The sequence below is a fragment of the Populus alba genome, chromosome 10 (genome assembly GCF_005239225.2).
Source record: "Populus alba chromosome 10, ASM523922v2, whole genome shotgun sequence".
Classification (NCBI taxonomy): domain Eukaryota; kingdom Viridiplantae; phylum Streptophyta; class Magnoliopsida; order Malpighiales; family Salicaceae; genus Populus; species Populus alba.
The window spans coordinates 20655101-20760498 of record NC_133293.1 but is presented as its reverse complement, the minus strand read 5'-3'; the positions used below and the strand labels follow the sequence as shown (position 1 = coordinate 20760498).

At 33.4% G+C, this 105398-nt stretch overlaps 11 protein-coding genes, 1 long non-coding RNA gene and 2 pseudogenes across 23 annotated transcripts; 8 read left to right on the top strand and 6 right to left on the bottom strand.

The window, feature by feature from the left end:
• Window positions 1–5259: 5259 nt before the first annotated feature.
• LOC118059854 (uncharacterized) lies at window positions 5260–14238 on the top strand. 2 transcript variants are annotated; one of them, XM_073411886.1, is made up of 15 exons: window positions 5841–5960; window positions 6034–6089; window positions 7039–7125; window positions 7357–7460; window positions 7620–7670; window positions 8382–8553; window positions 8655–8969; window positions 10083–10286; window positions 10413–10925; window positions 11036–11245; window positions 11762–11950; window positions 12326–12495; window positions 12927–13079; window positions 13206–13287; window positions 13383–14238. In XM_073411886.1, exons 2-15 carry the CDS (start codon window positions 6075–6077, stop codon window positions 13770–13772), a joined length of 2655 nt encoding a protein of 884 aa, XP_073267987.1. In that variant the 5' UTR covers window positions 5841–5960; window positions 6034–6074; the 3' UTR covers window positions 13773–14238. The 2 variants fall into 2 exon arrangements, with proteins under 2 accessions (XP_034928731.1, XP_073267987.1); XM_035072840.2 differs by lacking the exon at window positions 6034–6089 and having other exon boundaries at window positions 5260–5960.
• A 1860-nt stretch (window positions 14239–16098) lies between these two features.
• On the top strand, window positions 16099–19433 carry LOC118059853 (uncharacterized). The gene is made up of 5 exons (XM_035072839.2): window positions 16099–16256; window positions 16792–16959; window positions 17485–18436; window positions 18908–19062; window positions 19198–19433. The coding sequence occupies exons 2-5, from the start codon at window positions 16826–16828 to the stop codon at window positions 19304–19306; spliced, it is 1350 nt and encodes a 449-aa protein (XP_034928730.1). The 5' UTR covers window positions 16099–16256; window positions 16792–16825; the 3' UTR covers window positions 19307–19433.
• A 1412-nt stretch (window positions 19434–20845) lies between these two features.
• On the bottom strand, window positions 20846–21157 carry LOC118059794 (cyclin-dependent protein kinase inhibitor SMR1). Its single transcript, XM_035072767.1, has one exon. The coding sequence runs from the start codon at window positions 21155–21157 to the stop codon at window positions 20846–20848; it is 312 nt and encodes a 103-aa protein (XP_034928658.1).
• A 19666-nt stretch (window positions 21158–40823) lies between these two features.
• Window positions 40824–42848, top strand: LOC118059852 (probable 2-oxoglutarate-dependent dioxygenase SLC1). The gene is made up of 4 exons (XM_035072838.2): window positions 40824–41302; window positions 41379–41626; window positions 41798–42152; window positions 42241–42848. The coding sequence occupies exons 1-4, from the start codon at window positions 41018–41020 to the stop codon at window positions 42499–42501; spliced, it is 1149 nt and encodes a 382-aa protein (XP_034928729.1). The 5' UTR covers window positions 40824–41017; the 3' UTR covers window positions 42502–42848.
• A 3140-nt stretch (window positions 42849–45988) lies between these two features.
• Window positions 45989–49590, top strand: LOC118059793 (uncharacterized; annotated as a pseudogene).
• Window positions 49591–50619: 1029 nt separating this feature from the next.
• Window positions 50620–51268, top strand: LOC118059851 (probable histone H2B.1). Its single transcript, XM_035072837.2, has one exon. It carries the CDS (start codon window positions 50728–50730, stop codon window positions 51145–51147), a length of 420 nt encoding a protein of 139 aa, XP_034928728.1. The 5' UTR covers window positions 50620–50727; the 3' UTR covers window positions 51148–51268.
• Window positions 51269–54590: 3322 nt separating this feature from the next.
• On the top strand, window positions 54591–56895 carry LOC118059850 (uncharacterized). Of its 2 annotated transcripts, XR_004689360.2 has the most exons (4): window positions 54591–54793; window positions 54989–55990; window positions 56149–56585; window positions 56674–56895. It is a non-coding gene; the product is annotated as an uncharacterized lncRNA (long non-coding RNA). The 2 variants fall into 2 exon arrangements; XR_004689359.2 differs by having other exon boundaries at window positions 54606–55990.
• A 389-nt stretch (window positions 56896–57284) lies between these two features.
• LOC118059849 (uncharacterized) lies at window positions 57285–63193 on the bottom strand. 4 transcript variants are annotated; one of them, XM_035072835.2, is made up of 9 exons: window positions 62883–63192; window positions 61374–62769; window positions 60807–60925; window positions 59597–59639; window positions 59013–59515; window positions 58619–58922; window positions 57975–58140; window positions 57777–57879; window positions 57285–57663 (listed from the first exon to the last, which is right to left on the bottom strand). In XM_035072835.2, the coding sequence occupies exons 2-9, from the start codon at window positions 62505–62507 to the stop codon at window positions 57546–57548; spliced, it is 2490 nt and encodes an 829-aa protein (XP_034928726.1). In that variant the 5' UTR covers window positions 62508–62769; window positions 62883–63192; the 3' UTR covers window positions 57285–57545. The 4 variants fall into 4 exon arrangements, with proteins under 4 accessions (XP_034928726.1, XP_034928723.1, XP_034928725.1 ...); XM_035072832.2 differs by having other exon boundaries at window positions 59013–59639; window positions 62883–63193; XM_035072834.2 differs by having other exon boundaries at window positions 59013–59639; window positions 61374–62470.
• A 10953-nt stretch (window positions 63194–74146) lies between these two features.
• LOC118059844 (uncharacterized) lies at window positions 74147–78903 on the bottom strand. 3 transcript variants are annotated; one of them, XR_012170989.1, is made up of 8 exons: window positions 78441–78903; window positions 78145–78335; window positions 77996–78041; window positions 76859–76941; window positions 76627–76743; window positions 76030–76090; window positions 74887–75221; window positions 74147–74790 (listed from the first exon to the last, which is right to left on the bottom strand). XR_012170989.1 is itself a non-coding variant. In XM_073412006.1 (7 exons), the coding sequence occupies exons 1-7, from the start codon at window positions 78631–78633 to the stop codon at window positions 75214–75216; spliced, it is 699 nt and encodes a 232-aa protein (XP_073268107.1). In that variant the 5' UTR covers window positions 78634–78903; the 3' UTR covers window positions 74147–75213. The 3 variants fall into 3 exon arrangements, 2 of the variants coding, with proteins under 2 accessions (XP_073268107.1, XP_034928719.1); XM_073412006.1 differs by having other exon boundaries at window positions 74147–75221; XM_035072828.2 differs by lacking the exons at window positions 74147–74790; window positions 74887–75221 and having other exon boundaries at window positions 75759–76090.
• On the top strand, window positions 74515–75019 carry LOC118059846 (uncharacterized). The gene has a single exon (XM_035072831.2). The coding sequence runs from the start codon at window positions 74515–74517 to the stop codon at window positions 74857–74859; it is 345 nt and encodes a 114-aa protein (XP_034928722.1). The 3' UTR covers window positions 74860–75019.
• Window positions 78904–79042: 139 nt separating the features above from the next.
• On the bottom strand, window positions 79043–79704 carry LOC118059847 (histone H2B-like). Its single transcript, XM_073412007.1, has one exon. The coding sequence runs from the start codon at window positions 79606–79608 to the stop codon at window positions 79186–79188; it is 423 nt and encodes a 140-aa protein (XP_073268108.1). The 5' UTR covers window positions 79609–79704; the 3' UTR covers window positions 79043–79185.
• Window positions 79705–82488: 2784 nt separating this feature from the next.
• On the bottom strand, window positions 82489–83372 carry LOC140954309 (histone H2B.11-like; annotated as a pseudogene).
• A 151-nt stretch (window positions 83373–83523) lies between these two features.
• Window positions 83524–84218, bottom strand: LOC118059845 (probable histone H2B.3). The gene has a single exon (XM_035072830.2). The coding sequence runs from the start codon at window positions 84130–84132 to the stop codon at window positions 83707–83709; it is 426 nt and encodes a 141-aa protein (XP_034928721.1). The 5' UTR covers window positions 84133–84218; the 3' UTR covers window positions 83524–83706.
• A 13091-nt stretch (window positions 84219–97309) lies between these two features.
• LOC118059843 (protein BTR1) lies at window positions 97310–101410 on the top strand. Of its 5 annotated transcripts, none has more exons than XM_035072820.2 (9): window positions 97310–97500; window positions 97617–97711; window positions 98080–98318; window positions 98394–98500; window positions 99164–99357; window positions 100131–100255; window positions 100639–100734; window positions 100811–100872; window positions 100961–101410. In XM_035072820.2, exons 2-9 carry the CDS (start codon window positions 97627–97629, stop codon window positions 101055–101057), a joined length of 1005 nt encoding a protein of 334 aa, XP_034928711.1. In that variant the 5' UTR covers window positions 97310–97500; window positions 97617–97626; the 3' UTR covers window positions 101058–101410. The 5 variants fall into 5 exon arrangements, with proteins under 5 accessions (XP_034928711.1, XP_034928710.1, XP_034928712.1 ...); XM_035072819.2 differs by having other exon boundaries at window positions 97614–97711; XM_035072821.2 differs by having other exon boundaries at window positions 97591–97711.
• Window positions 101411–105398: the final 3988 nt, after the last annotated feature.

Below are 105398 nucleotides of genomic sequence, written 5' to 3'. Positions count from 1 at the left end.
TTGTTTTTGGTGCTCATACCAAAGATGCCATAGCCCGACTCTGAGTCAATTTCGGCCTATAGGCTTATGCAATGTGAATTTCAAAATCCTTACTAAGGTATTGGTGAATCGACTTAAGCATCTGACATCAGGCTTAGTCTCTAATAATTAGAGTAGTTTTGTACCAGGTAGACAGATTACAGGCAATGTAACGGTGGCTCAGGAGGTCATCCATTATATGAGGAACATGAAAGGGAAGAAGGGTTTTATGGCTATCAAAGTAGACCTGAAAAAGGCTCAAGATCGAATGCGACGGGATTTCAACAGATAAAATCTGATGGATGCAGGTATCCCCTATCAGATGGTTAATCTAATTATTCAGTGTATTGAAACGACATCCCCAAGGGTACTTCGGAATGGGAGTCCTTCATGCTTCACTCCCTCGAGAGGGACAAGGCAAGGTCTCCTCGTATATTTTTGTGTTATGTCTAGAGCGATTATCTCAGCTCATCAGTAAAGAGGTGGTGTCAGGTTTGTGGAAAGCATTTAAATTTGGCAGGACAAGTATAAATGTTTCTCATCTTTGCTTTGTGGATGATATGTTGTTGGTCAGATGGAATGGATCTTACAATGTAAGATTAAGGGTATTCTGTGTTGCTTCGGGTCAAAAGGTAAGTGCTGGCAAGACCACGATATTTCTTTCTAAAAATACCTCTCCGGCGCTAGCAAAATCCATTAGTCGTACTAGTGGGTTTACCGTCACCAATTACCTGAGAAAGTATTTGGGGGTTCCTCTCTTACACCAGAAGATTACCAGACAAACCTACAGCTATATTATAGAGAAGATGCAGCAGAAGTCGGCTAGCTAGATGGAAAGCTAATAGCCTAACCTTAGCAGAGAGAATTACTTTGTGTAAGTTTGTCCTAAAGTCATCAGTACCATTGTATCCTATGCAATCTTCATTGCTCCAGAAATCCTCATGCCTTGAGATCAAAAGGATTTGTCGGAGGTTCATTTGGGGAGGGAATGAGGAGAAGGGTAGAGTTCATCTTGTTAACTGGAAGAACTGGAAGGTGGGTTGGGTTTAAAAACACATGCACTACATGAACAGAGTGTTTATTATGAAGCTAGGGTGGAGCATCGTCCATGTTAGATATAGACTTTGGACGCACTTGAGGTCGTGGTCTAATGGGAAAGAGACTTGTTTTTTTTTTTCTGCATCCAAAGTTCGATCATTTCTATGCATGCCTGTTATCCTCACGGATATTTTATTCTGTTTATTAGGCTTGCAGGGTGTTTAATGGATTCAAGGATTAGTCGTAGTATGTGTAAACTGACTCGAACATCCTGAATTACAAAAAAAAAAATAAAAAAAAAAGATAGTCTATGGCCAGGGTGCTGAGGGATAAATACATAAAACAGCAGGATTGGATTCCCCGAGTACAGGCTAGAGGGCAGGATTCTTCCTTGTGGAAGGCTAAAGTAAAGTATGGCCTCAAGTGATTGATAGCAGGTACATGCTGGTTTATAGGGAACAGTTCTTGTGTCAAATTCTGGAAAGATAATTGGCTTCAGGGTTTTGGACCTTTTAATTAACCATGTGATACGAGATATTCCTGAGGAATTAACTAATACAACAATGGCGAGCATGATTTTGGAGAATAAACGCCAGTGAGACTCTTTTGCTCATTTCCTTCCTCTACAGGTGTTGATGGTCATGGCAAGTCACCCCCTCGTTCTAGGGAAATAGATAATGACTCGTTCTTCCGGAGTCATTCCATAGATATTATGTTTTCTATTCGGTTAATTTATGATTTTAAATTTATAATCGTTTGATATTTTATCAAATAACTAATTTAATCTTAATTATTAAAACTTTAATAACTTATTAAAGAATTAATTTAACTTAATAGCTTGAGATATTAAATAAAATTTTAATATATAATTTATATTATTTTCAATAATTAAGAATGCTATCAAAGGTTGAAGGCTTGAACGAAATTCCCCTCTTATCTTCCAAAATTAGCCCGCTTTTATCTCGTAAGATTCACTGCAGGGGTAATGTTGAAATGGATTATAGAGCCTAGGTGAAACATTGAAGAATATACAGGCACTAAAATATAAATATTAATTTCAAACTTTTAAAATCGAGGTGAGCGATTGAATTTTGATAATATCAACAATAATGCTAGATTTGCTAGTAAATGCATTGTAACATTCGCAACGAACTTTAAAGATTTGCCTCGTGGAGAAGGAGATTTACTTTATTCATTTACATTTTCGATCCAGAGTCTGGAGCCACTATTTAGAAAGATTATTATTATTATTATTATTCTAAAATGTAGTATGTCAATATGAGAGATTTCTTCTTAACATAAAGTAATTTAATTTTAGTTGACGAACGAGTTAATTTAACAATACTTTTTAGTATGAAATAATAAAAAAAAACTAACAGGGCAGTTTTTGAAACAAAATTTTTTTATTTTTTATTTTTAGAGTTTGTTTGTTTTTTATTTTTAAAATACTTTTGAAAAATTAAATTTTTTTTATTTTAAATTATTTTTTTGATGTTTTCATATTTTTTTTGACATGCCAACATTAAAAATGAATTTTAAAAAATAAAAATATATATTATTTTAATATATTTTAAAATAAAAAAAATTTAAAAAATAATTGTTACTACAACATTAAACAACCTCTTATTTTAAATCCAAAGAATAATATTAATTTTTTGTTTTGGCAATAATTACTATTTATTAAAATCCACCGAATTTATACAGTAGTAAACCTGTTTTAAAAAAAAAAAAAAAAAAATCAGTACCGAGTGATTGACGAAACGAGCCCGAATCTCAAGAAACTCTCGAGTCGAATAACTTTATTGTTTTGTTAACGCGTTTATGACAACTTTATAATTGAAAAAACATCCAAAAGGCATGGGATTCAGGTAACCGACCCAGACAAGGCAACGCTGCATGATTCGAGACTGGCGAACTAACTTGCCAAGCTGTTCTTCCAGCAACCCCACCTGTGCCGGTTGTCAACTTGTAAACAGGCCTCCGGAGCGGTGCCTTCCTTTATAGTTTTTACCGGCGCAGGGGTGATGTTTGTCCGTCCATGATATCTAGTGAGAGGACCATCTGCCTTATCTTCTCTTGATTTGTCTCGATTTTCTACCTCAGTGATGTTGGGATATTATTAGATATTTACCTGATTTTGTTTTTAAAAAACTAAAAACTAAAAATATTTTCATTTAGAATCTTCTCCTTCTAAATCGATAACTAATAAGATATTATTAGTTATTTTTTAATATTATAATATTTTTTTAAAATATATTTATATAAAAAATAATTTTTTTAACCATCAAATCAACTCTTTCAACCCTTATCTACTGACCGAAAATTAAGACTTAGATCTGAAAAATATTAAATCTCTTACGAATTCATTCGGACACCAACCCTTGTCAAGTGCTTGAAAAGACTAAAACTAAAATAGCTTGCATTGATTACATATCTACATCACTTTATTGCATCCCTGTATAAATTTATTGCACTTTTTAAGCAATTATTTTTTCTCTCCATCTTCTTCTGTGTGTTTGACACCTGTACATTTGCAGATGTTATTTTAAAAAAATAAATCTGAAATTAATTTTTTTGTAGATGAAAAACTATACTATATATTAATTAATTACATATTTTAAATTTATAATTAAAACAAGATACATACAACACCAAGCCACTATTTAAATAGAAAAAAAGTTTAGAACTCATGATTGTTTTTAAAATATTTTTTATTTAGAAATATATTAAAATAATATTTTTTTAAAATAATTTTTAATATTAACATATACAAAAATATAAAAAACATATTTTTTTTACAAAACCGAACTGCCATCCTAACCTGAAACCACTGATTATTGCATGTGTGTGGGGGTGCATGTGAGCCACAGGGAAATTGAAGGTGCCTGTGCTGTCAAGGAAAAGACGCATTTAAGTTCAGTTAGGATCACATGATAGGGTGCCCACACAGCTAGTAGGGTGTCCATGATTTTAAAGACCCCGCTGATTGCTGCTCTTATCTTGAAAATATCCTTTCATTTGATAGAGACCTTTCGCAAAAATGTACACTTTCCAACTAGATTGAAATCTTTATCTTCGTCTCACACATAACTTTCAATTTCATACAAAGGGATTGTTTTGTTTTTATATTTTATGAATCTTTTATTTTTTAAAAAATTATTTTTTTATATTGTTTTGATATACTGTAAAAAATTAAAAAAATAATATTTTAAAAATAATTGCTATTAATATGAAACTGAGTAAAATACACTATTTTTTTAATCAAAACAATGAGCTCTTTAGATTTTTTTTTGGAGAATTCAAATCCTCATGTCGTCAAATTTTATTTATTCACGCTTAAAAAATTAATAAATAAAAATTTAAAAAAATATACCATCATTCTCTTTTTATAAATTAGCTCATTTTGCACTGAATTTCTTAAGAACATCTTTAATCCATAATCTCATTGTATATATAAAAACCAAAACATACATCTGTTTTTTTAAGCACAGATCAAATATAAAATGGACTGACAAACACTCTCTATCCTTCAAAGAAAATGTCAGAAATTTATATTAAGAACATATTAGAGGTGATATATTCAAGAGAAAATCTCAAAACTAATTTCAAAAATTTTAAAGGAGCATATCTTACTTTTACTGATTATCATATTATGCTAGATGAACTTAATTTCCATACATGGATAAATTAATCCATTATTTTTGCTGAGGTGGCAGTTTGAAACTTTTTCATCAAACTCAGGTTATAGGTAGTAATATTCATAATCTTGTTTTTTTTTTATTAAAAATATTTTTAATTTTTTTAAAATTAACATGTTTTTAATATTTTTATATTATTTTGATACATTAATATTAAAGAATTATTTTTAAAAAATAAAAAAAATATTATTTTTATATATTTCTAAATAAAAAACATTATAAAAAATAACTGCAACCACACTTCAAATCAGATATCTCATCCTATATTTTTTTTAATTTTTTTTATATTATTTTTTGTTTTTTTCATGTTTATTTTTTGAATATATAATATTTATAAATCTAGCATCATAAATTACTTTCCTAAATTATACGCCCCCTTTTTCCACACAATAACAATTATTGTATATCTTTTTGTTACGAAAAAGAAAAAAAATGCCAAAAAGGATTGAAGAAAGAAAGAAAGAAAGAAAATGTATTTATGTATTAATACGTCATATCCTTAACTCCTCAATCATCACATTCTCGTGAACGCTGCCTGCAGAACTTCAAGAAGAAAAAAGAGTTCTTAAAAAAAAAAAACCACTCTCACAGAGAAAATGCAATTCTTCACAAGTTTTCCTCACTGAAAATTTTTTCCCATCACTTTCCCTAGAAAATAGAAGGGAAAGAGAAAATTCAACCCTCATGAACCGAAACCACCACAACCCGTCCGAACTCCCAGACTCCCCCGCCACCAATACCGGTTCCGAAGGTGTTTCCGATCAAAATTTCCACTCGATCAGCGACCGTTTTCTTTTCAAACGAAACCCCAACCCTAGCACCAACAGTCCACATAAATCAAGTAAATCACCTCCGGATCGGTTGCGCCGATGGCATCACTACACAAACAGAAGCAACAACCGCAAGGGCGGGTGGTTCTCTTGTATTCCATTTCGCGGCATTTATTTGTTCTACTTTGTGATATTTCTCGCTGTTTTCGCTTTCGTTTTGGCGTCTATTTTGCTGCAGAGTTCGATTACCGGTATGGTTGTGTTTAGTAAAGGGTGGATCGATCATCGGAGATCGATTAGACAAGGTTTGATGTCAGGTACTACATTGAAATTCGTGCCCGGTTTAAGATCACGGTTGCTTTTGGAAGGTCATGGGCTTGATCATGTTAGAGTGCTGGCTAATAGAGTTGGCCTCCGCCCTCCCAGACTCGCCGTTGTAAGTTTCCGACTATCTAATTTCAGTTTTTCTTTTCAAATTTATTTTGTGCTCTAAATGAGAAATGCTATAGGTTACAAGAAAACTGCGGGCCATTAGATAACATGACTCCTAATGCAAGATCCACTGGTGGGTCCCACTAATATAACGGCTAGTGATTTTCTTGCAATTTAATTTTCTTTATTTCTTTATTGAAATAGAATTGATCTCTGTGAAGATTGTTAAAGGGCTTGGTGTTAGTTTGAATGGTCATAATGGGAATTGGGAAATTGTTTGGTGAGCCTGGAGTGTATACCTTTTGTTGGCATGCAATGCAAGTTGGACCCAGGATAATAATTGATCATGGACCTTGCTTATATGTGAGGGAGAGGGAGTGTACGTCTGGAGTGCTGGATGCTTGTGGGAATTTGTGTTGCAATGGCTGCAATGAAGTTGGAGTGATGACTATGAATTTTAGTATGGAGGTGTGGTTTTTGGTTGAGTTTGGGTTCTCTATTGTGGGTGGAGATGGTGCCCTTTAAGACAATTTAAGGGATGGTTGTCTGAGATAGTTGGCTGCATCCAATGGCAATGCATGGGACACCATCAATGACGAATATGATTAAATTGAAGTATGAAGGAGGGCGGGAGAAAGGTTAACCAGAAATGACACGTGAAGTGATAATTTAAAGAAAGCTTAGCTCGATGGGATTTAATGGAGGAAGTCAATTCTAGTACCCAGCCCAACTATTATGGGACTGGTGTTTATTTGAGTTGAGTTGCTTGGTATTTAGAAACCTTTTTTATGAAGCAATTACAAATTTATTATTAGAATTGCAGACGAAGGTGTGGAAAGAGTTTATATTTTTTAGGAATTTATAAAGCAAGAGGAACTTAGGTCATATGCTTGGGTGCATGGTTTTGCCTTAGTTTTCTTCTTTATCTTTTTGTTAGACACGTGGACCAAGAAATACATTTTTCTGACGCATACTTCTAGCAAGAGTTCTGGTTTTTTTCAAAGATTTCATCTACATGTCTTTAAGCACTGAACTTTTGTGAGCATGTTTTATTTTAATGGTTCTTGTCTGATGATATCCAGATCTTAGGAAACATGAAGAAAGATCCACAGTCATTGATGTTGCTTAGTGTGATGAAGAATCTGCGGAAACTTGGTTATGCACTTAAGGTGAATTGTTCAGGCTGTTCTTGTATAATTTCTGTGATATTTCTATGTAGATCTTGACATTTTCTTGCTGCTAATAGCAAATGCTTTGTTACACTATGCGAGTGCATATAAATGTCACATCACCTCTTTCAAAACAAGCCTGGCATAAACATTGATGTAAAGGCTACATGTTTTACTTTGGTCTTCAACCATGTAGAATTGTCTATGCTCCTAACAATACCTATTCGACAGATATATGCATTGGGGAATGGTGAAACAAGAACAATGTGGGAGGATATAGGAGGCCAGATATCAGTTTTAAGACCAAAGCAATATGACCTTATTGATTGGTCCATGTATGTTTCTCTCTTAATTTTCTGGTTTTACTGAACTTTGTTTTCTATTTATGGTTTTTGTTTTGGAAGGTGATTAAGCCAAGAACTTTCTGTTTGTATTTATTTTTTCAGTAATTTACTTCGTATTGTTAATATACATTTACATTTTTTTTTTTACAGTTTTGAAGGTGTTATGGTCGATTCCCTTGAAGCCAAAGAGGTAGTTTCGAGGTGCGCGTGTTTGCTTCCTTAATCCTTATATAAATCCCTAAAATTTAGAATTTTGTTCTAATGCTTTGGTGTTCCTTTATTGCCTGGGTGGATTATGCTCAGTATGCATGCATGCAGAATTAAAAACACACATCCACTTTGTGGGACATTTTGCAAACAATACATGCCTTTTGTATATTTAAATGTTTTTGCTTCACAAACGACGTTGGACACGGTATACAGATATGGGAGCAAATGAATTTGAAGTGGCCAACAAGATTGTTTGCATTATTATCCTAATGAAATTCCAGAAACATGGGATCTTGCACTCATCTACAACTTGCAGCAATTTAGATTGAGGTTTTAGTCTAGATTTTGCTTTGTTTTTGGGTCTTGGATGCTGCAATATATGTCCTGTGAGCAGATTTCAGAATTTTAGACATGAAGAGGGTGTTAAGGGTGCATTAGGAGTTCTCTTGATCATTTTTTAAGTTATTCATAAGTTATGATAAGAACTGTTTTGGGCAAACCTTTTATAGTAATTATGAGCAGAGGTGATTCTGCGGATAATAGAAGTGCTAGTTGTATAGAAGAAAATAAAATAATTTGAATTTGTAGCGGGATTACCTAAAGGGTTTGCTTAGAACTGTCTGTATTGGCAATTATGTAGATCTAGGTAACTGTTTACCTTTGTTTGGGATGCTATGATTAGTGACTTATATATTTATGCAGCCTAACACAGGAGCCATTTCAGTCAATACCACTTGTATGGATAATCCAAGAAGATACCCTTGCAAATCGTCTTCCATTGTATCAGGATATGAACTTGCAGCATTTGGTGTCTCATTGGAGAAGTACCTTTAACAGGGCTAATGTTGTTGTATTTCCAGACTTCGCTTTGCCAGTAAAAAATGCCACTTCTGTACTTAATTACATCTTATTTCTAGCCAGTCTTGTATAGAAAATTTAATGCTGTTTTTCAATTTACTTTATTTTCTGTATCAGATGTTATATAGTGTGCTTGACACTGGAAACTTCTTTGTGATTCCTGGATCACCAGTTGATGTGTGGGCTGCTGAAAGCTACAGTAAAACCCATGCTAAGCATCAGCTAAGGGTGGACCATGGATTCAGCGAAGATGATTTGGTGGTTCTAGTTGTCGGGAGTTCTTTCTTCTACGATGAGCTACCATGGGACTACACTGTGGCACTGCATACTCTAGGACCTGTACTAGCCGAATATGCAAGGAGCAAAGATGCTGAAGGATCGTTGAAATTTGTTTTCTTATGTGGTAATTCCACTGATGATGATGCTTTCCAGGTAGTCAACTTCTCATTTGTTATAGCTTATTATTTTTGTTGTGTTATCATGTTTTAAGCTCCTTGTATCTGTGGTCCTTGGTTATGCGCTTTTATTTTTTAAGTGATGCTGTGAAAACTTGTATATTGGCACACATTTGACTAAGCTATTCTCCTATTGTCCATTTGATTACTTGACCCCATAAGAATGGGGTTAACTAGATGAATGCCTAGGGTGATGCCATGCTTAGCAGAAAAATAGAATTAAGGGTTTTCAAGCCTCAAGGTTACAATCCAAGACCGTAGAGAAAATTCTGACCTCTAAGTTCTGAAGAAATTCCTGAAGTCAATAGTATTAATTTTATTCTCTGCTTGTAAAAGAATGCATGAAATTGTTTGTATAGGACCTTAAACTGACTCTTTCTAACCAGGAAACTCTAAACAGGAAAAATCTAAACCAAATAAAAATGACTACGAACTAGAAAAATTCAAATTAAAACCCCGTAACTTAACTAGGAAATTTGAATATAACTAGTAACAAGAAATAAAGTTCAACCAGTTTCAACTGGACAATTATAGTTGATCGATGAGGATCAATTCTGGTTGATGGTCAATCATGATCGGTCAATTCTAAGATTGAATACACTAAACCTGATCATGGTCGATTACCAGGAGAAAAGTTTGACGCTCTATCTAGTCCATAATTGAATACACTAAACATTCCATGTCACAGGGAAATATAAACTTGAATTAACCTTGATATTTCATCAAGCTTTACATTTGTGTCTTATTTTGCACATTACTATCAAAATATTGTCAATGTATTTAGTTGAATACTCCATGCAACTCAATTGAGTTTCTTGTTTGGCACTTCTCTTCTGTGGTTCCATCTATTTCTTGTGGTTACTACTTCAAAATAGAATTTATGGAAGTATATGCCCTTTCTGCCTAATAATCGGAACATACCAGTAAATAGTTCTTGTTTTATTGTATCTTCTCAACGGAGAGGCTGCTGTTTCTTTTGGGAAGAAACCACAGAGAGAGATGGGTGTTGCTTGTTTTTCAAATTAATATCATGCCCTGTTCAATTTTATGCTTTGGTTAACTAAGGGTTTTTTTTTTCCTTTTTGTGTAGGAAATTGTTTCTCGTGTGGGACTTCATCCTAGCTCTGTGCGGCATTATGGCCTGAATGGTGATGCCAACAGTGTGTTATTAGTGGCAGATATTGTTCTTTATGGTTCTTCCCAAGATGAACAGGGTTTTCCTCCAGTGCTCATCCGAGCCATGACCTTTGGAATCCCAGTCATCGCACCTGATATTCCAACCATGAAAAAATATGTGAGTATATTCAAGTTTCTGTGGGCTTGATTCCTTCTTTGGTAGATTATGGGGAGTCACCTATCTCTGTTTTTTTTTTTTTTTTTCATTTGATGAGATTGACAAATAGATTTCTTAAAATAACAGGTTAGTGGTGAAGCCCATGGGATATTTTTCTCAAAATATAACCCTGAAGCATTGATGAGGGCTTTCTCTCTTTTGATATCAAACGGGAAACTTTCTAAATTTGCTGAAACAGTTGCTTTCTCTGGAAGACTGCTTGCGAAGAACATGCTTGCATCAGAATGTATAACAGGTTATGCAAGGCTTTTGGAGAATATGCTTAGTTTTCCATCAGATACCTTGTTGCCTGGTCCTGTGTCTAAGCTTGGACAGAGGGAATGGGAATGGAACTTGATTAGCAAGGAACTAGAACAGGAAACTGATGATTTGTCAGGCATGTATGAGAGCCTTTTTTCTTCCAGAGAAACCAGTATTGTTTATTCCCTTGAGAAAGAATGGAGCAATCTTGTTAATTCAACTATCATCTCTGAGAATGGAACTGAAATTCTAGTATTAGATACTCCGACAGAATCAGATTGGGATGTTTTGATGGAGATAGAGAGCTTTGAAGAACATGAGAGGGTGGTAAAAGAGGAGGTATGTTATTCCTCTCATTACTCCAGTTGTCTTAATTATTTTTTCGTCTTCATGTCTGTGCAATTTTCTTGACAAAAGACAGCTGAAATGGGGAATTATTTCCTGTGTAGCTTGAAGAAAGAATGGATAAAACTCGTGGTCTGTGGGATGATATATATCGCAGTGCTCGAAAATCTGAAAAGCTCAAGTTTGAAAGCAATGAAAGGGATGAAGGAGAGCTAGAAAGGACAGGCCAGCCAGTATGCATTTATGAGATATATGATGGAGCTGGGGCCTGGCCACTTTTGCACCATGGGTCTTTATACCGTGGCTTAAGTCTTGTAAATTTCTTGCAACCATATTTGGAACTTATATTTTTTGTTTTCAGAAAATTATCACTTCTTCCTTTTAGTACATGCACACATTTCTTATTTGTTTTGGTTGCCTTTTGGGACATTCGCTTCCTTTTCTTGTTCATTCTTTTTATTAAACTTGCATGTATACACTATTTTCTGGATATAATTGGTAGAGTATATGAGTTTTTTGCAACTGGGCTTGTTTCTTGCTTCCTGAAATGACAAATGATTAGATACAGTAACAGAATTGCACGTTGCTTGTGCAATTAACCCATAATGTTTTATTGTTTTTGGTTTTATAACTTTCAACTATTGGTTCTTTGTAGAGATTTAAGTTGTATGTTGCTTTGTTTGGAGGTGCTGTAAATGTCCAAGTGCTTTATTCCAATGTAAAGAAACCTTATAATTGGCTAGGGAATATTTTAAGACATTCTCCTGTATGACCAGTCATGCTTTAAGTAGTTTTGTTTTTCTTAATCATGCTACATTTATATCTGTTAGTCTACAAAAGCACGGAGGTCAAGATCAGATGACGTGGATGCAGTTGCCCGGCTTCCCCTCCTGAACGAAAGCTACTATCAGAATATACTATGCGAAATAGGAGGAATGTTTTCTATTGCAATTAGGGTGGATGCCATTCACAAGAGACCTTGGATTGGGTTTCAATCATGGCATGCTGCTGGTAGGAAGGTATCTTTTATGCCAGTGGGATTATAGTTTAAATTTTTGAAATTGCTGGATTATACAAGTTAAACTTAAGGTCATTAATTTTCGAAGTTGCAGTCAGCTTCTTGGTAAAATTTATGTAGAGTTTGATATTCACACACACCAGTCAGCTTGTTCTGGCGAAAAAATGGTCTTAATTTTCAAAATTGCGGGATTATTTAAGTCAAATTTAAGGTCATTAATTTTCTAAGTTGCAGTCAGCTTCTTGGAAAAATTGATGTAGGATTTGACACATGCACACACACCAGTCAGCTTGTTCTGGAGAAACTGGTCTTCTCTGTTTTTAAAAAAATGTTTTTCAGGATTGCAATTATTGCCTGGCCCTTTTTCATGTTTCAGGTTTCATTATCATTTAAAGCTGAAAAAGTTCTAGAAGAAAAGACACAAGAAGAAAATAAAGATGTAATTTACTTCTGGGCTCGCTTGGGCATGGATGGTGGAGTTACTGGAAGCAATGAGGAACTCACTTTCTGGTCCATGTGTGACGTCTTAAACGGAGGACGCTGCAGGTATCTTGCTTCAAATAGTGGGTGCAAATTTTCAGGTCATGTTGCCCTATGTTTTAATCAATGTCAGAGATTGCCCATCCATTCTGTGGTATCTGTGGGTCCTCACCACACGTGCCTTGCATATTCAGTTTTTTTTTTTCCATTGTTCTGTCTTTACCTCACCAAAGTCTTTCATTTTTTAACCAAAATCACGGGAAAACTGTTTTCGAGTGCCACCGGTACATTTGCATATAAACTATTGCTGAACTCATTAAAAGGCAGGCCTGCCCATCTTCCTTCAGTTTAGCTATATGGACCAAAAAGATAGGCAAAAGGCTAGTTGCACATGCCCTATTGTAATTGCATTTGCTTTGTAGATCATTATTTACCCAGATGTGATCTCTCTTTTTTTCAAAGCCAGATTTTAACTACCGGCTTTTGAATGCATGTAGAACTGCTTTTGAAGATGCCTTCCGCCAGATGTATGACTTGCCATCATATCTTGAAGCTCTTCCTCCAATGCCAGAAGATGGAGGTCACTGGTCCGCCCTGCATAGCTGGGTCATGCCAACCCCTTCCTTTCTGGAGTTCATTATGTTTTCACGGTAATTTACAAAGGATGCTATTTTTCACCCAAGCCAGTTAACTGTTACATTGATGATATGTTGTGTCAGAGGCACAACTGTAGTTACAACTATAACAATAATTGATGTTTTGTAATGGAATTGCAGAATGTTTGTTGATTCTCTTGATGCTCTGCAATCCAACTCTAGCCAAGTGAACAAGTGTTTGTTGAGTTCCACTGAGCTTGAGGTAAGATACAAAAATACTATGCTGCCTGCTTTATATGTTTCAGAGAGATTATAGTACCATCTCATTCATGAATATGCCTATTTAACGATACACAGGAAAAGCATTGTTATTGTCGGATAATGGAAGTCCTTGTTAATGTTTGGGCTTATCATAGTGCACGAAGGATGGTTTACATTGATCCACACACTGGTTCTGTAGAAGAGCAGCACCCGATTACACAAAGAAAGGAAATTACGTGGAAAAAGTATTTTAACCTTACAGTATTGAAGAGTATGGACGAAGATCTTGCAGAGGCAGCGGATGATGGAGATCATCCAAGGGAGAGGTGGCTGTGGCCACTAACAGGAGAAGTGCATTGGCAAGGGATTTATGAAAGGGAGAGGGAAGACAGATACAGGATAAAAATGGACAAGAAGAGGAAAACAAGAGAGAAACTAGTTGAAAGGTTGAAGGCTGGATACAGACAGAAACCACTTGGGGGTTAAGAAGCTTGGAGTCTGAATATGCTCAACTCCCAAGTCGTAATCCGGCTGCTGAATGTACCTTTTCTCACTTCAGAGACGGATAGGGATCTTGAGGATGGGACGAGAAGGGTTTTTTTTCTCCCTAACAGCTTCAACACAGATTTTGTTGATCATTTCATTTTTACCAAATACACACTTATGGAGTAAAGGGGAGAAGAAAACTAGCTTCCCTTAGATTGCAGCTCACAGTTTGGGGCATTTTTGCACAATACTCTGACCGCTCAACTATATTCAGGCATTCGAGCAGTACCACGCATCATTTGAAGTTCATCTCAACCATTCAAATTACATAGTCGAGGGACTAAACCACATATTCTTTCATCATTGTATATTCTTTTGTCAATGTAGAGGCAATTTTGTTGAAAAGATGCACTTACCTTGTTTTACTCCATATTCCAACTTCATTATTTTCGGTGCTTCGTAGGAACTGCAAATGACCAAATCTTTGATTGTACCGATACTTAACCTGTGCTAGGCATTGCTAGTGACTAAACTCTGTCAATTTTTGGAGGAATAAAAAGTTACACTCCGGGTTCAACTTGCCATGCGAAACGTTTATTAGCAGCTTGGTTGAATAAACAAAATGAAGAATGCCCCGTATATTGATCGGATGGTTTATCCTTTTGTCCTGTATTTTCAGTCGACTTTTAAGCTCCTGTTACGAATATTTTTACAAATTGATTTAAATTGTCGTTTTTCTTTTAAAAAATATCCATTTATTTCACTAAAGTTATAAATATATTTCCACGAGTTTTAAATAAAAAATAAAGGATTGTATTTATAGTTTGTAAGTTTTTTTTTTTTTTTTTTTTTGTGGAGAGGAGAAAGTGAAATGTAGTTTTATTTTTATGATATTTTAAATTGTATTTTATTTAAAATATTTGTATTAAATTAATATAAAATATTAAAAAGCCGAATGAGATACTAAAAAATCCCAATAGAAAATTAAACTTGGGAAAGTTAGGCTTGGACGGTATCTGAGTCCATAGGGTGCTGGAACGCATGTCTAAGTCCAAATGATTCGTCTATTCATAATAGTCGAATCAAATTTCAAGTAATTAGGTCTATTTATAATGCTTGGATTCAATTTCGTTAGGGTATTGGGGCTCTCACTACTCACTTTGACCCATTAGGGGTTCTGGCGCGCCTGGCAGCCCCATGTACTTGGATCTCCAATTGCAGGCTGGGAAGGAAGAGATTTGCAATTGCTGGACTGTTTTCTTGATTCAAATTAACTTCGTTGTTTGGTTATCAGGAAACCAAACAAGAGTGAAGAAAATATTGATGTGAGATCTAGATGGTCACACAGCTAGTTTCATAGTTTACAAATAGTTTTGGAATTTAACTATGTAAAATCACCCTCCTCCCATCCTAGTTTTGATATAAGAAATACAGCCATTAAAGTCATTCTATTTGTTACTCTGTTCAAATTCAATAGCTATAATTGCACATCTGTATCATCAAAAATGCTCTAATGACGGCCATTTTGGGCTTCCCCCTCCCCTTCAACCTTATTGCCCAAGCAAGTCATTATAGATTATAGAACGCATTGGCACAGCAGTGTATATCTTGCATCTTCACCATGGCGATATCCAGATTTTATTTTAAAAAATAAAAATCCAAAGTTGTTTGCTTCGTCAAGTCAATACTTGGAAAAAAGAAAAACTATAAAAGAAATTGCTCCTGGTATCCAAATTTCCAGACCCAAAAATCACTATAAAACGACTTATACCTTGCAATCTCGAGTTCTTCTTCAACTCGAGAAGTATAATTCAAAATATTATAAGAGCAAAGTTATATTTCGGTTTCTCTTTTCTAGATAAGACTTATAAATTATAAATACCTCTTAAATCCTTTAAATAAAAAATATTATATTTAAATTGTCAGAGAAATAAATCTATTCTCATAAAAATATTTCTCAATTAAATGTTTAATACAACTTTTAATTTAATGATTTTATTGATGCATTTTCTATGTAAAACTTATTTTATCACGAGTTATTTTTTAAACAATAATTCAAAATCAAAATCATTTTTTCATAATTCATGCCAAACAAAACCTTTTTTTGCCACTCGGAACCTCCATATTTTTCTTGAAAATTCTCAGCGAACTCGGACGACACCGATTGGGCCAAACAGGCCTTATAGAGCCCCCTCCCTCCTCCCATGAACTCTCCTGGGTCTTTAGTAGATTTAACATTTTTTTTTTTAACTTTATTAACGCAGACCCGACCCAGTTCAGTAAATTATTTCACCTATGACCCTAGAAACATGAAATAATTACATAACCCTCCCGCTCCCACCTGGGACCAATGGTTGGACTTGTTACTGGTATTTTCCAGTCTCTCGACACTCTTGTGGTCTTTTTATTTTTCTTAGGGTTTAAATGACTCCAAAACCCAAAACCTAATCCCTGTTGTCTCTGTCTGTCTCTCCGACATATCAGGTAACCTCACTCTCCTCTCCCTCTTAAACACTCCATATTTTGCCTCTATACTTCAATCCTGTTAATCACTTCTGGTCTCACTTTCTATGAAAATGTACTAGCTTTAGCTCAAAATGCAACCAAGTAATACTTATTTTGATTTTTCTTTGTGGGTGCGTTTTGAGTTATACATGATTGTTCTGTATTTTTCTTGTTAAATGGGGTTTGTTTGGTTGTTAGATTTATGTTAAATGTTGGGGAATTGGTTTTGTGCTGTTTGGTTTCTGACAAAATTAAGGAAATTGAACAAACAATAGATTGCAAATTTGTTGAATTTTGAGTATTTGGGTATTGAAATGTTAAATATGCTAGTTGAGATAGGAGCTGATGGTTCCTAGTTTGATGTTCCCACATGATACCGATTACCGACCTCAAACTTTGCTTATGATTGGATGGGGTCATGGCTGTCTGATTATTTGATGAGTTTGGTCTATGAAAATCCATGTCTTTACCGTGAAATTATTTGTATTTGATGATTTGGCTGTGTAACATGTAGATTTATATGCTAAAGGGAGGTGGGTTTTTTCATCATGCATGCCATAAAGGGTGGCTGGGTTGGCCAAACATTTGCCTTAGCCAAGTCCAATGATTCTGGAGGGAAGAAGTCACGGATTCGGCGCTCAAAGGAGGAGAGGAAGGGAATGGTCGAGTCCTTTATAAAGAAGTATGATAATTCGCCTTCAATGAATTAATTCCTGCTGTAATAATTCATATGGTCTGAAGATGATTGATAAAATTATTGGATTCATCATTTTGTCCTGTCTGTTTGCGATTAATGCTTGGAATTTGCTTCTCTTGGATGTCTTTCACTAATACTGAAAGCTATGAGTGCTTGCTCAAGAAGCTCGCACACCCACATGCTCATGCATACACACATAAACACTTAATAAATCAGCTCAGAGGCTGACTCTACGACATGGTAGATAAGCTCTGAGCTTGTTTTTCCTGAAAGTTGACCTGTAAGTTGACTTTTAGTAGGTAATAGGCATATATTGTATGGTTTACATTAAATATTCCATACCAAATGATAGCCATTCGCCTCATGATGATACTATGATGGCCTAGTCTAAATAGAAAAATTGTGTTGGTTATATCAACCCTTTAATAATTATCTTCTTTTTATTTCTCGATGCAACGTTCTTGAAGAAGTAGACTTTGGCATCCATTCATTTGGTAGACTTGCTTTCAGGTACCAGAGTTTAAACAATGGGAATTTTCCATCTCTTAATCTCACACACAAGGAAGTTGGTGGGTCCTTTTACACTGTTCGGGAGATTGTTCGGGAGATAATCCAAGAAAATAGAGTTCTTGGTCCTGGCAAGTTGCCACTGGAGGAGCAGTACAATGATTTGTTTGTGGAGCAGTACCCGTTGGGTACAATTTCAACAGAACCTCAAACTTCTCTGTCCATATCTCCAAATGGAAGTCTTGAACATGATCAGCATGAGAGCTCAAGTGAAGCACTAGGTTTAATTTCTGAGCAACATGCTGAACCTGAACAGCAGGGATTCAATAATGGAAAAATCATTAACGGGAGTCACGTAATTGTAAAGAATGAAGAAGCTGATAAACCAAAAGTTGTAGAGGTTCAAGTTACTGGACCTCTGGAAACAGAGAAGAGAATGGAAGAAGTGGCAGCATCTAGGGCTAAAGTAACTCAAATGGCTGATGTAATGGTAGAGACATTCCCATTGCCACCTGCTACCAAACCAGCTGGAAACTTGAATGGAAATACCAGTAATGCAAGGGAGGTAAATGGGATTTTAGAAGAGAAAGATGTTCAAAAGGTGCTCTTGGAGCCGGAACAGGACCCAGAAAATGGCATTTCTTTGCCAGACGGAATGAGTTCTTTGCATGATAGCAGTTTGGTAGATGACAATGAAGTTTCCTTGCATGACAATGAAGTTTACTTGCATGATAGCAGTTTGGTAGATGACAAAGAAGTGGAAAAGCCAGCAGTTCCATTGTTGGAACGAAGCTCTGATTTGGCATCTGAGAAAGCAGTGGAAAACCTTGCAGTTTTGGCAATGGGAAGCTCAAACGCATCTGTCACCAACGAAGGCATTGTGCAGGATGCTGAGGCAGACATAGATGTGATGGTGAAGTCATCACATGAAGAGAAGGCAATTGCTGAAACTAAGGTGAGTTTTCTTAAATACTATGTATAAATCATGTGGGAACTTTCTTTTGGAGGTGCGGACTGCAAAAATCATAAATTCTTTATTCTCCCTTCTTTGATTTTATACATCTTTCTTTACCTTTCCTTGGTTTTCTTTCTCAAGATTCTTGCAACTTGCATGGCGTGGTTGGCTGCTAAAAAGGCATTTGCAATTTAGCATTCTTTAACTGCTTTCTATTATTCCTTGTGTCCTGGTGCATTAATTTTATTCAAAGTTTTTGGTTTAATACAAGAAGCAGCGATATATTTATTTTCATGTAAAAGTCAATTCGCTTAATATGCATGATGATATCACTTGTTGGGGTCTAGAACAAATTTGTACTTGGATAAGTGCATGGTAAACAGACAGTGTAGCAACTATAAGCAAAATCATTTTTCCATTTGAAAACTTGGGAGGGAATTTAAGCATACTTCTGTCTTCTTTTTTTTCCAGGTTATTGACGCTCAAAATGGCATCCAAGCAAAATCTACAACTTTTGGTAGCAGTCAGTCAATTGCCAAGGAGGTTGAGATGAAAGATGAAGCTTCCTTTCAACATAGTCAGGACTCGCAGAAACAAAGCAGTCCAACATTAAACAGAATTAATCTGTAAGTACAAGTAGCGATCATCTCTCTAAACTCATTGCTTTGATTTTCCTTTCTCTCTAATTCTTGTATTCTTGAACAAGAGTTTTTCTAGATGTTGGTAAACTGATTAGTCTTTTTCCTTGTTTCCATGAACAGGGAATCGTGGGGAGGGGCATCTAAGAATCGACCAGAACCAGAAACCAACCCGCTTTTGGCCATTTTTAAATCATTCCTAGCTGCCCTAGTGAGATTTTGGTCAGAATAAATCCTTTTGTAGTGTAGTAATATTGTCTAAAGCTTTTGCAGAGTGGATTTATACTTTACCTGCCATTATAAGGCATCAAGTTTCGCCGTCTATATCAAGAGTGGTGGTTATTACTTGTTTGCATACATTGATAACCTTCTCCTTGCACCCTCCTTGCTAAACCATGATGATCTTAAAAGCTTGTTCCTATAGTTAGCATCCCATTTATGGGAACTCCCGCTGAGCTTTTATGGGAACTGTGGTGGTTGAAAATGTCGTTGATAAAAATAATGGGAAATCCCACTGAGATCCAATTCAATCTATTTGTTAGGGTGCAAACTACTAGGCTTTAAGATCTTGCAGTTGAAGTATAATTTTTTGCCCTTGATTCACCCTGTTTTTTTTTTAATTTGTTTTTTTTCTTTTCATAGATGATTTTCCAAATGCCTTCTATGGTCTTCTACTTTGAGCTATGCAATAATAATACGAAGAACTTCAACTGAATTATCAATTAACGAGGAAAATATAAAAGAATCATGCTAGCTAGCTATTCCTGTATCTATTAAGCTCCAAGATAGAGGGCCATCATGCGTCTAAAAAAACTTTTTATTTTTAACCTAAAAGCCATCTTTCCCATGACAAACGCACGCTATATATATATATATATATATATATATATATATTTTAAAAAAAAAAATACAAAACACAAAACCGTGGTTAAGGATTTAAGAGTGAACTTGGTGCTGCTGCTGCTAAGGAATATATATATATTAAAAAGAGATTCGAAATTCGAAATTCGAAATTTCTTTTTTAAAAAAGAGATATTATTAATAATTAAGCTATAATTTATCAACAAGGTATTAATTACTATGCAATGCACGTTGCATGGTTATCTAGAATTTACAAGTAGATTGATTAACAGAGGGATTGATAGCATTAAGCATTAATGTCAGAGTTTTGATTTTTTGACTTTTAATATCTCAATTAAATTTGATAAACATATATTTTTTTAATATAAAAAGCATACTATAATTTTCACTTATAGTTACTTATTATATATATATAAGCACACACTCTTTTAAACTTTTAAAGGAATATTTTATATATCTGTAATACAATATTAATATTATAGAATACCACCTATGATTAAGAAAAATTAAGTTTAAAAAATTTTATTGACTTTCTAAAAAATTGGTTAATCGTGTTTTCCGTTGTTTTCCTATTATACAGAATACAGAATAAAATTTTTAAATCACTCGTGATTTATATATATAATATCTTCATAACACTTTATTTTGATTATCAAAACTCTAAAAATGTTGTAAGATCACTCAATAATATAGTGCCAAATATTTATTATTTAGATCAACAATCCATTAAAAATCTCAGACCCATCACAAGACGTGGAACATGAACGTGTAATTACAATCATAACGCATCCATGCCAATTCTAGCTAGGACACCAAAGATAAAAATCAAAGGAGAGACAAGATTAAAGAAAAGAAAAGTGGGAGATATATGTATCATCACGTCACGTTTATAGCAGCAAGAATCACTGGTTTAGGCGACCACCCCGGAGGCGAAACCAACCTTCTTGCTTGGCCTAAAAAACAAGTCCACCTCTTCACGGTTCATAACCTCAAAAAAGTGCAGATTTGACAGTTTCCTCTTGCAAGAATCTGGACTTCTCCGTGGTTTCTTTGGTGCTGGTGGACAGGTTAACAAGGCGGGAATCTTGTGTTGAGCTGATGTCGGAGTGCAGCACTCATACTGCTCACAGTCATCATCTTCACCATCATCATTACGAGTCGTCTTTGTCACCTTCAATCCAGGTTTTGGCAAGTTTTGGAAGAGTTCTTGATCGCTGGACATGGTTGTTTGACAGGAGGGAGTGGAGGGTGACTACATGGAAATGGAGGAATCAATCAATAAGAGGAGGTGTGCATTATAACAGGATAGTACTGAGAGAGAATTAAAAGAGAGGTTGTTCGTTGTGTGCTTCTATTTTTGCTCGTCTTTTTTCGGTACAAGACATTAAAAGATATGTTCTCTTATTAGAATTTATTAACTTCGATTTTTGTGCACAAAAATTCCTAAAGCGTTCGATCGAGGAGTACTTGTGTAAAAAGGATGGCAGGCACGTTGCTTTTTTTTTTTTTATTATTATTATTTTTAAATATCTCATCAACCATACATATGAATTGGAACAGATAAAAATAGAGAAATAAATTAAATTTATTTTTATAATAGTTTAAAATTATATTTTTAAAATAAAAAATAGGAGATGTATTTCTTTTCGTGTTTTTTATCTTTTCTTCTTCGAAATAGTTATAAAATATCATTATTATATAACTTTAGAATTTTTATTAGCAACCTTGTCCTGAACATTGCAAAATATTTTTATGGGACCGTTTTATTTTCCAAACTTTCAACGTGGATTACTATATCTTATTTGTTTTCCCTTAATGATAAGAGAATTCTTCGAACTCATGAAGATTAATTCAGTTTCTTCTAGAAGTTAGAAAAAAAATTAAAAAACTAATTAAACTGAAAAAACTAGAAAAAAATAATAAAAAAAATCAATTAAACCATTCAGATTAATTCAATTTCTTCCCACAGTCATGGCGTGAAGATAACCATTCACACTCATATTATTATTTATTTTTTCCAAAAAGCTTCCTTGTAAATTTTGGATTATAACATATAAAACATATTGCCTACCATATATAATATTTTTTTTTTTGCTGAGGTTGTGTATGATTAGGCTTAAACTCCAGGGCTACCATAGTATTCAGTATTATATCATACCAAATTCTATCATGGATAAGATTTTTTTTCTATAACATATAAAATATGTGAATTATTCTATTTTATGCTTGACGCTATAACACTTAGCTAATTCTCTTTACTTAACCTAAATTTTTGTATCTTTTAAATGACACTCTTCTCTTTCTTCAAGCACCAAATTAAATCAACAAAATATATCAAAGAAAACAAATTTCTTCGCATTTCACTGAACAAAAATTTGGTGTCAAAAAAAATTTGATACATGTCAAGATTTGCTGCAGTGTAGTGCTAAGATCCCCCATGCATGTGATTGTTAGTGATCATAGTTGCAGTGCTGCATCTTGAGTTACCCATCACCTAATTTTACATTGAGAAGTTGAGAACTAATTAGCTCGGGCTTGTTAAACCTCCAATATTGCATGCATATGATATATATATATATATATGATTGATGAACTTGACGTCCGTATGCACGTTCTGAAAGAGTCGAGAACAAATTTTCTGACGTTTCAGTGCCTTAATTTGTTGACAGATTTTCTGATGCTGTGGTCCTTTCTGTACACTGTAATTGGGACCTTTTCTTGCATCACAAAATTGAATACCCACTACCCACCTTGATTAAGTCCTTAATTATGCCTATATATCCACCAGCTCTTATATTATATACAGAGAGATTACATGTGTTTCTTATTGTATAATAATAATTTTCTGTGTGCTTATTTTAGTAGGTCAGCAGACACTGTATAAATTTCATGTCCATTTACTCTGAAGCTAAATGTTTCACGTCCTATCCCACCAAATAAACTGCTTTTACTTCCATTTCCCTGGCAAGGCCTGTCAAAATTATTTTTGTTTTCTTTACGCACGCTACTGCCAGTTGATTTTTATTTACTGTAGACTGTCCTTTAATTTCAAATTATTATTGAAGGATAGGACGTGAAGCAGATTTAATAGAGTTTATCTACTTCCATTTCCATTTGATTTCAGTTAAATTACTTAGTCTATAACCGGGTTTAAACTAGATTTGATAACTTTGGATAAAATTAATAGAGTTTATAATATAACCATCTATTTTTTTTCAAACTATCATGGTGTTGTTGAACAAGTAACTTTTCCCCACTAAGAATATATGTGCCTGTGTTAGAGTTTGAGATAATTAATTAAATTTGGACTATATATTGTATTCATAAAAAAAAAAAATCCTGGCAACTTCAAGTAAATTTAAACTTAAACCAACTGATCCCGTATCACTTGAGTCAGTGCCTCAAGAGTTAAATCATAATCATGGCAAACGTTTTCACCCAGCTACCAATATTATTGTTTTTAAAGGCCATGTCTCCACAGAAAGAAAGAAAAAATATGTAGAAAATAGTCAAAACTTGATTTAGAGTTGAGTATCTTCATGCCACAGTTGGGACCTCGCTCATGTTCTTTACTTGAGACTTACAGTGGTCAGTGTTTTGCAGTCATATTTAAGGTCTGATTATTAGATAGATTCAATCAATATCTTTTATTTTTAGTTGATAAATTCTTCCATCTTTTCAACAACTTGAACGGAGGATGGGATCTTCCTTTACTGCTATTAATTTGAGCGTCTCTACTAACTTAATTGTTAAGGACCTCCTTTATCTCTTTTTTTCTGGGCTGGAAAATAGTAATCGAGGCTTACTTTTGATAATTTTAGACCAAATTCATTTATTTATTTGGGTAATTCTCTTGAGAAAAGAAGAAGAAGATTCAAGAGCCTCCCTTCTCTTGTTCAAATTACTAATTTAGGAACCATATATTTTGTCCCTAAACAAAAATGCGGTAAAATATGATATCCCTGATCTCCCGTAATTATTTGTTTTCTTTTTTTAGAAAATCCTATCAATAAGATGCTTAATTAGGACCGTGTGAACCATAGAAAGATTGCACTTGGAACAGCTGGAGTATGACCCATTAATTTCAAGTGTGCAAGCAAATCAACACGACTACACAATTGCAATATTATTGTTTAATTGCGTAAGTTTTTTTTTCTATTTCCAATCATATTGGTATCCTATGGTTAATCACATCTTTCAACGCTCACTGGTGATGATAATTAAAGAGTTTGCTTTTCAGGTGAACTATAGCATGGTTATAATTAAATCTAATATGGTTTGAGATTCAGTCCCAAACAGTGTAGATTAATTAATTTTTTAAAAAAAAATTAAATAAGTAATTTTTTATTGATTCATCGAGTCGATAAAATTAACTCTTGGTTGGTATTTTGAAGATCCGGTTTGGGACTAAGAGACGAGTAGACTCTTGGGGCTGGGTTTGAGAAGAGAGATATAGAGCTTGAATAGTACAACAAAGAAGATAATTTATTCCTGCTTTAGTCTGAGCAAACATGAATAGCATGTTTAAAGTTCAACAGATAATTAAACAAATAGTTTTGGAGTATGAATGTTATTCCAAAAGCATTCCAATCTGACACTTTAAAAAAAAAAAAACGTATATTAATCATTGTCACGGTTTTTTTTTTTTTTTTTGATAAATATATTAATTACCATCTTATTATAGCAGAAAAGGGCAATAAATAGTGGTTAAAAATAAATCACCTATACCTTCTAATATTGCAGTCAGAAAATTAGCATGAACTGCTGATCCCTCCCTCCTCTGCATGCTTCTTTCTTCACTGACTTCTTTGTTAATTTCCTCTATAAGGAGTTAAAAATAAGGCATATGTAAGACAAGGCTTATTAAGAACTCTTCCTCAAAGGGGGGCATTAAAAAATTATAAAAAAGACACAGAAAAGTAAGAAAAGGTTAAAATTCTTAAGCAACATTTGACACGTGGAATAAAGTGCGGTTATTAACTGATTAGCAAAGATTTGGAATGTTTTTCTCTTTGGTTTCCTCACTGTAACTCGCAAGAATTGGACCTCCAATTCATTGACCTAGGGTTCCACGCATAGAGTTTAATTTGCATAATCATGGTAAAATCATTGCACGTTTATCGATAATCATCAAGGAGTGGTGAGATATTTATACGAGAATCAACATAAATCCACGTGAAGCCAGCGTTCGAAAGGTGGGTGGATCATTGTATAAATATATCTAGAGGGTCAATATATAGCTGAAGATTCAATAAAAGATATGGTTAAATTCATTTTTTAGTATTTTTTTTCAAAGTAAAATATAGATGAAGAAAGAATGCATGTACGCCATGCATGTGAGATTATTTTTTAAAATACTAACCATGCTTATATATTATAACCCAAAATTCGAAGGAAACTAAAACATTTATAATTATGTAAAATATTGTAGTGCCAATTAACAAATAATATATACTAGGTCAAAGTCAAGCAACATGTAGCTTTCAAATAGAGTTGTGGATATAATTAATCTTTTCAAGACTTGGGGATATTAGCTAGCTAGCGGTGAAACCAGGCAGAGCGGCGGGGGAGACACTTCACGTGGAAAGATTCAGTGCTATATTATGGGGTTTGGTATTTGTTAAACCCAACCCAATTATCTTTTCCATTTTTTATACTGAATAAGATCTGTGGTAGATAGGAGTATTCAAGGCTCTAGCCAACATGGTATCCTATGCTTCAAATTGGAATGCAAGATATATATATATATATATATATATATATATATATAGAGAGAGAGAGAGAGAGAGAGAGAGAGATAGAAATACAGGGAGCGAGCGAGCTAGAGAGGCTGCTGCAGGCCATGTTCTTGATCACGCATCTTTAGTCAAATTGAAAAACAAAGGAAGATTCTCCTTGGACGTAACTGGTTTTGCTAGCTGGTCATGAAATATATAAATCATTTTTATTAAACTCCTTTTGATTTTACTGATTGATTTTTTTTGGTAAATTTGTGAAATGAAACCTAATAACATGAGTTTGGTTTTAAACTAAGTTAATTTTGATATTGATTCGTTCAGACCCAAGAGATCTGGTAGATTAATTTACGATCCAGTAAACTTAATCTAACTTTACTAAATTAAAAAATAATATTATTTTAAATATATATATATATATATATAGGTTCGGTTGATTTGACAAATCATTAATTACCTTCATATCTTTTCAAATCATGATATGTAAATAAAGTTGGACACCTATAAAAAAAAAAAATAGCATGATAAAAGACATTAAACAGCTAGCTTGGGATGAGTCAATGTGTCATGAGGTGGAGATTTCTTGTCTTACCAAGAATTAAATGCGATGAAGATTTGTAACTAATGGGGCTGGCCGCCATTTTCCTCTCAATATTGAAGCAATCCTAAAATGGTAGTAAAAACAAAGGGAAGATACGGTTGGATAGCACATTTTGCAAGCAATGTAAGTACCACTCATGAATGCTATGATCATGATGGGGAAGAAGTCGTTTTTAATTTGAAAATTTAATTATCCCAATATGAAATTAAGGAAATACATACGTGGCCATTGACACAAAATATATGCATATATAAATATTGGTAAAATCACATCCATTAATTACCCGTCATGATAGCTACATCTACCAAATAAATGTTGATGTACGCACGTTTCAAAATTAAAACGTTATTTTCTGGTGAAATATTTGAATTATTTCCTTGGGTATAGAAATTAAATTCATAGTTCTTATATTTTAATTGAATATTATTATTTAAATTCATGTAAAAAAAAGCCAAGAATTTTTATTTTGATTTTTTTTATTCTCATTATTATTATGCATGATTGAGTTAAAGAATTTTAACATGAATGATTCCATTTTTTATACAAAAATAAAAGAATTCAATTAATTTGGATATAGAATAGTCGGAATCAAATAGTTAACAAATAATTTATTTTTAAAAAATATATATGTGTTCATATTTCAGCGAGTGTATTCACATCCTCTTCAGCGCGGGTGGAGAGATCCAGAGCATCATAGTTAACAACCTTTTGCTTCCAACGTGAATGTCACGTTCCACATGTCAATCAATAAAAGTAGAAGGTCCTGAAAAATCCACCCGCCAGATCGTCAAAGGAAAGAAAGTTATTCTCTGTTTCTAGTCTACACCAGATCAACCTGCACTTTGACACGTGGCCATCTCAGGAATCTTAAGTTTCTTAGCTAATATTTTTTAACCAATCAAATTTTAGCACTATTCCACGTATTTTGAATCCGTTTGTCTTACGCGATTCAATAATAAATACTAACTAAAGTTTATATAGTCAATTCTTATTATAAAAGTCATTGTTTAATCATGAAAAATGAGAATTATAATTGATTCATTATTAAGTTTATGATTTCCACGTATTAAATTACTTGAATGTTCGGTAAAGTTTTTTAAAAATATTTTTTTATTTAAAAATATATTAAAATAATATTTTTATTATTTTTTATATCAACATATCATAATTATAAAAAAAAATTATAAAAAATTATTTAATATTTTTTTATATAAAATATATTTTTAAAATACATTTAAAAAACAAAAACTATAACATTCCTTGAAAAAAAACTCTTTATAAATTGTTTAGTGCGCTCAACCATATCTATGATTCCACTAGCATTTTAGCTAGATGAGGCTAAAGCAATTCAGCCGATTTTTTTTTTTTTGTCCTTTTCTTTAATTTCTAAACCAAATAAAAAAAAAAAAAAACAGTGAGCAGATAATTCAGTGGGCAACTCGAGTCATTTAACTAAATAAATTTTATGCCATCCGTACCAAGACCGCTAGCTAGAATAGTTATGAAAAGGTAGCCTAATTTTTTATTTTCTGAAATAGTAAGTTTTTAGCTTTCAATATCTTTGGACAAACTAGACAAGTACAAAAAAAGATAAAAAAAAATTAACTAAAATAATAGAAACAATATATATATATATATATATATATATATATAACAATTTTATAGTGTATTACATGAGATATATTCCCTCTATCCCTGCCTTCTTTATTTCTTTTATTTTTAAATAGTAATCAAAAGCTATGAGACGCAGATATTATCATTGATATGGTAAACACAAAATTTTAATCTAAATCTTAGTTATTATATTCTTAATAATTCTACTATACAATACAATTACTTGCTTTATTATTTATATGAACAATAATGCAGGTGTTTTCTTCTTCTTCTTTTCATTTTTTTTTTCTTATTATTTTTGTTGTTTTTTTTTCTTATTATTATTTTTATTAATCTTTAACATTAGGTTTTTATTGTATATTTTTTATAAAAAAATCTCATAATTCAACATTTTGTTAATTTTAAATTGGTCCTTACAATTTATTTTGATTTATTTTTTTATGAAGTTATCATAATTTCAAATAAATATCTCGATATTTGATTTCTTATCGATTTTATTGAAAGTGTATATTTTTGTTATTAAATAATTATAAAAAATAATTTTTTTTTTTTTAAAAAAACAAAGTTATCAAATCTAATGGAACTCACGATCCTAGCCACTAGTTTGACAAGTTAAGTTGTGAAACTCAAATCTATCTAATACATTGATTTTTTAATATTAAAAAAAACTATTTTAAATTTTTTTAAATTCAAATTATATTTTTTATTTATTATCTGGATTTATCTTTAAACTCATTATGCCAACTAGATAATATCTTGAGTCAGAAAAAAATTTAGATTGAAAGATCTATGAAACCGAGTTTAATATCAATACTGAAATATTCTCGTGGTTTGAATTTTTTTTTTTTTTAATCTCAGCGGTACCCGAACACAGGCATGTAATTTTATGCCATCCGTACCAAGACCGCTAGCTAGAATAGTTATGAAAGGTAGCCTAATTTTTTATTTTCAATATCTTTGGACAAAATAGATAAGTACAAAAAAGATAAAAAAAAATTTTTTAACAAAAACAATAGAAACAAAGATATATATATATATATATATATATATAACAATTTTATAGTGTATTACATGAGATATATTCCCTCTATCCCTACTTTCTTTATTTCTTTTATTTTTTAAATAGTAATCAAATGCTATGAGACGCAAATATTATCATTGATATGGTAAACACAAAATTTTAATCTAAATCTTAGTTATTATATTCTTAATAATTCTACTATACAATACAATTACTTGCTTTATTATTTATATGAACAATAATGCAGGTGTTTTCTTCTTCTTCTTTTCATTTCTTTTTTTTTTCTTATTATTTTTGTTTTTTTTTTTCTTATTATTTTTATTAATCTTTAACATTAGGTTTTTATTGTTTTTTTTATAAAAAAAATCTCATCATTCAACATTTTGTTAATTTTAAATTGGTCTTTACAATTTATTTTGATTTATTTTTTATGAAATTATCACAATTTCAAATAAATATCTCAACATTTGGTTTCTTATCAATTTTGAAAGTGTATATTTTTGCTATCAAATAATTATGAAAAAATAGTTAAAAAAAAAATAGAGTCATCAAATCTAATAAAACTCATGACCCTAGCTACTGATTTAACAAGTTAAGCTGTGAAATCCAGATCTATCAAATACATCGATGTTTTAATATTAAAAAATATATCATTTTAAATTTTTTTAAAATCAAACTATATTTCTTATTTATTATCTGGATTTATTTTTGAACCCGCTATATCAACTAGATTATATCTTGAGTTAAGCAAAAAAATCAAATCAAAAGCTTTCAATGTTAATTCATTAAACCGAGTTTAATAACAATACTGAATTATTCTTATTCTTGTAATTTTAAATTATATTTTTTTTTTTAATCTCAGCGGTACCGAACACAGGCATGTAAACTAAGTAACAGGTAAGCCATGAAACATTTCCAGAGAAGATGAGCTCTATCGGCAGGCAGCTGGTTTAGATGAAGAAACCCAACTCATCAACAGCTATATATCCTCATAGATGGAAAGGTAGTCTGCAGAAAGGTAACTAAAGATTCTCAATCATATTCATCAGCTCATAAGCTTAGCTTAGCTAGCTCAGTTTTAACAATCCATTTATCATTTTCTTTACATGATACAATACAAAATAATAAAGGTTAAGAACAAATATATAAAGAATCCAACGACCCTCTCTTACCTTCCTAGACACGTCTTCATTTTTTCTGCCTACATAAATAGATTACAAAACCTTGACAAACCACACATTTCTCGCTTCTTTTTCTACCCCTCCTCCTCCTCCTCCTCCTCCTTGCTTCTTCGAGAAAGCAAAAAACAAATAGAAAAAAACCCATGTCTACCGATCTTGAATTACTCCAAGATTTGCCAAGAATTCAAGTTCGGCCTGCAGTCAAGATTGAGACCCTACAATCTTGTAGTGCTACGGATGACAATAAAGCCATAATTCAGCAAGAAAACAGCGAAACTGACGACTGTCAAACGCCGAAATCTGAAGAGCACAAGATTCCTGCCGTTTTAAGCTGCCCGCCGGCGCCACGAAAAGCAAAGAGGAATATTTCATGCAAAAGAAAGCTGACAGAAATCGACTTCTTTGAGATCGTGAACCGTGAAGAAGTAGATTCGTTTTTTCAATCAAGTTTTGAGCTTCTTACAAAGAGAAGGTGCCCTTGTATATGAAACGGTCGGGTGTGTGCTGGCTACAGGGTATTACAGTTTTTCTTCTCCTCCATGTATGTATGTATAATCACACGCTTAAAAAGCAACAATCTGCGGGGTAAAATTCATGCTGTTACAGGGTCTGTAATTCAAGACGAAATTAAATGGATCTGATTTAATTAAGGTTTTAGTTTTTAATAACATGAATTAATTCTTCAAATTTATCCAAGTATTATATGCAGTAATTTGTCTGGCGCAGTTTTATTCATTGTCATTTTGACTTTGAGATTTAGAGGATTTGAGCAGTTTTTGTTTGGTTTCGGTGCAATTATGAATTCTAGATGTTTAAGATGTGATTAATTATGGTTTTGGTGCAATTATGGATTCAAATCTCTGTGAGAGGTGGAAGAGGAGAGGAGACTAATGAATTAACCCTTTGAGAACAATATTGATCATGATTTTACTGAGAAGAGGGTAGATGGGGTTGGTCGCTTGTGTCATTTTCTTATTCTTTTTTTTCAATCAAGATGAGTATTTCTCATTAATTAATTGCTTCTTGGGTGGTTAAGATGGTTGGTTTGTTTCTGGCTTGACATTGAGATTTGAGTGATTGACACGTCTTCTTCGCCTTGTTTCTGGCTTGACATAGAGATTTCCATTAAAAACGATCACTATTTGATCAGTATCTGGCATGGCATTGGATTTCTTTGACATGATTTCTGCCATTTTCACACCTAAAAATGTTTGAAGATAGAGACAAATCCAGCCCACATAATTAAGTGGCTTATAATAAAATAAAATCACGTTTCACCGTCCCTTTCTGTACATGGTGATCTACAGGCCTTGCTAGCCGATCAAAGTATATATATCAAATTAACTATATAATAAAAATAACGATGGTCAGTACCAACATATATGTGATGATATTTAATTTATGGGCCATGCTTCACTTGCAAAGATAGCCCATGTGCCAATAATGGCTGGAGAATTAATTAGACGACAACATGGAGAAGTAAACAGTGCATCTTGTTGCACAAAATGTCTGCTTCAGCCTTCAGGGCTGAATCAATCATTTAAAAGGCCATGCAAGCGTAAGTTCACATATCAATTCCCGTCTTTATTAGTAGATTGCTTGATCTTTACGTGTCATCATGTCTGAATAAAAAAGTAAGGTTCGGGAAAAGAATATAATTAATTAACACTATTAATCAATAATTAAAGGAAGGCTTTTTGGAGAGCTTAAAACTCAAGTCACTCCTCACGCCTTATTTTTTGACGGAATAAAGAAAGAACATCCCTCTGTGAAGCAACGTGGAGGGAGGGAGGCATTAATAGCTAAAAGACGGTGTTACATTTTACAGGATGGCTTCTGCTATTGCATGTAAACTAAAAAGCTTAAAAATTAACATCCCATCAAAAAGTTGAGACGGAGTCTACGTATTGTTTTTTTTTTTTTTTTTTTTTTACAATATTACTACTAATTAATTAATTACAGTAGTCTAAATCAAATGCTCTCACTCCTGTGATGACTAGATCAGGAAGAATGGTTGAATGGGCATATTGTTCCATTTACTAGATTTGTAGGGTACCCTGCTACACATAGTTCTGTTTAAAAGAAACATGGAGAGTGTGATAAAATCTCCTACCTTTTGATAACTTGAACTACAAGAGACGATGAGTATTCAAATAGGGTGGTGACTACTGGTGGTGGGCCGCCACATACTCTCCAAAAGCTAGTGAAATTATTTAGATCTTGTAGCTTATACCACAAAAAGATGCTGGCCGACCGTCCAAAAACGTAATGTTAAAGCTACTAGCTATACGTTAGTAAACGCATAATTTGCTTTTATTTGCTTCTCCAAGCAGATATAGTATCTTTATTTATTTCTGCACCGTCTTCATTACGTGTGTCTAGCACTGTTGTTTTTCTTTATGACCGAAAGATTGGATGAAACTGGGGAAAGGGATAGTAAAGGGAAATATTACATCAAGGAAGTGAAAAAGAAGAAAATCTAGGAAAAGTAGTGATAAGAAAAGGGATCCGAAAACCCACAATTAATCTGCACTTGGAAATAATTCTCGATACTTGATCCAAATTATAATACTATTTATACTTAAACGGGTTATCTGATGTCATTTATGATTTTTAATTTCCATTTTTTTAGCTAAATTTGAAAACAAAAGAAAAAATGTAAGAGATACAAAACTTCTTCTTGAGAGGAAAAAACAAATTCTCTAATATATAAAGTATTGATTCGAGAATGCCTAATGATTAAAAAAAATTCTCGAGAGGGAAGACATGCTCAGAGGAGCACATTATCATGTCTCATCCACTCGAAACACATGCATCTTCATCTGTCTCGTGAGGTAAGACAACAAGCTAGGAAAGGGCGTTATCCATGGGAAATTCAAAAAGGGTTTTTGCCGAGCTGAGTTACGTCTGCAGTAGGAGGAGGGGTCCAAAATTCACAGAATCCGAGGTGGTGATTTTGTACTTTAGCATGTCTACATGTCATAACCAGATCGGAAAGATCAAGAAACAGAATTTACAAGGATTTGGAATGTAGCACTCATAGGATGCAACTACCTAGGCAAAAGCCAACACAGAGACATCAAGCTTTATGGGTGTTCATGTCTGCTTCCATTTCAAGAGTGGTGTGTGCATTACATTGCTTGCTAGCTAGCTAGTGTACCAAAATGCAGATCCCATCGTCGATGCAAAGCAAACTCTATTCCATGCTCTTTTGTGCTGCCTTGGTACTACGTACTATAGCCACTTGCTTGTTATTTAATTACCAGTAAAGTTTATTGAGGAGTCTAGTCTTGATATATGATTTTCGTTTTTTTTTTTTTTTTATCAAATATAAATTATGATTATTCAATTTTAACTTAATGATTCAGATTTAATACGGTGATATTCGTTTAGAAACATGAAAGGATTCGAACCCGTATTTTTACCATCTATAATCTTGATGTGTGGTACGTACTGACTAGTACTCTTCACATTATCATGAAATTTCGTTGAGGAATTTACACTCCAACATTTTGCTAAAGAGTCAAGACAGTAATAATTTGACGGCATTACAACAGGAAGCTTCACATGCCTCTTTCAAAACGTGCACAAAAACATCATGCCATTTGTCAATTTGGTTTCCAAGGATTCAGGGGTTTTTTGAGATAATAATAATAATAATAATAGTTATTTTTTAAAGTATTTTTTATTTAGAAATATATTAAAATAAATTTTTATTTTTTAAAATTTATTTTTAATATCAACACATAAAAATAATCTAAAATTATAAAAAAAAATTAAAATTTAAAAAAAATAATTGAAACTCTCAGACATCCACTTCATTAGTAATAAATTAATATATAGACAGCAGGCGCTAGCCATGAATGTGATGGGGACCATATGTGTTTCAATGGGCATCTTTCAGGGGCTAAATTTCAGGCCCAAAAAACGGTGTGATTGATCACCCTACCATGCCATGTCATGTATTCTATAGCGCTCATATCATCCAACTATATATTATTTGAGCAATTGTCTCACATTTGAAAAAAATAGTACCGACAATATTCACAAGTATACTTCCTTAAAAATCTCGAGAATCCTGCATCTTTTTTTTTTTCACGCTAGACAGATGGGTCTTGCGATTTTCTTACAGGCTTATATTATGAGTAATTCATAATTACGAGACTTTATATCTATCCAGTGTTTAAAAATATAATTATGGTTTTTTTTTAAATTTTTTTTTAATATATTAAAATAATATTTTTTTTATTTTAAAAAAAATATTTTTTATATTAACACATCAAAATAATTTGAAAAGATATATTAATTTGAAGTAAAGAAAAAAATAAAATGAATTTTTTTTTCAAATGCATTTTTAAAACACAAAAATAAATTTTAATTGATTCACATGAGTCGAGTGTCATTGATCTAGATGAATTTAATTTTTAAATTTTTGAAACATATATATATATATATATATATATTATTTTAATAAAATAAAATGATTAGTTTTTTACACTAATAAGTTATTGGGTCGATCTGAATGACTAATAAACTGTGTTTCAGAATAATACTTTTAGCAGACATATTAGCGTTTAATTAAGATGGAAAGGGAAATACATCAAGAATTAATGTATTCCTATTAAGACAATATAAAGGCTTAAAAACACTTTCATCCACTTTTTTAAGAATAAATGTTTAAGGAAATAATACAGGTGATTTTTTCACTATCAGATCTTAAACGTGTTAAGAAAGATTTGGGAGCTAAAATTGATTGGGAACCCAATTAAACGCTAACTGTGAAGTCTAATCAATGATGGGCCCGGATTCGGGCCCACGATCAAAGCTGGTCAAGCCTAATCAATGAATTTTCATTGAAAGCATCGGCTCGTGGGAGTAGTAATGGATCCTATAGGCCCACGAGCCCTACACAAACAATCTGATTTCAGGCCCCTGCCTTGTTTTCATCGTTAACAGTTGTGATGTTTTGGGCCCAGTACGAGATAAAGTGTGATTTTATCAACCAGCCTAAAACGGCTTATTATTAAAGCTAGCTGTGTGATAGGCTGATGCGAAAAACTCATGACTCGAAAATTGTTGGTTGAAACTATGAAAATGAAATAACATTGTTTTAAATTGAGTTGACTTTGATTACTCGTGGGTTGACTCAGAAACCCGACGACCTGGGTTGTTGTTTTTTTTTTGCTAGACCCCAGCTGGGTCTGCCAAGTATATTAATTAGTATATTGCTCTGCTTAAACCAGTTTAATTGAGAAATACCCGTTGAAATGGAAGCTCTTTTTTTCTCCTTTTCATATTTTTTTAAGAAGAAACAGGTGGGCTTTCCTTTCCTACTTTTGATTATAAATTCGTATGTTGATTTCCTAAACAGGCCTCGTGTGTGTGAGCTCAAAAAAAAAAAAAAACAAAACGAGGTATGAACATCCAAGGCCCAAACACAACTATATTAGTCAGCCATTTTTACGGGACTGGGCTCTACTGGCCCATCTACTTAACAATATGTGTTGGTCTTTCTTTTAATTCAACTTGGTAATTATTTTTACCCAGATCGCTGAGAATTGTGTCTTTGACATGTAACGGGTGGAGCATCGACGGGGGAGGAGTATGGAATTCTTTTTGCAGGCCTCCGATATGGAAGAATTAGTAGCACTTTCTTGAACAAGAGAAATGAAGAATTTTATTACGGACCAAAGTCAATATATACAAATTGTCAAGTCTAGCACATGATAGAATATACTACTACTGTATCTAGAAAAATAATATAATGGAAACGTGCCATTGAACAAGTGGATTAAAGATTCCTGGAAGGATTGTTTCTCTCATATAACTCGTTAAATATGTGAATTTAAACTTCAAATTAATGTAATTAAATCAGTCATTTTCAATAATTTAGCAGAGGTGGTTGTCTATTGTAAGGTTTTTTTTTTTTTTTTTTTTCCAATGAATTCTCTTGACTATGTACATGTGCCTGAAATATTTGGTCTTAAAATCACATGTATCATGCAACTTGAAGAATTTTCATAGAGATTAGGTGAGCTTGTTTGGAAATATATTTGTAATTACTTTTTAAAATATTTTTATTTATAAATGTATTAAAATAATATATTTTTTATTTTTTAAAAAATTATTTTTGATATTAATGCATCAAAATAATTTAAAAATATTAATTTAAAATAAAAAAATAAATATTTTTCTATTTTTTTTTAAATATAAAAACAAACAGTATTTAAAAGGCTGACAAAAAGTCTCCTATGGTTTTTAAGATTACTGTAGTTCATTTAAGGTACTAATACCCGGACAGAAATTGTCGGGGAAAAGCCGCTAGGGAAGCAGCGGTCCAGGTGCTTAAAAAGGTTTGATTTTTTTTTCCATATTCAAACTCTGCGGCCCAGTATCTTTAAAACAAGAATATTCATAGTATCTTTAAGACAAGAATACTCGTTTGAACCGTATTGATGTAAAAAATATGTTTTTAAAATTATTTGGATAAAAGAATATAATTCTAATTAATATATAAATTAATGCACAGGTAAATTTATATCTTTTTGGGTGGAACAAAAATTCTTTTCAAGATAATAATTATCTTATTATCATGTTTTTGAGGATACGTAGAACATGATTATTAAATCTGATCTAATGTTAAATTCACTGCAAGGTGCAAGTTATTAAGAGTTTGGTTAGTTAATTTGAATTAATGTTTTTTTTTTAAAAAAATATAATGACATTATTTAAAAAATAAATAAACTAGGGTCAATTATGAGTTGATTTTCTTTATATGGAGACAAATCAACCAGGTTTTATGATTCATTAAACCTAGTTTAATAATGATAAATTAAGATTAAAAAGTATGAGATTAGATTGATGAAAACTATTGTGGCATTTTCTTTTTCATCTTTAAACAAAGTCTCATATACCGCTTGTGTTTATTATCGATTTGTGAAGGGGGACCAAATTATCAACCTTAGGGAAGTTGGAGATTTATGATGATCTTTTTAAAAGTGTGAAGCTAGCTAGGAAAACTAATTAATTATTTACAGAATTTTATTTGCTGGATTATATGGTAAACAGCCTTTATAAAATATATGGAATTTGAATCTTATCTATACAATATAAAATAATTAATAAAAAAACAAATCATTCAATAATAAAATTTAATAAGAGTTTCAAGTATTTCTAGCATACGTACTCCTTGCTTTATTTGATGCAGGAGAAAATATATTTAACCCTATAAGTCTTAATTTACAGTGATTGCTTTCGGCTAGAGTGGACCGTGCATTATTAAAAGCCTCTAAACAAATCCAATAATAGATGGAGCCTTCTTTTTAAGTCAAACAATATAAAATGGAAAAATTATCAATATATAGTGAATTCGTGATAGATCTATTAACTAACACAGTATCTATCAACATCCAAGACTTTAAAAATTACATAAATAAATAATTATTGAGGCGAATATATATATATATATATATATATATATATATATATATATATATATATATATATATATGGGCCACGTTGGATGTCCCACCATTGATGTCGGGGCCTAAAGCTGAAATCTGCTTTATTCATCCATAATTCCATAAATTTTATTGATTCAATCAGGCTTCATGTCTTGTTAATTACCAAAAGAAAACTCAAGAGGACGTTCTTGTAATAAAATTCAAGTAATTATTAACACTATAGTTTCATAGCATCTAAATACATTTCAAAATCAAAAAGATGATATCCTATCTTTCCCGTTTGTCTTTGATTCAGCGAAAGGTAATTCTAAGCAGGTAAACATTTCATAATTAAGTAATTAATTAATCACGCCTTGTGAAATTACAGGAATAAATTAATTTTGTGTTTTTTACGTGACACATGGCTAAAAGTTATGGATTGTGAGTTCAGATTAAATTAAAAATACACTCACACACATTGAATGATCTGTGAATGACTTGATCGGAAAATGATTTAGTTTTAACATACAAATGAGGATATAATACCTATATATTAAAGAAAAAAACTAATATTTTTTAATATGCAGTGATCAGCAAAATACGAGGGATTATACACATCCTTCAAAATCATGAGCACGAGACGTGTATTAGGTGAGGAGTTAGCTAGAATGTGATTCAAGATATATAGTGCTTGTCCGACGTAATTAATTATGCCTAATTGATATATAATGCTGAATCTCTTGATTTTTTCCTGACCTCTCTCTAGGTCAAGCCACTGTCAATGGATATATCTACACATATATCATGCCTGGGAGCAATGACGACGACGAGGGAGGTGATTAATTAAATATGCATGGGGCTGTCAGCTTAATTGGAGAACAGCTTGTGCTCCCTTTACACCTGCTTAAAATTTTCTCACCTAATTTTTTTTCCAGAATTAGATTACTAAATTAATTACCTAGCCATCGAAATGAAAGAATTGGATTTTAATGTGCAAGGACAAGCATAAGACGTAGGCGATTCTTGAAATTTATAATTCATTTATACTCGACCGACCAAGAATTTAATTAGTATTTGTGAACTTGCAGTGACAAAGTTTTAACATCTCTCGAGTTGAATTCGAGGGAGACACTTGACGGGCTTAACAACTAGTTATTTATTAATATTGCAATTATCATCTCATGTTCTATTTTTTTTTTTTTTTTTCACTATGAGGTACAGGAGTTAGTCCTATTGTATCCTTGTAACCGGAAAAACTATAATTATTGGGACTCAAATCTTATCTAAACGAAGAAAACTATATTTTTCCCAACTATTAGATTAATTTAAACCTGCTAATGTAAAAGAGGAAATTGCATAGAAGAAATCCTCATTTATAAAAGATAATATATTAATATTTTTCATGAATGCATGGTTTTAGATATTTATAACTCATCTAACCTAGACTGATTAATTTTTTTTAATAATTTTAATACATGAAATCTAACCCATCTTATTATATATATATTTATTCTCTTATCTTTTGAGTTCGAATTTTAAAACTAGTATTTAAATTTTGTTTATCTCCATGTCGATATAGAATACATATATTTTTAAAGGTGTGTTTTTTTTTTATATATATATATATAGTTTAACATGTTTTTTAAAATACTTTTCAAACCAAATTTTAACCCAAAGGTCGTAGAGTTGTTGTCGTGTTGGAGGGACCAACGGGGCGGTAACAAGATTAAACATCTTATCCACCAATGAACTCATATATCTTTATTATCCCATGATTGGGCATATACATTAAATAGATATTTTTAGGTTTTTTTTAATGATTTTAATATGTTAACTTAAAAAAAATATTATTTTAATATATTTTTAATTAAAAAATATTTTTATAAAAAACATTATGCACCACATTACCAAACTCAAACTCAATATCATTTGAAAAAATAACATATTCTCAATTGATATAATAGATTCAAGGATTCCCTTCTCATCAAACTCATATATATATATATATATATATATATATGTTGTTCGAAATTTAAAACGCGTGGCTCCGGCCCGTGCAAATTAGGAATATAGAAACCATTGACTTCACTTGCCATTAAAAAATGGAAATAAGATAATAATTGACTTCTGGTTTAATGGGGGGAAAAAAAGGTCCCCTCGATCTTCCAATGGACATGACAGCTGAGAGGTGATTAGAAAATTTAGCAAACATACAATTAAGCAGACAAATTAATGGAGCTTCTGGGCCAAACAACCACTAACCCCTAGCTACAGTACTATTCTACCGCTATAAAACCCTAAACTGTCTCTTTCTGCTAAGGCATTTGACTTAGAGGAAGGTGGGGTGTATTAGGACTCACAAAACTTAACCACGCGTCACTGACGAGTCAGTTGGTGACAGGTTAGTATCAAATTAATTCACATTTTTTTGTTTTGTTTTTCCTGTAATCAAGCATAGATCATCCACGGGGAGTACTGCTGGCCGGAGCAGTCTCTCTTGGCTACTCGACAAGATTAAATTCCAACATAATCGTTTATTATCTTCCAATACCTCAAGTTTGCTCCCAGTCCTTGTATTTAGCTGATGGGTAAATCACCTCATTAACTAGCTAGCTAGGGATCATGGCCGGCCCCGTGGCCGTAATTAGAGAATATTTACCAACAATTCTTGCTATATATCAAAGCAATTTATGCATGGTAACTCTTTCCATAGAGAGAAACAAGGCAAAACTTCGTACATGATCAAATTTTATACGAGGCAATCAACTCTTTCCATGGAGAGAAATAGGGCAAAACTTCGTACATGAAATTGTATACATAAGGCAAGGCAAGAGACATGACAATTTCACTTATATACTACATATATTCGATGTTATATATATAAGATAGATCAAAGGTTAGTTTCGTAGATCTAGATATACCAATACGTAGATTGATACCTCTTTATAAGATAGTTACATCAACTTATCAAATCAACAACAAATCCTTTGAAGACAAAGGTTCCATAAATTTATCTGTAGGCTTGAAATATATTCTATGGTTGAGGGGCCATGCATGTGAACCTTTCCCCGGCACGGCCTCGTGGTATTTGACTAAGCCAAGTCAGTGGTCGCCTTTGCATGGAATGGAATTAGTCCATATAATTTCCAATATCTTTTCATAAAAAACAAACTAGCCATGAATATTTTTTGCAAAACCAAAGCTGGTTTATGAAGACTTGCCGCTGGTAGACTTTTGTGTTCTCCCTATATATACACCTCTCCTTCAACATTCCTCTTCACCCCATCACCATTTCTGTTTCTCTCTTCTCTTTCTGAAGCTAGTTGTTTAGCTATATCTAGCTAGTGGTCCAAGGTCTCACTCGTTTCGTTTCTTGTTATATATTGAATACAAATCATTGTTTTCTTTCCCCTTTCCATATCTATACTATATTAACTAACAAAGTTGCATTAATATATATTCGACCTTTAAATAATTGGATTCCAGCCATGTCACCTGCATTGGTCTCGGAAGTTCAAACCATTTGCAAAGAAGATGAGCTAGTAGAAAGTCATGAGTACCATAAAGGAGTGAAACATCTATGTGGGAGAGGGTTGAAAAAATTGCCTAGAAAATACATATTGCCGGCATTGGAACGTCCTCTTTTATCAACAAAAGATGGCGCTACTAATCTCAAGCTGCCTATAATCGATATTGCTCAGCTACAAGGTCCGGATAGAGTTCATGCCCTCGAATCCCTTTCAAAAGCTTGTCAAGAATATGGTTTTTTTCAGGTGAGCATGATTGATTTACCACATCAGCTAATTAATTACATACCCTTGGTTTTAGTTTTAATTTTGGTTTATGCAGTTGATAAATCATGGCATTGCAAGCGAATCCGTTCTCGACATGATTCAAGCAGCAAGGAAATTCTTCGAGCTTCCTTTCGAGGAGAGGTCGAAGTACATGTCGAAAGATCAGAGTGCACCAGTTAGATATGGAACAAGTTTTAATCAGAACAAAGATAGGGTGTTTTGCTGGAGAGACTTTATAAAGCTTAATTGCCATCCCCTCTCAGATGTTCTCCCTCATTGGCCTTCTTCTCCTGCCGAGCTAAGGTGAGCTTCGTGTTTCTAGCATGATGCTGTGAATCCGGTCCTGCTCAATTACCTACTCAAATAAATTAGATTAGATGATTAATTATTTCCTTAATTGTAAGTGTCAAGTGTATTATTATACATGTCTCCGTTAATTATTAATTGTTAATTCCATGTTTAATTTATTAACAGGCAAGCGGTGGTTAACTACTCGAAAGAAACAAGATCCTTGTATCTAATGCTTGCGAAAGCAATATTAGAGAGCTTAGGATTGGTTGAAACAGAAAAAGATATCGATGAAAATGGTAGCTGTGATCTTTTAAAGGAATTTGAGGATGGAAGCCAACTCATTGTGGCTAATTTCTACCCTTCATGTCCCGAACCAGACCTAACACTTGGCATCCCACCCCATTCAGACTATGGCTTCCTTACACTACTTCTCCCAGATGAAGAGGTTAAGGGTCTGCAAATTCAGCATGAAGGGAGATGGGTCACTGTGGAACCAGTTCCCAATTCATTTGTTGTTAATGTTGGTGATCATCTTGAGGTTAGTTCATTAAGCATTAACTACTAAGTTTAGCAGTTTTTAAATTATTCATCCATGCATAATTAACCCTTTTTTCATCATTTGGCAGATTTTTAGCAATGGGAAGTACAGGAGTGTACTCCATAGAGTTCTAGTCAATCCTTTGAAGTCTCGAATGTCCATTGCCTCGTTACACACTTTACCTTTCAACAGCATGATTCGTCCATCGCCAAAACTCGTCAATGATGCTAATCCAAGGCGGTATAAGGATACAGACTTTGCGACTTTTATTCAATACATGGCATCTCATGAACACAAGAACAAGAACTTCCTGGAGTCCAGGAGATTGACTCAGCTAGGCGATGCATGAGTTTTTTTTTTTTTTATATATATATATATAACTACGTCATTACAGGAAAAATAAACAAAATATCAAATATAAGAAGTTTGCCTTTAAGTTGCACAGGCAAATCAAAGCACAGTGAAGACTTGTTAGGATCGGTGCTAGAGTTCCAGAGAACACTATTCTGCTGTTTTATCAATAAAAATAAAAAAGAAACTAGGTCATTAATTAAGAAGCTTATACTTTTTCGTATGCTCTTTAATCCATTCCCTGTTGAATTTTATTTTAATACACAACTTTCTCTTTTCTATTTGGACGCATCTTGTATGATAATCAACATCTTGTATAATAATCAAGGAAGACAACTGAAGAAACTTAGGGTGAAGACAAAAAAGGTGGTGCTAAGTAGTGAGAATTAAAGAAGAAATGTGAAGAAACCTAGGGTTTTTTTTTAGGTTAGTAAGTAACTTATAGCTATTTTCTAATCTATCCTCCATTTTCACTGCTATATATAAAGCCTCTGGGTCCATGCTTTTGATTCATAAGGATTTTTTTTTTTTTGCTATATTCAAAACGAACAGGGACCTCTAATCCCTACACTTGCATGTTAGAGGCCCGAATCTTGGAGGGTCTACCCTTGTCCATTGGGTCCCCGAGCCCACGCCCGTTGACAAATTCCTTCATCACCAGCACTCCATGATGATGAAATTAATTAGAGAAAGTAATTGTGCGTGTTTGGCTCAGACACCATAGACGGCAAAGAGGACCTGACGCAACGTACAGTGACAAGGAAAAAAAAAAAACAATTTCACAAATTTTAAAATGGTAGCTAAACTGCAGAGAGAATTTTAATTAAATAAATTTTGAATTTCCCTAATTCGATGCCATTAACCTTGAAACATCAACCTCCATATGTAATTTTAGCATAAAAACAACTCCAACTAATAACATCAATTTTTCCCTTAATAAAACCGGATTTATAAAAAACGCTTACAAAACTCTAGCTCGAACTAATAATTAAATTAAAAGTTGTGCTTAATGAGTTTTATTAATAAGCTTATTTGACTTATTCAAACGTCTTATTGGATTTTAACAGTGTGTTTAGAGCCTAAACATGCTTAGAGAATTCAAATCCTTCTTAAAGATACACAAATACTCTAAAGACAAAGTTCCTACAAATTCAAATTTTCATACATGTGTTCAGCCATGTTCTTCAAATTTATCAACAGCTTGAATCTGGAAAGATAAACTTTGAAATTCTGACATATGACCATGAAGTTGCTGCTGGTGATGGATCCATGTTATTACACATCGCATTTGCGTACCGATTACAAGGACTTGTGTCTTGCTCGAAGCACAAACTCTACCTTGGTGGCGGTCTTTTCAAGGCACAGAGGATATGGTGGCAGTTAGTTTCCGTGACTTCAAAGAAATATCTAGCTGAATTTCTTGCAGATCATTTTCATTGCTTCAGCAGCCTTCAAAATTCAAACAGATAGTCCTGTAATATGTAAGATTTTAATAAAAATGTTATTTTTCTAGCTGTTGTGCTCGTTTCAGATATTAACTTTGAAAAGTATTCAGTAACAGGTTTATATATCATCAACTCAATCTATAAATTATTAGGTTAATTATTATTATTAAAACAACATTTTTTTTTAATTATTAATCCATATAGGTTTAATCAAATCAATTAGGTCATTAAAAACTTGGCTCTATTGAATGAATTTTGTTGGGTCAATATTTTTTTAAATTCAATTAAAAACCTAAATCCAGCAATAAATCTCGTTTTCCAGGTAAACTTGTGATATCAAATCAAGTTTAACAACTATATTTTTCTGCTTATATAATTATTTACACGACCCTGTAATGTTTTTGTGTGCCCTAATTTTCTCAACTTCTTGGTGACTTTTTTTTTGATGTTATCAAAAATTTCTCAACATTTTAGCCGAGTTTAATTATTTTTATTAAAATGATAATATTTTTTTCCTTCTTTAGTTATTGACTATATAGGTTTGATCGGGTCAATTGAGTCATTAAAATTTTAGCTGGATTAAATGAATTTTGTTGGGTCAATATCTTATTAAATTCAACTAAAAACTCATATCAAGTTTTTATGTTTTAAAAGCGCTTTTGAAACAAAAATTAAAAATATTTTTTCTTTGCTTCAAATTAATATTTTTTTTGTGTTTTTAGATCATTTTAATGCACTAATATCGAAAATAATTTTTAAAAAATAAAAAAATATATTATTATTTTGATACATTTCTAAATGAAAAACACTTTAAAAAGCAACCGTAACCACACTTCCAAGTATGCACATCTCCAGTTCTGTGAGATAGTATTTGATATTGCGGCAATGATTGTCTTTTACTTGAAAATACATCAAAATAATATATATTTTTTAAAAAATATTATTTATATTAACACATCAAAACGAGGTATGCATAATCCATTGTTAGAAGTAATTTTTTTTTGTTTGCATAAAAAAATATATTTTTTAGAAATAATGTTGCTGAAGGTGAGAATTTCATTTTTCCCTGAAAAAAAAAAAAAAAACTATGCTCGGGGTATGCATAATCCATTGTTCAATGACTAGCAATTTTCACAACTTTTATTTGATCAAGCACATGCCGTCAAATTAACCCCTAATCCATCGTCTAGTTCTTGATTTCATTCTTAGATAAACACCTCCATCAACCGGGCCCCTAAGATGTAAAATTTATATTTCTCATCTGGTCCTCGTGTCCCACACCCACTTGTTAAATAAAACATGAGAATCAAACGGAGAGCAATAACTAACGTGGACAACAGTACAAGATTGAGAAATATTTGAAATACCAAGGACCAAACTGATATTTTGTTTTTAAATTTTGAAAAAATGAAATTAAAGTACAGGGTTGCAACAGGGGAACAAATTGAAGTAATTAATCAAAATATGTTTTAATTTGGTGGAAGAGACACGTACCTAGCAGCACAGAACAAGTGAGTGAACTTTTGCAGAGAATCATTCAGACAACGGTATATAAAAGCGAAAGAACTTATAGGCTCTTGACCAGATCTCAAGAGAAAATTTATCGTAACCCTGTCTACTTTTCCGCAGTGAAGTTTGCTGCTGGATCACTGTCATTTTGACATCAAGGCGTCGATGCTTTGTCACCTTCAAGACAAGCCCGCTCCGAGTAATAAATTGAAGACATGGAAGTCAAATAATTTTTTTTCTTCCTGATTTTAACGGTTCCTGTTCCATTGAAATTAAAATTAAATCCCTTCTTGATTAGTTCTTGCATAGACTTTCCATGCTTATTTTTCTTTTAAATAAATAAATAAATTCGAGAAGATAGCGTACGTAGACAAAAACTAGCTCGTGTTCAAGACGAAGACCGACGGCTATGTCTGATATGTTCATGGATGAAAATATATTCAATTATAAACTTGGGTAGAATATTCAAAAGGTGATCAAACCTAATCCACGATACAGTAATTAATTTACCAAATGGGTTGGATATACGTAATGGGAAGGAATGATGCCACACTTGGAACAAATCATCACACATCATTGGCTTCTGGCGAAGAAAATTGGCGTGTGAGTTCAATCAAGTTTTGGCATCCACCCAGCAACTCCAACCCATTGGACTCTAATTTTCCAACATCATGTGAGAGCATGAGTTAGCAAGCACTGTACTCTTGTGAACCAAAAGAACAAGAAGACAACAGGACAGGGGCGACGAATCTTGAGAGCCAACATGCAAGTTGGCATCACGTGAACAGATTTTATTCCAAAATCTAATGGGAAGGCAAAGAAATAAATGTACGATCAAAACTTCACATTCATTTGGTTTGGTCCCTTGTCTAAACCCCATAATACATCACTAATTGCATCCCCTGTAAGCTGCGGCCCACGAGCCAGCATATATCCACTAGGAAGTTCTGAAGACAACAACTGCAAACGCCAAGAACTTCTGTAATTTTTATTTGTGTTCTGTCCCCATCTTCCTTCACAGTTTCTTGGGTTGCCACATAGCTCTGTCTTTGATAAACGTTGCCCATGTTTCTAGATGGACCTAAGTGTATGTTTGACATTAATGCGGTTGGTTTTGTCATTGTGGTTTGAAGATGTAAGCTAATTTTTTTTAACTAATGACATATCTAAGTAGGATCAGGTTATAATTTGATAATTCCGTAACCAAGTTAGACTCTTAAGAGATTTTCCTCGATAAACAGCTTAGCTACATGTTCTACACTCTGTCAACCAGGATTTAATTCCAAAAGTAATGGAGCATGAATGAATGTTCTTGACAAAGAATTTAAATTGTAAAAAATGAAAAAGAAAAAAAGGATTAGAAAACTATAAAAAAAGAAAGTAGAAAAGCATAAATAAGGAGAAATCATTAGACATATCAGGAGTTGTACTCCACCTTTCTCTTAAGAATACAAGAGGCGCCGCTATAAAAATAATTCATGAATCTCATGTTTTTGTAGAGGGAGAAGTATAATTCCCGGTGCACCGAAGAATTTCTCTAAACGAAATGCAAACATGCTCCAATTAAATATACTACCATATCAAAGAAAATTAAGAGATTGATGAATTGATTACTCTGATGATAATAATTTATCGGCATTGCTGTGATTAGGATGCATGTTAATGTGTGATTTTGAATTGGGATGGCGTTGTTCGTGTAGGGATCGTCAAGATCCGGCATCCCGAGAGAGGTTACGGTTACTTTCGTTACCGTTAAAGAAGTGTAACTATGGAACCATTTTACTAGGGATCGGTTGCAGTGGATTCTTTGCTATTTTGTGATTGCTTGGTTGTTTATTAATTGATTGCAGAATTTTTATTGTAATCCATGTTTCCCACTTCAGATCTTTGTAAAAGGGCATGAAGAGATGAGGAACACTTGGTAAATACGAACATTTTGGCAAACCTTGCTGCCAAAAGTTTCTAAATCTTCGTTGAGAGAGATTGCAGTGAGCTTACAGGAGAAAATCTGAAAGTTAGAAAATTGAGATCCCAGACATGCAACCTTGAAGAGGAGCTGAGAAAGAAGGAAATTAATAGCCAAGAACTTTTCACTGATCATTTTGCAGATTCAAAGTGCAGATCTATCGTAAGTCTACAAGAACAGTTAGAACGAAAAGAAATTGAGATTGATACAGTACAAGAACAGTTAGCACGTCATGAAGAAATGGAAACCAGGGCCAATGACCATCCTGCAGACATCTGTACAGACGTCAAGCTTTTCGACTCACATGTTACCGCTAAAATGGCCAAAACATTATCTGAGTTGCAGGAACACATTCAATCATGTTTAGCCTACAAGTGGGAAATCTAGTTCTGCTTTCAGTAAATCCGTGATTTAAAACGCTACAATATGTTTAATCAAAATGAGTAAGCAAAGCCTATTTTGAACAGTTTCGTCCAGCTAAAATATTTGTTTGAAGAAAAATCTGCTTCTTTCGAAAATTAAGTTGATGATGTTTCAAAATTAAATAATGAGTTATTTGGTGTTTGAAGTTGTGGTTTATCATGCTTAATTCTTTGAAGGAACAAGAGATGGATACTCTAAGGAGTTCTGATATGGGGCCAGAAACTGAGATTTCTAATCTTCAGAATGCGAAACAGCGGTTGCAGAAAAATATGGAAGCTACGCTAAGAGAAAGCACTATGGCCTCTAAATGCTTGGATGATTTATGAAATGAAATGACGGTGCTTGGTAGTAACTTTGGGTTTGCAGGCTTTAGCCAAGGAAATTTTAGAGAAGAAGTTGTCAGAGCTGGATATGTGGCTGGTAGCACAGTTAAGATATTTGTCCAACGATAGGGAATCGAACCTCGTGGAATTGCATAATTTAGAACCTCGTAATACGGGTCTCCGAGAAGAAACGAGAATAATGGAAAGTGAAATAGAGGCACAAAGGGTTGATAGGATGCAAAATCTGAGGACATGCAAATGCTGAAAGTCTTATTGAAGAATGCAGTTTGCTTCAGAAATCAAATGCAGAACTGAGGAAGCAAAAGATGGAGTTACATGAGCATTGTGCAGTCTTGGTAGCTGAGCTAAGGGATTCTGAATTATTTTTTTCATGGTATGTCCAAGGAAGTAGAAGATCTTGAAGGAAAACATATTTTGCTGCAGGAAGAAATTGCCTTGAATTAATAGCAAGCCCTTAGTGTAGAACTTGATTAGCTTCTTCAAGAAAACAATAAATATAAACGAAACTTGCAACGGAAGAGAGCATTCTGAATCAGATTCATTTAGAGAAGACAGTTGAAGTTGGGAATCTTCGAAGAGAGATTGCATATCTGACCGAACGGCAACTCAAGTCAAAAAGTAAAGGAAAGCTTCAGAATTAGCTGTGGTTGAAGTGCCTCAATTGCGTTCAGATAAAGCTATGCTGGAAGATTAAAACTTGAATTATCTGAGAGAAACCTCAGTTCCCTCCAGATGGAATCGGAGATTAAAGTGCTTAGAGTTGTGCATGAAGTTGCTGCTTCCAGACAAAACTAGGAAGTTCTGATTGCTGATTATTAAAAGCTATTTGAATTGTTAGAAGATGTCAAATCCAAGGAAGAGAAACATAAAAGCATTGTTAAGGGGGCTGGAATTAAAACTGAAAGTTCTGCATATGAGAAGCAACAAGTTAGAGGAGAAACTTCCAGCCTTAGGATCCAATTGCTGAAAACATCACTGCTTCAAGATGAGATTCGGGATCTTAAAAGATCACTTAATGAGGTCAAATTTGAAAATAAAATGCTTGAATCTTCATTGCATATTTTATCAGGGGATAACGAGGAACTGAAGGCTGAGAAAATCCTGTCTCTGCAAGAGATTCCTGACATGCAGAGAGCTATTGCTGAATTAGGAGACTGCAGACATGGTAAAGTTTCCCTTGAGAAGAAGCTTTTTCGACTGGAAGGGGATTTAACTGCAAGAAAAGCAATAGGTGCCCAGGATGCTGAGCTGAAAATGAGCTTGCCCGGGTGAAGAGAACAAATAATAAATCCCAGAGGAAGATGAGATACCTTGAAGAGGAAAAGCAAGAGTGCCTGAAGAGAACTCAGGCACTTAAAGAGGAGCTGAGACAGATGAAAGAAGAAAACGATCAACACTAGTCCTGGATCCAGTAACATGACTACTTCTACTCCTGGTGAATTGAATCTCTCACAGATCAGTACCAACAATTTATATATCATTTGAAAATAGTTAATGCATGCAACTATTTAGATGGAAAATAATTAAATTGAAGATAATCTCTAACCAACTGAAGAAAGAGGAGGCAAGTGATTTAGAAGTGTTATCTATGGGATAACAGTCAAGTCTAATTCACTATGTTTTATTTGCTGCCTCTGTTTCAGTTTGTTAACTGATGGACTTCAAGTTGATTGATGAAGATGCGGTGGTAGAAGGAGACGGATACGAGGGCAAGATATCGTCACTTCAGCCGGAGTTACAAGATTTACAGGAGCGCTGCTTCGACATGAGCCTTAAATATGCCGACGCTGAAGCTGAACTCGCGAATTCTTCCTTTTAACATGTTTTCCGGCTTAGTTTGGTATTGAGATTAAATGAATATTTGGTACTGTAATGATTTTTGTTTTTTTTCTTAATTATTGGGAAAAAGCTGTTTGATTAAATGAATTATCTATGCTCATTGCATTGAGCCCACATGTAATTATATTTAAAACATTAGTAAGCTAAAATAATATGGTTTTTATTCATGACAATATGTTTTATTTATTTTGCATGCAGTTTTAATTAACCAAATATATATATTTTTTAAAATTATAATTACAAATACTACCTGAACAGACCGCAGGCCTATTCCTAAATCAGTTTAGGCAAACAAACGTCGGGACAGAAAATGAAACAGGCTTGTTAAACTACTGGACTTAGGAGTGTTGCTTGTTAACATTGGCCTGACCCATTTTCAAAACACAACCCGCGAAACCCGAAAATTTTCAAAAGAAACCAAAAGTTTCAACTTTTAAGAACCCCGGTCTCCAAAATGCAAAAACCCAATCTCTTACCGTCTATTTAAATCCTTTCAAATCCAACCATCCACGTCACCAATCCGCGCCTCCCAAAAACCAGCCAATCACCACTCACCTCCTCTCCTTATATAAACACACCACAAACTGCAACCATTCTATCCGCATAAATAATTTTCAAAAGAAGTAACCCCCAATATTTCTCTTAAAAAGAAGAAGAAAAAAAATTCCTTCGTAGTCCCTCATTTTCAGGAATCCAAAATGGCTCCCAAGGCAGAGAAGAAGCCGGCCGAGAAGAAGCCTGCCGCAGCAGAGAAAGCCCCAGCGGAGAAGAAGCCCAGAGCTGAGAAGAAGTTGCCCAAAGAAGGAGCGAGCGAAAAGAAGAAGAAGAAGTCAAAGAAGAGCGTTGAGACCTACAAGATCTACATCTTCAAAGTATTGAAACAAGTACACCCTGATATTGGGATCTCAAGCAAGGCAATGGGTATCATGAACAGTTTCATCAATGATATCTTTGAGAAGCTTGCTCAAGAGTCTTCAAGGCTCGCTAGGTACAACAAGAAGCCTACCATTACTTCTCGGGAGATCCAGACTGCAGTCAGATTGGTTTTGCCTGGAGAACTTGCTAAGCATGCTGTTTCTGAAGGGACTAAGGCCGTTACCAAGTTCACTAGCTCTTAGGTGGATAGGGTTTGTTTGGGTCTTTTGTGGGTTTTGCGGAGTTAGTCTTTGTGTGTGATGTAAAGGTTGTTTGGATTCTGATCTGAACACAATTTAATGAAACTTGATTTTAGTTCATAAATTGGCTTTTTTATCACTGATTTTCAATTATTTTGGCCATGTTTCTTGGCGTCTCAGTTGCGAAGGTTACAAGTTCTGGATCCGAAAGCTAATTTCATGTGGCATATAACTTTTTGTTAATCGAAACGATGTTCAATTTTTTTTTCGTTAATTAAACTGTGATCAGTAAACGTAATCTAATTAACAGTTCTTGTTTACTGTATCTATACCAAATCAAATTGATCATGTGCAAAATTTGGAAGATTTTATATTATTAGGAGTAAAAATAAATAAATATTTTTAACTATGAAAGATAAAAATCGAAACTGGGATCGTCAAGAATGGTAGGAATATTTTCACATAAAATGAGAATTTTTTTTCCACTCACTGTTTCTCCATTCTTAATGCCATTGTTTATTCAAACAATCAGATATTGATAAACATTACTATAATTATTCCTATTTTTAAATATGGACATCAAAAGTAAATTTGTCTGACATATCGTGCACGACGAGCACTTTCCTCCATCACGGACGGACTGGCTCATTTGCACAGTTTGACCAGGAAGCCCCTAATGTATTTCCAGTTCCCAAATCAAGTCTCAAAAAAAGTATTTTTTCAAATCAATCCAAAATATTTTAATTTTTTTCAATTTCATCCTGTCTTGATTTTAATAAATTTTATTTACTTGTTTCCCAGCCTATAAAGTTTTTTTAATATCATGAAGTATGCAAGTTTTTAGAAGGAAAATATTAGTAAACTTTGGTGGAGGGAACAATCTGTGATACTATTTTGTTTTTAGACTGAATTGAGAATAAATATATAGTATAGCGACTAGTTTGAGGTTTCCCATTTGTACTTCCTTTGCTCTTCATACAGACTTGGTTAAAGCAATGGGAGGAAACTCAAAAAGTTATTCTCGACAAAACAGTTCGAATATTGCCACTTTAAAACAACGCAAAAGCTTCAATGACAATAAATATTCGCTGCCTTCCAATAAAATAATTTATTATACCGATGAAATTCAATTTATTAATTTTAAAACTATTGATTTGAATTTTTATAAAATAAGAAACAACTATAATTTTTATACTAATATTTTTTTTAGGTGCTTTGGATTTTACCTGTAATGCAGTCGAAGGTACCAGGGCTAGTTCAGTGCATAAAGTACATCCCCTTTTCTTACAACGACAAAGTTTGCCTGACTTCTTCTTCACTGCTTCAGCGCACGAAGTTTCCTCGATGCTGTCGCGACGATTATAGGTAAATGACTTGCATTGATTTGACAAATAAGCGTCCAGTTTTACTAGTAAATAGTATAAACAATCATATTTTATTAAATGCAATCATGATTATTTTTGTGCTTTTAAATTTTTTTTTTAATTTGATTTTTTTTTATTTTCAGATGTTTTAATATATTAATATTAAAAATAAAAAAATATATTTTAATATATTTATAAATAAAATATACTTTAAAAAACAACTATATAATATCTTCTCTTAGTTATGTGTTTCTTACCCACTTGTACGAAAGGTCAAAACACATAGCCCCTTTTCATCAACCTTTTTTCATGGCTAAATAGCGCTGCTATTCAAGGAAAAACATGATTTTTTTTTTTTTTTTTTTTGTAGTTATCAAACCTTTTTCTTTCAAATTAATACTCTCGCGTTATGTTTATATTGTTTTATTTGTTAGGATTTGTTTGTCTCTTATATGTTTTTATGCATGCAGAATATTTTAAAAAATCTTGATATTCAATTACATATCAATATTATAAAATAAAATTTTAGCTAATAGTTTCAAAACTTTTTTTGGTTGGAACAAGGACCAGAAAAACGCCCACTCTTCAAGAGATATGGAAAAATATATTTTGATCCCTAAAATTTAAATTGACACATAGTCTATCTTTATAGTTTAGAATTTAACATTTTGATTATAAATTTTATTTTTTCATGTTTCAATCATTGTGTTAAGAGAAAAAAGTTAAAGTTATAAAAAGAGAGAGAGAGAGAGATGAAGGGATTGATAGAAATAATCAAAATTCATTATAAATAAAATAATTAAAATATCATGAAATTTTTTCATGGTTTTTAAATAAAACTATAGATTTTTATGATGATATTAACAATTATTTTTTTGAACATAATATGCAAAGATAATTTTAAGAACGTGCTCATCAGTATTTAATGAAAAGAAAATATCTATTTTATTAAATCATTTTTTTCTTAAGAAAGGCAGAGGACAAGTCGGCCGAGGAGAAGGCTGGCGCCGCAGTGGGGGCAACTACAGCGGAGGAGAACACGGGAGCAGACTGCTGTCGAATCGGTTTTGTCTGAAGAAATTGTTAAGATAAAATGCTGTTTCTGAAGGGACAAAGGGTCTAAGGATTTGGTGGTTTCCTATTGCTGTGAAGTTTAAAACTTCTGAATCGGAAGGCTAAATTCACGTAGTTTATTACTCTTTGTTAATGGAATTAAGGTTCATTTTTTTTATTTTATTTTTCCAGATAGTTAGTAGACGTAATCTACTCTGAGGCATTCTTTTGCCATGCACAATAAGAAATCCCAAGAACATGGATAATCAAATTTATCATAAGCTAAATTGAGCAGCAGCAGCGAAGAGGAGAGAAATTTCATGGTGTTCGTGCTGTAACTACTAAATAGTTATAATATAAGAGATAGATAGATATAAAAAGAAAAAAGAGTAAAAAAATATGAGAGAGAAAATTAAAAAGAAAATTTAGAAAAAAATTCATATCACTTTTTGGTGTTATTATTATTATTATTATATATATATATATATATCTGTTTTATATTATAAATATTCAATATTTGCGGTGTAAACATTATGAAATTTTATTTATCAACATTAATCTAATACTTTTTCTTTAAAATCCGATGTGGAACTTGTAATTTATGTGTTGTTGCCTTTTGGTTGGTTGAGTCATTTGTGCACAGCCAAAGTGAATTTGTCAAAGATATCCTGCACGATCAGCACTCCCCTCCACCACGGGCGGACAGGCTCATTTGCACATTTTGAACAAATCAGCCCCTGATGTATTCACAATTCTCGATCGAGTCTCAAAACAAAGTATTTTATCAAATAAATCCCAAGCGTTCCTATCTCTCAATTTTTTTCTTTTCTCAATCAGTTGTTTTTTTTCCCCCAACACTGAACTGTTTTAAATTATGAGATATGCAAGTCTGTTAGGAGAATATTATCAAACTGTGGACCCAGTTGATGCTGCAATGACGATTGCAATGACGATAGAGGAAAATGACTTGCACTGGCTGATGGGTGTGGGGAAAGTAGCAAATAGTAGAAACAATTATATTTTATTGACTGACTTCGTCTTTATAATCCTCAGTCACAGTGCCTTGCTATTTATTGTATTGCAGGAACCTGCAAACCCTTATTTGCTTTAGAGATGCGTGATGAATGTTTCAAACAAGAAGTGGAAAGGTTCAACCAGTGGAGAAAAGCTCTTATCATGATGGGTGTGTGTCTTTCTGGGTGGAAATGGGATCTCGCTGATATGGCAAAAGGGTATAGCTTTTTTTTTGGTTCTAAGATGATTAATTAGATCTGCTCTTATACATCAATAAGGAATAATTTTCCTTTTCGATCCAAGCATGATATAGTCCACTTGACAGTAAATAATTGGCGTTGAATTGTATTTTTGATACTGAAAATCTTGTTTGAGCATGTTCAAATTGATGATTTGCTTTTGTGTGTGCATAGGGATGAATCAAAGTTTATCGAAGATGTGTTGAATAAATTGGATTGCAAATGCTTTCATGTTTCCAAGCACATGATAGGTGTTGATTCCGGTTTGTTGCTAGAAATTGCTACAAAAGATGTTCACGTTGTGGGCATGTATGGAATGGAAGGAGTGGGCAAGACACCTACAACAGAGTCTGTATTTAACAGACTTTGTTAAACATTACAGGGAAGTTGCTTTCTTTGGAATGTTAAAGAAATCTCAAAACAATGGGAAGTTATGGTTCAATTACATGAATCACTTCTAAAACCAAATATTCTAAGGATCAAAAGAGTTGAAAGAGAAATCAGTTTGATCAATGAACAACTTCGTTGCAAAAAAGTTCTTATTGTTCTTGATGACATGGGCTAATCAGAACAATCAGATACATTGGTTAGAGAGTGAAGTTGGTTTGGTACCGGAAAGAGAATAATCATTACAACTAGAGATGAACATTTGCTAAATGAGCTTAAATTGGATATGAGGCTGGAAAGTTGGATTGACATGCCTTTAAGAGCACCGCACCCATCCAGCACAAGATTATGTGAAGCTTTCAAATAGTGTAGTGATTTAGGACTTCCTTTAGCTCTTGAAGTTTTGAGTTCTTATTCGTTTAAAAAAAGCATCTCTGTATGTTTATGTTTAGGGTTATTGAAAAACTTAGTATTCAGAGAAGACTTGAGATAATTTTTGACACGTTAGATTATGATAAAGCAAAAGCTATATCATGCTCATTCTTTGATTTAGACAAAAAATATGTAATTGAGATACTATATGGCCTTGGTTTCTTTTCAGAAATTGATATAAATTTTCTCGTTAATAGTTCTCTTTTAACTATTAACAACTCAAATCAATTAGAGATGCATGATCTGTTGCGAGACATGGGAAGAGAGGTTGTTTGTGAATTGTCACCTAACCATCCTGGAAAACTTGGCAGAATTTGGCTTCCTAAGGATGTGCAGGGTGTGCTCAACAATCAGACGGTAAGAATTAAATCCGTATGCCTAGTCCGGTCTTGCACACAAACAATTTTCTGTCTCTTATATGAACTTTTTAGAGAGTTAACCAATTTTTTTTTCTGGATGGATCATCTTCCACACCATTATAGGTGATACTTCTGCTATTTTTGAACTGTTTTCAGTTAACTGAAGTTGTGGCGGGTCTCGCACTTGATGTGCGTTTTACATCAAAAAGTCTACCTCTAAGCAGGATGAGATGAGATATTTAAATTTACTTCTAATTGATGAAGTAAATCTCACTGGACGATAAATATCTTTCCAAAGAGGTGATATGGCTTTGTTGGCATGGATGCCCTTTGCAATCTTTACCATCCATTTTCAACTGGGGAGCTAGTAGTTCTTGATATCCAGGACAGCAACATCAAAGAACTGTGTAATGAAATCAAGGTAAGACATGTCAATGGAAAGGCTGTCTGTTCAGTAAAAAACAACACCTGCATTGTTCGTGAGTGCCAAACCAAATGAGATTCAGGGCAGGGAAGGCATCAGAACTATCTGGCCCAATTTGTTGGATGACTGCAGCAATTTAGCAAATACTTTTAAGAAGACTCCTGTTCAGGTTACCTCTCTCTCTTTCTGCATGCATAAACGCAGAATAGTACATTGCATATATGATAAGGTCTGAAATTTAGTTCTACATGAAACAGGCTCTGTGCAAGGGTAATATACCAAGATTGTTTCCGCTATTGTGGAGATGGATCTTCATTATCACTTTATCTTCCAGCAGTCGCAGATGGGGAACTCCAAGCGCTGGTTGTTTGGGTTATTTATGCAGCCAATGCAGCAAATGAAAGATTATTTCGTGATGCATATGCTTCTGCTGTTAAAAAAAAATAATAGCAATGATATTCAATACCTTGAAATGTTGATATAGCTTCTGTTTGGTAAAATTTTCACCAGCTATTTTTAGGTATTTTACATACCATTTTGAAGCTGTCTGTGGAAGTTAAGGAAGAGATATCTAGTAGAAAAGGTGTTGTGTCCATCAAATTAAAAAAAAAAAGGAGAAAGGGGAAGGACCAGCCCTGGAACTTTGTTTACCATATCCAGTAGCTGGAGAGACTGCTTGACCACGTCAGTGACACGGAAAGATTTGGCTAATACCACATTCGGGAGAGGGAAAAGCTCTTTCGTTTTTTGGTAGTATGCAGCTAATTATACTTCGTTTTGTGTCAATAAAGAGTTTTCCTGGCAGTAAGATGTGAAATAACATGGGATGCAGTACCATAGCCATTGTGCTTGTGAAGAACAAAGGGGCTGAAAACTGAAAGAATTTTGTCGGCCAAACATTTTATTTACGGATGAATGAATGGAGGTGGCATTTGTTGTTCCAATTATACATTTTGCGAAACATTCCACATATAATCAGAAAAACAGATGTAATGACTGGACACTCTACAGACACGAGAGGCTGAGGAGGTGCTTCTCGTTCACCTAGAAGGAACTGCCACTGCCTCCCTTCAGCCTCACCACTCAATTCTATTCATGTTATAATCAATTATTTCCTATTTCCACATCTTTACAGTATCGAGTATGCTCGGATCACTTCAACAATTGGTGCTCTGCACAACGGGCACTTTCCTCCACCACGGACCAACTCATTTGCACAATTTGAACAAGTGCACATGTGCCCGCACCTGCAATAAGTTTACAAATTGAACAGACTGTTAGTAAACAAACAGCAGCGGTGGAATGAAATCAACAAATCCTAAAATGGTTAGAATGATTTCACAACAAAGAGCTATGATACCTGTACAATAGAGAATCAATATGGCTGTCACAGCACACACAGCATGTCCCTTTCTTTACATGACCCCATTTAGACCCATCCTCAGATGTCTCAGCACCCGACCCTGCAACATAATGAATCTTTTAAGTTCATAACCAATGAGAGTAAATGATCAACAATTCAATGAGAAAAATTGAACGTCAAGTAGCCAACAAAAACCTTTTTCACCGGATGATCTATTCAGGGCAGCAGAGACTTCCTGTCTGACCGAACGTTGCAATTCAAGCTGCATATCCATGCAGGCTTCCAACATCCTCTGCATGTGGGTCATTCCTTGCTGAAGTCTTGCCATGTCTGCTCTCAGATCATTAATCATCTCCCATTCCTGCTCAGTATCAGAAATAACGGTTGCAGTCACAGAAATAACACAAGATAGGAAGAATAGAAGAATTGGCAGATTTAGAATGCTACTACTACTGGAAAAATACTATTAAGGCTTTTTGGAAAGGAATTACATTCTGTTGAATGTTTTCATAGTATCACATCAGAATGTCCTCAAACTATTTTTAGACCGGCCAAAAGGTTTCTGTCAGTATAATGACCAAATTTGGAAACAGCAGGGAAGGGAAACTAATCTGTGAGCCCTTTCTGTTTTCCGATATATGGCAATGATTCTGTACCTTCAACTCTTAGATCATAAAATGAAGCCATTTGATTTTCAGAACAAGTCAAAAAGTTGAGTTTTTGTGTGATGCAATCAGACAAAATGTTCCCAGAAATTCAACATAGAAAACTAAGATTATAATTGTGATGATAAAACATAATGAACTGTCTCAAGGCCTGTAGAGGAGAAGATGACTCACAAGTTCTGATCGATGCATGCTATGACGAGACCAGCTAGTGTGGTGCAAATCCTGGTGCCATAGTGGCTGAGGTGGAGGCACTGGTGGAGATGGCAAAACCATTGAAGGTCTGTTTTTGGCATCACGTTGACCCTCATCTCTCTGCTGCTCCTCATGTCGCTCCGGTGATGAGGGAGTTGGTGTTGGCAAGTTTCTGTGCAAATCCCAGTCAATGGGAGAACGACCTTGTCTTTCCACATATGACTGTATTAAATGGTCTAGGCTTTCACGGAAACCACTTCGAAGAAGATTAGACACACTTCTCCTACAGCAGGAAAAACAAATTTGTTCAATGATCAAAGTTAATTTCAATGACTTTCAACACATAAAAGGCCTTCAGTAACAAATCAATTACCTGCTCAACAGTTCTCTAAGCTCCATACTATACACATTATCATCATCGGGAGGGTGAAATCTATTGAATCTTCTCATTGGAACAGAACGGTGAGTTCTTAGAGGATCGGAAGGCCCCTCTGTCCAATTTTGAACAGCTTCCCTAGTGCTGTCCCCCCGCCAAAGTTCCTGGGATTCCTGTGGATGAACTTGTTCACCAAGCACATTTCCAGGTGTTTCCCGGGACCATTCATTGACTGAATTCTCTTGCCAATTTACATCCAGAGGTTCCGCATTACTACCTCTCCACTCATCTAACTGACTGTAGTTTGACTGTCGCCAGTTTCCTCTCTCATCATCAGCAACTTGTTCCTGCCAACCTTCTCCTTGATTAGCAGTTTCTTGCCAATTCATGTTGCCAGCAGCAGGGTTGCTCTCTGAGCTGTTTGTTTGGTTAGGCAAATGACGCATGTCATTTTCTTGACTCCTAGGTTGTGATTGATCATTTTCATCATATTGGATGTCCTGAGAAGTGTTTGTTTGAGTCTGATCATTTCTAGTATCATTTATGTTATTATTAGGGGTGGTATCAGAATGGCTGCTTACTTGACCACGGACAATATTTTCCAACCTGGAGCGGAACCCTTCCCTGAAAGAGAAAAGTCATTTTCCATTAGGGTGTCAATTGAAAATCTTTTTTTTTTTCATTGTTCAAAAACTGCAATAGCAGCAGCAGACATTAATCAAGCACAAATAAGCAATATATGGTAACAAGATCAAATTTTTAAGAGGACACAGCATTGCTCCACGGCAAGAATCCAATGTTCTTTAACAAGAAAAGACAGTCAAATTTCAGACTGATATCTGCATCTTAAGCAATTTATGATAAAATATCAGCAGCACATGTGCACAGTTAGATCATGTTCGAACATTAGAGCTGCAACCTCCACCCTCCTTAACACATGGTACATATTTCGCTTAGGTCAACAATACAAATCAAACTTAAGATGTATTCACACCACATAGATCCATCACTGCCTCCAAATGCATTTCGGATTTTGCTTTCTATTATTCATGATCAGGTCTTTTATCCCCCCCCCCCCAAACACTCACCCAAACTCAAAAGTCAGTAATGCATTTATGTGTATAAATCCACTGATATATCTCATCTTACCGTTGATATCACCAATATAAATGTGAAAATGTGCCATTTAATGCCCCAAGCAAAACTGGCACCACAATCTAGTTGCTAAACTAAGAAAATTTTTCACACTAGATGCAATGAGCCCTGGGTTACAAAATCATTTTTCCCACCATCACATGCATGTGCACAAACAGACAATGAATTTGCCAAACCACCAAATAAAATACCATCCTCTCATCTATGATTAGAAAAACTAGAAATTTTTTGTTGAATAAACTGAATTTGGCAGCCTTATAATTCCCATTCTAAGACATGAATTTCCTTATCTAGTCAACAATCAACAGTCGAATGACTGCTGGATTACATACAAAAAGACATAAACGACAGAGCTGCTCAGGAGAACAAGAAATATTTCGATGGCAAATTTCTCCGAATCACTCTTGTGAGTGAAAGTTGTATTCCATGTGTTTCCTTGATAGGATGATCCTAATATATTTCTAAACAAAATCTGTATCCTCAATCAAATCATCCTAAACAACGTGCTGCTTAGAAGGCAGATAAGGTAAATAGTATCCTAGAAAGCACAATTTTTTGAAGTGTCTGTACAATAAGTTGAAAATTCTCAATAGTATTCTAAGGATTTACACAGGAATTGAAAAACAAAATGCATACCTTAAGCCAGAAACAGTGTGTCGCTGCCTTAATTGAACTAGTTCACTAGCAGCCATGGAAGGTGGTCTCTCCTCTTCAACCGGTCTTTCATTTCGCAGGAATCTACCTCTTAGTAATGACTGGAAAATGTTTAAGCATGAGCAATCACAGTAAACGAACTAGAAGAGAGAATTTCCAATCACCATAAAAAAAGTACATTTTCGGAATGTTTTTATGATTAGCTTATTAAGGTTCCCCTTGAAACAATTTATTTTAACTGAATTTAATTTAGATCAAGCGTGGCAGCTGTTAGCCTTGAGGAGGGATATACAGAAATCCCTGTATGTTTAATTAATCATGAAGTTAACATAACCTTACTTTCTAATATCTTTACATAGACCATTGAAAGAAAGAAATATATAGTAGCATAGCAAAACGCTGAACTTATAAACAATGACATTATTTTAAAACAAGAAGCATTGCAACTTATAGTGATCGTATTGCTGAACATACACAGAACAACAGGTTAGGTTAAATTACTAATAAATGCTACCAAATAAAAAGAATCATTTACAACAAAGAACAGACCTGAATGCGGTTGCGGTGAGCAAAATCCGAGACTGCCCGATGCTCCAATAATCCCTCAAGCTCCCTTTGTCTTTCTCTCTCGATCCTGACAAGCAAGTCAAGAATTGCTTGTCTTCCACGCAACCTCAGCATGTCCCTGCGAATGTGCTCTGTTTGCCCTTCATCATGGTCAGCAACCGACCCATCACGTGCTCGGTCAACTTGTGCATTATGACCAGCAGCTTGATCTTCCCTTCGACTCGCACGAGCTCCTCGCTGCTGACTTGCCATCTGCACCCACTCCCTGACAATTCTAACCCTTTCCCTCTCTGTTTCACCAAGCCATTCTGCTCTAGGACTGCCATTCCTTTGGGATAGATTAGATGCATGATCACTAATGCCAGTCTCCATCCATCCCCGAGCAATCTGTCTCACACTCCTCTCAACTTCTCCAATATCAGGAGATTGCTCCCTGCTAGACTCATTATCCCCATGTTCATTCCGTGACCTCGTATGCTCATGTGACCAAGGTCCATAGTCATTTTCACTCTCACTTGCATCCTCCAAACTTCCCTGATTCTCACTGCCGCGACTCTCTGATGCATTTGAAGCTGTCATGTTTATATTAGAATCAGCATTCCTTCGCTGCCTCAACCTCTCCCTTCTACTCAACAAATGCTCATCTTCCAACTCCCGCCACATTTGCAAAATCGCAGATGCCTGAGTACTCGGCCTTTCCACTGCTCCTTGCCTTCTTGCAGTAGGCAACTGCGATTCCCTCAGAAACGAGGAATCAAGCATGGAAACAGTGTGCAAACCCGCAAGTGCCATCAACTCCGACTCACGATTACTCCTCTCCATAGTAGTTATCATCTCTTGTGCCTGGCGAGCAGCCCACCTGCTCAAAATTCGAGAGTGGCGCCTTCTTGCAGCTGATGACTCAGCCAAATCATCACCCTCGAGATCAGACCTCCGTCTCCTGCGCACAAGCTGATCACCTTCATCAACCTCGTCATCCACGTTACGATTAGAACTACACGAAGCAAATGGCATACAACCATCCAAATGCCCACGCATCAATTCCTCCAACCCCCTCTCAAATTCCGTGCGAGCATCATCTGTTGATTCAGGCTTTTGTTGTAAGAAATCAGTCATCCTCACACAATCCCTCCACCTACCCCGACACCTCACAACCTCCACTCTCAAAATTCACACCCCCCTTTAAAAAAAAATAACCCTTCTTTAAATCCACTAATTACACATAATCCCTTCATTACACAATCATAAAACTTATTAAAAAATAACATCAAACTCTAAAAAACCAAATGCAAACCCTAAATTCTGTCCCAAATTCAAACCAAATATAAATAAAATCTATTCCCTAAATTGAATTCTGATTGTCCCAAATCGATACCACCTGATAACATTTAAAATGTCGAAAAAAAAAATCTTTTAAGCAGAAAAAAAACAAGAAGAAAATTAACCAAATTGAGAAAATTAAGGATTGATATTTTTGACAAAAAACCGTACCTGGTAAGCTATGTCTATAACGTAGTTTTTTCTTAATGTCTTACGTTTGGGTTTTGCTTTGTGGATGTCAGGGAGAAACCAAAACAAAACCAAAACAAAAACAAAAACAAAACAAAAAATGATTTTTTTTTAAGGAAAAGGAAATGTGAAGTGTAAAGAGAGAATTGTTGAAGAAGAGAAGGGAAGAGAGATCACAGGAGAGAATTATATCTGAATTTATAATTAGTGTCCCTAGAGATTTCTTAGAGAGAGAAAAGGAATTAAGAGAGTTTTAGAGGGAGAAAGCTTAGAGAGAGAGAGAGAGAGAGAGAGAGAGAGAGAGAGAGATTTTATTTGTTTTTTTATTTTCTTTGTTTTGTTTTGTTTTTTATTTTTTTCGCTCGGGAAAGGACCGCGGATCTAAAGGGAGCGGCGGGCTTACGATGATTGACACGTGGGAGATTATGGCTTTTAAATTTTGAGCTGTTTTTTATTCTTATTTTATTTGTCAATTGCTAATGCCACGTCATAAAATTGGCAAGGGTCTGCACGAGCAACATCTGTCTTTTTTCCCTTATCTAAACAGTAAAACGTTGGATGTTAAAAAAGAAAAGGAAATCGTTGAATTAATTTTAAAAAATAAGAAAAATAAAGGCTTCATCTACGTTTAATTTTTGTTAAAAAAAGAGAAAAATAAAATTAACTTGCATTCCAAGTTTTTGCGTGAGTCTATGGTATTAAAAAAAAACAGTTTGAGACAAATAAACTAGCTTAGATAAAATCAACTCAAAAATTTATTAATTTAGCTTGTTACTAGGTTTTAAAAATAATAATTTGTAATTAATTTAGCATTATCATATTAACTCAACTAAAATTTAATTTAATTTTGTAAAAGTTAAATCTTTCAAAATAAAATATGTTAGCCCAAGATAATTTGTTCGATTCACAACTAAGGGATTGTAAAAACTTATTTATTGATGTTTTAGATGAGATTATTAAAATAAATTATGGAATTATCATAACCTTAATTAAATTATTATCGATGTTGTTATTAATTATAATAAACATAATAAAGAAATTTATTTGAGTACATTAGATCAGCTACCGCCAACTATCAGTGTTCATAAACTATTCAACACCTAACAAAAATTAAATGTTACAAAGTTAATTTACAAAGCATAGATGAAGTTGTTTAGCAGAAAGATTACAAGATTGGTTAGAAAATTGAAGATTAGTTTTAAATTAATACTAAAATAAACAGATTGATCAGCAAAATGAGAGCAAGATCTAACCAAGACTGTTGTGATGATGATTGGTTTGTCAGTCAAGGAGTACTCTTCTTCTTTTTATATGGTATGTAGACAATTAACTGTCAATTTAAGGAAAAATATGATCTTGGTCCTGCCCAGTGTCCGGGCAGCAGGTATATTGCTAGCCTGTCACTTTTCAGGATTTTAAGATTATGTTCAGCTCAGGACCACGGCTTGCAGAAGGGATTGTATTAATTTGATTTCAAGGTTAAAATTGTGTAATTACTTAATGAACATATTAATTATAATTAAGAAATATTTATAGATTTAAAAAATATTTACTCAATGAACATATTAATTATAATTTTAAATGAATTTTATCAAAAACATTCTAGTTAAGAAAATAATATATATATATATATATATATAATTTATAGCTTTTCTTAAATTAAATTATTTTTTAAAACCTTTAATCTTCTTGGTTAAATTAAGGTTTTGAGAAGCTAGTGAGTTAATTAGAGGATTGGATGGACGATTTTTATATAATCACAAGAAATTTGGCTAGAAAATTCAATGTATCCAGCTGCCAAATCCAATAAAAGGAAATCTCCTTGCCCAAGTTTGGTGCCATGTCAATCTATAACTTGTTATTTTATTTGAAAATCTGACAATGCACTGCTTAAAATATTATCCAAGTCAACAATTATTATGTTTGTGTACTCTTTAGATGGTCAAGTTATTGTTTATTAATTTTATATATATATAAAAAAAAAAAAAACAAGAAGCCAACATTTCTTACGTAGAATTGATAGAGCACGTGTTTTTTTTTATTTTGTTTTTTTGTTAAAATTTAGAAAGAGGAGAGTTCACTAGAAATGAAGAAAAGAAGATTAATATAACGGAATTACCTGTGCCCTGGCCTGAGATCATGGTATGTCGACCCAAAACATAAATCCGGTGAAAAAAGATACATTAACTCTGTTATATTATTATTATTATTATTATTATTTTCACAGATCTTAGCGTCAACTCTCATCATGAAAGGTACAAGAAGCATAATAATTAAATTCAAAATGGGAAAAACAAAGAAAATAGCAGGAGCGCAGAAAGGCGAGGGGCTAAAGGTGTAGACTGAAGCCCACTCGAGGGAATATGGAGTTTACTTGAGGGAGTCCTAAAGGGAGAAAGCAAAAGCTTTGAAATATTTTTCCTCTTCAGGGGAAGAAGGGAGGAAGGAGCATGTGGTGGCCTGAGATGCCAAGAGGGAAATCAGGCCCTTGTCTTACTCTTTGTGATCAAAATTGGGTGTTGGTGTTGGGTGACGAGCATCATTCTTGTACGGTGGTCTGCCTTTTTCAATGACGTTGATGTTGCAAATGCATCTATATTTTTTTCATCACATTAAAAAAAAAAAAATTAGGTCAAATCTTGATCGGGGTGCTGCACCAAACTTAAGCTATAGAAAATATCTCCATTTTTAGCATGCCTCAATTGGTTGAGAGCATTAATTCAGGATTCTATGTACTAATCAGGCTAATTAAACTTTACCTATACTAATACTGGACTAATAAGTTATGCTGTTAATTTGAGTTATTCTTTGAAAAAAATTATTAGTAAGGTATTTAAAATAATATTATTTTAAAATATTAATAAAAAATCATGTGTCGAATAACATGTTACTTGGGGCAATTTCTTTTCTTTTTTTTTTTTTAATTTTATAAAATCTAAATAAATTTAAGTTTTTCATCAATTTATTAAGCCGGTCCAAGTTTTTTAACAATGCATATATGGATATACTGTCAGCTTTCATATATTAAGGCAAAAGAAGCATTGAATTCTTTTCACTACCATGCATACACCATTTCTTTTTTCTTTTTTCCAACTTACTAAGTCTAATTTTGAGTTAATTATGAAATTAAGGTTGTCTAAGATTTATTAAACCTTTCAATCAATAAGAAAAGACCCTAAAAATCTTGTTTAGGGATTTTTTTGCTGTTTTTTTATTTTGATATGCACAATAAAACAATAAAAAATATATCTTTATAGTTCATTTTACTAATTGTCAATAAAATACTCTTTCAAGAGCTTCGCCTTTTTTTTCCATTAGATCTTAACAGGGCGTAGTCGAGATCCGTTAGGTCAATCTAGCTATTTCTTTTCCTTCTTATTTGCCGAGTGAGAATTATTCATCCATGTGATTAAATAAACTTTTATTTTCCATAATAATTCATACTTTTGAAATAGAAACCATTGTTTATAGAAATTAATGATAATTAAATCCACCTTTTCCTCCTTTTGTTCATGTCATGACATGGAAAGTGACCAACCCTGAAACCAGTTAAGACTTCAATAGTGATTGGAGAACAAGATTCTCTAAACTTGCTTCCTCGCAAAGTCAAGAAAGTTTTAAGCCAAAATAAATGCAATTTAAAGCTCAAGTACTAATTAATTAAACCACTACTCATTGATCATCTTCAAGCCATAAAATTATAAACAAAAATTACTTGTGTCGATCGAGGGGTTATTCGTTCATTAATTATTAGCACATGTCCATAACATTTGATGGGAAAAAAAAAAAAAAAAAAACTTTTGTTAGTGCATGGACCCATTGATCAAAGAGTTTGAACTTGTATAATGACTAAAAATTTGCAGGCACCTATTCAATTTAATCATTTCCACTTGAAAATTTGGGTCACCTTTTCTCTCTATTCTTGACAAATTAACACTCGCAAGTTTGACCAATTAAAATTTATTTTTTTTCTAAAGTAACTCCCATTTTCCCATTCTATTTTTTTCCTTTAACAATAGAGAGTAATTATTAACGTGAATAAAGGTCAAGCCCTGCCTCTATATATTTGTTTTGCTAGATTGAAACTAAATTTATAACCTGATGATGTGTGCCTATATACACTCTCTAAGACATATTGTGTCGTGTATGGGTCAGAACCACATGGCATATATATTTTGTCTTTAAAAAAGCACGACATCAATATCTATTTATGAGGATAATAAAAATTTTGGAAACACTATTTCCTACAAACTTATTTCGTTGCTATAGATATATTTCTATTTATGAGGTTTCATGACACTTTTTTTATCCTTTATATTTTAGGTTTTTTATATTTTTATTTTTTCCAATTTTTTCCAGGGTTTTTCATGTTCTTTAGAGATAAAATTTAATTTTCTCAAGGAATTTCAAAAATAGATTTTCTTTTAAGTATTGCAGGGTATTTTCATCTAAAAACAACAAAAGGAGTATATAGGAGAAAATATAAAAACATATGTGCATTTAAAAGTGATTTTTTTTAAAAAAAAAATAACATATAAGATAATAAAGAATAGATGAACTTATAACTAACCCTAAAAAATCCCTGTGATCTCACATTAAATTTAAAATCGAGATAATAACATAAAAAGAAAAAACAATAAATCCAAGCCAGGATCAAAGAGCAGTTGCAATCCACATGGTTTTGATGAAAAAAAGGGGGGAAATAAGGAAAGGACGAAACATATATAAACCATATTAGAATTGAAACGAACATGTTGGATGATTTATATAAGCCACAAAAATCCCTAGTAAAAGTTGAAGTTGAAAAATGTAAATATTGGTGGTGCATGGGATTTGAGTCATTTGACGCCCTGGAGTAAATGCTATGGGATTTAATTTTATGTAGTAGTTATTAATTTGTTTGATATCTATAAAAAGGCTAAATTAATTTATAGTTGATTAGACAAATCAAGCAATTACTAGGGTTTCTTAACTTTTTGTTATAACATCATGCCTCGGTGATAATCATAAAATTTACCGAATACTGTATATAAATCAAATTGGAAAATGAAATTAAAAAAAGAAAACTTAAAACATGAAATCAGCATTTAATAACCTTTACAAGATGAAAATGAACCCGAGAGATCTTTAATTTAAGTAATAATTTATCTCTTGACTTATCCAAAAAGGAAAAAAACACTCGAGAATCAATTAACCCAGCTAGCTAGTTAAAATCATGCACGCAGGAGCCATATTACAAGGGCAATTATTTATATGTGTCCATTAGCATGCAGACAAGAGCATTGGGGTGGAAAAAACTGTGTATATAGTTATATATGTTAGGTCACCCGTCATTCAATTTTCCATCTCCATGCAAGTTGTCTGCTGTCTGCTTCTCTCAGATCATTCCTCTAGGGTTTTAGCAAAACTCCATCTCCAAGAAGCCAAAAAACTATTACTCTCCATCACATTTTGCACCCTTTAGAGATGCATGGAGTTGGTCTGTGCACCATGGACAGTATATGCATCTTAGTCTGATATGGTGGCATTTTTATCATTGGGAATCAAATCACATCACATTTTTCGGTGTCATTGCTGGATGCCCTGGGCTTTATTCAAAGGCTGTGGTGTTATTGGATTAGAATCCTATGTTGTTGTTGAAAATACTGCATGGTTGGGTCCATGAAACTTTTATCGCTTAGGTGTTGCTACTGTCTGGTTCTGCTGGAAGGAATATATCACTTCTCTTTACGTGTAAAGCTGATAATTTGGACTTTATGTTCTTGATTGTTCTTTTTGGTTTTCCTTGCAAGTGAGGGGACATTGCGGTCATGGTACATTCAGCATAGGCTTTCGATCAAGTGGCAACTATCAAATTGTTAGGGATTGTTGCCATGCTTTATTGATTATTGATGAATTCGTGAAAAAACTTTACATAAAAATTGAGCTTTTTATAGACTAAAATCTTGGGTCAATACATATGAACTTAATTAATTATTAGCTTTGTGTTTGGACTTATTGATTGTTGGGCTTAAACGGTGTATGAAAATTTGTCTAAAAAACACAAATTATTTGTGGAATGAAGAACTCTTCAATACTTAAATTAATAAGTGTATGAAAGAATCGAGAGAAAATATAATCAAGACTTGTTAAAGAGTATAAGAAAAATTACAACCTACCTTGTTTATTTGTTGACATAAAATATTTATAAACCCTAGATGTTCATCTTAGGATGTGATTAAGAGTTTCATGATTGATGGAAACATTAACATCCACCATTAATTGTAGTATTTTGCACTTTATTGATAGAGAAATGGGTGATTGTTAGTGATACATTAAATGAAAATAATCATTGATTGAAAAAATAAATACTTCATTTATATAAAAAATGGTGTGCAAGCACAATTGATTATTGGTTTAAAAAAATAAAAACAACCTTACCCAAATGATGTGGTATGGATGGTGGACACACGCGATATAGGGTGTTGACGTGTGATCAGGTGCGTGGATAGTGGCCATTTTATTTGGGCATGGTCCAAATAGATTAGTTTTTTAAAAATTTTATTTTCTGGGCATTGACATAATGCCATTGATGATGGTAATTATTTGAACCACTGAGTTTAAATTTGTTAAGGTTATCCTACATCGTTTGTAGTAGAAGATGTTAGGGGAGAATTTACAAGTGTGAGGAAAAGCCTCACCTCATAAGCTAACTTATGTTTTAGAGTAAGATAGGTCCAAGACCACCTAATAATTGATTACAAAACCTAATTAAGTTTGCTAACAAATCTGGACCCTACAATCAGGACGAGGAATAGGCTGGCATGACTCTGATCCAAGACCTGAGATGTGAGGGGAAAATTGTTGGGGCTATCGCATTTCAGGTGTGGAAAGAACCAGTAAAGAATTCATTCATAAATACAAGGGAAATTAAACCCGACCACACAAGCTAGCTTTTAAGGAAGAGATATCGACCTAAGACTAATACCACCTCATAGAAAATTTATGATCTTTCAGGTCAGGTTCCATTCATTATATTTTTAAAATTAAAGAGATGAAGACTTATACTTATTTTAACCAGAGTGGAGATTTACAGTAAAAAAAAAAGAAAAAAGGAAGAAGCTAACAAGGGAAGAGGATGGGTGAAGATTTTCTCCAGGCGACGAGCTTGGGACTTCGGGAGCGCCCGCTCTGCCCAGTTTAATATGGGCTCAGCATGGGCTTCAGCTCCTTTTTTTTTTCTTTTTTTTTTTTCCAATTAAACTACTTATTTAATACTTGTATCTAAAAAATATATTTTCACATGATCCTTGGAGAAAATTGTGAGATTTTTTTATAATTTTTCTTTGGGTAAAACGTAATTTCTGTAGCTATTTCACTTCTTCATGGCCCTTGAATATGATGCAGACACGCATATATTCTGGTCACTATAGAGAAGAAATTGATGATAATAAAACAAGTGGATAATAATCAAAGTTGAAAAATTGATAGAAAATAGCTTCATGTAACGTTCCTTTCACATGCAGAAGCATTTCCCTCCTGTACTTATAAGTCTCCTGTCACCTTCTATTTTATATATTTATCCTGTCCAGTTTAACAAGTCGTTTTCAAACTGATGAACATTATTACCTCCTCAGGTTTTTCCACATCATTCAATTTCTCTATCTCCTTCTGTGTATCCCCTCTTGTTGAATTGCTATAACAATAATAATACATATTTTAATCATTTTTTCTTGGCCGAAAGAGTTAAATCTCCAAACGGCAGCTTCTATTTTAAAAGTTGGAGTATGAAATTCAAAAAAAAAATTATTTTATAAATTATTTTAAATAAAAAATATCAATTAAAATAATGAAAAATAATTTTTATAGATAAAAAAATTTGAAAAATAATAAAATTAAAAAAAAATCACAAAGTATTTCAAAAAAAAAAAATAGTAATTAAAAAAATAAAACTAAATATGATAAATAAAAACTTTCAATAAAAAATAATAAGAGAAAAACTAAAAAATATATTAAAAAAATGATGAAAAATTGATATAAAAATAAAATTAAATTAAAGGATAATTTTTTTAAAAAATAAAAATAAAATATATAACAATTAAGAGAATAAAAACCAAATTTGATATAATCAATAAATAAAAAGATATTTCTGAATTTTTAATAATTTTTAGAAATTATTTTCCTTTAAAAATAAAAAAAATAATTTTCTAGAGATTAGAATAATTTTAAAAAAAATATATTTTTTTTTCTGTTAATTAATTTTTGTAATAGTAAATAATTTAAAAAGAAAAACCGCTTTTCATCGTGAAAGAAACGTTGCTTGGAATCGACAAGTTCACAAACGAAGGGGGTTCGTTCGTTGTCCATTCCTTTTCACCGACAATTTCGAAAGTGACCAAAACATCCTTTGCATTGCAAGGGTTGAAACTTGAATGCCCTTTTGAAGGGGATAATAAGGTAAACTCACCCTTGGCAACCATAGTTGCAGCATTAAATGTTCATCTGGCAATTGATTGGACAACTCTATTTCCATGAATGAGAAAAATCTTCCACTTGTCTCTAATTTCAAGATTATCGTTTTTTTATTAGCAAATAACACCACAAAACAAATAGACTCAACCACGTAAGCAAGTTGTGTTCACATCTTATTTCAACTCTCGTGGGTCACTCCGAACTGACTGATCCACAGGTGACCATGTCGTTTTCTTGGTGGGTTCTTGTCAATTTCGGTTGTTCTGATTTTTTAATGCTAATCTTGAAAATAGGGAAATATTTATGATCAAGTAATTAGCATCTAAAATATATATAAATAATAAAATAATAAAATCTTGATAAAATAATATAGTTTGAAACATCATGGTTTAAAAACATAATATTTGATATATATTGATGGTTATAATTTAAGATATCAATTTTCGAGTTTTGAAACATGATATTTAGCAGATGTTATGTTTTTAAAATATGACAAGATCAAATTATTTTATTTTATCAAAAAAAAAATTAATAATATTATTTTTATAAATTTCTTTGATATATATTAATGGTTATAAACTAGAACATCAATTGTTATGATTTTCAAACTTGATATTTAATAGAAATCACGCTTTTAAAACACACCAAGATGAAATTATGTTATTTTACTAAAAGAATTCAAACAGTATTCTCTTGAATTTTAAAATTTATTGTGTTAATTGAGAAGGAAAAAAAAACAAATATTTAAGGAGAATAATCCTGAACCTTACATGTTATCTTTTTGAGGCCAAGTGAGGGCCTGCACTTGGTTTTGGCATTTTCTTGTGAAGTGGGAAACATCAATGGATTCTATATAGATATCCATGGCCTACATCATGGAGCATCTTCACCATCTCTATCATGATTCTACCGGAAACCTAGTAGCTAGCTTTCTGTTCTCCCCACTTTTTTTTAATATTTTCTTCAAGGCTTTCCTCCCCTCCTCCTCCTCCTCCTCCTCCTCATCTGTATGAAGAAGGTCAATGGCACTCTTTTAAACAATTAAAACATGGGCTTCTCTTGAAAAAGCTTTCTCGAGTCGAAACAAGCCCACTACATGGGCCTTGTTTATTGGGTAACACATATGAGCTTAATTAACTTCTGATCTTCACATGGCTTAACCCGCCAAGCTTGGGCCTTTTCAGGCCCGAGGAATGTTGCAGTGACATGTCGTTCTTGATATCACCTGCCCTTTTCTTTCTCTTTAAGAATGGCATGACTTGTCAATTGCCAAGCCACAAATGTTCCTTTAATCATAGTTATAAAGCCTGGCATGCACTAACATGTTGACCTGCACTCAACTCATGAAAATATATATGTATAATTTATTCAGTTACCTAGTAACTCAATTAACTCCGATCTAATATCAACTTATTAACTTTTATTTTTTCAGAATAATGTTATTTATTAAAAAAATAAAATCTATACTCTTAAACAATATTTTTGAAACAATTTTCAAGTAAGTCTTTCTAGTGCTATAAAAATAATCTAAATTTTACTCATTAACAAAAAAAATCTTTTTTAACTACAGTGACAATTCCTAGATTGTAACTGGATGTCATGCCCGCGCGATGTCACAGGCTTATATGTGTTTGTGGGTTTGTGAAAAAAATCATAAAAAAAATAATATAAAGAAAAAACTATTGCAATCTACGGTGTTTTCAAGGAAAAAAACTACAAAGCTAAATTATTAACCAACTTAATATTAAAAAAGAAAATTGAGAAAGAAAATTTTTTTAAAAAATCATAACAAAAAAAAATGAAAGGAAAAAAAATAATATAAGAAAACACTGTAGTAATCCATAATGTTTTAAAGAAAAAAAATACATAACTAAATTTTCAACTAGTTTAATATTAAAAAAAAATTGATAAAAATAATTTAAAAAAAAACACAAAAACAAAAAAGAATAAAATAAAAAAAATAAGACAATTTTAGGGAGAAAAAAAAACATGTAAAAAAAAAATTACAATATTTTTCCCATATATTTTAGAATATTACTTAATAGATTATACCAATGCATAAAAAAAGGTCAAGAAAACTACGGGAGAAGGGCATACAAATTTTTGAAAGGCCTTCGGTTTATACAATATTTTTCGTCCAGAAGACAAATGGGTGTTATATGTCAGCGGCAACAACTTAGCTAGGTGATGGGGTAGATATTATTTTTTTTAAATCAGTGTATTAGAATTATCTAAAAATATATAAAAATATTAAAGCTAAAAAATCTCAATTTTTTTTTTTAAAATACAGTTGACCACAATACCTAAACAACAACAAGACGGTTTTCACACATTTGAGCTCCTTAAACTGACAGAATCGAAAATAAACACGGATTAAGGCAGCTCAAAATTCACTGTTCTGAACCCTGAAGGCCGCAACTGGACCATCGCGGCTAGAGGCGATGCACCGGCCATTTCATGCTAGTCCTTTGAGTTCGAGTATCCCAATGCTTGTCTACTTCTCAACCCTTCACGGACCTGCTGCTTTCAAAACGTTTGCTTCATTCATATACCCCGATGCCTGTCCAGTAATGCAATTCATTCCATGGTATCCAATCCCAGATAAGTTCTTGAAAGAAATAGATAGGAGAGTATCTCAGCGCTTTATATTATTATAATGCATAAGTATTTGGGATTAATTAATAAATGTTATTGAGCTGAAATGGTAGGCTTTCTTGTCATCAAATCATAGACTTGATTGTTTCATTTCTGATGAATACAACTACGTACTAACAATATATGGTACTGAGGCTACGTTTTGCTGATATAAATGAAGGAGAGTCAACGTTATGGAAGCAAGTTAATACAAGGTCGGGAAATGAAACCAAACCCATTAAAATAAAAGCAGTTAAACCAACCCTCTGCATTGCTTTTCTTTGAAATCTTCGCTCAACCACGCTGACAGATACCTACCACGCTGAAGGAGCCCTCTCAACCCCAGCCAGAACTAAACCAACTTCGTTCAACCACCTCTAGATAGTTACGGTGCACTGCCTCTCTTACTTAATTTGGTTCCCTATTTATACAATTACAGCCCCAAGAAACCTTAACCATATATATCCAGCTCCGTCTTTGAGCCAAGACGAACAAGCAAGACTGTGTTTGATTTGTTGACAAGTAAGAAATGGGTTCTGTTTCTTCATCAACTGTTATGGCAGAAAAGATCTCTTGGTACTGTGCTTTGTTGATGGCACTAATGCTAGTTTTGAGCTGCTGTGAAGTGAGCGAAACCGAATTGTCCACGGTTGGGCACCCGAGGTTTTTTGAGAACAAGCCATGCGATGAGATTTATGTGGTTCGAGAAGGTGAGACTTTAAACACTATTAGTGAGAAATGTGGGGATCCTTATATTGTTGAGGAAAATCCACACATCCATGACCCGGATGATGTTTTCCCTGGCCTGGTCATCAAGATTACTCCTTTCATCGATAGGTATACTCCAGAGGATGTATCATCTCAGATGAGATAGTTTGTATAATTGCTTTTAAATGTTTACCTTTATGTAATCCTTGAAGACACAAAAACATGGAGGGAGCTGTGTATATTTCTTCTCCCCTTGTGCTTAGACACTTGGTGGTGCTCCAGCTTGTCCTCATGAAATCAATGGAAGAAATTTTTTACAGTGTCAATATTTACAGTAGGTGTACCGTGTCAGCAAAGCTGCCTAGAAGAGGTGTGCACTTGCACTGTTATGCATGCACAATTCTTAAAAAAAAGGCTTACCAAAGTGGGCCGATCCTAGCAAAGAAAAAGTGAAAGATAAAAACAGGTACAGAAGGATCGGCCTGGTCAATGAGAAGAGCATGGTGATGATGGGCTCTGTTCAATGCTCTGTTTGGCAGTAAGAAAAGATAACCGATTGCATCCATCATTAATTAATCTATAGTGTAATGAAACAAGACAAAAATATAAGTGTATAAATAAGAAACGTTACTAAAAAATAAAATTGAGGAAGCAGAAAGTTTTGACATTTAAATTGGCTAAAATGATCAAAAGAAAAAAAAAAGGAGTAGCATGGAGGGGTGGAACAACATATACTCAACGTTCAAGGTTTTGATAGATGACCGTTTCCCTATATACTCAATGTTCAACATAACTTTAAGGTGTATGGTAAGAGTTTGTCTTGTAGCTCCCTTTAGGATGGGTTTTCGAAAAGTGATGCTACATATCAAGAAAGTTTTATCACAAAAGAAAGGAATAGACCTCAATGGCAATGTGTATGGTTTTCGTCAAGTTTCTGGCTATTTATTTTCAGAGCCTGTGTCTTTGTGATGTCGTGATGTGTATCATTTTCCCTGCTGGAATGCTTTGTGGTGACTACGATTTTTGGGGCCTAAAATATACCATGAGAATATGGAGGAAACAAGCTAACAGAAAACTGTTCCGATATGAACTGGTAGCCCGTCACTTGCAACAAAAACATAAATAGAATCGTTGCTAGTATGAAATTAATCGCATGGTTTGTTCTGAACTAAGACTAGCTCTGGAACAAGAAGAAAACAGAACACAAGCGTACATAGAACAGCCAGGATTCTCATTGCCTGTTTCCAATATAAACATGCAATACCTGGGTCGAAGGAGACTAACAGATTTAATTACAATGCTGCAAGTGCTGCCTTCCATAAATCTCAAATCTCACCAGTTCCAAGAGGCTGCCTTGATGTGTCACCAGAGGCCCATGCTTGATAGTCCTTTACAAGCTGCAAAATTATTAAAGCAATTGATGTCACAAGAAATTAACCGTTACTGATGAACAAATACAAGCCTACAGGAGGAATAAATCAATCCTAGATGATGGTGGCAAAATGTAGGAGCAGACGAATCAAACTGGTATATCCAGGTTATGGAGGCAGTTTTACATTGTTTTAAGAACTGAATCACCAAATCGTACTTCATTTACCAATTGAAGAACAAGATTTATCAGACAGAAGAGAATTTCGTGCAGAATTCTGAAAATGATCTTGAACTGTTAGAATATGTTGCTGGGATTTGTTCTTTCATCTAATCCCCTAATTGATACCTGCTTTTAATTGCCATATGGTTTACATGAAGTCATTTTTCATGGTGCGAGACCAGTGGAATTCAACCTGGACCAGGAACTTCAAGACTCACCCAAATAGTGAACATGCAAGGGTTTAACCAAAATGAGGTACTAGGCGGGCAAATATCAGATCTGCAACTAGTAACAAGCCTATTTCATTCTTCATAGGATAATTTAATTTTGATTTCCTCAAACCTGTGCCATAAAGCGGGGAAGCATAAGCCCAAGTATTTGTTGAAGGATTTGGGCACCAGTCGATTCTATCGCTTCAGCTGGAATGGCTCTAATTGCAGAAGGAACCTCGATGCTAACCTATAATGAAACACAACGAGTTTAAAATTAATATTTGTTTACATATATGACCATGTACAATACTGAAATCATTATAAAACACTGCGCCACAAGCAAAGACAACTTTGTCAAGTACCTCAATGACTGCATCTGAAGTAAGTCGTTGCATTGTAGAGTTGCTTGAGTTGCTACTGCATGAAATTTGGTTCACCATAGAAGCTGCATTCCCACACCAAATTAGTGTCAAAGCATTCCTGAAAAAAGCATTTAGAATAATAAATTTAGAAATTTAATTGCTAACACTACTTTGTACATGGATTTTTTCCGAAAGAAAATCTCTCATCCTTTGCATTGGTTCAGCCAAAATGATCGCATGTTCCTGATAATGATTTTTGTCACGCACAGCAGTTAAGGTTTACAGAGAGATGCTATTTTCACCATGACAATTGAATTATTAAAGTTTCCCTCAGCTAAGCTGCAGAAGTTAAAGACATGGTTTTGCTGGCATGTTGGTGCCTTATTGCCAATCACTGTCCAGGCTTCAAGAACACACACAAGCAGTGGAGTATAGCCAGGGACAGAAGGTTATTAAAATAAATCTCAGAAACCAGTTTTTATGAGATAGTAAACCACCTTCCTCTACTCAACTTAATAATACAGCATTTCCAGTATTTTCTCGCTATGCCTGAATTGTAGCCATTTTACAAATAAAAGCCTGGTCAACAGTAGCCATTTCACAGCAAGAACAGGCTAAGTATGAAAAACATTCTGAGAAGCACATCATGAAATTTAGTTGCTGAGCATTTCATTCTGTACAGTAAAATTTTAACAAATCAAGTGTTGCAACATTTCAAAGATGTATTTTCTACCTTCCAATTCCAAGCAAAAGAGAAAAAACGAAGGACAGGGCATCATGTACTCCTTCGCTAAAACCATGGTTTTGAAACTAATCTCTGAAAGAAAACCATTGATTTACAGCATGCATCCAATCATACATTGAAACTAAAGTCCCATTAAACATGACACTAGTACACATTCTTACACCTATAACACAAAAAAATAACGAAACCAGACTTATACAAGGTATAATAAACAAGTCAAACCTCAAGAAGACAACTATCATAGTAAGCATTGGCCAATAATGACAATTACAGTACCACCACATTTCAAGCCCGTCATAAAAAAACAGAGTCAAAACCCTGGTCTAACACACAAAGAAATCCAAAATCAATCCATGTTATGCTTGACAGAAAACCCAAATAGAAACCCTTACCGTCAAACTTCTCATTCTGCGCAACGACAATCGGCGAACCTTCAAGCTGCCGCAACAAACCAAGCAAACATCAGGGCATAACACCATGTAATCCAAAACTTCATATACAAACTCAAAAGCAACAATAACAACTAGTGTATTATCATTACCTTACAGGACAACAGCTTAATGCAACAACCATTAGGCTGCTCTTCAACTCTAACAAGCAAAACAGGACAAACCTCAAACGCAAAAAACTTGAACCTATACACGTAACACCTAAACGTGTTGTCGTCTACCCTCTCTATCCTTTCCGCATCCAACACTGAGTACTGACTCGCTGGCAAACTCATATACTCCACTGCAACCTCAACATAAAAAATCATTACAAACTCAGTTTCAAAACAATCAAAATTAAAACATTTTGTAATCTTTAGCTTAAGAAATTAATCCATCCTAACATTACTTAGAGGGCGCCCGAGTTGCCGGACCGAAACGGACTCTCTACGTCTAGCAATGAATTTCGCTTTCGGGGCGGAATCAGCCGAAGCACGAAGCGTGCATTTTGGATATTCAGTTGGAAAGAGTTGTTTGGAAGTGAAGGGATTTCTAGGGTTTCTGGATCTGAAAGAAATTGAATTTAGGCCTATTGTTGCCATGAAAACAACTGGAAATCCAAGGATTGCAAGCTAGAAGAAGATAAAATAGAAGTATTGTCTGTGTTGGTGAAGGATAAGAGGACGAGTGGTTCTGCGGCTAACGAGGCGCAATTTAGACTCACATGGTTACATTTTCCTAAGCTGCACAAGAAAATGCCAGTTGGTGGTTTTGGCATTGATTGTGGGCCAATTTGTTTTTTTGCTTGACATAGATTACATGTGGCGTAGGATAAAAAACGTCACGTCAATGCTTTACCAAGAAGCGCACATGGCGTTAAACCTTCATCGTCACAAAACAATCCGTTCAAAGCGAACCCCGAATTATCTCCCCTGCAAGCCTTTTTGATTAACCCGTAAATTATCAAAATCTGAATCTAGAAATAGAAAGAGAAAAAAAGGTGGAAACAAATTTCAGGACCTAAAAATTAAATTCCATTCAATGAAAGAAAAAACCTACATCAGATTCATTCAGATCAGAATCTAAAAAGACTTTACATAGGACAGAAACACTAATTAAACACAACCCACAAAAAACCCAACAAACCCTAGCTTCTAAGAGCTTGTGAACTTGGTAACAGCCTTGGTCCCTTCAGAGACAGCATGTTTCGCAAGCTCTCCAGGCAAAACCAGTCTGACAGCTGTCTGGATCTCCCGAGAAGTAATGGTAGGCTTCTTGTTGTACCTTGCAAGCCTCGATGACTCTTGAGCGAGTTTCTCAAAGATATCGTTGATAAAACTGTTCATGATACCCATTGCCTTGCTGGAGATCCCAATGTCAGGATGGACCTGTTTCAGGACCTTAAAGATATAGATCTTGTAGGTCTCGACATTCTTCTTTGCCCTCTTCTTCTTCTTGTCAATCGCTCCTTCTTTGGGTATCTTCTTCTCTGCTCTTGGCTTCTTCTCCGCTGGGGCTTTCTCTGCTGCTGCAGCTGGCTTTTTCTCAGCCGGCTTCTTCTCTGCCTTAGGAGCCATTTGGGATTCTTGAGAAAGAAATTGAGAGAGAGTTTCTTTAAGCGAGGGGGGTTGAGGAGGTCTTTTCGAACGATTTGATGGTTGAATTAGGGATTATGCGGTTTGTTTATATAAGGAGAGGAAGTGAGTGGTGATTGGTTGGTTTTGGTGAGACGCGGATTGATGACGTGGATGGTTGGTTTTGCGGGGGTTTGAATTGACGGTCAGATGCGGTAACTTTTGATGACCGAATGTCAGGCGCGAGGAGGAGTACAGGCCCAGCCCAGCTGTTTGCATTAGTCATTAGCACTGAAGGCTATGATTAGCAAAGTCGGCCCAACAGTCAAATAATAGGAGGGAAATGGGAGATAAGGAGAGGATTGATGATTTGTGAACAGCCATGGCGAGACTTCGGCAAGCAAGATTGCATGAATATACAGCTTGAGTTGGAGTTGGGATGCTCGGTTAGACAATAAAAATAGATCAACTGGGGAAAGGGAGCTTTCGATGTTTTCTTTATAGGGTTATAGATGATTTACTCGGAGTATGTTTGGTTCAGTGATACGTTGTGGTTATAATTTGAAAAAAATTAATTTATAAAAAATATTTTTAAATTTGATTGGTTTTGAAAAATATATGTTTGGTTAAAAGTAGAGTTAAAATTTAAGCTGAACAAAAGATAATTTAATGTGTTTGGTTAAAAGAATACATTTTAAATTGAGGTGATAAAATAATTAATATATATATGTATATTTAATATTAATATTAATGGTTTTTAATTTAAATATTGTAGATTTAACTACTATTATTACATCATAAAATAAATAATATTGATATCAAATATTTTTTATTATTTCATTAAACTATGTGCAATTTCATAACATACGAAATATATCCAATAAAAACTATATTTTCCATGATTTTTTAAACGCGCAACAACATCAAGTAAAATATCATCAAAAATAAAATTGAATATGTGATTAAATTATATAAATACTATGTAATCAAAGATCTCCTTTTAATTTTTAACTGGATCTGACCTATTTAGATTTAAAACGAATCCGAGCTAGCCAGAACTGTGAAGAGTTTGCTCTTTCACTGTACAAAAACACAGCTGGAAAAGGCATAAAAAAATTACACCTACGATTAAACCTTATTTTTTGTCAGTCCAATAAGTCAAACGACAACCACTATTTATAACCAAACACTATATTATTGGGTTTGAAAACAAAAGCAGCAGCTGCAGCAAAGCCAAACGAATTCATCTTCGATTATTGTTGGTTTCAGAGATATGTTGCAAGGTTTGGGGGTGTAGAGACGTCTCAGGGAAGTGAAGGGACACCCCATAAGGTTAACTGTCCAGTCGATTCTCTAAAATATTTACCATTTTTGCGAGATATAAGTCTTCCCTTTTGGAGTTTGTCGATCGCATTATGTGCTGTTTTTCTTTTATCCACAATTTTGCTCAAATTGAGAGCTTTTGCAGACGCAGGTACATGTGCAACTTATACCGGATGTTCAGATGAGCAGGCCCGTGGTGGAGGAGAGTGTTTATGAGCGGAGGGCCAATTGTTGAAGCGATCGGAATTCAGAGCAAACTCCACTGTAAGGAAGTTGAAATGAGAGCAATTGAAAACAGAATAAATTGTGGCAAAGGTTGAAGAGGCCAATGTCAGTTCTTTAAGTGAATGAGTAGCTGCTGCTCGGGTTTTATCCATTCATTGCTGCTGTTTTCTCTGATATTATATAAAAATAAATGATTTCCATAGATTAAAGAGAGAGTAAGTAGATAACCTACTACACAGATTGAACAGTTCAGTTAACATGAATCATCAGCTACAATATGCAGCAGAAAACTTATCATTAGAGATCGACAAGTTCATGATCCTGTATTTAACGACAGCATGAGATGGAGAGTCGAGACCCAGCGAGTTCATGAACTCTCATGTTTCTTTCTTCCACGGAGCATGTACGGCGGCATTCTAAACGAAAACATTTCTTTCGCAAATTACAATTTGCCCCACTAAGTTCAGCAATCGAATTACCAAGACTAGTCTTAACACAACTCGTTTGCAGAATGGAAAACCACGCCCCCTCCTTGCAAGATCACAATCAAAGAGCACATGATCACGATGCTCATTTGCATTACCTCAAGGGGCACCAAAGGATAAACAATTCTACCTCTTTTGGTTTTACCAATCCTTGATTATTGAGGACTGCCTAGGACCAAGCAATAGAATACGCAGTGACCAGGAATATGAAAACTGCTCCAAATCAGTTTGTGTCATTCAACCTTCTGCCTTTCCCGCTCTGATGAAACCCAAGCACTTCTTGCAGAATACTCACCACTAAGATTTATTTTCCACCGAAGACTATCTTGACTCAAGTTATGTGGAAGGATCACCCCATAAACAGCTCCACAAGGCTAGATCCAGTCCCAGCCTCTGATGATTATCAGGCACCTTTACCAGTACTAAATGAGGTTGCTAAATTACTTCGAAGGTTTCTAAACCCCCACAAGGAAGCTCCATTGAAATTCTCAATCCCGACCAGATCAAGCCGATTACCCAGCCTTCAGCAATGTGTTATTAGAAGGAAGCTCGCCGTTGTACAAAAACAGAATCTAAATCAAACATTTCCAATGGTTCTCCGTGCATATTTGATTACCAGGTAATTCCACAAAATTTAAACGAAAACCAGCAAATACTCAATCCAGTCAAACAACTACCTACAAAACATCTCCTACAAAACGATCTAAAACAATTCTACAGATACCAGAAATGCACAAAACCACAAGGGAAAAAATAAAACAGAAATCGTCAAACCAGAACTAGCCCTAGTCAATCAAAAGAAGAATTGAATAAAAAATGAGACAGCACATGCAGGAATCAACATCATTCAAACCCAATAATCAAAGACAAATTATGCACAAGATTCATGTTTCTTTGATGAAGAGTAAACTTCCTGCATCAAATCCACTAAAACCAAAACCTGTGCTTCAACAGAAAAGCTATTTTTCATACATCATGTCACCCACAAAACACCAAAAATTTAGAACCCAACAATGCCTAGCGCGGCCTATGAGCTGGTAAATTTGGTGACAGCCTTGGTCCCTTCGGACAAAGCATGTTTCGCAAGCTCTCCAGGCAAAACCAATCTGACAGCAGTCTGGATCTCCCGAGAAGTAATGGTGGGCTTCTTGTTGTACCTTGCAAGCCTTGAAGCCTCTTGAGCAAGCTTCTCAAAAATATCATTGATGAAACTGTTATGATACCCATAGCCTTGCTTGAAACCCCAATATCAGGGTGGACTAGTTTCAAAAACTTGAAGATATAGATCTTGTAGGTCTCAACGCTCTTCTTTGCCTTCTTCTTGTCAATCGCTCCTCCTTAAGGCAACTTCTTCTCGGCTCTTGGCTTCTTGTCCGCTGGGGCCATTTCTCAGCTTGCTTCTTCTCTGTTGCCTTAGGAGCCATTTCGAGATTCTAGAGAAGACGGGACTACCTTTGTTAATTGGAAGAGAAAAAATTGATAATTTTTCGGTCACAGGGTTAGTGAACTGGTTTGGGCTACTTGTTTCGTTTATATATAGAGAGTTGGGGAGAGCATGATTGGTTCGGTTTACGTCGCCGCGGATAGATGACGTGGATGGTTGCTTTGGCGAGGGACTTTTAATGGACGTCGGAGATGGTTTCGGACTTTCAGAGCGATCACATCCTGGTGTAGACTGATGAATTCCAACTTGAAGAGGAGTCCAGCCCCAGCCAAGTTATCGGCAGTAGCACTGGCAGTGAAAGGGCCTTGATGACCCAAAACGGCATGAGTTATGATCTAGTCTGTTTATTATTAAGAAATTACTGTGTCCAGTTCATTCAAATCTTGGCCATTCAGCTTCTTGTTTCAAGCTAAGGTTTTGAATCGATAATAACAAGCCAAGTAGTCAAGAGATTGAAATATTGTTTCCACTGAGAACATTCTAAGCAGGCAATTAAAGCTTCATTGTTTCGACGGGGCTCCTTCTGATTTCCACTAAGATCAGAACCTAAACCTTTACATGTAACATGAAAGCCTAAACAGAAAAAACCCACAAAACATTCCCATATACCCTAGACATGGCCACCTACGAGCTGGTAAACTTGGTAACAGCCTTGGTCCCTTCAGAGACAGCATGTTTCGCAAGCTCTCCAGGCAAAACCAGTCTGACAGCTGTCTGGATCTCCCGGGAAGTAATGGTAGGCTTCTTGTTGTACCTTGCAAGCCTCGATGACTCTTGAGCGAGTTTCTCAAAGATATCGTTGATAAAACTGTTCATGATACCCATTGCCTTGCTGGAGATCCCAATGTCAGGATGGACCTGTTTCAGGACCTTAAAGATATAGATCTTGTAGGTCTCGACGTTCTTCTTTGACCTCTTCTTCTTCTTGTCAATCGCCCCTTCTTTGGGTATCTTCTTCTCTGCTCTTGGCTTCTTCTCCGCTGGGGCTTTCTCTGCTGCTGCCGCTGGCTTTTTCTCAGCTGGCTTCTTCTCTGCGGCCTTCGGAGCCATTTGGAATTCCTGGAAAAGAGTGAAAGATTTTTGTGCTAAGAGAGGGTAAGCAGGTGATTTTCTTAAGACTTTGTTAAACGAAGGGTTTGTGATGTGTTTATATAGGGAGAGGAGGTCAGTGTTGATTGGTTGGTTTTGGGAAGACGCGGATTGGTGACGTGGTTATAGGATTTGTGGGGATTTAAATCGACGGTTAGAGATTGGGTTTTGATTTTTGGGTTTCGCGGGCTGGTTAGGGTGAAATACTTTAAAATGCGCGAGGAAAATATTGTTCTTCATGTCACTTTTCACCAAAGAATAAATTATCGTGGATTGTGATGGTATATTAAATGCACAGGATTTCATCATGGGATTATGTAACTGACCCGGACATCCATGTAAATAAAAAAAAAAAAATAGGGAATTGAGATCAAAATAACGGCAAAAATAAATGTTTTTTTTCCAAACTCGGGCTAGACGTGTGCCTTCATCTTCAAACTTTTCTAAGTTATAAACTTTCAGTCACCGACATTTTATAAAATTCAACTTTGACCTCAGGTTTTATTTTCCTTATTTCATGGTTCTTGGTTAGAAAGGAAAGAAAGTAATTGAATTATGGTGATAAAAAAAATACTAGTTAAAACCGATTTCAACAACAAAAATTAATGGTTTTTTTGTTATTAAGGTTTTTTAATGAAAAAATTTTATACAAGTTGTTTTTCTCATTGTTAAATTTGCTTTGAATAGTAGATTTAAATTCAAAAATAATTTTTATCCTAGAATAATTATGAGTTTTGGAGTCATTTTCTTGTTGTTGAAAATTATCGACATGTGTCTAGAATATGTTTATGGTGTTTGTTTGGTCTTTTCATGTCAAAATATGGTCTAAAACAAGTTTCTCTTTTATTTAAAATGGAGCAAGTCGAATTCTAGTTGTTGGAGGTCGCTAGCATCCAGGTAGTGCAGTGACATGCCGCATTTTATTCTTTTTCAAAGCACTGGTCGTTCGCGTTTTAGGTTCTGATTATTTGCTGAAAAATATATTTTTTTAAAAAAATAAATTTTAAAAAAGTAAATTCCAGGAAATTGATTTATTTTTTGATATTTAATAGTGTAATAAAAAATAAGTTGAAAAAATATTTTTTAGTATTTGGTTATGTCATAAAAAACAAGTTGAAAAATAACTTATTAATATTTTATTTTTCTCAAGTTTATTAAAATAATAAGGAACAAATCTTATAAATAAAAAAGTTGAATGAGAATAAAATTAAAAACAAATATAATTTCATAAATTATTTAAAATAAAATAAATAATAATCAAAATATAGATATCAAATCTAAAAAAAAATGAAAGATGAATAAATTTAAACAATAACAATTAATATTTCATAAATTATTTCAAATAAAATAAGTAACAATCAAAAGAATGAGGATCAAACTTAATAGATAAAAATTTTCAATAAAAAAATGATAAGGAAAAAGCAAATAACAATTATAAAAATGAGAACCAAGGTTAATATAAAAAATAAATTATAAGAAATTAAATTGAAAAATAAATATTTAAAATAAAATATATATAGCAATCAAAAGTTCGAGGACTAAATTTGATATAATCAGCAAATAATATGATATTTATAAATTTTTCACAATTCCATAAAGTATTTTCCGCCTGGATTTTTCAGGAAAATATTTTTTTGGAAACCAAACCAAATTTTTCCTTTGATTATCAAGTTTTTTTCATTGACCAGTTTTTCTAATGGCAAAATACACTCAAAAAAATTTTAAAAATAATTTTTTAAAAATCACTTTCAAAAAATAAACATTGTTTTAAAGAAAAATATAAAAAGGCCCGAGTGCATGCATTATTGCATGCAACATGCCTGTGACTTTTATTGAAGCTTGTGAACGATAATCTTTCAAAGCCCAGGAAACTGAACCCTATTTTTCCTTTCATTTTTATCCATTACAGTTGTATTTTTTTTTTATCAATTTAATCAACTAATATTTGATTGATTATTAATTAAATAATATAATTTGTTTTGATTTGATTTTTTTTTCAATCACCTTGATATTTTATTAGCTCTTGATTTTACTGATATATATTTTGAATAAGAACTTATATGCAAAAATGCTAAATTCAGCTGAATTTATGATATGGATTGCAGATTTGAATGATTAACTTTGGTTATGTAGGGACAATACTTGATAAATTTTTTTGCTGTGTATACGGTTTTTAATTTATTTTAATTAACTGTATGTATTAACTTTTTAGATTATTCTTGGGATTTTTTTATACAAAATCACGTAATAATAATTCCACATATTTTTTTTTTAGAGGGAAAAATTTTTCAACCCATGATGAGTGTTAGTTAAACAACCAATAGAAATTGCTTTTCAAAATATTATTTATTGGAAAATGCATAATATTTTTATATTTTGACATCAACGCGTTAAAAAAATAAAACACTGAAAACTATTAAATTAAAGCCTTTTTAGAAAAATGAAAATCTTGAAAAAGTATGGTCTAACCATACTCCTTAATGGTGTCCAAGTCTATGTTTATTATTGTGTTTTGGTACGTTTTAAAAGTATATTCATCTTAAAAAATATTAAATTGATATTTTGTAGTGTTTTTTTTTATATTTGTAATGTGTTTACATAAAAAATAAAATATAATATAGAAAAAAATATCTATACATTTCTAATTAAAAATAATTTTTAAAAACAATCCACACTACATTTATATTGTATGTAAACATGATAGAGATTGCTTTTCAAAATGTTATTAACTTGAAAATACATAAAATTTTATACTTGGACATCAACATATTAAAACAATAAAACACTAGAAACTATTAAAACATAAAACACTAGAAACTATTAAAACAATAAAAACACTAGAAACTATTAAATCAAAGCTTTTAAAAAAAAAAAATCTTCAAAAAATACGGTCTAACTATACTCACAAATGATGTCAAAGTCTATGTTTATTATTGTGTTTTGATACTTTTTATAAGTATATTCATCTTAAAAATATTAAATTAATATTTTTTTAGTTTTTTTTTATATTTGTAACTTGTTTATGTTTACATAAAAAAATAAAAATAATCTAGAAAAAAATATCTAATACATTTTTAATTAAAAAACAGTTTTTAAAAGCAATCTACACTCCATTTATATTGTATTTGTTTTTGTAGTTCAATTATGCTTTAAAAAATTAATTTTATATATTTTTTAATATGATGTTTTAATATAAAAAATAAATTTTAAAACATAAAAAAATATTATTTTAGAAAATACTTTATAGCAATTCCGAACACGATACCAGTCTAAAGTAACAAACAAGCAGTAACAAACGGTAAACAGGTGCTATGTTGATAGTTTTGATAATTATTGGGCTTGTGATGAGCTTCACATGGGAGAGGTGGCGAGCGTTGAACGGTTGGTTTCAGGGAGACGCAGATTGGTGACGTGGATTGTGGATTTGCGGGGATTTTAAATGAGCGGTCATGGATGATACCTTGTTTATTTATGCAGCTACAGCCAAGCATCAGCCTTACGTGCCCACATCCCCACGAAGACTCTGTTGCAACAATAAATAAAGTTATCTGCCCTTTCTTTCCTTTTCTTTTGTTTTTTTTTTTCCCCATCAAATAATAATAATAATAATAATAATAATAATAACGTGGGTGGCTCTAAACTAGTTGCCCAGATGAAGTTTTTAGACAACATAACTCATTTACAATGTGGATTAATTGGACGAAGGTATTTTTAAACCTTTACAGGTCAGCAGTTCACGTAAAAACTAAAAACAACTCCAGTACAGCACTGTCAAGTGAAGCATTTACCTTCTTGTGTGCCCACGTCCCCACACCCTCTTGCAGCAAAAAATCAATTTTTTCTGCTCCCTTTTTCCTTTATTTTTTACGGGACATAACTAATTTTAAAAAAAGTAAGCATTCGGAATAAATAAATAAATAATGTCGTTGATTCTAAACTAGTTGCCCAGATGGAATTTTTAAGCAGTATAACTTATTTTTAAGGTGGGTTAATTTGATTAGAGGATCCCATGAAAATAACTATATTATTAAAAAAAAACACTTTTATTCACCATCTATTTGTATATAAAAACATTAGAGCATGGTTGAATCACTGAAATCACGTCCATAAAATATTACTAGTCTATGTTTTTCGTTTAAACCTTCGGCAACTTAATTTTCTTAATTTTTTTTTTTTAAAATCATTATTTAATATTATGTTGTTTTTTAGAATTGTGCTCTTACAGTTTTTATTTTATTTTATTTGTGTTGGGCTATATATTAGTATTGTTGATTTGGTTTTTTGTAAATCATTATTTATGTTTTTTCTTTCAAGTAATGCAAAACATGGGTAAAATCTATCATAGAAGAGGGCCTGGAAAAAAATCACTCCAAATTTATATTTTTACAAAAAAAAAAAAAAAACATTGAAAGAGGAGTAAAATAAATAACGTCTGTATTTGATCTTGCCATCCACATACTACAAGTCTAATTACCGTTCGAAACAACATTGTCATTGTGAATACGTGTGGGGCTTGAGTTCCGTGCATCCATGTACACGGTCAATACGAGATTTGCCCAAACTCACGTCAAGTTTGTTACCATTACGGCACTGTTGGAGATCGTGTCCGTGAAAAATTTTGGGTTTTTTTTTTATAGTTTTAAATTATTTTTGCTAGTATTTTTTTATTGTTTTAAAGTGGTGATGTTAAAAATAAATTTAAAAATAATTATTTTAATATATTTTTAAATAAAAATCATTTTAAAAAATAATAGTACATCCAAACGACTGCTTCCCACTCTAATACCGTGCCGTTTCGTTTGTTTAAAAAAGGATCGCGTGTCTCAAAATAGGCAGGTAAGTGCACCAAAGCACTCATGGCAAAACAGTAAAAAAAGAAAAGAAAAGGGGGAATTAAAGGGTCAATCGAAGAAACAAAAAAGTAAGATTTGCTGGAAAAAATATCTTCATAGCTATTTTGAGAACCAATTTTTTTCCATCTCTTTTACGGGCTGATGTGACCAAAAAACAGTTTCCTATCTTTCCCAATGTGCAGAAACAAGAAAGAATTAAACTTTTTTTAAAAAAAAATTAGTACTGTAAATTAAAAAATTAGTATATTATTATTATTTAAAAAAATTAATGAAATAATATATTTTCATCTTATCACATTTTTAAAATAAGATATTTATTAAATATTATTATTACTAAAAATAATAAGATAATTATCACATTTTAAAAAATAATATTTAAATATATCATGCTTTGAATTGCAGAAAACTAACTCCACTCCTGATAGCAAGTTGCAACATCACTTTCAAAATACTCGACTTCCATGGCATGAAACGTGGCCTGAATTTATCAGGTAAATCATGTTTGGTATTATGTTTTAAATAAAAATGGGTAAAATTTATTTATATATATTTAGATTTTTTTTAATGTACTAATATCAAAATAATTTTTTTAAAAATATATATATATATTAATATTTTTTAAAATAAAAAATATTTTAAAAACAACCATTCTCATATTTTTAAACACCCTTAATTAATTAATTACAGGCGTGACCTATTTATAACCATACAACGCTTAGCAGATTTCATTACGTAGCTCATGACTTTCATTACATAGATCATGATTTCTCATTCACGACGCAGGTGGTTAGATATGAAATCATTTCCAAATTTAATTGAAGTTACATGTATCTAATTAAAATTATTTAATTAATATTAAGGTTCGTAAATGTTATATTTAAATTTTGATTAAATATTACGGTTTAGAATTTAAAATAAATCCAGAAATATGATATTTCACATGAACTTTTTGCTGATATGTTAATTTAAATTTTATGTTTTTATAACTTATCTTTTTTTTTTTTTTCTCATTTTGATTGGACCGAAGTGGTGGGACACTGCAAAACCGTTCGTTGTCAAGATGGCAACGACACATGGTTTGATCGGGGAGAGGCAATTTTCAATTATGGAAATGTCTCAACTGAATCGTTTTCACGGACTTCCCATTTCCATTTCAAATAGATTGAATTCTGTTTGGTATTCGTTAGCGTGTATTTTAAAAGTTTATTTAACTTTAAAAAACAATGAATTTAGAATTTTTTAAATACTTTGCAGTGATTTTAATGTATTAATTTTAAAAATAAAAATAATATACGCATAAAAATAATTTTTTTACATTATATGGAAAAACTTAAAAAAAATACTTCACACCATCATAGTAAACACGTGCTAATATTACATGGTACTGCCCAAAATTGCATGTTTGTGCCTCGAGTTCTAATAAACTCGTACACACTTATTTAACGTAATCAAGTTGATTATTAAACTAACAACAATTATTAAACGACGAGAAAAGTTGGAGATGAAATCGCTTTTTCAAAGAAATCTCTCTTCCCTGTTATTTTTTAAAACCTAATCTCTTCTAAGTAGTGTTAGGAATTATATTTCAGGTTGATTTTTATTTGAAAATAATATTTTTAATATTAAAAAACTAAAATTTTATTAATCTAAATATTTAAAAGAAAATGATAAAATATAATTCAACCGGTGCATCTCTCCCAGATTCTATCTTGTCCAGAGATGATGATGGATGCTGCGGGGAAAAAAAATCCTGGAGCAGGGATAATGTTGGACGCTGTGAAATAAATACCTCGTGCAGAGATGATGTTCGGTGCTGTCATCTACTCCCATGGAAATAAATAGATAGATAAAAACTTCGTTGTTGATAAGTCCCGTAGTCCAAAAACAACAATGTACGGTGGCACAAAACTCAGGGTATTTGTTTTTTATTTTCAATCTTATTTTTTGTTAAAATTTAATTTTTTAATTTTAAATGATTTTTTTATATTTGAATCTTTATATTGGTATAAAAATATAAAAATAATTATTTTAATATATTTTGAAGTAAAAATAAATATTTTTACCCATGATTTTCTCAATGTTAATAAAAAAAAATAAAGATATGTTAAACTTTCCTGTGGTCGTAGCCACACTGGGCCTGGAAAAAAATAATTTGAAGTTAAAAAAAAACAATAATCAAAGTTTTATAAAATGGTGGTTACACGTTGCCCAGACACACACTGGGCCTTGAAAAGGCACTTAAGCGCCCATTTTTTCAGTATGTGTAAGAGACTTGGTTTTATAAAAACACCGAGGGGTATGTGAATTGTTTATGCCTCTGTTATTGTGTTTAAAATATTGTTCTACATTTGTCTTGAAAAAATAAAAAATCAAATTTTTTTTAAATGTATTTTTATGGTTCTGATATGATTTTTTCATAAATAATTAAAATTTTATTTTAATATATTTTAAAATAAAATTATTTTTAAAAAACACTTTACATCACATTATTTAACTAACAAATATTCAAATGAACCAGCCTTCAAAACATGGCTGCAGGACCTCGCTAATTTAACTAGTCAACTCGTTGACATTAAACATAGTCCGGGTTGGATTAGTTGGATGTTTTTTTTCCAAAAAAATACAAAACGTTTGGATTAATTTGATTTAATCCATCCAATTCACAACCCAACTCTTAAATTAAATCAATTTCACTCTAATAACTATGCTTGGAAGTGCAATGAAGGGTCTAGAATTCATCCTCGGTAAATGTCTACAGGGGTCGGGTATAAAAACACCGAAAGATCCTGGTTTTTTCTCACATTTCTTTAGATAAAAAGTTATATTTTGAATGTGTATTTGATGATATTATAATAGCTTTTGTATTTACAAACTAGAAAAAGTTAATAATTTATAAAAATTATAAACTATAACATTTTCCTAATTAAAATTTCAAAATATAATCTTTAATGGGACCATACAAAATTATAATGTGTGTTGATGAAGTAAATCCTCTCAAAAACATGATCAAGACAAAACACAATTTCAATAGCTTCCCACCACATTGCCAAAAGTAACTTCAAAATTCTTCGATTCTTTTCAAATAAGTCGAGAAGGGAAGCACTAGTAGATAAATAATTTCCAATATTTTTCCGTAAGTGAGCTGAGAAAACAACGATCGTTTATATCACCAGTGGTCATGAAAAAAAATCTCTTAAATTATTTGATATATAAAACAGTGTTCATCATGGTTTTCAGATTAAAATTTAACTTTCTGGAAATATTACAGGAATAAAATTGGATCTTGACCTAACAGGAGCAGCGGTCGCCGATTCTCCTGGATGTGATATTAATCATTGGTATTTGCATGTATATTTTTTATACAACGCCAGTATGTAAGAGGCGGACGTCGGCGGTAATGCTTGCACGTCTCATATAAAAGTTTAGGTGTTGGTCAGTAGTAAGAGCCTGAGACCAAGATGTTTGCTTTCTCTGTGGTCTCAGATTCGAGCCTTAGGTTACTCATATGATGGTCACTGGAGACTTACATAATCGTTAACTTCAGGGCCCGTGAGATTAGTCGAGGTGCGCGCAAGCTGGCCCGAACACTCACGTCAAACTAAAAAAAAAAAAGAAGTTTAATGGTTCTATCTAAAGCACTGCCTTTCATTTTTTTTAACTCTTTTTCTTCAAAATAAATAACATGTAGCCTATTTTGGCTCGGTTCAATCTAGCTAGATCGTCGATTCATTTTACATTAGCTGCTTGAATGATCTAATTTAAGAACCAGATTGGTCTAGTGGCTACTGTTATATTCCAGTCCACAAAAATGACATTTCACCTCCGCTGGACTGCTCAGACCGGCAAGGCCGTCGGTTCATTTTAGCTAGGCCGATTGATAGGACAATCTAACTTGAAAATCAAATCAGCTTGGTGGTCGACTATCCAAGCTGATTGAAGAAAAAAAACCGTTTGTAATATATTGCCATCCACAGACAACAAGTCTAATCACTTATCGCCCGTAACCTGATAAAATTCAATGATATTGACACGAATCTAGTTTCAATACATGCACGGCGCCATTGTTAAGTATCAATCTAAACGGTTTGGTTTTTTCCGGTGTGTAAGGTTCTGAGTTGTGTAAAAATTTATATTTTTTTAAAATTTGGTTTTCAAATTTATTTTTTTATGAAAAAATAAAAATTAAAAAAAAAAACAAAATAAACAGTGTGAAATATAGGTGACGTGTCACAAGTTTTGTGAAAGATGCACTCTAGTTTTTAAACTTTAAAAATAACGCAGATTATATAATTTCAGTACCACAATATCTCTTCAGTTCAATTGTGGTACAAAAATTTATTTTTGTTATTTTTAGTCACTAGTCAGGAGAGAAGAGAAGGGGATACCAGATTCTAATGGTAGAAAGAAAAAAGTATCATTAACACACGTCCAGATCACTAAAATGAACTCTATTTAGGTTAAGTGGTTTCATTTGACGAGAGAAGTTTATATTATGTGTTTTTATACCTTTAAGGTTCGTGAGAGAATTGATATGAGCTCGGGTTGATTTTTGAATGCAGGTTAATTTTAATTTTTGGGGCGGTTTTTTGAGGCCATGAGTATATTTATCACGATTCCTATAATGTTTTGTAAGTTTTATGGGTGAAAAGCGAGTTTTTGAATAAAACAACTTAAGCCCAGATTTTTCAACCGCCGTAGCGGTCTAAATCTAGACAAAACACAGTTGTCTGCCCAGTTGCAGGAAATAAAATAAAATTAAGGGTCCAATCACATAGGCTCTAACAAAATGGATCAAGCGAGCCGACCTAGCAAGCCCAGCAACACTTGGTTTTTTTTTTTTTTAAAAAAAAAAACTCAATGGTTCTTTTTTTATGGTTTTTCCTCTAAATGTTTTTAATTTATATTTAAATCAACACTCCTCATCTTTTTCATTTTGTTTGGAGAGTCTCTTTTAAACAATAATTTTTTTTTAGTTATGCATTTAAATTTGAAAAATATTTTTTATTCATCTATATTTTTTTTGTTATCTTTTATATGGATGAACTTTGTTTTTGAAAAAAAAAATTGATTATATGTGCAGCCTTACAATTATAATGTTTTTTTCTTTTTTATTTTATTCAATTACTTTAATATGTGTCTCTGTTTATGTTATTGTATGCTTAAATAAAAAAATTATTTTAATAAATAAATCTAGCAAACATAGCCAAGTAAATATATTGTTTTTTGATATCAAATGTATTGGTCTACACTTATCTTTTAATTTTTCAAGTTTTAATTTTAGATATCGTTAATTATTTTTTATTGATATGACCCGCGATGAAACACAAGTCGTATAACTAGTTTAACAAAGATAAAAAACATGTTGCTCTTTTTCTATAGCATTCATTGTGGATATAGAAACACTACACCGTGGATTGTGGAAGAGTAGTGTCAATTTTGTTCTTTCAAGTAGATTTTGAGTAACTTGGTTATGAGGTAATTGAGTCATTTCCAAGACATCATTTGGTCATTAAAGGATTATAATGGGTTCCTACCATATTTTCCCTTTTAAAAAAATAATATACTTACTTGCTCCCGAGCTAAAAATAAATAAATAGCTAGCAAGGGGTGTTTGTGTCTTTGCATTTTTCAATATTATTAAATGACATTTTTGCCTTTACAATCAAAAAAGAGAAAGGAAATAACCTGATCTTGTCATTTCCACGTGGTTTTTTTTGGTTAAATGTTGTGGTAACGAAGAGTGTTTTTGATATTTCGCTGTGATTAAATGATTTTTTAATTTAAAAGCAGATGGCGCATGAAGTTCAAATGTCGATGTATGGGATGCGTCTGCGTTATTTTAGGCATCGTGTGTAGTGTATTCCCGTGGTCAGATATGCTATTCCGCTATGTCATCAGAAGCACCACCCGACCCTTTTTCTTATGGTGCCATGTGTGGTGATTCTTGGTGGACAGTTTATCGCCGATGGTCATTTCTTTGTTTTTCTTCTTGTTTTTCTCCCTCTCCCAACAAAATAACGGATCGATCCTCTTTTCTGTTCGTTCCTTGATTTGCTTCTTTAGGTCTTTGATTGCTTATTTTAGTCCCTTGCCCCTTTTGGGAAGTTTTTGATGTTTTTAATTTTTTCATTTAATTATAATTTGTCATGTGTTATTGTGAGCGACTTAATCCTTATTATTTTGATTTATGATTTCTTTTCCTAGTTTTTTTGTTAAAGTTTTTTTTTTTTTAATGTTACCTTCAACCAAAGTTTATGTTTTGTTATTTTTTTAATTGTAATCCTCATTCTTTGAATATTTTTCATTTTGTTAAGGTTTTTTTTTATTCTCAATTTACCAATCAAATGTTAGTTTTTTTTATGACCTCTAGTTTATTTTTTATTTTGATTTTCGGTCTCATTTTTCTAATTATAATTTTTTATGTTACATATTTTTTATTATGAGGTTAATGTGATTCATCTATAATTTTTGTGTTTTTAATATCTTATATAGATTGAACTTATTTTTAAAAATAAAAAAACATTTATTTTCTAACAATATTTTTAATATGTGTAGTCTTGCATATAAATTTTTTTCCCTTTAATTCTTTTCAATAAATTTTATGTGTATGTTGATTTTTTTTTTACAAATTGATTTTTATAAATAAATTTATTAGACACGGCCGAGTAAATGACCCGTATTACAACGTTAAATATCTTGGTCTTTATCTTTCTATTAGTTTTTCTTTTAGATATGATTAATGATTTTCTTTGTATTTATTTACTTTAATAATTATTGATTTATTTAATTAAATGCTTACATAATTTTTACTTATTTATACTTTGATTTTTTTAAAAAAATAACCTATATACCTAAAGTTATTTTAGAAAAAATTTATGACCCCATAAGTCAACTAGCTAGTTTACAACTAAATATTGCGGGGTTTGAGCTACTTGCCCACGTTCAATGCGAGATTTGCCCAAACTCGCGACGGGTTCGTTACCATTGACCCTGGTTATTCGATCCAAACGATTGCGAACCACTCAAATATCAAGTCCTTTTATTTATTTCAACAAGCTGTACATAGCTAGGTAGAATGTTCGGCAGGTTAGGTAGTATATCATGATAATATTTTTTATTTTAAAATATATTAAAATAATTTTATTTTTAATATTATTATGTTAAAATAATAATTTAAATTTTTTTTTTAAAAAATTAGAAAAATAGGGTGAAATCATAGTCTCAAACAGTAAACGGTGCCTAACTATGCATGAATCGAATTGAACATAATAATTAATTAAAGCGGAATTGTCATGGGATTTGAAGCAAACTTTATGGACCAGGAAAAATCGGCAAGACTTTTTTATACACCGGCAACAAAAATCACGACGGCAACCAGGCACAGGGCGACGGGGAGGAGGAGATCGAATCTGCAGTTCTCATGAACTACACGGAACCACAGTTTTCAATCGTGGAAATATCGAAACTGCAGTTCTCATGGGTTTCGAGATAGTCTACATTTCCACATCCATTTGATATATACAGTAATTGCACTGCCCAATTGCATGTATGCATGCACCTTGAGTCCTGAATAAACCCATATACATATTCATATTTAACCCAGGTGACTATTAAAAAAACAAAAAAAACTTCTGTTTTAAATACGTTTTTGTATTTTTAGTTGCGATTTAAAAAAATTAAAATTTTAAAAAATTATAAATTTTAATTTTTAACTAAAATTTTAAGATAAAGTTTTCAACAAATTTATACAAAGTTTCAGTATATATTAATCAATCAATCAAATATCTTTAAATCTATGATTGAAATAAAAAATATGTTCCACTACAATACTTCTTAAAGGTTGATGACTAAAAGTATAATTTTCATGTATTCTCCAATCCAATTAACCCATCTTATAAATAAGTTATATTGTTTAAAAATTCCCTCTGGGCAACTAGTTTAGAATCAATGATATTATTTATTTATTTCTGAATGCTTACTTTTTTAAGAATATTCTAGTCCCATGAAAAAAAAGGGGAAAGATGGGGCAGAGAAATTGATTTATGGCTGCAACAGGGTGTTTATGGGTACATAAGAGGCAAAGGCTGGGGTACCTAGCTACATAAATAAATAAGGTATCATCCATAATTTCACTTTCTGTTACTGAAATTAAGTACAGTGCTCATAATTCAGTAACGGCATTTCATGTGTCCTCAAACGGTAAAAAATCCGTAGAAAAAGTAAGAAGTGTCGCAGATGGCAGAAAAAGGGAAAATGCGCGGTGCATAGCTAGCTGAGCAAAAAAAATCAAGGGCCATTACGTGGAAAAAAAGAAACAAAAATAGGTCAATAATTAAAAAAAAAAACACAAGAGGCGAAAACCAATCTAGAAGCGAAACCACCATGGATAAATGAGAGAGAGAGAGAGAGAGTTGTAAATCTGCATTTCTCATTCGACAAATACCACTAGGCACACCTTCAAAAACCTCTACCAAAGGTAGCGGTGACTCTTTCTTTTTCTCTTTTCCTCTACGCGCATTTTAGAAGATAGTTCCAGCTATTGATTATTTATTTATCTATTGTGTAGTAATTTGATAGTTTCTGTTTTAGAAGATAAGGAGAAATGGAATCGACGGAGTCGTCTTACGTCTCATCACCGGAGCAACCGCAGAAGAGATCTCCTCCACCGCCTGCATCGCCGCCTTCAGGTTTCTCTGATCTAATACGAGCGTTTTTCTGCTTTTTTTTTAAAAAAAATTATTTTTCCACACAATGATTAACGATAGCAGTTTTGTTATTGTATTTTTAGGTTACATTTTGTGCTAGGATTGACTGCTATGAGGCGTTGGTTGTTTTATTATTTTTTTTGCTAAATTTGGATGTTTTTGACTTGAAATTGAAAACTTAACCCTAGATTTCTGAGAAGAGGAATTTTTAGTTTTAAGTTCTGTTTGGTTGGCGAGGAAGCTGTGGAAAATGAAGGAAAATTAAACTTAAAGTCTAATTTTGACCTTGAAATTAATTTCCCTGCTTCCAGGTTCCTGCGGTTCTAATATTTGCGTTTTTTTTTTTCCAGATTCAGAAGAGAAGCCGACTTATACCAGGTTTCTCGTGTCAAATGCGGCAGCTGGTTCTGTGATTGGAAAGGGTGGTGCAACAATTACTGATTTTCAATCACAATCTGGAGCGAGAATTCAGTTGTCGAGAAATTATGAGTTTTTTCCAGGAACGTCTGATAGGATAATTATGGTATCTGGAGGAATTGATGATGTGTTGAAGGCCGTGGAACTTATAATTGCTAAATTGCTCAGTGAGGTAGTTATTGTGACATATGGTTGGTCTCTATGATATGCTGTGTGTTTTCTGCTGTTAATTTGTTTTGTTGGTCAGATTCCTGCTGAAGATGGAGATGAAGCTGAACCAAGAATGAGAGTGAGATTGGTTGTTCCAAATAGTGCTTGTGGTAGCATTATTGGGAAAGGAGGGTCCATTATAAAGTATGAAAACTTCTTTTATATTCTTCTTACAATATATGTTTAGGCAAGGGCTCAAAAAGTAAAAAAAAAGAATTATATAATTTATTTTGTACCTGGAAGTTTTATTTGGACGTAGTTAGTTAGATGTTGCTAACCGTCTCAAAGCAATGCACTAATGGTGGTTTGTGAGGAAGTGTATTTAACTTTATGAGAAACTGTAGTAACCCTCCTTGGTGTTCAGAGTTCCATCCCTGGAATGAAATACAATTTTTATATATCAATGTATATTTCCTGGTACTAAGGAATCCACAATCCCCTTTGTTTGAGGGCTGTGGCAAACTTATGGATGCATCAGTCCATTACCAAGAATTATGCATTGCGATGATTTGGACTTAGACCTCAGTTTATGCGATCTGATTCATGTGCCACACCATCTGAGCTACTTCTGTTGTTTTTTACTTGAATGTTGAATTTATAGTAACTCACATGGAACTTTAATCATTCAATTTAGCTAAATGCATACATATTTATTATAATTGCATGAAATTTGGTATTTTTCTTGTGAGACATGAAATGGGGAATTTTAATTTCTTATTTTGTTTCCTGTATGATTGTCTAGAAGTTTACCTTCAAATCAAAGCAGAGGGAGGAAGTGTATAATGCTGATATCTGCCTTTACTGCAGGTCATTTATTGAAGAGTCCCATGCTGGCATCAAGATTTCTCCCCTGGATACGAAATTTTTTGGATTGACTGATAGGCTGGTTACAGTAACAGGAACTCTAGAGGAGCAAATGCACGCCATTGATTTAATTTTGTCTAAGCTAACCGATGACCCTCATTACTCGCAGACCATGCATGCTCCATTTTCATATGCAGGTGTGACTATTGCCATTAACTTCTTACTCAGTAATGCTCTCATTTTATTGGAAGAAAAAGCTTCTAGTTTCTACCTTCACCTCTACATTTTTTTTTCCTATCATGTTTTATTGGTTCTTTATGAATTCATAAACTTAGTTATCCCAATGATTAATGGCAGTATCATGATGTAAAGCTCCTCCCTGCTTTACCCTGGGGAAAGATTTTGGAATGTTCTAAACTGTGTCAGGGTGCCTATGGAAAAGATAATCAGTGTCAGGGGAGGGTTGATTTAGAGTTCGAGTTTGTTTTTTTGTTCAGATGCTTATTTTACGAGAAAGATTTGAATGTCCTTTGAGTTTTATTGTTATGACTTCAGAGCGCAATTGTATTCAAGTAGCTGTGCTTTGCTGATTATGCTGTGGTCTTTCACTAGTGCAAAGGGTTCTTTCTTCATAAGCATCTTTTAGGAAATTGGCGAGATTTAGGCAACTTCTTAGTCTTAACTCACCTACCAGACTCTAAAGGTACCACTGATGTCCAGTATTAGAGGTTTTTTTATCAAATCAGGATCATGTGTTTCTTACCGCATTCATCATTAAGGAAGTGTTGACTTTGTTTTTCTATCAATCTGAGACAGTTAATTGCTTGCTATTTATTTATCTTTGAAAAACTTCTGGTTGTTTGAGCAAAGGTTACGTGGCATGGTTTCCTTGAGGTTTCTGAAAATTTGTTCTATTCAAACCTTTTCTTTTAAAATTTAATACCTTTTAAGATTCTTTTAACTTGAATAGGTGTTTTCTTCTCTGGTTTTGACGGTATTCAATATGCATGTGTGCTTCCTTATCTTGCTACAGCAGCATACAATTCAATGAACCATGGTCCGAACGGGGCTGCAGTAAAGTTTCAGCATAACAAGGTTCATCCTATTCTATTCTATAATTCTCTAAGCTTTAACCGGGTATCCTGGTGTTAATGCAGTCTCCATAGCAAGAATTTGATAGTTACTACTAAAATTTTGGAATGCTAGAACAGATTTTTTCAGTTATGCTGGTTCGCTTATGATTATTCTTTGCTAGCTGATCTTCTTGCATGTTCATGAAATGAAATAAGCCTTTTCAGATCAAGTTGGCTTTTCCTTTCCTTGTCTTTAGGTTTCCCCACAACATTTGAGCTGCCTTGCTGAATATTTGCTGAGTTTTTATAAAGTTTAAGCGATTAGAAATATTTTTCAGTAATCAAACACAGATATTTGCTGAGTAAATTGATTGTGATTGATAGAAGCCTTCTGATGTTTTACAGGATGATATTACCAATTCTGTGACCATTGGTGTTGCTGATGAACATATTGGATTGGTTGTTGGTCGTGGAGGAAGAAATATAATGGAAATTAGCCAGGTTTTTATACAACAAATGATCCATATATTCTTTGTGTTGCTCCCCCCCCCTAATGCAGAGCACTCTGTTTTGGCAGACTAGTGGAGCCAGGCTAAAAATATCTGACAGAGGTGATTTCATGTCTGGAACAACTGATAGGTACGGGAATGGATTTTGAGTTCATCAATTTACTCCTCAAAAGTGTGTTCTGAAGTGACAAGGGTTTCAATTCTGTTCTTTTCTGCAGGAAAATTACAATCACCGGATCACAGAGGGCCATCCGTGCTGCTGAGGACATGATAATGCAGAAGGTATCCTATGCTTCTGAGAGGGAGACAGATTAGCCATCGAGCATTCTGAATTATTCTCGCTGCAAATTTTTCTGTGGACCTTGCAATTTCTTTGTTTATTTGGTATTCCCTGAATTTAGTAAGCAATTCAAAATCTGTGATGGAAGGAGAAGAAGGAATGATTCTTCAGGTTTCTATAGGAAATCCTTCACAGGGTACAAATTCTGTTTCTGGAAACAGTTGTTGGATTAGGCTATATTAGCTTGTCTGATTATTAGATTTACCCATGTTTATCTCCTTGATACAGTTGTAACTTTTAAATTATAACATGTTTTACGTCTGAGCTATGTTTTCAAAGGATACTTTGCCATAGTTAAAATGGAAATTTGCTGAACCATTTCCTGACATTTCAATTTCTGCTACATCTCTTTGTTATGGGATGGGCTTGAGCACTGAAACTTATTTTTTTTGGCAATATATTTAGTAGTGCAAGAAATCTAAGCTTGTTTGAAGACCATAAGAACTAAATGCTGATACCAGACATGGTTGTCATTATTTATCTCCTGTAAGACTTTTCTGATTCTGCATCGCTTTTTAGACTTTACTGATTCTAAGAGTGACCATTGTATGCAATACTATTAGGACTATCTAATTAGCTTTTTAGAATGTTGAACAGACCCGAGGTGGTCCTTTGGTTGTAAAGTTCATTTGCAGCTTCTAATGGCATTTTGGCCGCCTCTGGTGAAGGATCCTAAACCGTGACATTTTGGTAGAGAGAGGTAGTAGTTTCTAATACCGAAGATGACTGGACTTCATTAACCAGGTCAGATTTTTACGCAGGTTTTCTTTTTAGCAGCCTTGTATCGAGTCTGAATTTTTCCCTTGTGACTTTTTTTCTACTGCAATTAGAAGTCTCTACTGTCATGGTTTTTTGTCTACTGCATGCAAAGTCTCAACTATCAGTAGAGTTTTGGGAGGAAGTTTTCAATTTTCACTAGTTCAAGCTCTGCTCTTTTACTTTCTTTTGAAGTCCATTTTTGTGATAAAATCCCTTTTGTATGAAACGATATATTCACATCTGATCAGGGGAGAGGGAGAGGTTCTCTATAAAAAAACTGTATTCTTTAATATATGGAATATGAAAAGTGATTTTAGTAACGGTGGTCAACAGACATACATGCACTTTTGCGGTCGCTTCGCCCACATACATGGGTGAGCTCTTGCAATTTTATTTTAGCATACAAATGACTGATTGGATGGTGCTATCTAAACGAAAATGTAACCTAATGTTCATGGAAAACCATACCCCCCTTCGCCATATCCAGACCCATAGCCCTCCCCATAACCTGATCCACTACCATAGCCTGAACCAGGACCAAATCCACCTCCTCCTCCGCTCAACCCACCACCACCACCACCTCCTCCTCCTCCTCCTCCACTGCCCCCACCTTTGCCCCCACCACTTCCACTTCCATATCCAGAACCACTTCCACTACCATAGCCTGAACCACTTCCTGACCCAGAGCCTCCACCTCCACCGCCACCGCCTCCACCTCCACCTCCGCCACCCCCTACCCCACCACCGGAACCATAGCCTGAGCCGCCACCAGACCCATAGCCAGAACCATACCCGTTTCCACCACTGCCGCCACCACCGCCACCACCTTTACCTCCTCCTCCTCCTCCTCCACTGCCACCACTACCACCACCATATCCCTCACCACCCCCAGACCCGGAACCATAACCTGACCCAAGTCCTGATGCTGAACCGCCACCACCACCACCTCCTCCCTGCCCTCCACCTCCACCTCCAGTTGCCTTTAGTATCCTAGCAGCAAAGGTGAGGTCTACAATAAGCAAGACCAAAAACGCAGCCCCTACCACCCTCAAAGCCATTTCCAAATGAAACTAACACAATATATCTATCTGTTTGTGTGTCACTCACTATATAAAATACCAATATGCTTTGTCGACTGAAAATGCTTGAGGTAGGAACCCTATATATAGGCATTGCCAAGGTTACCAGACTGTTTTTAAAATTTTTATTAAATTTCTAGTACCTTCTATCACTTGCTAGTCTTGATGATGATTGAAAGGAACGTGTGATTTAGGTGGTTGTTTTAGTGGAGGGTGCTGGTGGTGGGTGTGGCGGTGGTGGTATTGTGGACTCCTGTCTGTTTCAGTCTTCATGCCATGTTTGCATAGAATAAAAGATTTATCCCCACTTTTTGACATGAAGTGTCTTATAATATTTAACTTTGGAAATGGGACCAATGGCTTGCATCTCCCACTCTATCATTCTGTTCAAATTTCAACTCCACTTTCAAATTTTTAATACATGAAACATCCATGCACTAACGGTCTTGTGGTGATTTATGCTAACAATTGTCTCCTTAAGCATCGATGCATCCACTAATACTAGTAATTTAAGCACAAAGATGTCTGTTTAACCTCTTCAAGTATATTCACAATGGTCTAAATTTGCACGACAAACTGGGTTGTTCAGTCAATTTCTTATTGCTGGCGGACTTGGAATAGGACTAATCTTCTTTTCCAATATAAAAGAACACTGGGCATCATTGAATATAAATAGACGTGTACTTAAAAAACAGTTTCTGAATGCTGATTTATAATTTAAAACTTGGTGGCTGTTTTGATGCATGAAAGCACTAACTATCCTTGCATTACTACAATGGAATGTTAGGCCATCTACATGGTTGATATACATACACAGCAGTCTTCTATTCTTGCACAAATTGAATTTCAGTACCATGCATCCTCAGATTATCACCTCCTTTGATGCCATGTTTTATCAAGTTTCAGTGGCTTAATTGGCCATTGGTGATATGTGATTCGGAATAATCTTTACTTTAATGTCTGTGCCTTGCATCGCATCCTTTTTTTTTATATTTTATTTTTTTTCCTCGAGCAAAACATGGCATTGTCAAATGCCAGTAGTTTCCAACCTTGGTGCCTCTATTGATGAAAGCACTATATATTCTATGCTATCATATTTTTTAGTATTCTTCATATGTTTTCCTATCCCCAATAGAATAAGCCACAAGTACAAAGTGTGATTAGCTCCTTCTAAGCTTACACGTGTTCCCGCTCCCATTGCACTTCTCAATCCCATATTCTACTCTTCAGGATATCCTGAAAATCAAAGGCCACAGACACCCACTAACTTCCCAATCAAAATTTCCCGGTCCCAATCTCTCCATGGAATGCCAAGTGTGGTCTCTGCCTTCTTACTTTAGATATACGCTTGTACTGACAACTGGCACATTGCTGTTTTCTACTTTGCCTAGGGTGTCCATCTGTATAGCATGCTTGCTTTCAATCATAGCAACCTAGCCATCATTTCCTCAACGAAAAAAGAAATGGGCTATCGTCAATTTACTGAATTTCAAGTACAGTGAACGAATCACAACTTCTTGTATTTTATACAATACACAGCTTGGTCAGGTCTGTGTGTAGTGCAACAATAGGTCTAAAGGTGCTATCCTATGTTTCTCTCAGATCTGCGATTAGATTTTAAGAGGATGCTTGTTTAACACCATACTGACCAGGAGATAAATTGGTTAGGGAGAATTTTTTGCGATGTGAGGGATGCCAGCTGGGAAAGAAGTGGAAGCCATTATTTTCTTACAAGTGGCAGCTATTATGTATGCATGTGCTCTTTGATTATCTAGTCGGTTCTCTTTTACCAACTCCATTAACGAATGTGATCGGAAGATTCTTCATGGATATACATGCTCTCATTAGTAATACTTGGTATCATCAACAATGATTTTCCCATTGATTAATAAAGGATCGGCACAGAGAGGATAGCAATGTAGTTGTTAGATTTAAGATCCAGTAACAGATTGTAGAGTTAATTCGAGACAATTAACGAGTTGGGATATATCATTTTTGTTAACAAAAAATGATGGTATTTTTTTTTTTTTATATAAAAATATTTCTAGTTTTCACCTAGTTTGGTTTAGGTTTAATTTGTCCTGATCAAGTTGCCAATTAACTTATTAGGTAACTGAGTTTTGTTTGGTTAAAACTAGTTCAAATTAAAACTTGACTCAAGTCTTCGTTCATTGGTTTTATTAGATCAATTTATCAAGTTGGATTAATAACAATAGTTATTGTGGCTATTCGTTTATTTGTTTTTTCTTTTTGATTTAGTATTTGTTTGATAACATGGTAGGAATTGTTTTTCAAATATGTTTTTTATTAATAAATATATCAAAATATTTTTTTATTTTTTATAATTTATTTTTGATATTAATATATCAAAATAATTAATTTAAAACAATTTTTTTTTTAAAAAAATACTATTGCAATACAATTCCAAATGGAGCCTTGAAATAACAATAAGTTGAGTAAAATATATTTTATCCTCTG

Coding starts and splice junctions, on each gene's coding strand:
- LOC118059852 (XM_035072838.2), top strand. CDS start 41,018: ATGTCACCTGCATTGGTCTCGGAAGTTCAAACCATTTGCAAAGAAGAT. Junction 41,627..41,797: donor TCTTCTCCTGCCGAGCTAAG/GTGAGCTTCGTG, acceptor ATTTATTAACAG/GCAAGCGGTGGTTAACTACT. Junction 42,153..42,240: donor ATGTTGGTGATCATCTTGAG/GTTAGTTCATTA, acceptor ATCATTTGGCAG/ATTTTTAGCAATGGGAAGTA.
- LOC118059854 (XM_035072840.2), top strand. CDS start 5,439: ATGAACCGAAACCACCACAACCCGTCCGAACTCCCAGACTCCCCCGCC. Junction 10,287..10,412: donor TTCCAACCATGAAAAAATAT/GTGAGTATATTC, acceptor TTAAAATAACAG/GTTAGTGGTGAAGCCCATGG. Junction 10,926..11,035: donor AGAGGGTGGTAAAAGAGGAG/GTATGTTATTCC, acceptor TTTCCTGTGTAG/CTTGAAGAAAGAATGGATAA.
- LOC118059849 (XM_035072833.2), bottom strand. CDS start 62,507: ATGACTGATTTCTTACAACAAAAGCCTGAATCAACAGATGATGCTCGC. Junction 58,923..59,012: donor CTTAGAGAACTGTTGAGCAG/GTAATTGATTTG, acceptor TTCCTGCTGTAG/GAGAAGTGTGTCTAATCTTC. Junction 57,880..57,974: donor TAGATCATCCGGTGAAAAAG/GTTTTTGTTGGC, acceptor ATTATGTTGCAG/GGTCGGGTGCTGAGACATCT.
- LOC118059794 (XM_035072767.1), bottom strand. CDS start 21,157: ATGTCCAGCGATCAAGAACTCTTCCAAAACTTGCCAAAACCTGGATTG.
- LOC118059851 (XM_035072837.2), top strand. CDS start 50,728: ATGGCTCCCAAGGCAGAGAAGAAGCCGGCCGAGAAGAAGCCTGCCGCA.
- LOC118059843 (XM_035072820.2), top strand. CDS start 97,627: ATGGAATCGACGGAGTCGTCTTACGTCTCATCACCGGAGCAACCGCAG. Junction 97,712..98,079: donor GCCTGCATCGCCGCCTTCAG/GTTTCTCTGATC, acceptor TTTTTTTTCCAG/ATTCAGAAGAGAAGCCGACT. Junction 100,256..100,638: donor TAAAGTTTCAGCATAACAAG/GTTCATCCTATT, acceptor GATGTTTTACAG/GATGATATTACCAATTCTGT.
- LOC118059846 (XM_035072831.2), top strand. CDS start 74,515: ATGGGTTCTGTTTCTTCATCAACTGTTATGGCAGAAAAGATCTCTTGG.
- LOC118059844 (XM_035072828.2), bottom strand. CDS start 78,633: ATGGCAACAATAGGCCTAAATTCAATTTCTTTCAGATCCAGAAACCCT. Junction 76,942..77,995: donor GCAGAATGAGAAGTTTGACG/GTAAGGGTTTCT, acceptor GTGGGAATGCAG/CTTCTATGGTGAACCAAATT. Junction 76,091..76,626: donor TTCCCCGCTTTATGGCACAG/GTTTGAGGAAAT, acceptor ATAATTTTGCAG/CTTGTAAAGGACTATCAAGC.
- LOC118059847 (XM_073412007.1), bottom strand. CDS start 79,608: ATGGCTCCTAAGGCAGAGAAGAAGCCGGCTGAGAAAAAGCCAGCTGCA.
- LOC118059853 (XM_035072839.2), top strand. CDS start 16,826: ATGCATGCCATAAAGGGTGGCTGGGTTGGCCAAACATTTGCCTTAGCC. Junction 16,960..17,484: donor GTCGAGTCCTTTATAAAGAA/GTATGATAATTC, acceptor ACTTGCTTTCAG/GTACCAGAGTTTAAACAATG. Junction 19,063..19,197: donor ACATTAAACAGAATTAATCT/GTAAGTACAAGT, acceptor TTCCATGAACAG/GGAATCGTGGGGAGGGGCAT.
- LOC118059845 (XM_035072830.2), bottom strand. CDS start 84,132: ATGGCTCCGAAGGCCGCAGAGAAGAAGCCAGCTGAGAAAAAGCCAGCG.